Source organism: Juglans microcarpa x Juglans regia, chromosome 1S (assembly GCF_004785595.1).
Source record: "Juglans microcarpa x Juglans regia isolate MS1-56 chromosome 1S, Jm3101_v1.0, whole genome shotgun sequence".
Taxonomy (NCBI): Eukaryota; Viridiplantae; Streptophyta; class Magnoliopsida; order Fagales; family Juglandaceae; genus Juglans; species Juglans microcarpa x Juglans regia.
Genome location: NC_054595.1, coordinates 20,055,904 through 20,175,616, shown reverse-complemented (window position 1 = coordinate 20,175,616; position 119,713 = coordinate 20,055,904). Strand labels below are relative to the sequence as shown.

The 119,713-nt window shown below is 36.3% G+C and overlaps 9 protein-coding genes, 1 long non-coding RNA gene and 1 pseudogene across 16 annotated transcripts; 6 read left to right on the top strand and 5 right to left on the bottom strand.

Annotated features, from left to right (window-relative positions):
• Positions 1 to 11,308: 11,308 nt before the first annotated feature.
• Positions 11,309 to 12,836, top strand: LOC121247531 (probable membrane-associated kinase regulator 1). The gene has a single exon (XM_041145882.1). The coding sequence runs from the start codon at positions 11,453 to 11,455 to the stop codon at positions 12,488 to 12,490; it is 1,038 nt and encodes a 345-aa protein (XP_041001816.1). The 5' UTR covers positions 11,309 to 11,452; the 3' UTR covers positions 12,491 to 12,836.
• Positions 12,837 to 25,544: 12,708 nt separating this feature from the next.
• LOC121247820 lies at positions 25,545 to 26,786 on the top strand. Its single transcript, XM_041146269.1, is given in 2 exon segments — positions 25,545 to 25,874; positions 25,877 to 26,786. Coding segments are annotated over 2 exon segments (744 nt in total). The 5' UTR covers positions 25,545 to 25,753; the 3' UTR covers positions 26,500 to 26,786.
• Positions 26,787 to 27,174: 388 nt separating this feature from the next.
• LOC121247819 lies at positions 27,175 to 33,565 on the bottom strand (annotated as a pseudogene).
• Positions 33,566 to 43,346: 9,781 nt separating this feature from the next.
• LOC121246195 (ARM REPEAT PROTEIN INTERACTING WITH ABF2) lies at positions 43,347 to 65,470 on the top strand. 5 transcript variants are annotated; one of them, XR_005937077.1, is made up of 20 exons: positions 43,351 to 44,025; positions 44,183 to 44,340; positions 54,209 to 54,381; positions 54,469 to 54,589; positions 54,690 to 54,764; positions 54,908 to 55,002; positions 55,143 to 55,218; positions 55,550 to 55,657; positions 55,851 to 55,979; positions 56,157 to 56,225; positions 56,433 to 56,492; positions 56,675 to 56,798; positions 56,923 to 57,062; positions 58,711 to 58,774; positions 58,930 to 59,009; positions 59,326 to 59,390; positions 59,474 to 59,591; positions 59,705 to 59,829; positions 64,083 to 64,317; positions 65,100 to 65,470. XR_005937077.1 is itself a non-coding variant. In XM_041144249.1 (19 exons), exons 1-19 carry the CDS (start codon positions 43,785 to 43,787, stop codon positions 64,171 to 64,173), a joined length of 2,112 nt encoding a protein of 703 aa, XP_041000183.1. In that variant the 5' UTR covers positions 43,351 to 43,784; the 3' UTR covers positions 64,174 to 64,392. The 5 variants fall into 5 exon arrangements, 2 of the variants coding, with proteins under 2 accessions (XP_041000184.1, XP_041000183.1); XR_005937078.1 differs by lacking the exon at positions 65,100 to 65,470 and adding an exon at positions 64,699 to 64,827; XR_005937076.1 differs by lacking the exon at positions 65,100 to 65,470 and adding an exon at positions 64,485 to 64,615.
• Positions 47,478 to 48,067, bottom strand: LOC121246196. 2 transcript variants are annotated; one of them, XM_041144251.1, is made up of 2 exons: positions 47,579 to 48,067; positions 47,478 to 47,525 (listed from the first exon to the last, which is right to left on the bottom strand). In XM_041144251.1, the coding sequence occupies exons 1-2, from the start codon at positions 47,960 to 47,962 to the stop codon at positions 47,496 to 47,498; spliced, it is 414 nt and encodes a 137-aa protein (XP_041000185.1). In that variant the 5' UTR covers positions 47,963 to 48,067; the 3' UTR covers positions 47,478 to 47,495. The 2 variants fall into 2 exon arrangements, with proteins under 2 accessions (XP_041000185.1, XP_041000186.1); XM_041144252.1 differs by having other exon boundaries at positions 47,478 to 47,522; positions 47,579 to 48,065.
• A 7,991-nt stretch (positions 65,471 to 73,461) lies between the features above and the next one.
• Positions 73,462 to 74,662, top strand: LOC121244515 (2-hydroxyisoflavanone dehydratase-like). Its single transcript, XM_041142620.1, has one exon. The coding sequence runs from the start codon at positions 73,586 to 73,588 to the stop codon at positions 74,552 to 74,554; it is 969 nt and encodes a 322-aa protein (XP_040998554.1). The 5' UTR covers positions 73,462 to 73,585; the 3' UTR covers positions 74,555 to 74,662.
• Positions 74,663 to 82,634: 7,972 nt separating this feature from the next.
• On the top strand, positions 82,635 to 83,465 carry LOC121245828 (40S ribosomal protein S16-like). Its single transcript, XM_041143701.1, has one exon. It carries the CDS (start codon positions 82,825 to 82,827, stop codon positions 83,257 to 83,259), a length of 435 nt encoding a protein of 144 aa, XP_040999635.1. The 5' UTR covers positions 82,635 to 82,824; the 3' UTR covers positions 83,260 to 83,465.
• Positions 83,466 to 85,351: 1,886 nt separating this feature from the next.
• On the bottom strand, positions 85,352 to 95,892 carry LOC121245827 (probable ATP-dependent DNA helicase CHR12). The gene is made up of 12 exons (XM_041143700.1): positions 95,451 to 95,892; positions 94,687 to 94,840; positions 94,169 to 94,233; positions 93,428 to 93,616; positions 92,789 to 92,938; positions 91,556 to 91,906; positions 90,612 to 90,871; positions 90,267 to 90,485; positions 89,015 to 89,222; positions 88,784 to 88,937; positions 87,525 to 88,130; positions 85,352 to 86,467 (listed from the first exon to the last, which is right to left on the bottom strand). Exons 1-12 carry the CDS (start codon positions 95,685 to 95,687, stop codon positions 85,740 to 85,742), a joined length of 3,321 nt encoding a protein of 1,106 aa, XP_040999634.1. The 5' UTR covers positions 95,688 to 95,892; the 3' UTR covers positions 85,352 to 85,739.
• A 1,579-nt stretch (positions 95,893 to 97,471) lies between these two features.
• Positions 97,472 to 102,679, bottom strand: LOC121246818 (putative methyltransferase C9orf114 homolog). Of its 2 annotated transcripts, XM_041145102.1 has the most exons (12): positions 102,342 to 102,678; positions 102,155 to 102,202; positions 101,813 to 101,983; positions 101,637 to 101,703; positions 100,976 to 101,037; positions 100,230 to 100,308; positions 99,724 to 99,842; positions 99,519 to 99,598; positions 98,707 to 98,776; positions 98,074 to 98,151; positions 97,787 to 97,952; positions 97,472 to 97,750 (listed from the first exon to the last, which is right to left on the bottom strand). In XM_041145102.1, exons 1-11 carry the CDS (start codon positions 102,561 to 102,563, stop codon positions 97,881 to 97,883), a joined length of 1,068 nt encoding a protein of 355 aa, XP_041001036.1. In that variant the 5' UTR covers positions 102,564 to 102,678; the 3' UTR covers positions 97,472 to 97,750; positions 97,787 to 97,880. The 2 variants fall into 2 exon arrangements, with proteins under 2 accessions (XP_041001036.1, XP_041001037.1); XM_041145103.1 differs by lacking the exon at positions 102,155 to 102,202 and having other exon boundaries at positions 102,342 to 102,679.
• A 2,705-nt stretch (positions 102,680 to 105,384) lies between these two features.
• Positions 105,385 to 115,636, top strand: LOC121246817. The gene is made up of 3 exons (XR_005937166.1): positions 105,385 to 105,610; positions 106,832 to 106,835; positions 115,626 to 115,636. It is a non-coding gene; the product is annotated as an uncharacterized LOC121246817 (long non-coding RNA).
• LOC121246816 (protein phosphatase 2C 70) lies at positions 109,439 to 116,891 on the bottom strand. Its single transcript, XM_041145101.1, is given in 14 exon segments — positions 109,439 to 109,624; positions 109,766 to 109,820; positions 110,098 to 110,227; positions 110,308 to 110,426; positions 110,970 to 111,064; positions 112,110 to 112,245; positions 112,729 to 112,790; positions 112,878 to 113,021; positions 114,433 to 114,591; positions 114,687 to 114,862; positions 114,970 to 115,143; positions 115,263 to 115,424; positions 115,427 to 115,451; positions 116,661 to 116,891. Coding segments are annotated over 14 exon segments (1,722 nt in total). The 5' UTR covers positions 116,793 to 116,891; the 3' UTR covers positions 109,439 to 109,471.
• Between the last annotated feature and the right edge of the window lie 2,822 nt (positions 116,892 to 119,713).

Genomic DNA, 119,713 nt, shown 5'->3' with positions numbered 1-119,713 from the left:
AGCTGACATTGTTGTATCTTGGGAGTAGACTGTCAAGAAGCCTAGTGCATGTTTAAATTTGGAGGCGGCGAAATCTACTCTAAAGAAAGCGTTCATCACAACATGCCTCAATACCGGGTTTTCTCTTTCTAATTTATTCTTATTATTTTACATATACTCTAGTTTACAAAGCGTTTCAGAATATTTTCCAACACAAAATAGTAGCAACTCAGCAACATTGTCACGTAAGACAACACAAACTGTTTCTCTTAAGGAAGTAAAATGTCCCATATGTGTATATTATTATTATCGTTTTTCACAGCACTATGCCGATACACACAATCCATGCTCAAATACTGTCTCATTTTGTCTGTTAATCAGGCATAATTGGAAACTATTTTGGACGTGTTTCTTACGTACCGGGAGGACTCCCCGGACAGTTGGGATGTGGACCAAGGGACCTGCAAACATACAAGTAAAGAAGAGAGCTCAGCTGCTCGGGGGTGGTCAGGGGACCCTCCGATGCTTAAGTCAGTTTTCCTTTTTAGGAAGTGTTTAGTTTACCTTAAAATTATGTGTCTTTGATCATACCTTGATTAGGCTTTTATACTAGGTAGCTTGGAATTCTGTTACTTTTATCCCAAGAAGCTGTCACATCGTACCTCAAACCTCATGCACGTGAATCAGTTTAGGGGGCTTGATACCCTAAGGAAAATAATTAATACGGCATGAGCTCTAACTCACGTTTTGGTGCCCCCTCAATTAGGTCTAAACAAGTCCCTCTCTCTCTCTCTCTCTCTCTCTCTCTCTCTCTCTTTGTGTGTGTGCAAGGAAAGCCATGGTTGTTCTTTCGGCATACATTCTCATGTCTACTGCTTCGCTGAGGAAGGAAAGGTGGGCATCGCCGCAGTAGGTTGAGAGGCAATCGAAATGAATGGTGGTTATAGCTTCTCCTGCACACTTCCTGTTAGTCATGTGCTGTGATGATTCAATGCGACTGACAGGTCGGCATATGTCACCCCTAGCAACCTCTGTCTTAGTCTCATTAGTCTTGGACCGGGCCGAACAGGCCATTCACTTGATGGGACAAGCCCACCAAAGGTCGTCATCTTCACTTTGTCAGATTGATGGGCCTCCTTTTGGATTGTGGGATCTCGGACTCTTGGACTGGACATTTTTACCCTCTCCATAAACAATTAAAAGTTTCTTGCATATAAACCCCAAAAGATCTAGAATAATCATAAAAATCACTAAAGTTTCATACAGTAATGTTGAGACAAGAATGATAAATTGAACATTTTGTAGCCACAAGATTATGCAATTGAAAGAAGCGCAACACAGTTTACCTTATCGAAAGAACGCATAGTTTGTGAAGAAGAAACCAAACAAAGCCTTAGAGGGAGGAATAAGCGACTGTCTTGCAATGAGACCTCCTCAAAAGCTCAAGGTTGTAGCAACGAAATATCCAAAACAGTAGTGAAGAGGGAGAGTGAGGTCGAGTCGAGGCTTAGGAAGTGGCTAGAAGGAAAAGTAAATTTGAAAAAGGAGTGTAATCAGGCCTTAGGGTTCACACCAACAAAGGTAAAGAGGGAGAGGAAGGTCGGACGGGATAGATGGGTGGTTAGGGTTAGAAACTGGACAGATGGAGAGGAAGATGGTGAATGTTGTTCTTGAGTCGAAGGAAAAGTGAATTTGAAGTGGAAGGGAGTGAAATCAGAGAGGAAGAGGTTGGCCAGAGGATGACTGAAGGAGAATGGAGAGGGAGAGGGAGATGGAAAGGGAGGTTGGGCCTTAGGGTTACAAAATGGAGAGGGAGAAGGAAATGAAACATACCGTAATAAAAACTGCATAATAAATACAATCATTTTATTAAGAGTAATGCTACTCATCATTTTAATTTTCATCATCCTTCCATCATCTTATGATGTGACATTAGGTGATTGGAAATTATTTATTATATTTTATTTGTAAACTTATCACTTAATATCACATCATAAAATAATGAAAGTTGAAATGATGAATAAATTTTTTCTTTTATTAAATGACATGGCTTACACATAAGCGTTTACACGCGTGATGCACTTGGCGCCTGCAGCGTTTTTCACGGGAGGTCGATGGTTAACTACGTTTGTTTGGTAGCCTTCAGAGCTGCACGTTTTCTACGACTTTAGTGTGCACTTTTTTTTTTCTTTTTTCTTTTTTCTTTTTTCTTTAGCACAAATTAATTGTGCAGATCGCCACACAACGTACGACACGGTTTTGGTCCTTTTGGAATTTGGAGTCGAGAGGAGTTACGAACCAAATTCCACGGTTCCACCCACGAGGTCCGCGAGCTCATGCCCCCTAACAGGACCTCGACCAAGCCCAACAAACAGCTTGCTGGTCAAATCACTTTCACCCGAAATGGATAGATTTATAAGCTCTTATTTAACCTCAAATAGAAGAGATGTATATAAAATAAATTATATAATATTTATTACATATTTAGTATTATCTGAACATATTTACACGGACTATAATAAAATATTATGGTGCTCGAAATATTTATACGAAGAGTAAAAAAATATTGTATAGTCCACTTTATATGTATGATTCTCTCTTATTAGGACATTCAAGTTAAAAAAAAAAAAATGCTCAAGGATTGCATGTACATAAAATCTAAAAATATATATTATTTTAGAGAGATTGAAAGAAAGTATATTATTATATATCCAACTATTATCTCATTTTGCTAAAGTGACAAATTTTAGTATTCTTTAAATCAATCTTGTAAAAAACTATAGAAAAAAATAGTAATGATACACCTATAACTCTTTTATAACTATTTTACAATTTATTTTCAAACAATCAATGAAATCATTACACTTCATTAAGAGTAATGATATCCACACAATACATTTCACAATATATTTCACAACACATATTATAAAATAAGTGTATTTTTATAAAATGATGTTAGTTTTATAAGGTATTTTAAAAAATAAATTTTAATATTACAAAACTACCTTCATGTGAGGGAAAAAAATACACTAGCTCATAAATTGGGTCCAGCCCATCAAGATGTCACTAGGGACAAAAGATGGGAGATAAAAGAGATATAAGGGCTGTAAATGTCAGGAGGGATCAAGGAGAGCAAGTCAGACACGCCAAGAGAAGAAGTCATATCATGGCAGGAAGCTTCAAAGCATGCCAGAAAGAAAGCAGGCCAAGGAGGGAAGCTAACACACACAACAAATGAGTACATATATAAAGCATACAGGCAGATGAAAATATATAGAATAATGAACAACTTCTACTTCTCGGAGGGACCGAGCTCTCCACTAATAAGATATTCTTCTTCAAACAGCCCCTAGAGGAAGACATCGCCCTCAACAAGAAGAATTTCAACCTTCTCTATACAGTGAGATATGAGGATCCATGAGTGATTGTAAACTAATATAATGGAGATTTCCCTCCCCAAACCCCCGTGGACGTAGGTATATTGTCGAACCACGTAAATCTTGGTGTCATCTATTTTTACTTTCACAGCACTTATTTTCCATTCGCCATCATGGACGTACGAAACGTCACTGTACAGCCGCACCGGAACACTGCCGGGGGCTCCAAATAATTCACATCACGGCCTCAGGGGTGTGGATTTGCCCAGGCCTGCGAAACACGACATCAATACTTCCATTTTATGTAGAGTTAAAATAATTGTAAAATAGTTAGTTATAAGGTGATCATTTTTCTAGAAAAACTAAGATTTATTAAAGGATAACAAGTTTGTAAAATGTGACTTTCAAATTATAAAAATTGTCACGGAATACCCAAATTACAAAAGGTTATACTAAACCAACAATTAAGACATTCAAATAGATAGAGCACCATCGTACTATGAATACGCCATATGCTATCATAGACTCATGATCGTAGCTATATGAATAGAAAAGATTAATGCTAGAATAAGACCCTCATAGCATCTAGTGACCCAAGTATGCAATACCATTTGTCAAGATATCCCAAAATCATCAATAAAAAATAACATACAAATAAGATCTCATATTCAATTTCAAATAATCTATTAGAGCTGTTTTGGTTATACAAAACCAAATTATCTCATCTCATCTCATATAATCATTACAATTTTTTCAAACTCACACACAAAATATAATAAATAATTCAATTTTTTCAAATTTCAAAACAAAAATAATATTAAAAAATAATATTATAACAATATTTTATTCAACTTTTAACAAAATATCTCATTTCATTTCATATCATCTAAACTGCGTAACCAAACGAGGTCTTATTGAATATGACGGGGAAGACTCGTTCTCAAACATAGAGTGTCCCTCTGTTTTTGTTCACTTTGATATTGCAGCAAATTTTAATATATATTTTGGATTTTCCCTTCTTTCATCTTCAAAAAATACAATCCTTTCTTCAAGCATGTTGATCACCACGAGATAGAATGGAAACAAATAGATTTATCTTCGGGTTGGATAGGCAGTAGATATAAGAACTCTTCCGACAGATCTAGAGATGTGAGGTGTTCTACTATTTTGTATGTCAAGTGACATTTTTTATAACAATTCTAATCTAAAGATGATGGCACAAAATAGGCAATATTTTGGATGGATATTTAAATATAATTACTCTTATATTTAAAAAAATATAAGGATGGAACCAATTATAATCTTTTGAGAGGAGATTAAAAGTTCCAAATAAAATAGGGTCATGCTATATATTAAAAAAAAAAAGACAAATGTACTATCGATGACATGGTTTCGATTAAATAATTCGAGCATTTTAGCATTTTCCAATAAAATATATACGGGTAGAAGTAAAAGGATCAAACTTTCAATGGCTACGAGTCAAAAGATCCAAACAGTATATTGTATACGTGATTTGACATGTATGCAAGGGATCATGGCTCATATAGATCAAGAAACCAGCTGCTATTGACAACTCAATAACCATAAAAAAACCAATAATCATATAACATTTTCGCGTACCAAAGTTGAATGGTCAAGCATGGACAATGCCGATAATCAGTACAAAATGTTATTATTTCTTATGCCTTTATTTCCTTCCAAAGATCCCCTGCGATCCTCTTGACTGAATTCAATTTAGAATATAAATCTTTCGTCTTGTATTCTTTCTGGTTTTTGAATTTTGATACCTGCGCATGCAAGATCACCTCTTATGATCATGTTTCAATATTAGTCATGAAATTATTTTAAGGAAAAATAGGACCTGGTCATTATATATAGATATTGCTATTCCAATCTAAAAGTAATAAAAATAGGATGAAATTGTCAGTATTTGGTGGAAAAATCCAATATTTTGAATACCGTACCGGACAGCGTACCGGTCAAGGCACTAGAACGAAATATTTCGGTACCGGTACCGTTTCGGGATAGCGTTTTGGGATAACGTTTCGGGATAGTCGATCTATAAATAAATTATATATATAAATATATATAAAAATTATATTCTAAAATAATAGTCTATATATAAATAAATTATATACAAATACATATATATATAAATTATAAATAGTCTAGTCTGAATTGAGGGTTAAAAAATAAGTTTGTAGTTTGAAAAAACGAAAAAAAAAAAAAAAAAAAAACACAGGCCGAAATATCGGCCGGTACCGACCAAAATATAGGCCGGTACAGGTCGAAATTGAGGCCGGTATGACCGGTACCGGCCGGTACGGTCGGTATTTTGGCCGGTACGGTACGAAATTTAAATCTTTGGAAAAATCTCCGATATTCAACGTTCGTTTCGTTGGCAGCATATATATAAATTTTTGCGTATGAATTTAAAACGTTGTTCTATGCACCAAATGATCCATAAAACTGTAAAGTTGAAGATAATGCATAAATTTATATTGGGTCAGCACATTGGTCACACTGGTTACTACGTACAACATACTGTTGTAAGTAAGGGGGAAGTAGCATTAATCATCAGCTGATTACATAATTTTCTGTAGGGCTGAAATGCAACAATTGAGGGCTATGGAATCTATACTACATAAGTATGAGGAGACATCAGGTCAGAAATTGAATATGCAGAAACTATCCTTATATTTCAATGCTAATACAAGATTTGAAGTTAGAGAAGAGTTGACACAAGCTATTGAGGCAAGGGTTTGTGGGGATGCAGAGAAGTATTTAGGACTATCTACTATGGTGGGTAGGTCAAAATATAAAGCTTTTTGAGGAATTAATGAAAGGGTACGGCACAGAATAAATAGTTGAAAAAATCAGTTTCTATCACAAGCTAGTAAGGAGGTTCTAATAAAGTTAGTCATACAAGCTATCCCAACCTATGCTATGAGTGTTTTTAAATTGTCAAAACAATTGTGTAAAGAGTTATCTCAAATAATGGCTAAATTTTGGTGGGGACATATGAACCAGAACAGGAAAATCCAATGGAAGCAATGGAGTAAGGTTGGAATGTCAAAGACTCAAGAAGGGATGGGGTTTAGAGATATGGAATGTTTTAACTAGGCCATGTTGTCAAAGCAATATTGGAGGTTGCTCATAAATCCTAACTCTCTCATAGCTAAGATTATGAAAGAGAAATATTATAAACATTGTGACATATTATAGGCGAAAGTTGGCAGTGTCCCATCACAGATCTGGAGGAGTATAAGGGGATCTGGACATCTAGTCAAAGCAGGGATGAGATGGAGGGTGGGGAATAGAGAGAAGATCAAGATATGGGGTGACAGATGGTTACCAAGTCCTTCTACTCACATGATCCAGTCACCAATAAAATTCTACCAAGGCAAGCTTGTGTTAAGGATTTTATTGATGCTAAGGGATGCAGGAAAGTAAATCTTATAGATGAAGTGCTCAATGAAGAAGAGGTAGACATGGTGAAGAGTTTGACAATAAGCAAAATAGGTTCTGAAGACAAACTGATACGGGCTGGGCCCTACTAAGAATGGTATTTTAGTTAAGTCAGGTTACTTTATAGAGTGTCAAATGAAGATGTCTATTATGGGTGAGACTTCAGCAATTAACCTGGGCTCAGTTATATGGAAGAAGATACGGGATCTACAATTTCCAAATGTGGTAAAAGTTTTTATGTGAAAAGCTGTAAGTGAAATATTGCCAACAAAGAGAAACCTGTTCAGAAGGAAAATCATTGACAATAGCCTCTGTCCAATATGTGAACAACACGAGGAGACTAGTAGTCATACCTTGTAGAATTGTGCTATAGCTCAAGATGTGTGGGCAGATTCATCAAGTATTTTACAGAAATGGAAGTGTACAAATGGGGATTTTTATAACATTTGGGAAGAATTGGTCTTAGGTTTACAAAAATCTGAAATTGAAGAAATAACTTGAGTATTTAGAAGGATATGGCTAAGGAGGAATAGGTTTGTTTTTTAGGGAAAGTTTGACAGCCCTTTGAATTTGCTATAGAGAGCAAGGATGGAAGGAGAAAATTATCAACAAACTCAACTGAGTACGAAAGATCAAACAACAATGGCAAATCAGAGAAGCACTGGAGTTAGATGGAGCAAGCCTGAAGTTAATTGGTATAAGGTGAATTGAGATGCTACACTAGATGTGAAGAAGTCTATTATTGGAGGTAGTATAGTGGTAAGGAGCTAGGAAGGTGAGTTGGTGGCTTCTATAGGTATGCCAAGGAGATTTGTATGCAGTCCATTATAGGTTGAAGCTTTGGCACTTGAGAGAGCTACAAAATTTAGCATGAAGTTAGGTATTCAACAGGTGATATTTGAGGGGGATGCCCTTAAAGTGGTTAATGATGTTAAAAGTAGATAAGAGAACTGGTCTTGGTATAGACAGATTGTAGAAGATATCAAAAATTTCTTCTGTCATGGAGAGGTAAGGAAGATTCAATATGTTCCAAGAGATAGTAATCAAGGAGCACATCAACTAGCTAAGTTAGCATTAGACTATGGTGAGGAAATAGTGTGGATAGAGGAGGGGCTGGGTGAGATCATGCAGTGTATTAATCGTGAAAACCATTGTAATGATCTTTAGCTCAATCAATAAGATTGATCTTTGTTTATTTTTAAAAAAAAAAACAATGTTATAAACTATTTTCTTTGTTCTTTTATCACAAGAAACTACAACAAAATGGTTACATTGTCAAGGACGAAACAAAAGTACCCTCCCTAGCCATGTGAACAGGACAATTAGGAAGGCAAACTAGGGGGCACTCCTTAATTTAATGTCATACTTCTAAGATGACTAGGGTCACCCCTAAGGTCATGATCCCAATGGGTGCCTCTACTTTCGACCATATGCACCTTGCATATTATTGTGAGATAATTGTTGAAAAGCTTCAACACTTCACTTAAGAATAGCGCAATAGGTCGAAAGGGTAGAAAAATTCGTTCATGACCTGTTGAGACTATTCGAGCCTCAACTGGTGTAGTGTGGAGCCCCCACCGATGGTCCAGTGCAGCTATACAGCATCGGTGCGTACATACATTGCGGTGAGTAGTAAATCAATTCACAAAAATTAAGAGATGGAGACACAGATTTACATAGTTCGACACTAAGATTACGTCCAAAGGTCATTGGGAGGGAAAATCCATTATAATATGCGTATTTTACGGTCTCTCATGGTCTCTCCTCCTCAGTGTACAATAAAGATCTAAGCTCTATCTTCTGTTGGAAATCTCGTCGCTGGAGTTCCTCTCGTGAGGTTGAAGAAGTTGAAGTTGAAGTCGAAGAAGAAGTCCCTCTAGTTGTATGGCAGAAGCCTCACTTATCCTTTTCTCTTCCCTTCCATTATGGCACATATTCTCTCTTTTACGTCACATCTCCACTTTTCCTCCTAACACCATTTTTCCTTCCTCGACCTTTTGCCCCTTCTTCATTCTCTCTTTCTTCATTTCTCTCCTTCTACTGTCTTCTAGTAGAGACTCTTTGATGGGTTGAAATCTTTATCTAGGCTTGGGATGTTTTATACTCTCTAACTTCAATTTGGATAGAAGAGTGCACATGCCAGATAGGTATTGAATTGTGCATTGACAACATTTGAGTGGCAATGTGATAGATGTTATAATTGATAGTTACTCTTTGGGTATGTTTGATAACACAACTATTTTAAGATATTCTCATATTATTTCACTACTATTCACAGATCATACAAGATACTCTTAATATCCGAACGGAGCTTTACTCTATAGTGAAAAGAAAAGAGATCGGTAGAAGACAAAAACGATAATTAGTATAAATTCCTTTGTTTTATTAAATAGTTTTGAAATATGATGTCCCAATTCCCAACCATATCACATGGATAATTATGGAAGTAATGCTAATATAATGAGAAGTGATACAGCTACAAAAAGATCTCACAAAATTAAACCAACAAACTAATATGTTTTGATATAATACATTAGAACTACTTTATAATAAAAGTAGCTATTGAAGCGTGTTTGGTAGCCACCAATTACGACAATGCTCCTATGTCTGTAAGGCTGAAGAAAGGGTGGCTGGGTGGCTGAGTGGTGACCATGTCACCTTCGATGCCAAAATCAAAATCTCTCAGGTGGAGCAAAGGAAACACGGAGTAGTGGAGAGCTAGATAGAGAGAGTATCGAATATGTAACCTCCTTTTTATCGTTGTCATTTTTCTATTTATATCATATTCCTCGTAAGACTCTTTTGTTGATGTAATGATCACCCTCGTCCTGGGTGGCATGGCATTGCATTTAATGCTGCTGCTCCTATCAACTACAGGGACCTAACCTCGAGGTTGGCCACTCCGAGCTACATTCAATGCGGCCGATCTTGAAGAAGATAAGATCTCGGTTTGTCTAACTCTCATTAATATGTTGTAACTAGGGAGACCGTCAACTATTTTCTCTTCTCTTAGGCCTATTTGGGCCTTCCTCTCTGCTCTTTCCTAGTCTGTCCTATCCTGAATCTTGGGCTTCGGCGTGTGAGGCCTGAGCTCGGTCCGGTAGAGTACAAAATTTTCTTTCCAGTAACTTTACGCTGTAACGTATCATATCAAATCATGTCAGTTTATGAATTTATTATTGTAAAATTTTTTTGTAACTAAAATATTTGTTTAATATAATATTGTGTAATAGAATGGTTTGGAATGTTAGTAATTTATATCCCAAGAGTGCAAGAAAGATTAATGAGATCTAGAGATGGATGCCTTGGGTTTTAAGAGAGAGTACAGCTAGTGACTCTAGACTATCTCACGGTAAGTTAAAGATATCATTGAAGATTGATTTTCCAAATGCCCTCATTACAGACCTGTCTCGAGGGGGTGGGAGCTTCGGCTCCTTCCCCCTCCCTCCCTACCCCACCGCCCCCTTTGTGTAGTGTTCTTCTTTTTTGTATTTTGTTGTGTTTTGCAGGCTAAATAAGGGAGAGTCGCGGATCTTGGATGTCCGGCGACTATAGATCAGCACGCGCCTCTCCATGGCGTTGCCCAGTCGTCGATCTTCAAGACTTCCGAAGGTGGTGCCAATCGGAGCAGCGAGTAGCTCGCATGCGCGGCCAAAAGATCTCAAAAACGTTCGGCGAGTGGCTCTCTTGCGACGCCAGGAGGCCCTCTGCCATCGTCACACACGGCGCCATTGGGGTCTGTGAGTCTGGAACCTCCAAGATCGGTCGTCAGATTCTCCCAGAGTGGCGCGTGCACTGCGCAGCCGCGTGGAGCATTGCCCTTTCTGTGTTACAGTGTTTTTCCATTGTATTTTATTTTCGAATCTTGTTTCTCTTTTTTGAAAAAATAAAAAATCCAAAAATGTTGTCCCTTAGGACCTTGGTCCGAACGGTGTGATGTCCCATCTCCGCTTAGGCTGTGTATGGGGTTGGTGCACCCTACTCTGCATAGTCGGAGTATGGGTTTTGTCATTTAGTTACTATTTCTCTGTCGATGACAGAGTTGTGCAAGACGGATCCTTTAGACCTAAGTCTCTAGAATTCTGTCGTCTGGACTAAATCATATCAGTCACGAAAGTGTGCTGGAGAGCAATTAACGTATGTAACTGAATTTTTAAGTCAAATTTATATGTTTTTTATTATGAATAAAATGTGATTCTTTTAAAAAAAAAAAAAAAATTCTAAGCCGACCTTTTACGTGTAAGGCACGTACACCTCACCATATGTACGGCTGAAGCCTGAATCACACGTATACATCACAGGGAGAGTCGAGAAGAGACTCCCATGTGACCCGTATCAGAATCCCAGATCCACCAATTCCCAAAACCAGCTGTTTAAACTTAACGCACAAAGAAACCAAACACTGCCTTGCCCCTGCCCATAACCCCAATTCATTAAGCACCACCAATACTGGAGGCACGTCTTCTACACGCCCCACCCATGCGCGTGGAATTCTGCAAACCAATATTATAATAAACAGCCCTCTAGCTAAGCCAGTTCCCTCACCACTTCGCCCTCAAATCAAACTCATCTCTCTCTCTCTCTCTCTCTCTCTCTCCGTAGACGGATGATGTAGCTGCAGGATAGATATGGGGAGGAGAACAGAGAGAAGCACCAAATCCCAGACCCTCCCTTCCTCGCCATCCCACTCGTTTTCTTCCTCTTCCTCGTCCTCGGACTTCGAGTTTACCATTTCTGTATCCCCTCGTAAATCCTCCGCCAATCTCTGCCCAGCCGACGAGCTCTTCTACAAAGGCCAGCTCTTGCCTCTCCACCTCTCTCCCCGCCTCTCCATGGTTCGCACTCTTCTTCTCGCTTCCTCGAGCACCTCCTCTTCCTCCGACACCACCACCACCGCCTCCCGCGACTCCACCGGCAGCTCCAACGACTCCCACTCCTCCTTCAACAGCGACCTCGTCTTAGTCGTCGACTGCGACTCATCCAGGCCCAGCTCGGTCACCGAGGACGAAGAGTTTAACCGCCTTCATAATCCTACCCTCCAGAGTCAAATCCATTTGAACCACCAGATCAAGAAGAGCAAGTATTTCTCGCTCTCGAGATTTTCGTCCGTGTTCCGAAAAGAAACGAAGAACCGTGACCAGGATAACGTATCCGCGTCCTCCGTTAAAAGAATGAGCGCTACGGCTAAAGAGGTTGTTAGGAAGTATTTGAAGAAAGTGAAGCCGTTGTATGAAAAACTCTCCCAAAAACAACAGTTACAGCAGCAACAGCAGAAAATGGGAGGAGTTACGACTACAAGGCCGCTTGCTGCCACTGTATCTTTCTCAGAGACAGCGGAGAGATCTACGAAACACACGGAAATATCGCGCAAAGGCACGAGGAAAGAAAATGGCGGTGGATTTTCTCACTCGTTCTCGGGAAATTTGAGGTACCCTCGAAGGAGAAGCTGCGCTTCAAGCTGTCCATCGTCGATGCGGTCCTCGCCGAGTCATTCGGGTGTTCTTAATCGAACCGGCCGGTATATGGGAACGGGCAAGGGTGGAGGGATGAACCAGGCTGACACGTCGTCGATGGAGGAGTTGCAGAACGCTATTCAAGGAGCAATTGCCCACTGCAAGAATTCCATGATTCAAAACAAGTCTACAGTGATCAGTAATGAGATTTGAACTCAGAGAATGAATTAACTGATCAGATTTTACAACATCTCTGTGTGTAGCTATTATATATGAGATTATCTCAAACACAAAAACGATGAGATAAAAAAAAAAAAAAAAAGTATCAAACCGTTTTTATTTTGTTTTTTATTTTGTTTGTTTTTCCTCTATCCCCTGAGACAAAGTACGTGAGGTAAAAGCTAGCTACAGCTAGCTTGCATGTGAATGTATTTGTTAGATTTGCTCGTAATATGGCATCGAAATCCCTACTCTGCGACTGTCGTCTGTTTTAAGTGATCTTTGGAACTTGCAGTCTTTCTGGGATTTGATTCTAATTTGATAACGACATGTTTAATTATCTTCTTCATCCATCTTTCTCCGCTTCTCATTTCCTTCCGTTCGAACTAATAACCATAGGTGGTGTAAGTTTTGCGCAAATTATTTATAAAATAGCAAGTTTTATTAAAAAAAAAAAAAGTAATTTTTTATGGTAAGAATCTCCTTTTATAAAAGAAGTGCACCAGATTCATGAGAATTAATATTTATTTTTATACAAAAATTACGTGAGATTTGTATATTTAGGTAAGAATTAGGTAGTAAGACGAGATGAGATAATTTTAAATAAAAATTGAATAAAATTTTGTTATAATTTTTTTTTATATTATTATTATTTTGAAATTTTAAAAAAATTAAATTATTTATTCATGTATTTTATGTAAAACTTTATAAAAATTATAATGACAAGATGAAATGAGATTAATTGATATGTTTTTGATATTCAAACTGAGCTAGATTTCGGTTGGATACAAGAAATATTTTATCTCATTTTATTATTATAATTTTTTTTAAATTCTCACATAAAATATAATAAATAATTTAATTTTTTTTAATTATAAAATAATAATAATATTAAAATATAATATTCTAATAATATTTTATCTAACTTTTAATTTTGATATCTAATTTATCTTATATCAATGGTAAAAACGCACCTTGGAATTTATAAAATCGATACTAACACGAATGTATCGTGGATTTGGAATTTGATAATAGTATGTAGGAGGCTGGAACCATCCATGTGCCAGAGAGTTATGAAGCTTCGGCGCCTTTTTCTGACCGGACAAGACGGTGATATTATTGTACGTAGGAGGACGGCTGCCATGAAGGTTCCATTTATGACATTTTCTAAGTTTTAAAAAAATTCATTAAATTTTTCAACTGTGACGTTATTCATTAAGGATCGGTCAACTATTGGTGATAGCTAGACATGAACCTTAGCAAGCTGTACGTACGTGTATACCATCATTTAGGATGACGCAACCGATCGCGACCATTCATTTACGGTTGTCGTTTGGGTTCCCTGCCAAGTTCCTATCTGTTCGGATTATGACGAGGGTGGATATGTTGAACAGATCAACAACGTACAGATTGATCCCACGAAAGATTTTTTAGAATCTAACCTCGTTTCCCTCAGCGGGTCCCAGAAAAAATGTATATGAATTCAGGCATTGAAGCCATGGACATACTGTCTCTGGTTTCGGGTTTGCTAATTACTCTTTATATTTAGAAAAATAATAAAATTTGGTGGGTTTTTTCAAACGGTAGAACAATGATATATACACACATCATGTGTATATTTTGGTGTGTCGTTATTTTTGTCCCACGAAAGTACTTTAGGTGACGCGTTGAGAAGTAGTTGTGGCTTATCATTATACTGTTGCTATGGTCCTTTCAACGCATCTTGTAATTCCTTTCGGTAGAAGGCGTACGTGCACCTACTTGTGTTAAAGGGTTGGCACCGACTCTTTCGGCTTTTATATTGCGATTGATGATAGACAAATCTCAAAAAGCAAATACTTAGGTCGGAATTTTGAGTTGTGTTGAATTGAATTGAATTGAATTGAATTAAATTAAATTGAGTTAAGTTAAGTTGAATTGAATTGAATTAAATTCTTTATAAATAATAGTGAGTTGAAATAATGAACTGAGTTATATAGAATTCACCTAAGATAAATTTAGATATGTTTGAATGTTAAGATGAATTTAGATATATTTATAGGAAGTTGAAAATGGTTGTAGATCTTACGTGTAACGATATGTTGAGTTGAAAAATATTGTAGATTTTACGTGTAAAGAGGTTTTGAGTTGAGTTGAGATGAGTTTAGTGATTTAAAAGTTAATTGTTTGAATATTAGAAGATATCTAAATTTAAACTCAACTCAGCTGAGCTGAGTGCAGTCAAGGAACCAAACGAAGGGGTGTAACCGGTCCGGTTTTGAACAAAATTTATGTGACGCCCCGACTCCCACGTACAAAAAACAAGGGAATCGTGACGTCAGGATGGTGACAACACGGTCACACATCCCAACGAAGTGCCAGTGTGTGTATACATGCAACAGTGTACAAATAAAATAACGCAGCGGATAATATAAATAAGTTAACTAAGTACCAGAAATTTAAATACAAATATTCAACACAATTTATCTTTAAAAATATACAATCATCCCAAATATAATATAAAAGGTAAATACATAAATTGATAAAAACATAACTCACTAAACAGGAGCAATCCCAGATCACTCCTCCAACGGAGCCAAGCTAAGGCTCGTCATCATCATCTGCATCAAAATCTGCGATACCATAAAATGGTACCACAGGTAAGTATAAACCAAACAATTCTCGGGATAAAAATACATTAATGCAACCAACAATACGACAAAATACATTTAGTCATAAAATACCATTTTTCCCAGAAAAATGATTATTTCCAACACACGCCGAAAATCTCATTTTGGCCCAAAATATCCGTAAAACATTTTCCCATAAAATGATTCACACAAACAATCCATTTATCGGACACTGTAGGCGGGAATCGCAGGCGGGACTCTACCACCGTCCCTGCTTACCACCATCCCTACCGCGTGCACCGTAGGTGGGAATCACAGGCGGGACACAACCACCATCCCTGCTTACCACCATCCCTATCGCGTGCACCGTAGGCGGGAATCGTAGGCGGGACTCTACCACCATCCCTGCTTACCACCATCCCTACAGTTCCTTTACACACAATGAATACTTAACAGAGCACTATAGGCGGGAATCACAGGCGGGACACAACCACTATCCCTGCTTACCACCATCCCTACAGTCTCTTTTCCTTTTACTCACATGAGAATCCAATTCCAATAAACACATGAACATGTATGCAATCATGCGAAAACCCAGTTTTCTTTACAAACATGATCATGCATGCAATATGCGATGTACATGAACAAGCCATAACCAACAACCAACAACCATAATTCACAATGCAAACAAACACACAACTCCGTCCACAATCCATCCGACCCCCGAAACTCCTCGGACTCAGTCCGGCAAAACAAACCAATTCACAGATAATATGTGTTAGTGCAAAAATATATTTAAATCACGAAAGTTCTTTAAGGAAAATACTCACGGTGCAATAACACAATTTCCGAAGGATCACGAAGTTGAAAAATGCGACGTTTGAGCAACACCACAGTATAAAATACACTGTAGCCGTGGGTCACATATACTAACTTTCAAACGGAGGCAAACGAAGACCCAAGATTGATAGGGTAGGGCCAAGGGAGGTCGGTGAAGCCAATGGTGGTGATGGTTTGCCGTGGGTGGCGGCGAAATGAGCAGTAGAAAACCAAAATGCCCAAATCAAAAATGTAGATGGTGGAGCTTCACCGGTGGCGGATCGGAGGTGGGGTTGGGTCCAATGGGTTGCCAAGAGGTCGGGGATGAAGTGGTAGGAAGATGGTGGCCGGAGGTGGCGCGACGGAGGCGCTGGAACGAAAGGTGGCCGCGGCTTTGAAAAGCTACTGGTGGTTAACGGCGGCGCGAATGGAGGTGAGGTTGGTGGGGTGAGGTCGCCGGCGGCAGGGGAACACAATGGGGTGGGCGGTGAAGGCCACCGCTGGCTCACGGCGGCGCTGGCGTGAAAGTGGCCCGCGGCTTCGTGGGGTGCGTGTGGGCTACCGGCGGCGAGGTAGGGGCTGAGATTTGGGGGGTGGGGTCGCCGGAGGGAGGGGGAGCTGGTCGGCCGGGCGGTGTCGACCACCGCCGGCGCACGGCGGCGGGCTGGGGGAGAGGAAGAACGAACGGAGAGAGAGGGAGGGAGAGGGAGTTGCGCGCGGGGAGGGGAAAAATAAAGAAGAAAAAAGAAAAGAAAGAAAAGAAAAGGAAGGAAAGAAAATGGAGGGAAAAGAAATGAGATCCAATCCTCATAACTTGGGTCACAAAAATGATCCAACGGAAACGATTTTAAAACCACAAGTTAAATAAAATAATTTAAACGTAATGGTAAAGTCAAATTGAAATAATTAAATCCCACAGTAATTAATTTAAATATTAAAAGCAATTTAAATGCATAACAATAAATAAATATTAAGAAAGCACATAAAAATAATTTTCACCAAATTAAAATCGTAGAAATAAACTCACTAAAAATCCAACCAATTTTAAAATAAGAGGATAAATTTTTGAACAATAAAAAATAATCATTCAGTAAAAATACACTAAAATACGAGGTGTTACAATTTAGAACCGAATCAGTATGCACCAATTTTCTATTTTTCAAAACCGATTACATACTGATTACCTTCTTAAACTGGTACCTCTGATTTTACTGGTTTTTTGTCCGATTTTAATAAAATGTAATGACATTGTACAATGGTCTCGAGAAAGTATTGAAGATGACAACACTATTAGACATGTATGCAAATGGCAAAGCAATGCACAAAGGCTTTTAAGAATCGATACAAAGATCAGGAAGTGTAGAAAGAAGATAGTCTTCTAATTAGGTGAAGTGTGTGGTTATTTGAGTTTCATCAGAAACAATGGAAGTGCAACCCGTGTCTATAGCGATACTCAACAATATCTGCTCTCGCTAGGTCTTTGATTCTTGTAAGTTAGTTTTGAAAAGACAATCAGATTCAAATAGAATTCAGGAATGTCAAATTGCAAACAGAATATTCAAGATTTATGTAGAGCTTGACAAGTACCACAACACTCCAACTTGATATGGGTTTTTAAAGAAGAAAGAACCATCAATGTTGAATTTCAGGGAAACTATCACTTAACAAAGATTTGAGGCTTCCATCTCGCCAAAATAGATGTATGAATTCTGATTGTAAGCTGAGATCTCATGTTAATCGAGACTTCCTAGGTGTCAAAGGTATTAGACTTTACTAGCAAAGAAGGTTTGATTTATTTGTACCTCATTGTTAAAAAAAATTATGTCACTTACAAACTTGGTATGTTAGAGCATTAGTATTGGATTGGCGTATCTATCCCATTATTCAAACTTTATCTAATATCACACATTTTGTCTTTTATATATTTCACTTAAAACCTAATATATCTCATATTGGGTTATCCATATAAATTCTATATAATAAAAAATATTATTAATTTAATATTTTTATTATTATTTTTTATCTTATTTCTTTTTTTCAGTTCTACCATTAATATGTTAATTTGTAATCAAATAAGATATATTTTGTGTTAAGTTTCATAATTTATAACGTGCACTTTATTTTATGGTTTCATATTTAATAACATAACAGTTATTTCATTCATTTTAATTAAATTATTATTTTCACTTATATTTTCAATGATTATTTAACAGTAATATCTAAAATTCGTTGATTGCACTCATTTAAAAATCGAGGATGAAGAAGCAAAATTGCCTTCAAAATAATTAATTTAAATGAATTAAAAATGTGTGTAATGTAAGGGTGCGTTTGGTTGCCAAACTCACCTCAACTCATCTCAACTCATCATTACAACTTTTTCAAATCCTAATACAAAATATAATAAACAATTCAACTTTTTCAAATTTCAAAATAATAATAATATTAAAAAATAATATTCTAACAATATTTTATCATCACAACTCAACTCAACTCAACTCAACTCACTTCAACATCCACACACACCCTAAGACTACAAAGTCTTGAGAGGAAAGCAGTAGAAGAAAAGAAGAAGCTGACGAGGTTGGAGTAGAAAGGAGTAGAAGAAGCATTAAAAGCACAGGAGAGGCCAGAGAAAAAAAAAGAAAATCCCTTTCTCATAATGCTATTAAGAGTAAATTTTCATCCTACTATATAAGATATGGTACATTTATCACCATTAAATGATAAAAAATCATCTAATAAATGATTATTTAATAGTAATAAATATGTCACATATTAAATAGTAGGATAAAAATGAAATAGTAGTGTGGCGTATAGAATTTTCCTTCTATCAAACCTAAATTGTTGACTCTAAGGACTCATTTAGTTACACAACACAAATTATCTAATTTCATCTCATCTAATCATTACAAGTTTATAATTTTTCTAAACTCTTACATAAAATATAATAAACAATTAAACTTTTTTAAATTCCAAATCACAGCTAATATTAAAAAATCTTATTCTAATAATATGTTATTCAACTTCCAACGCTTTAATAACCAAACGAGGCAAGAGAAGAAAAATATCGAGCAGAGAGAAATATATAACACTTAATGGTCTATTCACTCTTTCTTAACAAATATATTGAGCTACTGTAGCTTATAACTAAACTTAGACAACACTGCCTAATTCAATGTGGGGACTTTATAAATGTTGAGACTAGTTAAATTTTGCCTAGACTTTTACCTAATCCAATGTGAACGCTCTAAGGCTCGGTTTGGATTGAGAGGGGCTCTCAACCCATCTCATTTCATCTTATTCTATCTAATCATTACAACTTTTATAAATTTTCACACAAAATACAATAAACAATTTAACTTTTTCAAATTTCAAAATAATAATAAAAAATAATATTCTAACAATATTTTATTCAACTCTCAATTTACATCTCAACTCATTTCATCTTAACTCATTATCCAAACATAAATTCGTATTGTTGTGAGATCCCAAATATTAGTTATAAAAAAGAGTTATGCTGCTTGTAAACTTGGCATATCAGTATACCTATTGTTGTGGGACTCAAATTCGTTATAAATAAAAAAGGTTAAAACTCTATTTATTAGTTAATATAACATGTCTCTATATCTTCTATATGAGCACTAGAGTCTCTTGGTATATGCTAAAATATAGACTTGCAAATATATATATATATATATATATATGTATATATATTTAGACAACACAGCTACACATATATTTTCCATAAAATCAGTCAACTTAAACTATGCAACAGAAAATAGAAATTTTGGGAAGAACCAGACCATTCCATAATTGAGAGGAAAAATGAAAGCTGAGACACATGCACGTACGTACACCAGGCGAATTTCACAGAAAAAAAATTGCCCCCATCAGTATGCATCCAAAATTAAAAGTATCAGGACCAGATCTATATATGTTTAAACTTCCTGAGCTAAATGTCAAAACCTCCAACTACTTCTAGCTAGTAAAGCAGCAACATTCCAAAATTCAACAGTGGTACAAACAATATCTCTGAGTACTGCTGTAAGCACCTCATGATTTGGAGAAGCCCATATATAAAGCATTTCATGAGGTGACCATGCAAAGAAACAGGCATGATTGAGAGAGAGAGAGAGAGAGAGAGAGAGAGAGGCGCCTAGCTATGGTCTTTTGAGAAAACGAAACCCTAGCTGATATATTAAAGTGAGAATATTTATGTACAAGTTTTACTTATGTTATTTGTTAAGGGTATTTATATCCATGATCTGTCTCCTCAACTCCTTTCGAAAAGACCAATAATGTTACTGAATATATATCATCGCTCGACCAAGTACTACAGAAATCGACTGTGTAAGATCGACAACTTTGGCTAATTAAAGGATTTCACCCACCCCTAGTTAATTGGCCTGAGGATCCTATAACTACATTATCCAAAGAGAAGCACAGCTATGTCACTCTAGTTATTCCGTCCGCCTTGTCCTATTGACGTGGCACCACTAGTACTTAGTGGCACATGGTTTATTAAAAGAAAAATTGAAAAAGATAATAAAAAATATAAATATATTCAAAATAAATACCGTTTGAAAAATACAAAAGAGAAAAATTGAAATTCTAAATTCCCTCTACTCCTCTTATATATGTTTGTCTTTTTAATTTTTTTAATTAATCACGTTAAACCAACTAATAAAATAAAGTAAAGTGAGCGATATATATAACTGGAGTGACATAGTAGCATTTCTCTTATCCAAATGCTGTGCTGATTCATTTTCTACTTTGCCATGATGCACAAACGAGGAATATTATCTTTCTTCATTTAGCTAGTACTATGCAAAGCATTTAGAGCTTTAAAACATCTAGGAAAGGAAAATATACCTAAGATGGGATGCATAGGAGTTAGATTTACATAAATTACCAACCAAGATGCCTTTATTAGCTAAACTTTAACCAAAAAATTACGTAATTAATGGGTGCCAATGCTAAAATGCATGTAAAATTCGTTGCACGAGTCATAATTTAATAATAAATAACAATTATTATCGTCACAAATGGTGTTTGGTAGCCAGCTTGCATTATAATTACGTTCTTCACTAATTAATTCAGGAACGCCATGACGTTTTGATTTTTCTTTGTAAAAATATTAGTTGTAGTCTATAGAGATAAAAAGAAAAAGAAAAAGAAAACAAAACGTTCAAGTGTGTAGGCCACAGAGCAATTTTAAAGCATTTTACCCTGATTTTAGTACAGTGTGTTCTGAATTTAAGTCGGAAAGATACCTCACACTTGGTTGTACATCTGGGAAAACAACAACACAGAGTATAGAGGAAATCAATAATTGCAGAAAATAAATACTATATATATATATATATATATATATATATAGATTATATGGGACATTCACAAAAACACAAAACTCTTGAAATTGACAGATTAAATATTATATATTTTGTTTCATTTGGGCTGGATTGGCAGTCAATGAAATTGGGCCCGCCCGCGGGTTTGGAGCAGAATGGAACCTGACTTGTTAACGTCTTCCCAAAAATAAAAAATAAAAAAAATTAGAAAAAAAAGTTCTGAAAATCTCAGCCTAACTTTTGTCCGTCTAAAATGGGACGATTCCAGGTGGAACTGGAAGCAGGGACAGGTCACATGCCATGACTGATGACACACACTCACCCCTCTGCAGTACTTGACGTGGTCCTCTCTGATGATACGTGGTTTTTTCGTTTGTCAAACCCACGAGTTTTGTTACTTGTGCTTAGATCGATAGCGGATGCAAGTATTTTAAATTTAAGAGAAACTGTCTTATTTTTTAGAACAAATTTTTTATATACAGTCGTTATATACAACTGACGTACAGTCATCAATATCACGTCAGATTTAAAATAAATCTTCCTCTCTCATCAGCTAGGTCTTTCTCTCTCATCAATTCGGTCTCTCCCTCTCAACAGTTCCAGCAGCTCGATCTCTCTCTCTCCTTAGTTCTCTCTCATCAAGTGTTTCCACGTTTGCACGCCGTTTGCACCAGGCGCTTGCAACAAGCATTTTTCTTTTTAAAATACATTTTAACAGAGTTAATGCAAAAACTTTTCACATCAATAGCGTTTGTTTTTATATATGAGATGGGTTGAGATTAAAATTAAAAATTAAATAATATATTATTAGAATATATTTTTTTAATATTATTTTTATTTTAGAATTTGTAAAAGTTAAATTGTTTATTTTATTTTTTGTGAAAATTTGATAAAGTTGTAATAATTAAATGTGTTGAGATGAACTGTAAAATCAAACGAGTCCACGTTAATATAGATTGTTGTTTCATTTTTTTTAAGTTGTAATGGATCTCATTATGAGTAGTGTGTTAACATATCGGCTTATGTATAGCAAAATTTTAAATTTATAACAACAAAACCAGATTGTTACTCTTCAACAAAAATGGCATCCTCAGCATCCATGATTTTTCTTTCCAAGGTTTAAATCAGCTTGTACAAGTGTTACTCTTCAAGTAAACACCATTCTCTTGACAGAAGAAGAATGCTGCCTTAGCTACTCGAACTCGAAGGCTGTCTTACATGTTTGTACAAAACATCTTGCAGAAAGTCTCCCCATAAGCCTAAGCAACATGAAAAAAAAGCAGCAGCAGAATGCCATAATTCTGTCCCTAGTCTTGGATCATGATTCCTTGTGGTATTTGCATTCTCACTGGCTGTTTGGAAATATTTAATAGATCTGATTGGGAACAGAGATAATGGTCAAAACTCTTGAAAGCATTACAGATTAAGGCATTCTGCATCTCATGCATTATGATTCAGTGTGATTGGATTTTAGCTGGATGCTAAGAAATCCCTTCAACTTTCTTTGTATTGGTTGGAATATTACCAAGATGTGTCTGCCTTGTGATACATTCCGTAAAATGGGAATTCCTTGTCTGAGGTTGTTCCAAGACAACCATAATTGCCCTTTCCATAAATTATAATGGCTCATGTTTCTGAAAGACTTGCATTGGAAGTGCTTGTTTTTAATATTATTCATGTGATAGTTGATCATATAATATCAGCAGATATGAAAGGCTAAAGAAAAATATCAATAGTCATAGATATAGGTTTTGTTAATTACCCTGAAATAATCCATCTTGTGACCTTATTTATGACGTCAATATCTTTAATACTTGAGATATAAGTTGCCACAACATTATGTCTATTATTTATAAGCTTTAGAAAGATGACCAGCAGATGACACAACCACTGCACTATGTCAAAACCTTCATTATCTGCAATTAAAATCCTGAACTGCAGTACTTGACAAAGCAGCCCCTCTACTTCTAGGGCCAGGCCTGAATGCTAAACTAAATCACCAATTTGAACACAGGATTAAAAATGTTACACGCAATTATGAGATCAAGCCCATGTTTCTGAGAGATTAAATCTACATATAGATTCCTACTCAAAAGTGGCATCCCCCAACTTCTTTTAAATTAACAAAAAGTTGGTCATGGTCAAAGCTCTATCTCTCTCTCTCTCTCTCTCACACACACACACATACCAACAGCTAAGGCACAGAGCCTGGAGATGTAGTAATTAAAACAGAAGTGATCATGTTACCAGCTCGGTATTGCATGAGACCAGATTGAACTCCTCTCTCTCTCTCTCTCTCTCTCTCTCCCTATCAAATATCATCTCTTATATTAATAGAATTGTGAATGTATGGTCCCCCACTATTCTAAATGTTTAGCCACACATTGACATTACTGTGCCTAGGAGTCCTTTCCGGGTCACTTGCTAGTGCTTGCTGCCTCTTAAACTGTGCACAGTTCTTCAGCAGTTCAGCTCTCTTGTTTTAAATGCTCAAAAAGACCCAAAATTTTGGGGCCCCCTCTCCCTAAAAAAAGTGGCAGAATGAAACTGGTCAGGAGGTACTTAAAACATCTTGTCCTTCAAACCCTTTTACTCTGCTCTGTACAAGACAAGAGCAACTGATTCCGATTAAATTTTCTGGCCATCAATTTCGATATTTGTATATTTATTCTGGTTTCAGTAACCAAGTTTGAAATCTGAAAAAAAAAAAAATGATGAGATGGTATATTGATCAATCAGAGGGTTAAACTTTGACTGTAAATTGTGTTGAATTTAGTTCTTTATTGTTCAGACTGTGAATCTACCACATTATTGTCAGCTGTCCCTCCATTATTAGGACATAGGAGGGCCATAGGACTGCCCGGGATAATGTGCTAATAAATAATGTAACCCCTACCCTTATTTATATAGTAATCCAAAGACTACTCTATGTTTATTAGCTGTCTAGCCTTAATTAGAGCTGTCCAAATCTTAATGGAAGCTTTTCAAGGAACGAATTATGATATCTACCACCTGTAAACACTCTCAGAATGACAGGAATACCCATACCCATATCATACAACTTAACATGCTGCACCACCAATGATGAAGCTCTTCAAAAGGGCAACTTGGTCAGTAAGGATATCTTGTTGATATCATGGATTCAGCTTTCACATGGCTAGAAATTAATCTCATGTGACCACATGGTCTGGACGACTCCCATGTTAGATATAATCCCTCTAAGCAAAAAGCATGAGGAGTAGTCAAAAACAAAACAATGCTCAGCTCTTTGACTAATGCAGATTTAATACTCAACAGCCACTTTGTCTAAAGCAGAACCTAATGTCCCTTTTCTGAGATCCATTGCCAGATTTCTCAGTCATTATCCCTTTTAGAAACCCATTTGGTAAATGGTAACTTTTGGATTTCCATTTGCCACCAAATTCATAAATATTTGGGTGTGAGTTTTGCAGGAATTTTTAAAGATGGAAATGCTAAAATGACGAGAAGTTTGTATGATTAAAGATGACAAAATTCAAGACGAAGAGGGGGGGGGGTGGTTTCTCTCAAATATAAATGATAAAATCTCGTTTATTTTCACAAATAAAATGAGATAAGTTGAGATAAAAATTAAAAGTTGAATAAAATATTATTATAATATTTTTTTAATATTATATTTATTTTGAGATTTTAAAAAATTGAATTATTTATTTTATTTTTGTGAGAATTTAAAAATTTTATAATAATTAGATGAGAAGTTTTGTGAAAATAAACGAGCCTTAGTGTAAAATAAAGAGGGAAAACCTTGACAATTAATCTAAAATTTAAAGTGACGGACCAAACAAGGTAGTAGGCCAACCCAAATTGATTGGTCACTGATTCATTCATCTGCGTATGGCATTCATGCTGCTGTTTACTTTTTTTTCCCCATTAATCACTATCAGTCTGAGGTGTGTCATTTACTTTTCACACGTTTTGAATTGTACAACCAGATTTTGCACCACCATATTACCGTCTTTTCTTTTTCCTTTTTTTGAGTTGAATTATGCCTCTCCATCCTCTGCCTTCAATTGGAAATCTTTCCTTAATTCCCTTTTCTTTTTTTTTTTCTTTTTTCTTGGAATTTAGGAAAGCAAGAAAATAGTTGTAAAATACCTTTTAAACTTGCATGCAAAATTACGGTACGATTTTTTTTTAATTTTTTAATTTTTTGTCTTTAGCTCTCAAGGTGTCCATGTGCTGTTCCTATATTCTAAACACAACCTTGGTTCACTTGTTTCGCCTTCACCAGACCACATGATATTTTATAATCTCACCGTCCACCATTTTACTACAATGACAAACCAAAGAGACTAAAAATATAAGAAACATCACAGCATCTCCTTTTTCCTTTATAAATCACAATCTCATGAATCTGATCAAACACACCTGACTAGCCAGCTACACCACCTTTATTCCCCCCACTTTTTCCCTTTTCCCTGAACCCAAACACAACCAAAATGGTCTTGGTCTCCCAGGAAACTGTTCGAACTGCCTCTAAATCCACTGAACCATTTTCAAGTCCCAGGATTTCTTTCTCTGCTGAATTCCTGGATGAGAAGAACTTCATCTCCATTAGCCCAAACCCCAGGGGGAGAAAGATGGAGAAATGGAGATAGAGATAGATAAAGCAAGAAATGTTGAATTTGAGTTCCTGTCAAGTAATGCAAGTAGCCAAACAATGTTAACTGCAGATGAGCTTTTCTTTGATGGGAAGGTCCTTCCCTTTTGGCAAATGAAGTATGCAGAGAAGCTCAACAAGATCAGTCTCAAAGGGAAAGACACTGAGGAAGAAGAGGTGGACAAGGAGGAGGAGGAGAGGAGGAGGGTGGGTTGGTTTGTTGATGATGACCCATCTCCAAGGCCACCCAAGTGCACCGTCTTATGGAAAGAGCTATTAAGGTTGAGGAAGCAGCGCGCTTCTTCTTTATCACCGTCTTCTTCTTCCTCATCATCTTCGTCTTCTTCGAGTGGCCTTGCAGATGTAGCTGCATCAGACGAGCGGAAGGAAAGCTCGAAGAACAGAGACAAGCCTGTGAAGAAGACAAAGAAAGGATTGGAGAGGACAACAAGATCAGCTAGTATTAAAATAAGGCCTATGATCAATGTGCCAATTTGCACACAGGTGAAGAGTAGTCATGTCTTGCCACCTTTGTTTCCACTCAAAGAAGGAAAGATCAGAGAGGGGAGGATGAGAAAGTGGTAACCAAATTTCCGTCTGATATCTGCAGAGTTGTCATATATGTTCATCAAGTCTTATTTCTTTTATCTCATTATATATGCTTCTGCTTTCGTGTTTAGATTAATGTTAATGATGGTGGCTCAGTGTGGATCTGATGACTGACAATGTAAATGCTGACATTTCAATTTTGTTGGATGATATTAACATTCATTTTAGTTGCATTGCTTATACTCTCACCTTAGAAGCACATTTATCTGTCTCTCATAGATTAGGAGGGAAGTCTGAAGTGAGAAGTCATGCCAGATGCAGCAGGGCACAGCCTGTGAAAAAAGTGGGTCTCAAATGGCTGTATACCAGAAAAACGTATTGATTTCAATTTTTGTAGCAGAAAAGGGTCGAAAGGCCATATCCTCGGATTAACATTTATTAAAGACCCGTGCTACTGTACATCTGGTCTGAGTATACGGTTCCGAGCACCTCTGGGGGCTAAGTCTCTCAAATACCGGTTGCAATATAAAAGAATTATGTAAAGCTGGCTGACTCCGATGAGTTAGGAAACACAACGGTGCTGGGATCAGAAAGGGTTTGAGAGACATCAATGCCAATGCCCCTTTAGAGACGTCCAGCAAAGTTATAAGAACTAAGTGGCAGCAGAAGAAATTATGAAAATGGTCGGCTATTCTTAGAAGGAAGCCATAATGAAGAGATCAAACCATGTCATATTACAAAAATATGAATCGAGTCTTTTTTACAAGTACAAATTATGAACAGATAATATTCATCCTCGTAAAAGAAAAAAGAATTTGTAGTATACAGATGAGCAAAACACAAGTATACACGAAGAATAAAATTGAATGTGTGCATACTCACATAAATTTTGAAAACATGATCCAATACATTGACTAAAAAACGAATTTGGACTAAAGAGAATATGAACAACCATTTCAGGTATATAGTTTTGGGTGTTCCAAATTGCTTCAAGAAACCTTCTCTGACCCAAGTACAGAGCCTAATCAAGGAGAACTTCAATTACTCGGTTGGAAATCTTGCACAAACAGCTCCCAGCAAGATTCTTAGAACAAAAAGGGGTAACAGTACTTTCATGGAATACATGCGAATCAGTTAGAATCAAGTTTCTGGAGAAATCGGCCAAGTCACCTTTACCATTAGATCCATAGATGTAGTTGCTCAAGGAGGTGGGGGAGATACAAAATTATTTCCAGGAGAAGTCCTGAGAATGAAATTGAAACAATCAATATAAGCAGTGGTGGATGAGTATGGACAATAAAAGACTAGAGGATGTTCACACTTACTCAAGGTTTAGTCCAGGTTTTTCTTCAAGATTTTTTGGAACTAGACCAGTCAGATTATTGTTCTGTAAGAAACTGAAAGATAGAACTAAGTCAGGCTCGTAATACATATAAGCGCCACATTTTGTACACCCCCCCCCCCCCCCCCCCCCCCCCCCCCCCCCCCCCCCCCAAAAAAAAAAAAAAAAAAAGAAATTAAATCAATGCCAATTGTAATGTCATTGAAAAGGACAAATTAGCATAATAATGGGTGGAAATTTAAATTTTAAAATAAAAAGATCATTATTCATATATGAAAGCATGGAGAACAATCATAGTGAGCTTTGATATAAACAAGTACGGACCATGAGTAGAATAAGACAGATTACATGGAAATCCTATAGAATCCAGATGTAACTAGCGGCAAAATAAAAGAGGAGATGTTTTAGTTGTAGTTCTTCTCATTCTGCTTCTGGGGAGAGAAATCATGCAAAGGCTGTACAAGGGTAAAACCTAGTTAAGAGAGGTAGTGCCATTTACATGCCTAATTACAAGATGTACTAGAAATATTCAAAAATAAATATCAAACTATGCATATTAGGAACGGAGACTAGTTGAATTAATGAGCCTCCCAATATTGGGTGGCTCATTAATTCAATTGAGATAGGATTGTTTAATCCTGCAGCACCATTTTAGAAGTGCGAACTAAAGGGATAAACCCACTTGACACCCTCAAATTATTACGGTTTTTGCTTTTTGTACCCCAAATTATCAAAATTGATATATTGCACCCTCAAATTGCAAAAATTGATACTTTGCACCCTCATTAAGGTTCAATCATCAATATTTTACCCTTGATAATTTAAGGCACTAAACTTTACTTTTCCCAGAATTAAATTAGAAAAACATAAACCTTTGTTTCCTCAGACTTTCCATCATAATCCTATTTTACCGGTCATTACAATGTGAGCTATAGATGCATACAATGAAATTGTCTCCACTCAAAGGAACTGGAAAAGGCATATTCTAAGCTATCCGGTCAACCATGGGCAGTATTCCAAACTCAAACTTAAAGGTAAACCAAGATCTTTGTGTCCCATATTTTGTGAAATAACCACTGATTTAAGGTGACATCCAACAAGGGAATAATCAATTTCTGGATCGAATATACCCCTCATGGCTTCCAATATCCCTTCTTTTCTCAGCAATTTTAGTTTTTGTAACATTTCCTCTTGGGCCACAGAACTAAAGACAAGAAGACTGATATAACTTGCAAATATGATTATTGGCTGACAGGAGAATCTTTAGTTAAGTTGAAAGTCTAAACAACCCATTGATTTGAACAACGTTAATTTGTGAGCCAGCAATTTTTGGCCAGTCCCGTGCTCAATATATGGGCGCTCTCATTATCATTGTGTTTGTGTGTTTGCTAGCAAGTGAATCTGAATGAGTCATATTAGAAGCTACCGAAGAGATGCACCCCAAGTTACAGTGAGCTTCAACTACAAAAGTACAATGCTTCTAAGCATATCGTCTACACCATTCCTCAAAGTCACTTGAGGTTCTGAAAAATATTTATCTGAATCTCATATTTGTTGCTGTTAGAAGTATCGTAGATGTGGACACAAAAAGGAAATAGAAAGGATGAGATCCTATTGCTTGTAAAAGGGAGATCTATATGGACTTGAGCCTCTTTCGGTTTTGGACGTCAAAGGATAACTAAGACTGTGTGCCTTCAAAGCCCTCAAGCGCTTGGGCCCATCCCTCCCTTCTCTCACTCTCTCTCTCAGAAAGCTCTTGTGCTGAATGAGTATCATATGAGTCAGGGGTTTTGAAATCTGGAGGTGCAAAATCGCTAATACTGGAAGTAGAAATCATCTCCTGAAATATGTTGGCAAGTTTTCAACAAAACTGCACCCAATAATGTGATGAGTTTGGTTGAGTGTTTAGGCGCAGTATAAGGAAGGAAGGAGTTGCAAGAACATTAAGAAACCAAGAAAAATAGAAGAGATTATAGCAATGATGTTGGTAGGAGTACAAAGTAAAAAAAAAATCAGTAGAGAATAGAGATGCAAAAAACTGGTATAAACTTTAATATAGCCAAGCCGGCTCCAATTGATTAGGAAAAAGAAGGATTTTGGGGCTGATCCAATTAGTTGAGACAGAGGCTCATTGAGGTTCGTTTTAAGGCCATAGTATACTAGATTTTTTGTATATTGATCATGGTTAGCTGCTTTAACAGAAGACGTATAGAGCTGAATGGTAGAAAAGGATTCGTGTACCTGATCCTAACTAGTTGGTGTCAAGGCTTCATTTGTGGTTTATTTAGATAGATAGATCAACACACACACACGTATATATAAAGAATTGGTCACTATACTTATGAAACCAAAACTCACGTAACAATAGAAGATTCTTAATTCCATAATTTGTATCCAAAAACCTCAGTCTAGAAGCCATGACTCAATTTGATCATAGTTAGTCCTCCTAGAAAGATAATGGCAGTCATGATTTCTTGTGATAATTAAGAGCAGAACATACTGTTAAACACAAGATTTGGATAGAATTACATCAGTATCATATGAGAAATTCTGAAATGATAAAATAATTTCTAATATAAAAATTAACAAGCATATAGTAGAATAAAACTTACAGTTCACGCAAGCCGTCGATGGCCCCAGTGATGGGGGAATTTCTCCACTGAGCTGATTGTTTTCCAAATGCCTTCAAGGAAAATGGTATTGAAATTGGAGAAGGCAAACATTATAATCCACAAAATAATAATTTGTAAAGGTCTCAAGCTCTAAACTTTCAGATAATACAATCCACACAATGAAATGCTGATATAATGGAAGTAACAACCTGAGGAAGATGAATGACTTTATTGCAGCGTATGCAAAATAGAGAGTACAGGTTTCATGTCATTGAAGCAAATGATACATCATTGATGAGGCTCAGGTGAAAACAACTTTATACGAAATCATGCAATCTTTCATTCGCTTGACAAAAAATGATAACAGCCAAAAAACCGCACAACTTACAATATCTTTAGCATCTTCATTGAACTGAGATCAGGAATAGATCCAGTCAAACTGTTATAGCCCAGCCAGCTGTCAATATAATTAAACTGTCAATCATGCGATCCTTACGTCTCAATTTCATTAGCCAATGAATTAATCAGTGAAAACCTACATGTCAGTCAATGCTGTCATCTTGGAAATTGTAGGCGACAGCGATCCTGAGAGACCCATGTTTGTCAGATTTCTGGACATAATGGGAGATAGTCAGCTTCTTGTTATGCAATAAAAAATTAAGCACGCAAATTATAGCGCCATGGCGATTCAAGTGTCACTCACAAGGCAATCACGCGAATCTGGGGGCCTTCAGAGCACAAAATGCCAGTCCATGGGAACTGGCGGGGCAAACAAGGATCACCATTCCAATCAAGTGGAGGATTCTTGAGACTGTCTTTTACTTTTTCCAAAGCGATAACTGTGACGAGATATGCATTTCCCCTCAAATAAAAAGATCAGGTAATTGATAATGATGGATATGAAGAGTAATGGGCAATGTTTTTAAGAGGTTGGGTGGTGAGTGTATGAATCAACCTGGCACTTTTATCCGATTAAACACACTTCATTTTTCCGAAAGAAGCTGTTATTTAGCTCAGATTAATTTGCTCGACCATTACTAAAAAATTGTCGACCATTAACTTGGTGGGGGATTACTAAAATGAGCAACAGCTTTAGGCCAAGAAAATAATGAAAGAGAACATGAGGAAACTATCGAGTTGCATCACAATGGAAGGATGATAACATACCATCTCGGGTCGTAGTTCGTCCTCCAAGAACCAGCACCTCAAAAACCTCTCCGGCATTTATCAAAGGACCAATACTTGAGCCAACAGCAGGGGTCAAAGTTATTTTTACAGCACCAGCTAGAGGCCACCGGGCTGCGAAGACACAAGCACCAGCTGGAGTGACGTTCAGATTGAGGTAATATGGGACGTTATTTATCTTTACATCAAACACCCTTGAGCTCCAATTCCGGTCATCTGCAAAGTATAGAGCAATGTAGTATGTTGAGTTAGGAAGAGACATTGGAGGCCAACTCAACTCTATGGGTTGTACTTTGGTCGTGGTCAGAGCTCTCTCAAATATCTTTAACGGGGGAAGATTCCAGAAAGCAGAAACAGATACATTTCGGTTTTCTGTTAGTGCAGAATATGTTCCCTCGAATGGCTCCCAAAACCGATTGAAATGATCATCAGGATATCTGGCGGTACCCAAAAAAAACAGAGTAAGCAAATGAATACGCAACAAAAAAAAAAAAAACGTTTTAACATTATTAATATAGATATAAAGTAATTCCCATTTAATTGAAGAATTGAAAGCAGCCTATGTTGCAAATCAATTCAAAAGCACCTCTAACATTTCCGAAACCTATGACACACAAACACAAGCACATCAAATCCATTTAAGACAATAATTGTTTCATGAATTGCTAGTTCTTGGCGGGTTGAATAATTTCCAGAAAAAATAAACATGTATTGAAAGTGGATAAATCTTGTTAAAAGTAAATAATAATGATAGAACTTAAAACGAAAAATTGCGAATATGGCTTGCAGATAAAACCTTCTTTTTCGTGTAAATCCGAAAATTTATACGTTACACAAACAGCGATTACACAACCTAGAAAATAGTGTGTAAACTAAGTTGATAGCGAGATGAGATGAAATGGATAATGAATTAAAATGAGATGAAATAATAAAATATTATTAGAATATTATTTTTAGATTTAAAAAAATTGAATTATTTATTATATTTTAAATAAAAATTTAAAAAATTTGTAATTAACAGATGAGATTAACAGGAATCAGATTCACCAGGAGAGTTGGTAACAATCAAGGAAAAGCTTTGTGATAATATATACCGAATGATCGGTCCCGAGAGCCCAAAAGCGTGCCTGCCAACCAATCTCAGACCATATTTGCCAAAATCCGTAGAATTGTAGAGCGAATCCCCGACTATCAGAAACTCCAACCCCGTTATAAAGGGGTCCGAATCCGTATACGTATTCGCCGCGATACATAGACTCATCGTCTTACCGTGAGCAACGAAAACCCCTTCAAAATACGACGACATTCCGTTAGCGTAATCCTCCGTGGTGTTGACCACGCTCCAGAAAGTCCCGTCGACTATCTGGTCGAAAACGGGAGGCGAATCCCGGCCGTTGATCCCTCCGTAGAAGTAGGTGGTCCGAATAAGGTACTTGGCGTTGCGGTACACAGGGACGTCGTAGCAGAACTTCTTGCGCAGGTTGTTCGTGGAAGGGAATGATCGGAGGGTGGAAAGGATGGGATTGAGAACAGGGGTGGTCAGGTTCTTGGGAGTCCCAGCGGAAATGAAGGCAGTGTCGGGAACCCATGCGCGGCCGTCGATTATAGACCCCGTAGTTGCGCCGCAGTCAATCAAAAGACCTGAGAGAAAACACACATGAGACGCATGTGTATATATATATATATATATATATATATATAGAGAGAGAGAGAGAGAGAGAGAGAGAGAGCAATGCTAGATTACCTTTGAGAGGTGGGGGTTGGGAAAGAGAGAGGGAGAGGAGGCTGAAGAAGAAAATGAGGGAGAGGAAGGACATGGTGAAGGGATTGGCATGTGAGAAGATGAACAGAGAGTGATAATTTGAAACATGAGAGAGAGAGAAGGAAATATAAGTTCTGGGTTTGAATGGGTCTTTGGTGCGTCACGCAAGCAAGGAATGGGAGGTAACACAGAGAGCGATGAAGTTGGGGAAGAGGAAGGAATATATACATATATATATGTATATATATATATCACGACGCGGGAAAACGATTGCCAGGTCAGAAGGCGGCACTTGTTTTTTATCTGGGGCTACACTTGGCGGTGGTTTGAGTAATGATAGACATAATTATCGGTTGTGGTTTTGTAAGTTGTATATATATATATGTCTTTTTAAAAGATTGAGGTTATAAATATTATTTTTTATTGTGCGTTAACTTGATTGAAGTCTGCTACTCCAATTTTGAATCTTTCATTTTATTATTTTTCATTCTAAATTATCAATATTTAAAACAATACATCATTATGAAATTATCAATAAATAAATAAAAACTTATTTTAACATCATCATTCAATTTCGAGATCGATAAAAAAATAAGCTCCTACTACATACAACCAGGTAGGGGTGGGCAGAGGGGGCGGGGGCTGCCCCGCTTCTGCTCCACCCCGCATGGCAGGGTGGGCAACCCCGCTCTACCCATACAGAGGCGGGGCCCCCCGCCTAGCATCTAGGGCCCCTAGATAGGGGCGGGTGGCGAGGAGGGCCCAACCCCGCCCCCGCTTACATTTATATATATATTATATACATATATATAAACATAAATATATATTTATATTTTACAAATTGTGTATATATAAATATTACAATTTGTTATATTTGTTCATAAAATATGCATTGATAAATTTAAAAACTACATGATTTAAAAACTAATATACTACAATTTACATAAAATATGCACTAACAAATTTAAAAATTATATAGTTTTTAAATTATAGTCATATTTACAAAATTTAAATTTATAATTTGGATCTAAAAATGTATTTTAATTACTTTTACACTTAGAAATAAATTTTAAATCAAATAAATGTAGTATTTTTTTAAGTGAAAAGAGGTAGGACGGATTGGAAATCCGCCCCGCGCTCCGCCCACCCAGGCGGGGGACGGGGGTGAAAACCCCACCCCCCACCATGCGGGGCGGGGTGTGGGGAAGGGGTGCCCCCTTCCCGTAGGGGCGGGTAGCACCCCTACAACCGGGGTGGAAAAATTTCGGGAAATCGGCTGATGTGGCATGATATATTAAAATAAAAAAAAGTTCGACTGAAATATAAGCAATTGCACGATCTCGGGGTCGGGATCTTTTATTTGTGCCGGAGGTAGACTTTCTTTTCTCAGATTCCAAAGCTTCTTTATCTGGACGTCGTCTTGGAGCATAACCAATTTCCTGGCAATTTGTAGACCAAAGAAAAGTAGTTCTTAGAGATTAGATTGTTCATCTCGTCTTGAATTTTCTGAAGGTATGGACATAGTAGAAGAAAACAAACTAGATATTCTTTTGCATCAACACCAATTGTTGCATATTAATTAGCAAAAGGGTAAGGAAATTGAGAACAAAAGTCATAGAAGTGAAAACAACAAACCCATTTGACGGACAAATTTTAAGGAAAAAAAAATAAACTCTGTGTGCGTATAAGACTTTTGAGGTTGAAGTGCACGTCATAATAGAAGTTTCTAGATCAATTTCGCATGATTTCTTAGATATTAAACTCAATGTTCAAGAGAGCTAACCTCCGATCAAACCCACAACAGAAACCAAAATTTCAACAAATCCGTGAAACAAAATCCATGAAACTTGATGTTGAAAACTTTTTTCAGGAAAAAAAAAAAATTCTTGCGAAACAACAGTGGGTTTTGATTTTATACATCTAATCTCAGCTCCGATCTGCTTTTTTTTTTTTTATAGTAGTGTGTTGTGATTTTATATGGAGTGACAAAGGGAGGAGAAACAAAATGGAGAGGGAGAGGGAGGGGAAAATTTCGAGGGAGAGAGAGGGATAACGAAATGGAGAGAGAGAGAAGAAGAACATGAAATGGATGAAAAACTCTTAAAATGTGGACAAGCCGGTTGCACCAGACGGTTGTCTCAATCATTTTAAAAAAAAATATGTAGCATGGCACAATTTAGATGGTAGTCTTAATATATATTGTAAAATATAAGTTTTTTTTTTTCCTTAGTTTGAGATACAATGCATGTGTTTGGTAACTTTGGTTAGTGGAATATTGAAAATGTTTGATAATTTTTCGAACAAATTTGAGATACGTCTTTTATTGGATTTTCTGAAGGTAAAACTTGAAAAACTTGCTTTTTTAAATGCTATATGTTGAAGAAAAAATTTACTTATCATTCTATACACCACACACAAATATGTGGAAGTCAATAGGTAGATTGGAAAGATTATTTAAATATATTTTTTTAGATATTTTGTAAAAATGATTTTGGTTTTGTATTTTTTTAATTTTTTCTGTGATATAAGCATAAAATTGGATGAAAAGTTTATAGATATTTTTTGAAAAGAATTTTACCCACAAAAAGATTACATGAAAGTAAACTTACAAACTGACATGACTTGATGTGGTACATTAGATTGTAAAGTCATTTTACTGTAAAGTAGATCTAACATATCATATAAAATTATGTCAGTTTGTAAATTTATCTTTATGAAATCTATTTGTGATTATAGCACTTATCATACATATATATATATATATATATATATATATATTTAGAATGAAATTATGTTTAGGTTGAAGTTGATAATTTTATTTGAAATTTTAGGAAAACCAAACAAGGGCAATGTGTCCATTTTTTATAATTTATAGTACATATTGTAAAATCTTAATAGTTTAAGGGTACTAAGTATATTTTTCTGATTTTCTCTTATTTTTTAAGATTCTGAAATGTTTGGGAGTTCATGAGATTTATCGAAGATTTGTACGAAATTTGTATATTTGAAATTTATATATATCATTATTCTTATTAATAAGCAAGATGTTTTTTTTTTTTTTTTTGAAATAACCTCCTTCATTGATTGACATAAACAATACATGGATTGAAAACAGTTTGGATTTTCCTCCAACTCTACTATGTAATCAGTTACAAGTAATGCATCTTTACCTAGATCATGAGCCACTGAATTTCCTTCACGGTTTATATGGCAGATCTTCCACTCATCATATTGATCTAATGTTGCTTTTAAATCAGAAATAATCATGCTAAAGTAGCCCTGATTTTGTTGCATATGCTTCACCTCATTTACAACAGTGTGGGAATCACCTTCCAAAATAACTCATGCCAAGTTTCAAACCAAATCTTGTTATAGTAATGAATCTTGTTTCTCTTTCAAGGTTGCCAAAAAACTGCCATGTTCATCTCTGACAGAAACACCAAGCCCTATTTTACAAACTTTCTTATCAACTGTCACATTCAAATTAATTTTGCAGAAACCTTGAGGTGGACATTCCCATAATATTCTTCTATGGTTAACAGATGAGCTTTGGATGGTTACTCTTGTCTGCATTGCTGAGATCTCTTCTTGTAGGTGTCTTGCTCTTTTGATTACTGAGTTTGGGTCGATGTAGATGTTTTTTAAAACAAGTTGGTTTCTTCTCCATCATAAGGTCCAGAGAATTAAAGCCAACTCCTGCATATCAATCTTGTTCAGTTTTTTAAACATTTGTTGCATTAGATTCATGATATTCTTGGTTGAGTTTTTACTTTTTTGAATTGTCCTGGTGCATAAGTCGAGGACATCATTAGTAGAGACACATTCCCACAATAAGTGATCTATGCTTTCTGGTTTCATTAAACACATAGGGTAGGTAGGATCTTCCAAAACTTTCCTATTACATAGGTTTAACTTAGTGGGCAGAATGTTCTTGCAAGCTCTCCATAGAAATTTTTTTGTTGCAAGTGGAATTTCAAGCTTCCAAATTTTTGTCCATTCTTTTGAACTGATATTATTGTTGGATTGTTGGCCCCTTGTTCTTTCCTTACTCTCTCCTTGTATATGGCAAGCACTTTTGACTATAAAAATACTATTTGTTTTGCCTCTTCAATCTGCTTTACCTCTCCAAATTAACTTATATGGCTGGTTGCAATGGCTAATAGGGACTTGGGCAATGAGATCAGCTTCCTTCTTGTTGAAAATGGATTGGATGAGCATAAATGGAACACTAGACGAGAATACAGAGATTAATATAAAATATCTTGACAAGTCCTCACTAACCTTATGTTCGAAGCAAAACATACGAGAGATCTTTTAGGTTCTAATGTATCCATAATAATGAAAAATATATATACAAATTGACAAGTAAAACAAAATTTGAAAACCATCCATACATATGCCCTTTAGTGAAGGTGGCATGATTGCACGAAAGGCCCATAGAGGTCTAGAGGGCAGAATTAGGAAGTCAACTTTGAGAGTCCAGATTAAATTAAAAAATATATGTGCACTCCAAATATGCCCATAATGCAATTGTTTTTTTTTTTTTTTCCATTTTATTTCAAATATTCTTTAAACATCCTTAACCATTAAAGAAAAAAATCTTGAATTCATAAATAGTTAATTTCTTAACCACTAAAAAAATAAAAAACTAAAATATAATACTAATAGTGGCCTCAATAAACTTTGGCTAAAATTTAACTAGAAAATTTATTTTTACAAATTTAGCTAGCCACTTTTCAACAACACCAAATAATAGTCTCAACGAATCTATCACGATTCTCTTAAAATATTGATTTTAAATTTTTAATTTATTTTAATTCTAATTGTAATTTGAATATGTATTCATTACTAAAAAATTACACATTAATTTTCTAATATTCATATTATTCCAACGGATAAAATTTTTTAATGGTCCTTTTTTTTACAACGATCATATTTTTTCAATTGATATATGGTTGTATTAAAGTTTATGATTATATTAAAATTTTTAGGACAAAATGCTCATGAAAAAAATCAACCAACTCTAACCAGAGCTTCATACGAAAAGTAATAAAAAACTAAACAGAAGAATATAAGATACTGGGAAAACAACAACCCACGGACACAAACCAACCAGAGCTTCATACGACAAGTAATAGCATGCAGGATGAGAATTTTTTATGCCAAAATATTATTTTGGCCAGTGAAGATATTGATAGCTAAAATTATTGTAGCTTGGTTGAGTCCACTACAATTCCTTTTTGTATAATTTAGTTAAACTTTAGCCAAATTTTGACTTTATTGAACCCACTATTAGTGCTCTAAGGAGGCACAATTGGGATGCACATTTGAGAGTCATCCAATCATTTTCCATTAAAAAATAGAAAAGTAAAATTAATTTTTATACAATCTTATTTATAAATAAGTAAATCCTAAAAATTAGTTTACGCCCCTCAATTTATATTTTTTTATTTTTTCTCAAAACTAAAAATCCTAGATGCTGTTTAGATAGTGAGATGAGATAAGATGAATTAAGATGAAAATTAAATAAAATATTATTTTTTAATAATATTATTGTTTTGATATTTAAATTATTTATTATATTTTATGTGAAAATTTAGAAAAATTATTTAATCTACCTTGGGTGGTCCTATTATTAGGCGTGGGTAGTCCCATCGCATCTTACTAATTTCAATATTTAAACATCACAAACATAATTTTTTTTTTTTTTTTTACTTTTTCATCTAAATACTATAACTTTCCAAAACTTTCAAATAAAATATAAAAAAAACAATTTAACTTTTTCAAATTCTAAAATAAAAATTATATTCTAATACTATTTTAACTTTATAATATTTTTATTTTTATTTTTATCTCTTATTTTCCAAAACCTCGGAAAATATATTAACTCAAATAATTTTATTACTATTTATAAATTATTTTATTACTATTTACATATCATTTTTTTCATCTCATTACGAGATCTTAGTCAAATAATTAGATTCTCTCAACTCATCTAACTATTAGGTCCTGTTTGAATAGTAAAATTAGATGAGATGGTTTTATATAAAAGTTAAAAGTTGAATAAAATATTATTATAATATTATAATAATATTATTTATTAATATTATTATTATTTTAAAATTTAAAAAAATTAAATTATTTATTATATTTTATATGAGAATTTAAAATAATTATAATAATGAAATGGGGCTTAGACTTTAGTCAAATGATTGGAGGCAATCAACTATGCTCCCTCGTGAATAATGGAATGAATTTACTACGCAAGCATCCAAACAAAGAGTAGACATCTATTTAATGAAAAGGCTGCATTTTGGTTACTTGACCAAACTTAATTCAGATGAGTTCACTTTAGATTTAAACTTTTTCTAACATTCAAACATTTAACTCTCAAATCATTAAATTCATAATTTAAAACATCTTTAATCCATAATTTTTTTAACTTCTCATAAATATATTTAAAGTCATATTAATATTTAAACACATTTATCGTTTTGAGTGAGTCCTACATAACTTACCGTACTATTTCAACTCACTATTATTTATAAAAAATTCAAATCAACTCAAATCAACTTCTCATCTAAATGCCATCTTACACGAAACAAGAAACGAACAAGAAGGCAGGTTTACATCTGTCTTTCTACGTATATGGCTCAAGATGCTGCTGTCGTTTGCGACTACAGTCATTACAACATTTACAATCATTCATTTATTTTATCTTTTAAAACACATCATTAATTTTTTTTTACATATTAATTTTTATAATATATCATACATTAACTTATTTATTTTTATCCATATATATATTTTTATATTTACAATATGTTATTATATACAATATATTATAATTCTATCCTATACAAACAAAATAAAAATATATAAGTTGAATAAAAAATAAATATATGAAAAATTGGATAAATATATTTCCAAGATATTCTTTTAGAAAAAAAATAAAATATAGGTGTTTTAAATGATGAAAAATAAAAAGAGTTTGTATTGAAATGTAAAAATAAAAGGAAATGATATAGTAAATGAAGTATAAATAATAATAAAATTGTTTGAATGATAAACAGTACCCACTACATATAACGGATTACTGTAGCAATTTATATTTTAAATATTTTTTTACATAATCAAATGAAACTTATTTTATGAACAATTTTTTAAATAATTTATATTTTTTATATTATATATACGCCATTGAAAATGCTCTTAGACAATACATGTGATGGGGTTGTCTCCTTCCCTTTGAATTCTACAAAAGCTCGTCAGCCCCTTTTCTCAAGCCTCTTACTTTTCCGGGGTTGAATGAGTTTTACTGCTTATACTTTGAACACCACATTTTGTAAAATTCATTATAATTATAATAGATTTAAAAAAATAATATTATACACTACACTATCATCCTATTATATAAAATATAGTACTTTTACTATTCTTAAACGATCTTTTATTTTCTTAAAGAATAAATATAAAGATGAATGAGTAATGTTGTCTCATTATGTGAAATGTGAATGTAGTGTATAGAATTATTCAATTTAAAATAATAATAATTTTCTTTACCTATAAGAGCATTATACTTTCACATCAATAAGGTATTTGCCTATTATGTCAATAAATAAATTATAAACATTTTTTTTTTAATTTTCAAATTGAGTACAGTAATAACATTTTTTCTATTTTCAAATTGAGTACGATACTCTGAAACCATTAATATGCCCAATTAAGAGCCTAATATTTGTTCATCACAATGCAACTGAAGATTCAGACCCGAGTGCTCTTTAAAAAAAGAAAAATGATGGTTGCAGTTATGGGTATGTAAATGTTGTGTAATCATGTTGAAAAAAATAAAAAAGTACGGGATTCATATGAAAAAAAAGTAATTTTTAATAGTAAACTCTATTTTTTTTAAAACAATTACACGGTACTTGCACACTCCACAACTTTATGTAAAATTATTCTATAAAAAAATATATTTATAAATTTTTCTATTGACATACTCGATATATTGTTGATGTGAAAAAAATGTCTGGCTGATTTAATTTTTTTAGAAACACGTGTAATTAAGGCCGTAAGACTATTAGTTGAGATTGAAAAAACAGACTAGATCAAATGGTTTGGTTCGAACCGGACTGAATTGATAGTCTTATTGGTTGATCTTGGAGTGCGATTTTTTTAGATCGGATCGAGACCGACTGAATGTATATATATTTTTAAATATTATATATATATTATTATTTTATATGGCATTTGTATAAGTTAATTATATATTTTTTATCCAAAAGATCACCATTGACTAATTATACAATGAAATTATTTAATATTCATTAATCATATATAAAATAATAAAAAGATAACTTAATTTTAATATTATTAATTTCTTGATTTAATTTTTCTGTAAAAAAAAGAAAAAAGAGAAAAAAAATATACATGAAGTGACCAGATCGATAACTAACAATCTCATCCATAAAAATAAGGGAGAAGCTAGAACCAGTCGGGTGAAAATTTTAAATTTAACACTAGCTAATCAAATGTTACCACGTAGGAGGTGTAGTAAGTTCCCATTTACCCACATACACTAGATTCTCTATGATTTTTTTTTTTAAATCTCTTCCCCTCTTTTTCTCTCTTTCTCTCTCCCCCACCCGCCTGTGCTTGCTTGTAGAGATTCCTCCATAGGTGGCACATGGACATCCCTGCACATTCGAATAAGCTAATTTGAACTAGAACCAAACGCTTTGTGCTTGCTTGCAGAGATTCAATCTCTTTCAAAAGTATAATATTTTCTGTTGGAATAGAATAGCAGGTAAAAGGCAGAGATTGAAGCATCTAAGGTGATGAGGAGTTGGCGAGGAAGGCTTTGTTGCCTCTCTATCGATCATCTTAACTTTGATCTCCATGGCTAGCTATTTGGTTTGCTCATTATTGTGTTCCTTCATTAATGGTATTCAGGTCGTACTCAAGCATTGTTGATATCTTAATATATATAATAATCATGAGTAATATGATTGTCAATTACTAAGTTATCTTTCGAGAAAAATGACTTTTGGTTGCTCAGCCTGTAAATGAGAGCTGAGAAAGTATTTAAGAGCGATGAGAGCATATTTTAGAGAGAGAGTGGGGTTCGAGGCAATGGAGTGTGAGAAGGGAGAGAGAGAAAAGAGGGGGAAGAAATAAAAAAAATAAGTAGAAAATCTAGTGCGCGTGGGTGTAAAAGGGGATTTGCTACACCTCCTACATGGCAAAATTTGATTAGTTAGCATTGAATTTGGGTTTTCATCCGACCGAATGGAAACTTTTCTCTAAAAATAATAGATCAATATTTTCGATCCGTGAACCCAGACCGGACCGGAACATTATAATAATAAATTTTTACAGCAAATAAGATATTTACAAATAAGGCCTACGAGAGACTAGGTGCCATTCATGGGCCTAGACTGATATACACTACACCACTTCCGAGTTTAAGCACTGAAAATAATACCGAGGCGAGCCTCACGGCGGCCGGCCCATGAACAAACCGGCTTATTAATTGAAAAATAATTGCTCACTCTTTTCATAGCTCATAGGATTCTCTACTCTCAAATCATTACTTGTTTAATCTAAGGTTGTCATAATAACGTGGGACCATGTCTATCCACTAATCCGATTTCTTTTAGTTTTCCTTTTCCTCGGGTCATAATTGACGTATCCGTGAAAAATCACGTCCTCTCCTATCTTCTCTCGTGTGTCAGGTCGTTGGTTGGTTGGTTCGTTTCTCCTAATTGATGAGGCTCAACTCAACAATTCTGTCATCACATTTATAAATAAATAAATAAATAATTTCCTATCACATTTGAATCGGATCCAATCAATCCGATCCGATTCTTACACCTAAACCACTGTATAATATTTTTGTTTTTATTATAGTAATGCTCTTTGTCTTTAACAAGAAACGAACATTAACATCCACGAAGCAGGATGTCCTAGAATTCTTTGTTTCAACCGTATGCAAGTTTGGTAGGTATTTATGAGGGGGAACACTACGCACATCTCTTACATCTTCCCCTCGCAATCAAGAGATCCGAATTCACTCTTGCCGATCCACTCGCAAAGCATGGCGCATTAGACATTAATCTTTTTTCTTTTTTGGTTAAATAGGCATTAATCAAATAAGCAATGTGCGGAATGTTCACCCTCCTATCTAAACTAGACGTCCCGAAATCGGAAATAATGTGGCCGGTTTAAACCCGACACATTTCGCCAGAAGAAGAAAGGAAGCTCGCATTCTTGTATTTGGTAGACCCAAACTACCATCCCTCTCTTTCTCTCCATCTGTGCCTTTTGCAGGTTTGCGAGTCTGGGAGTATTCAAATCTTCATTTTCGGGAGCAGACTCTCTCTCTCTCTCGGTCGCGGAGAGCCTTCTACTGCTGTTGTTCATGGAGCATCAGAGGCGCCTAGATCAGAGCCTCCCAGAGAGGAAGGGTCAAAAGCGGAAACTGGAGGAAGAAGTCGAAGAAGGGCGAGAGATCTCCGTACCCTCGGGGGAGGCAAGGCGAGCGCTACTCTCTGAGGTGGCTGCACAGCTTACTATCCTGGACTCCACCTTCTCTTGGAAGGAAGCTGATCGTGCCGCGGCCAAGCGCGCCACTCACATCCTTGCCGAGCTCGCGAAGAATGGTATGTATTTCCTAACCGCACCTCCGATCTCGGCATATCCTTCATCTCTGGAAGTTTCTAGACTCTTATATTTTTCTGAACTAAAGAACTCGGCATGTGTTTTTATCTCTTAATTTAATTTAATTTTTTTTTTCAAAAAAAATTTGTTGGAGTGCAGAGGAAGTTGTGAACGTGATTGTTGAAGGCGGTGCGGTTCCGGGTTTGGTGAAGCATCTTAAAGCGCCGCCTTCAGGCGAAGGTGACCGGAATCCAAAGCCGTATGAGCACGAGGTCGAGAAGGGGAGCGCTTTTGCACTAGGCCTTCTTGCTGTGAAGGTAACTAGTTTCTGTTTGATTTTACTTAATCCGTGAGATATTGATCTGTAATTTCTTTTGTTTTAAATTCTGCCAGTTCGATGCCAATTGAAGAAGTTGATTGCTTGCGGTCTCTATTTTCCGCAAGTTCTTTTTGAAAGTTCAAAAGATCTTCTATAAGTAATTACATTTGGAAGACGCTACATAGTTTCAAACAGACGAAGAGTGTTGTGACTGATTGTTCGAGTTGAATTACAGTAACCGAATCAGTTAGTGCGAGTGTTCTTAGTTAATAGTGTATATATGCACTGGTAGCAGTTATTGCATGTTCCTTCTTTTATTTGTCACATAAGCAACGTTTTTTGTGTATGCATTTTTTTAGGGGTCATTAGAAATTTTATGTGGCATATAGAAAATTTAATGAGATGATAGGGGGTTGCAAGGATTTGTAACAATCAAAACATCAAGTAGGGAATCTTGGGCGAATTTCACGTTTGTGTTTAGTTTCATTATTTTTATTTTAGTTTTTTGTATGAACTACATCTTAAATTGCGCTCTCTTGAATTTGCAGCCATTTATTTTTGTTCTTATGATCGATAAACTAAATTTTATGGAGTATAAAATAGACAAAGGCCCGAGTATACATGACATATACAAGAGTGTTGCCTAGCCATGTGAGTTTAGTGATACAAGGAATTCATGAAAAGACATTCCATTAAAATCTTTTTCAATCGACCAATGGAGTAAAGTATTGAAAAATAAACTTCGAAGCGCATCCATTATCTGCTCTCGATCTTCAAAGCTTCTTACATTCCTCTCCCTTCAAGCACACCACCATAGACAAATTGGGACCATCTTTCACATTTTTGCAATCTGAGAATTACCTCGGATGCCTCGCAAAGAAGCTAGGAGGTCCATTACCCTTTTCGGCATCACCCAAGCTAATTCCACCCGAGCAAAGAAGTCATCCCACAGGTCATAGTAATATGTCAATGAAGTAATAGATAATCTATGGATTCTCCACTTTTTTTGCACATACAACACCAATCCATGACTATGATGTGGCGTTTTCGTAGATTTCTTGTTGTGAGGATCTTAATGAGGCCGTCCATACAAAAACATTTGCCTTCAGGGGTGCTTTTATCTTCTAAATACTCTTCTATGGGAATGCATGGCATGATAGTACCATTGTCTTATTCTGTCCAGAAATCCTTTAGACTTCAACCACATGTTCTCAAATTTGAAATACCTTGGACCTCTTCTAATGCCCCCGCAATCCAATAGGATGGGAAAGTGATCTGAACACAACCTAGGTAGACGCTTCTGAATGAGATCTGGATAGTGTGCATCCTATTCCTATGAGATTAAAAATCTGTCTATCCTTGACCAAGATGGGATATCTCGGTTGCTAGACCATGTAAATGAACCACCTGCAAGAGGAATATCCTTTAAATTATGTTCAGAGATAAAGTTAGAGAAATCTACCATGGGTGAGTTGAAGCCCGAAACACCCGATCTCTCACTCGGGAAACGAGTGACGTTGAAATCTCCTCCAATGCACCAAGGTAGGTCCCATATGCTACTAATGCCTGCCAACTCATCCCATAGGAAACTTCGAGACCTATCAAGATTAGGCCCATAAACACCTGCAAAAGCCCACTGATATCCATCCGTGACATTCTTAAACGAGCATGCCACCACATAATTCCCCAAGAAATCTTCCATATTTTCCACCACTTTTTTATCCCACATTACTAAAATGCCCCCAGATGCTCCATTAGACGGTAAGTAATGCCATCCCACATGAAGACAACCCCACAAACTCCTAATGATACGAAGAGAAATAATTGCCAATTTAGTTTCTTGTAGACAAACAATGTCAACTTTCCAATTTCGGAGTAGGGATCTAATACGTAGGCGCTTATTCACGTCATTAATCCCTCTCACATTCCAAGACAGTATTTTAGGTTTCATTAACAAAAGAAACGTCCCTCCCCTTTGTTCTGTCTCTCCCCGAGGTTCCTTCCTTATTGTCGTAGTTAATGGAGCATTGCAATCGTTTCAACTCTCTCTCCTTTCTAAAAGCTGACTTCATTACCATAGGTCGACCAGCTTCCATAGCTACTAGGAGAGCCATGAATTGATCTTCATAACCCTCATAGGAAATTCCCACCCAACCATGGAGCTCCTCTACTTTTTTCAAAACCCAATCGGAGGCTCGGGATGCAATATGCGGTGGGATCATCTGTAAAGGTGACGGGCTACCCATCTCCTCTTCTTCCCTGCCCGCAGAATCCACAAAGAGACCCAACTGACTGTTACCCTCCCCTACTAGGCTTATTGCCTTACCTACAACATAAACCCCTCCCGCCTTGACAGAGTCCACCTCTTCCACTTCCGGCACGCAAATTACTTCGTTTGACCCTCCCATACACAGTGATGGAGTGCACTCAAATATTTTTCCCGAAACTTCCCCATCCTTTAATGGAGTGCTCGCACCCTTGTCACTGCTCGCAGCAGTCTCCCCTGGCCCCGACGAAAATTTCTGTGTGCCAACTACCACCATCGTGGTGGTCTGTGCCTCTATTGGGCCTTCGTGAGCTTTGGGAGGCAACGAGTCAACCTCAGTATCCACGGCATCCTCAAATATGTGTCCTGAAACTTCCCCTTCCTTTAGTGGACTGCTCGCATCCTTGTCACCGCTCGCAGCAGTCTCCGCAAGCCTCAGCGAAGTTTTTTGTGTGCCGTCGACCACCATCGTAATGATATTTGCCGCTATCGTGCCTTCATGCTCTTTAGAAACAACAAAAATCCCTCCTCCTTTCGCAGATATTGAAATCTCTGGCGACTGAGTCTCCATTGGAGCCTCTGCAACCTTTGCCGTGGTCGACTGCGTCTTCGTCGTCGACGGTGGCTCAGGCCTACGCGTCGACGGGCCCCCAACTGCCTGAGTTTTCTTTCTCCAAAACGGGCCATCATTCTGCATATTCAACTTGGGTTGGACACCATGAGCCCACTTGGCACCCTAGCCCTTACCATGCCGCCCACCGTTCCAGTCCCTTGAGCCCAACAAGGAACCTGAGCCCACACCCTCCATCTCAAAGCCCTCAACGCACCGTATTAACAAAGCCATTTTATTAGTTAACTCCCCCAACGTGATTTGCATTACACGTAACTCATTCAAAATATTTTCCTCTTTCAAACCGACAAGACCTCTGTCATCTCCTCCTCCATTCTGAGCAACTACCAAAGAAGGAGTTAGGGCCTTTTGCATGTTAGCCATCACAGTAAACTGCGCGGCTCGAGGGACCTCTAGAGCCTCCTTGTACGACCTCTGCGGTAGAGCTACAGCCATCTCTTGCGGTGGGTTTCTCCCCTGCACTCCTCCTCTGCCCATGTCCTTCAGCACCACCATCATCTTCCTCCACCCAATTCCAGCCTCGTCTTGAGGAATTAGTATGTAACTCCGACGACCTCCCCCACCATACGCCGCCAAAGCCATGTATGAGCCTCGCGAGTTTGAGCAACGCTGGGCAGTGAAACCTCTGTCACCTTCCCGTCGAGCAGAGTAAAAACCATTACTCCCATTCTTCAGACAAGCCTCCAAAGAGTTGGCCACCCAACGGATAGTCTCTAAACCCATCCATAAACAACTCACACCTTTCCATCCTTTCTCGGTAATGCACACCCTACCCCCATCTCTTCTTACCTCACAAGCCTTTGACTCAATAACTAAACAACTAAAAGAACTCATGACCATGCTTTGTGATACCTGGAACCCCCCGTCAACAGTCCAGCCAAAACGTGGCAGACAAAGTCTTTATGATCTTATAATTCCATTTTTCCACTAGTTACAGACAAAGTCAACAGCCCATGCTTCGATACCTAGTTACACGTTGGCTTGCAAATTCAAGTCTTTGAAAAAGGACTTGAAGGAGTGGAATACCCAAGAGTTTGGTAATGTTGAAAGTCAGAAATCTGTTCTAATGGAGGAGCTTAAGGGTATGGAGGGCGTGACAGAGGAGAGATTTCTTTCTGAAACTGAGCGGGCCCACAAATCCCAAGTGATTGCGGACATTGAACGGATGTCTCTTTTGGAAGAAATATCGTGGCGTCAGAAATCACGAGCTCTATGGTTGAAGGAAGGGGATAGATGTACCAAGTTTTTTCACCAAGTGGCCAACTCACATAGGCGGAACAATGCTATAGATACCCTGTTGATAGATGGGGCGGTCGCATGCAACCACAACGAGATTTCAGACCATATTGTTAATTATTATTATAAGCTGTTTTCGGAACAATTTGAGTGGAGGCCGAGACTTGACGGGCTGGTTTTTGATGTTCTTGACTCGCAGGTTGTGGAACGTCTTGAAAGGCCTTTTGAGGAGGGAAAGGTCAGATTGGTGGTCAAGAGTATGGCGGGCGATAAAGCTCCAGGTCCTGATGGCTTCTCTATGGCATTTTTTCGGACTTTTTGGGATGTGCTTAAAGATGATATCATGGAGGTTTTCCATGAATTTCATGGAAGCGGGTGGTTCGAGAAAAGTCTTAATGCAACTTTCTTAGCACTAATTCCCAAGAAGCCTGGTGCCGTAGAAGTGAAAGATTTTCGTCCCATTAGTTTGGTGGGTGGTTTTTACAAAATTTTATCCAAAGTATTGGCAAACAGATTGAGCAAGGTGATGGAAAGCTTGATTTCGAAATCTCAAAATGCATTTGTTCAACGTAGGAAAATCCTGGATTCGGTACTAATAACCAATGAATGTTTGGAGAGTCGCATTAAATCGGGAGAGCCGGGACTCCTTTGTAAGTTAGACATGGAGAAAGCGTATGATCACGTCAATTGGAGTTTTTTAATTTATATGCTTGAGAGATGCGGCTTTGGCACTAAATGGTGTTCCTGGATCCATCATTGTATCTCTACGGCCCGTTATTCCATGTTGGTGAACAGCACGTCAAAAGGTTTTTTCAAAAGGTCTCGAGGTTTGCGACAAGGATACCCCCTTTCTCCTCTTCTCTTTGTTTTTGTAATGGAAGCTTTCAGCAAGATGATATCAGGGGCGGTAGAGGGAGGGTTCATATCAGGTTTTTCAGTGGGAGAGGCAAGTTTAGGTTCGCTAAACATATCTCACCTATTGTTTGTTGATGATACACTAATTTTTTATGATGCCAGACAGGAGCAAATTCGAGCTTTGAGGGCTCTATTGTTATGTTTTGAAGCAATGTCAGGGTTGAAGGTGAATCTGGCTAAATCAGAGGTAGTGCCTGTGGGGCATGTACCCAACGTGGTGAGTCTGGCGTCAATCTTGGAGTGTAAGATATCTCAGTTGCCCATGAAATACCTTGGCCTTCCTTTGGGCGCAGCATTCAAATCGAAATCTATATGGGATGATGTGTTAGAAAAAATTGAGAGGAAATTAGCTAGTTGGAAGCGGATGTACTTATCCAAAGGGGGACTGGTAACTCTCATAAAAAGCACTCTCTCTAACTTACCAACATATTTTCTTTCACTATTTCCGCTCTCCGCCAAGGTGGCTCATTGTATGGAGAAACTTCAACGTGATTTCCTGTGGGGAGGGATCAAGGAGGAGTTTAAATTTCACTTGGTAAAATGGGCTACTATTTGCTCCCCTTTCAAAGAAGGCGGTTTGGGTATACGGAATTTGAGATTTTTCAACCAAGCCTTGCTTGGCAAATGGTTATAGAGATATCACCAAGAACGGGAGGCCTTGTGGAGAACTGTCATTGCTTTGAAGCACGGGGATTCTTGGGGAGGGTGGTGTTCCAATGAGGTGAGCGGACCCCACGGAGTTGGGCTTTGGAAACATATTAGAAGGGGGTGGGACATTATTTATGCAGCACATATTAGCTTCAAAGTCGGTAATGGTGGGAAGGTAAAATTTTGGCATGATTTATGGTGCGGCGAGCGGGCACTCAAGGATGTCTTTCCACAAGTTTATAGCTTAGCAAGAAGGAAGGAAGCATCAATAGCAGATTTACTCATCTTTTCCTATGGTCTTTCTCAATGGAACCTCACTTTCCATAGAGAAGCCCAAGATTGGGAGATGGATGACTTTTCAGCCGTTTTTGACCTTGTGTACTCCATTCGAGTGTCGGGGGAAGGTGAAGATAAGATATATTGGCGACCCTTCAAGAAGGGAGTTTTTACGGCCCGCTCTTATTATCATTTCTTGAACATGCACAACTCAGCCCTGTTCTCTTGGAAGAGCATTTGGAAGACAAAAGCACCCCTAAAGGCAGTTTTTTTTGTATGGACAGCCACTTTGGGAAAGATTCTTACTATAGATAACCTAAGGAAACGTGACATTATAGCTATGAATTGGTGTTATATGTGTAAGAAGAGTGGTGAGTCCGCTGACCATCTTTTACTACATTGTGAGATTGCTATGTCCTTGTGGACCGATGTTTTAGCACGCGTGGGATTAGCATGGGTGATGCCGGAAAAGGTATGCGATTTTCTAGCCGTGTGGAGAGGTATTAAGGGCAACTCTCAAATTGCATCCATATGGAAGATGCTACCTATTTGTCTATGGTGGTGCATTTGGAGGGAGAGGAACGCAAGATGCTTTGAAGATCAAGAGAGATCATTGGAAGAGCTTAGGATATTGTTTTTCAATACTTTACTCCATTGGTCGATTGTAATTGATTTTCATGGCAGGACTTTTCATAATTTTCTTGTATCTCTAAACTAGACATAAACTTGCTCTTGTATATGTTCCGTATACTTGGGCATCTGTTTTGTCTCTCTTTTGATCAATAAAATCTTATTTACAGATAAAAAAAAAGATAGTAAGAGTGAATTGTGAACTTCCCTTTCTTAGAAGGGCGCCAAAAGATCTTATCTTTAGCTCCCCTCATTATATGGGTAGAGTACACTAGATCATAGAACTCCGAGAAAGCGTCAACTTCTCAATCTTGTGTCTCTAAAGAATGTAATGTTCCATTGGGGGTACCATTTGAAAGGGTTAAGAGGTCTGCAATTGAGTCTTCTTTCATTCTTGCCATGCCATAGAATTCTGAATCAACTTCCTTGAGTGTTGTATCGCCACACCATACATCATGCCAAAATTTGATTTTGGGCCCATCACCCACCTCAAAACAGATATTTCTTGAATATGTGTCCCATCCTCTTCTAATGCGTTTCCATAATCCAACCCCATATGTCCCATTTAATTCATTTGAACACCATCCTATTCCTACCCATGGTTCACCATACTTCGATTTTATGACAGCTCTCCATAATGCTCCTTGTTCATTGTGGTATCTCCATAGCCATTTGTCAAGCAAGGTTTTGTTAAAAGATGGCAAGTGCTAGATTCCCAATCCTCCTTCCCGGATAGACACCATGGCCCATTTTACCAAGTGGAATTTAAATTCCTCATTCATTCCCCCCACAAGAAATCCCGTTGAAGTTTCTCCATGCGTTGAGCCACCTTGGTGGGAAGCGGAAATAGTGATAGGAAGCAGGTTGGCAAGTTGGATAGGGTACTTTTGTAAAGTGACCCTACCACCTCTGGATAGATACAACTTCTTCCAACTAGCTAGTTTCCGCTCCATTTTTTCTAGTACTTCATCCCAGATGGATTTTGATTTGAATAGGGCACCAAAAGGAAGACCCAAATTGTTGCATCCCAAATTGTTAGCCATTCTCTTCACATTCAGAACGTTCTCCATTGGGACTACTTCTGATTTAACCAAGTTCACCTTCAACCCCAAAATAGCTTCAAAGCATAAAAAGAGTGCCCTCAAAGCAAGATTCAGTGGGATGTGGAGCCAGTGCAGCAATGTGGAGGATGATCCCCTTGTGTTTGTTTTGGTGCTTATGGTTAGAGAGAAATGGGAGGTGTTTTGAAGATTGCGAACATGCTATGGGGGAATTCAGAGATTTTTTCTTTAGCACTATAAGTTTTTGGGTGAAGAACCTTGAAAGGGATGGGAATATTTGTAATGTTTTGCCTTACTTATGTTCTTCTTTAGCTTTTATTTAGGTGTACTCACATGTATGCTTCCTGCGTACTTTGGCTATGCCTATTTACTTGGAATAAATTCTCTTATTATCTATAAAAAAAAAAGCTTGGATTTGATCATGACTGGCGCCACATAAGATTAGGGTGTCATCCAATGTTTTGAATATCGTTTCGGTAACAGTTTCAGTCGAGGCATTGAAACAATATATTTCGATACCGGTACTATTTCGGATACTGTTTTAGAATAGTGTATATATTAATAAATTATATATAAATTATAAATAGTCTGGTCTGAATTGGGGGGGTAAAAAAATGAGCTTGCAGTTTGAAGAAATGAAAAAAAAAAAAAAAAAAAGTAAAGGATGAAATCTATATATCGGCCGAAATCCGAAATATTGGCCGGTACGGGCCGAAATGGCTGAAATTTTGACCGGTACGAAACTATATCCTTCTCTGTACCAGCTACCCGGTCGGTACAGTATATTTGGCCGTACTGGCCAGTACGAAATGAAATTCAAAACCTTGGTATCATCAACAAATAATAGGTGAGATATGAGAAGTGAGCCAATATTTGCCTCCCCCACTAAGAATCCAAATAAGAATCCGCTCTCCACAACCCCTGAAATCATCTTGCTAAAAGTTTACATTACAAAAACAAAAAGTAGCGAAGATAAAGGATCACCTTGTCTCTAGGCTTTTAAAAGCCCTTTGGTGTGTCATTCACCAATACAGAAAAACAAACAATAGAGAGACATTGTTTGATCCAAGAACACCATTTCGAACCAAATCCGTATCTCTCGAGCATGTAGAGTAAAAATCTCCAATTCACTTAGTCACAAGCCTTCTCCATATCAAGCTTACACGAGCCCCGACACTCCCGACTTGTGTGATGTTTCTTGAGATCATAGAAATGATCCCAAGCCATTACTTTTCTTGGTTGCCCTAGCTTTCAATAGTGTATTAATTCATGATGATAGTTTTACAATTTGAAATATTTTCTAAATTAATTAATCCAAAATTTTATTGGATGAAAAACTTGTTCTTAAATAAAAGTAGTCTAGCCATAGCATTATATTTCTTAAAACATGATGGTCAATCTATAATGTGTAAAGTTTTTGGGTTTTCTGCTTTAAAATCAACACAAGAATTTTCTTTGTAAAGTTTTTTTTCATTAGAAATCTTAGTTTGTTTTGAATTGTAGCCTCCCTTTTCAATGGAAAAAAATAAATAGAAGGAAAATTGCCTTTCATATTGCAATTAGTTTTTAATTGCGTAATAAATCAACCTTGATTGAACTCCAATGTCCCAGAGTCATGATGGAGAAGGGTCACTGATCATTCAGGCTCTTTTTCTTGTTAATTTTTTCAGCTTGTAATGCTGGTCCAAGAGGCTCTAATTGTATACTGACTAGTCCTTTTGGAGTATAGGTCCAGATGTTGCTTAGACTTTCCTTGGGTCGTCACAGTCCATGACTTTTTTTTAACAAGTCGTTACATTCCATGATGCATAAGCATTAATGAATATAGCTGTGAAAATGTAAAAAATGCTCCTGGTCTGTGATAATCTGTATTACTCTACTTTTTTGTGGTTGTGTTCGATGGGATATATGGGCCTCCTTCGTGTGGGTCACTTTTTGTAATTGTATTAATTGAAGATGATGATAACAAGCTTTGTCTGGAGTTGGCCATGTTATTTCTGTGTTTTGGTAACTTATGAGTGCCTGTTAATTATGGTTACTTTGCCTGCTCATAGGTTACTTCTGCGTGCATATATGTACACTGACCAGTCCTATAAGAACTTGCTTTGTTATGGGGCAGTTATTGGGTGGGATATATCTTAAGGATAATATATGCTGTTAGTGTAGTTGCTGACATGTTGTCATCTCTCTCATCTGTTAACAGCCTGAGCATCAACAATTCATAGTTGATTGCGGTGCTTTGCCAAATCTCGTGGATCTGTTAAAGAGGCACAAGAACAGTTCTAGCTCTCGTGCTGTGACTAGTGTCATTCGTAGATCTGCCGATGCCATCACCAACCTTGCTCATGAGAATAGCAGCATTAAAACCCGTGTCAGGTTTGTTTGTTTTTTAATGCTTACTTTATGCTCGGGATTCAGAAATATGTTATTTTATTACCATCTGGAGTGGATTTGGTTATACAGGATGGAAGGCGGAATTCCACCTCTTGTTGAATTGCTCAAGTTCACAGATACAAAGGTGCAAAGAGCTGCTGCTGGGGCTCTGCGAACCCTGGCATTTAAAAATGATGAAAACAAGAATCAGGTAATTGGCCTTTTTTTGGTTGAAAACTTGTTTTATGTGGATGAACGTGACCAAAAGAAAAGGTTGAGCATCAGTAAACCAAATAGAGTTGACTTTGCAGATAGTTGAATGTAATGCACTTCCTACCCTCATTCTAATGCTTCGATCTGAAGATACTGCTATCCATTATGAAGCGGTAAGATCATAAGTGGATTTAATCTTTATTATTCACTATTGAAATTTGCAGCAGTGTTGGATTTCGTGTTTGCACGCCGCATTATCTGCACGACATTACTTATAAAAAATCTGCAACATGATGTTGTTTTTCATGGGTCCCAGGTTGGTGTGATTGGAAATCTGGTGCACTCATCCCCAAACATAAAGAAGGAAGTTCTTTTAGCTGGAGCGCTGCAGCCTGTTATTGGATTACTTAGGTATGACCGAATCTTGGATTCTCATTATTGTTGTATGGTTCTTGTTTCTCTTGTTTTGATGTTTTCCATAACTTACGCTGTTAAGAAGGACAAAATACATTTTGTGTTGCAATTTCTTACGTTTTTATATTGTCAAACAGTTCCTGCTGCTCTGAGAGTCAAAGGGAGGCAGCTTTATTACTTGGACAATTTGCTGCAACTGATTCTGATTGCAAGGTGGATTAGATATATGCCTTTTGCTTTTATTTTCATGCCTGGAGGAAAAAATGCTATTTTGTTTAAATGCCAAGAAGTCAGAGGAAGTTAAACTAAATTATGGGCTGCTGAGTTTTTGTTGAGCTGGTTGTATGAGTTTGGCTCTTATGTTCCCTTCTCTCTGCTGGATAAGCAAGGTTTTGGTCTTTGGTTGTTAATTAATTGTGGCTTATCATTATTCTTCTTCCTCCAAATTTTCTCTGATAATTCATCAATTATTGTTATTTATTATTTGCACCTTCAGTTTCCTTTTTGATTATCTCTTTCAATAAAACATTAGAAAATTCTGCAGGTTCATATTGTACAGAGGGGTGCTGTCCGACCTTTGATTGAGATGCTCCAATCTTCTGATGTACAGCTTAGGGAAATGTCAGCTTTTGCATTGGGGAGGTTGGCACAGGTTATCATTTATCTTTGCGTGTTTTCTTTCTTTGAATCACAATCCACAGATGATTGGCTATGTGCTCTTGGCAATTCTTTGTATTTGATAATAATTAAGTGGTATTTAAGAAAATTGCCCCAAGTAAATTTCCTATTTTCAAGCTTTGATAGGCATGGTTCTTTTTGGCTTGAAAAGAAATATTTACTTTCAGGACATGCACAATCAAGCTGGTATTGCTCACAGTGGTGGTTTGGTGCCTTTACTGAAGCTTCTTGATTCCAAAAATGGGTCTTTGCAACATAATGCTGCATTTGCTCTTTATGGGCTTGCGGATAATGAGGTAGAGTATAATCCCTGAATCCTTATAATTCATTTTCTCTTTATCGTCTTGCAGATAAGGAGGTAAAGTGGGACCCATGAATCCTTGTAATTCTAATGGCTTCAAACCTTGACTTTATTGAACATGTTATTAAACACCATTTTTCTATGTTATTGTGTTCATTCTTTTTTCCTGTAGGATAATGTATCGGATTTTATTAGAGTGGGAGGTGTTCAGAAACTGCAGGATGGAGAGTTTATAGTTCAAGTATGTTGGGTATCTATATATTTACAATCCTAGTGGTTTTTATTAGGTTTACTCTTAAGTCTTGTACTTCTGATGCCATATTGGAAACGAGAACATGCATGACAGCTTGATTAGCAGAACAGGAACATTTCTGTTTCCTCTCTCTCTCTCTCTCTCTCTCTGTTGTAAGGCATAACTTAACTGTATAGAGTATGTTTTTACCCACAGGCAACAAAAGATTGTGTAGCCAAGACGTTGAAAAGATTAGAGGAGAAGATTCATGGACGAGTTAGTGTCTTCTTATATTTCATTTTATCTATTTTTTAACTTTCACAAAGCTGTTATGTTGTTGCCCATATTATTCGATTTGACCGTCGCTGGCATGATAATTACTACTTTGTTGTTATGTATTTATAAATATCTATGATTAGTGTGTTTAAGGTTTTAATTCCTTGACATTCTCCATGCAGGTTTTGAAGTATCTGTTATATCTTTTGCGTGGAGCAGAGAAGGCTGTCCAAAGACGAGTCTCTTTGGCTCTTGCCCATCTTTGTTCTCCAGATGCTCTGAGAACCATATTTATTGATAACAATGGCATGTCTTGTCCTCAGTAATCTCCTTTTTTAGTCTATTTTTCCCTTGCACAGAAACTTCTTTTTGTAAATCTTTATGCTATTTCAAAGTTGCTGATTATTCCACACTTTCTTGCTTCTTGCAGGGTTGGAGTTGCTTCTTGGGCTCCTCGGTTCCTCTAGCCTTAAGCAGCAACTTGATGGTGCTGTGGCTCTATATAAATTGGCCAACAAAGCCATGGTTCTTTCTCCTGTTGATGCAGCTCCCCCGTCTCCAACACCGCAGGTACGTTTCCTTTTTAAAGCTTGATTTGTTCATGAAGTTTTTCAAAATTATAAATCATGTCTCTGTTCTTAGGCATAATATAAGGCTAATACTTTAAGAGAAGAGCCCTTCTAGCCTTCTACTCATCATCCCTACACCACACACCATACTTGATTTTTTATTTTTTATTTTATTTTATTCTTCCTAAACTAAAGGAACTCTTCTATTCATCATTTATACACCACACATTTGGTAATGGAAATAAAAAAAATCATGTGTGGTGTGTGGTGTAGGGATGATGAGTAGAGTTTTTCTTAAGAGAATATTTTGTCAATACAACTTTATGTGGTTCAAGTTTAAAAGATAAAAAAGTGGGTCAGGTTTAGTTTCTTATTTGAGCAAATAGGCGTAGGGTTGTAATCGAGCCAGTCTTTGGCTTCGACTCAAAATACTTGAGCTTGAGCTTGAATACGAGATTTTTTTTTTTATTCTTTGTTCGAGCTCGATTCGATAAGCTGAACTCAAGCTCGAATTGTTTATTTTTTGAATAAAATTTAATAATTAATAAATTACATAAATAAAAAAATAAAAGATCTAATATTAAATTTATACAACTAAGAAGTAGAACCTCTATTGAATTATAAAATTTTAAAAAATTTGTAAATAATTAATATCTAACTAGTTAATATTTATCCAAAATAACAATAAATTATATGCCTACATATATTATTAATACATACACTTAATATGATAACATATATCTATTTCATATATGGTTCACACATACTAGTATGTGAAATTATTAAATTTTATCGACTAATTATTATACAAATTATAAAATATACCTATGAAGTATATTCACTATATAGACATAAGTAATTAGATTACATATTATATATTTAATTATAAAAGCGGTATGCTTATATTATTAGATAATACATATATATGTGTATATGTACATAGGCGTATGTATATATTTATCAATATATGAATGAGTTTTAATCGAGTCGAGTTAACGAGTCGACTCGAGTATAAACGAGCGGGCCTTAACGAGTCTTAGTTGAGTCGAGTCGAGTCGAGTTTTGTTAGGTATGTGTTATTTAAAAATCGAGCGGGTATCTGCTTTCAAGAACGAGTTTTTTTTTTTCACGAGTTGAGTTCGATTCGAGTTTAACCGAGCGAGTTCCGAGTGGGCTATTGAACAAACTCGTTCATTTACAGCCCTAATTATAGGCGTGTACCCTTAAAATTAGGGGTTTCCAACTCTTGGACATGAGAATGTTTACTTTTATCATCTCAACCCACCTCAACTAAGTTTCTTCTGTTGTTATTTATTTGTGGTTTCCTACTCATTACAAAAACTTATTTGTGATTTCCATGATGGTTGGATGATGAGCTATTAAACTGGCTTGAAGATCTGTTTTGGGTGCATGTGTTGGCTAGAGATTTTCATGTTGACCTCTTAAGGATATTCTGGCAAGTCGAGAAAAAAGAAAGAAAGAGAGAAACTTTGATGTCTTCTCCCTTGAAGCATGTGTGCCTCCTGCATGAATGTGGATTGTGGAACCTGCAACTTTTGTTCATGCTATTTTTTCATACTTCTGCTAGGTTTTCTTTGAAGTTTGTATTTGGTTTGAATTGCCTATGATAACACAAATCCTTCCTGCAGGTCTATTTAGGGGAGCAGTATGTAGACAATCCTACGCTGTCTGATGTTACATTTCTTGTTGAAGGTTTGAAAATTATTAATTTTCCTATACGTTGTCCTATTTTAAGTCATGTTACATGTTGTGGAGAAATGTTTTGAGTAATATGATTGTGTTTAGAAAACTCTTGTTAGTACAAATGAAATCTTTGAGTACTTAGTGTCTTTACTTTTCTACTGCAGGTAGAAGGTTCTATGCTCACAGAATCTGCCTGCTTGCTTCGTCAGATGCTTTCCGTGCAATGTTTGATGGAGGTTACCGGGTGAGTATCCTTGTTGATGATAGTTCTCCCCCCCCCCCCCCCCCCCCCCCCCCCCCCCCCCCCCCCCCCCCCCCCCCCCCCCCCCCCAAAAAAAAAAAAAAAAAAAAAATTCTTGCATGGGGTATTTGTGTGTAGTGAGTTCTACTGAAGCTGTGCCACCTTGTTCTTCACAAGTGATTTATTTGTAAACCCAGGATAATTCATGTTTGTAATCTTTCAGATTTTATTCTCTTTTCAGTGTAAATTGAAATTTCAAACTTGTGTGGATGCATGTTCATTAGCACACATTTTAATTTATTCCTTGCACGTGTTACAGGAAAAGGATGCAAGGGACATAGAGATTCCAAATATTAGATGGGAGGTTTTCCAGTTGATGATGAGGTTTAATGCAAGCTGTAATCTCCTTTTTGACCACACTGTACTTGGTGAGCCTTTTCAATTTACAGTCTGTTCATTATCTTCAGATTCATATACACTGGATCTGTAGAAGTTACATTGGATGTTGCACAAGATCTTCTCAGAGCTGCTGATCAGTATCTCTTGGAGGGACTTAAGCGACTTTGCGAGTATACTATAGCACGGGTGAGCAAGCAATGGATGTTGCTTTATATACTCACACCACACACACATATTCCTGTTATGCCTTTTCGAATTGTGTTAGTGGCTTTATTATGACTGTTCATTATAAATCCCAGGATATATCATTGGATAATGTATCGAGCATGTATGAACTTTCAGAAGCCTTCCATGCAATGTCATTGAGGCACACATGCATCCTGTTTATCTTGGAGCAATATGATAAATTGAGTGCTAGGCCAGGGTATCTGCTCCTTTCAACCTGTCTCTCTTTCCTGCTTTTCTTAAATCTTCCATTGGCACCTTGCAATAAATTAAAAAGTTAGAATGTTTGCTTTTTATGGTAGTAAAATCATTTTGGGAAAAATTTGAAGAATTTAGGGAATTATTCCTGAGTTTAATGGGAAAGGATTTTATAGACTAATAGCAGTTAATGGAACATCCCTTGAGCGACTTGGGGTTTGTTGTCAAAATACTAGGGAAACCAGAAAATACAAAGAGAGCTTTTTGGAAAAACTGGCTCTTTCAGTTCTGCCTTCTCATTATCAACGTGAAATCAAAAAATATACAAGGAAAGTAGATAATATGCTATACATGGGAAAATCTAACTGATTCCTAATATTCAGCCTATATACATGGTAATATATCTGTACAGCTAATATTAACATAGAGAAGTCTTAAATTGTATAAATTCCTAAATTGTATACTTAACATCCCCCCTCAAATTGATACTGGTAAGTCAACCAACAACAATTTGCCAACAAGAAATTGATGCCGCTGTCGAGTCATTGCTTTGGTGAAGACATCGGCCACTTGGAGATTCGAAGAAATGTAAGGAAGAGATATCACCCGACTCTCCAAGGTATATCAGATAGAATGACAATCAACCTCAATGTGCTTGGTGCATTCATGGAAAACGGGATTGGTGGCAATCTGAATAGCGCTAGTATTATCAGCATGAAGAGGGGGGGTAGAAGTAGCTTGAGGAAACCCAAGCTCCTTAAGAAGACCGCGTAGCCATACAATTTCAAAACAAGCAGTAGACATAGCACGATACTCGGCCTCAGTAGAGGATTTAGAAACACGATCTTGTTTCTTATCTCTTCAAGAAATTAAGGCATCACCTAAAAACATACACTAACCCGCAGTAGATCGACGCGTATCCGGACACCCAGCCCAATCAGCATTACTATAGGCAACAAGTTGAAGAGATGAGCCTGTAGGAAAGAATAACCCACGAGTAGGCGAACCTCGAAGATAGTGGATGATGCGTCGAACTGCAGTAAGATGGAGATGTTGAGGAGAAGACATAAACTGATTGACTTGATGAATGGCATAGGAGATATCGGGGCGAGTAGTGGTCAAGTAGATAAGACTCCCAACCAGGCGCCGATAGAGAGTAGGATCATCCAGAAAGTCCCTTTCATCTTTCCTGTATTTGACATTTATCTCCATAGGAGTATCAACAGAAGAAGTGTCCTCCAAACCGGCCAAGGGAATAAGATCTTGAATGTACTTATGCTGGTTCAAGAAAATACCATTGACCTGATGATGTATTTCCAATCCTAAGAAGTATGTGAGCTGGCCAAGATCTTTCATATGGAAAGTCGCATGCAACAACTGCTGAAGGTTAGTAATCAAACCACAGTCAGTGCCAGTAATGATAATATCATCCACATAAACCAAGGGAAGGACTATACACGATGCAAACTTGTGGAAGAATATAGAATACTGACTTTGTGTAAAATTGAAGGTAAGAAGTGTACTGCGAAACTTCTCAAACCTAGCCCGGGGAGCTTGCTTGAGCCTATACAGAGAACGCCTTAGCTTACAGACATCATGAGGAGAAGTAGTCATACCAGAGGGAAGCTTCATGTAGATCTCTTATTGGAGATCGCCATGAAGAAAGGCGTTCTTCACATCCATCTGATGCAGTTGCCACGATTGTGAAGCGGCAATAGCTAAGATGGTTTGAATTGTGGTTATTTTGGCAATAGGAGCAAATGTCTCCTCATAATCAACCCTATATTCTTGTTTATTATCCAGAGCTACTAGGTGAGCTTTGTACCGGTCTAAAGAGCCATCAGAATGAAGCTTTACAGAGAAAACCCATTTACTTCCAATTGGCTTGACTGTAGGATGACAAGGAACAATATCCCAAGTGTGATTCTCCTCAAGTGCTTGAAGTTTTGTTTGCATTGCATTTTGCCAACACTCATGTTCCATGGTCTGTTTGTAGCAAGAGAGAATGGAAATAGAGGATAAAGTAGCCACAAGAGAGACAGGAGAGGAGAAACCATACCGATCAGGGAGTCGAGAAGGGCAAATAGACTCGCGAAGCGGGGTGGAAGCAAGATCAAGCGCCAGGTCAAGATCGTGAGGGGGCACAGAGGAAGTGGAGCCAGGCTCATGTCGACTATGTCTTCCATACACAAACTTAGGTTTGAACCTTTCCACAATTGTCGGGGAATCAGAAAAACTAGGTAGAAGAGATAAAGATACAAATGGCAGCTCAACATGAGATGGAAAGAAATATTGATTTTCAAAGAAAACCACATTCCTAAAAACTTGTATACGACAAGCATGGAGATCATAACAAACATAACCTTTTGAGGTATAGCATAACCAAGAAAAACATGCTTAATAGATTGAGCAGTAAGTTTATGTCATTCATGAGCAGGGAGATGCATAAAACAAACACAACCAAATGCCCGAAGATCATAATATGAAGGAGAATGACCAAACAACTTAAAGAAGGGCGAAACATGATGTAACGTAAGAGAGGGTAAGCGATTGATCAAATGAACCGAAGTAGAAAGCGCTTCATAACCCGAGCATCCTTGATTTCCCATTTAGACAAAGCCTTGACATCTCGAAGTGCGGGATCTCTCCTATCAATATGACCCCACAATTATTTCCCTTTTACAAACAATTGAAACTAAAATTCCCAAGCAGAATAATTTTTGCCAGTAAAACGAATATGAAACAAGTCAAATTTATCTGAACACATAATGGAACTGAGAATAAATTATCCCACTAGAAGGTTGCAGAAATATGTGTCCCAAACCAGAGCAAACAAAGGGCGTAAGCCAATCAGAGAGGACCGAAAGATGTATTTGCCGAAATCAAGACACAGAACCAAAACTCACCAACCAAGGTGTCGAAATCCACAAACTCAGCAACAGAAAGTGCCGACGCAGCAACCAAAAACACCGGAATTAAGAACAAGCAATTTCAGAAGACAGACCCCTGAGAACCAAAAGACAGACACCCAAGAACAACCAGAAGAAGCTGAAAAATCCCACCCGAGGTTGCTGTGACAGTCACGAAGCCGAGAACACCACAAAACAAACCAAAAGATGAAGAAATCATGTCGAAACAAGCTGAGAACACCACAAACAAGCCGAGAACACCCAATCGCAGAACGCAATGCCGAGAAGATGAAGAAATCACGTCGGGTTCACCACAAAACAAACCAGAAGGCGCCGAAACTAAGAAACCCACAAGCCCGAGAAAAAAAATTCGAAGGAGGCACGGTAATTAGGAACCTTGCTCATGATACCATGTCAAAATACTAGGGAAACCAGAAAATACAAAGAGAGCTTTTTGGAAAAACTGGTTCTTTCAATTCTGCTTCTCATTATCAACGTGAAATAAAAAAATATACAAGGAAAGTAGATAATATGCTATACATGGGAAAATCTAACTGATTCCTAATATTCAGCCTATATACATGGTAATATATCTATACTGCTAATATTAACATAGAGAAGTCTTAAATTGTATAAATTCCTAAATTGTATACGTTAACATTTGCAAGACTGCTTTTCTTCATAAATACTTGCACGGGCACAGCCCTAGCTGTGATATCATTTGTGATGCGATAGTCTTTTTATGTCAGATTATATTCCTTGAAAGTTTTCTGTAACGAATGCAGCTGGCAAGGGAATTGCTGAAGCATGCTCCAATATATATATATATATATATATATATATATATTATAAGTATGAAAATACATATTAATCTGTGTACAAAAGATTAGACCCCCAACGAGACTGAGCCAATAACCCAAAGTGAAGCATGCTTAATTATGAAAAGGGGATCTATTACATAAGGTGGTTGAAATACATATGGTTAATTAAAGGAGAGAGGGAAAAAGAAAGAAAGACTGCAGGAAAGTTTGTGAGAAACTCAGAAACCACGAGTTTCACTTTTCCCTTGTCACAATTTTTTTTATTGGCATTGGGTGTTTGTGAACAAAGTCCAGACTAATCCCGAGGGTGCATAAGCCCTTGGCAATGAGTTTTTCCTTGTCAAAAATTAAGATCACAGAAGTTAGGATCCTCAACTTTCAGCAGGCAAGCCAGTCATTTGTAACTTTTTCCTTGTCACTTCATGTGTATACATGATACAAATTTGAAATTCATCATCACCTTAGTTCACGACTCAGGATTTATTTGTCATTTGTTTATATTGTCCTTATCCTGGAATTTGCAGGCACTCTCATCTGATCCAGCGTATTATACCAGAGATTCGTAATTATGCCAAAGCACTTACTAAGCCTAATGCACATAGGTTGCGGCCATAGATTGCTTTCTATTCTTGATCCCTAACCAAAAACGATGTACAGAAATGGTAGTTCGTGTTGTTGGGCCTGTTGACGTTTCTAGTTTGTTGATTGTAGTGAGGCTCATGACTTTCGGAGGCCAGACTCCTGTTGCATGCACGCACTGTAAGTTTCTTCTGTAACGCCATTGTCTTAGACATTGCTGAGACTATTACTTTCATGAAACATTATTTTTCTTTCTTCACTGTGAGGGTTGCATGACTTAACGTGTTGTCTCTAGTGTAGGGAATTTGGCATTCCCTGAAAGCTGCTTCTTTTGTGCAATAATATAGCTAGGCTGCTAACTGCTCGAGTCCTCTTTGAAGCGTATGATTATGGTATTGCCATTGATTTGTTTTGTAAATATCCAGAGAATTGTTCGGAGAAAATTATCTATTAAAGCCAGCTTATTCAATGCAAGTAATCTGTGATGTATTGTGCTAAGAATTGTGCCTACTTTACTGTTAAGAGCGTAGGATTTGATGGTCTTGGGTTTTTATTTTGGAGCGTGCACACATCTAGGAATTCCTAATAAAATCACGTTCTGAATTTGGGAGGCAAGCTGCTTTCATGGAGCGCTGTGTGTTGTCAAGTTATAATGACTTTCATGATACCTACCTTAAAAAAAAAAATTCCATGATGCTTAGGCTTCTGCATTTTGAAGTTATCTGAAAACAGTTCTGCTACATGCAATCGGGGGTGGGGAACCTCCAGGGCACACGTCAGTCGATATATATTAAAAAAAAAAAAAAGTCGACCAAAAAAAAAAAAAAAAAAAATGATCCACTGATTCTGTTTTTTCTGGTCTTCACTATACATCCTGACAACCTTCAGGTGCTGTTTGGATCTTCTAAGTATTGATTCTTAACTATTACAAGTTATAAATGTTTTCCTTGTTTCCCTTTCAGATTGATAACTATAAGCTCTTGTTCGACAAACTCTCCTGCGCAGATTGATAACTGCAAGCTCCTTGTTTCACGCATGTCCGTTCCTCTGCCTCGAACCAGAGTCTTCTTCGCACTTTCCGACTACATGAAGCACTTCTTCTTCCCACATTCCTCCTTGAAGCTGTCCCTCCTTTCCATGACGGCTCTGCCTCTCCCTCCTTTCGTCTTCCCCACGAAAACATAGGCGATTCCCTTTCTGTGCCATGAAGCTTTTCTTGCAAGCTTCCATTTGCCGCATGCTCAAATACCATGGCCCCTTGTTTTGAAATCATGGAGATCGGATTTAAGAAGTAGAAATCTATTAGCCTTCAAACAAAGGAATTAAGAACAAACCAAATCACTAGACACGAACGTAATTCACCTCCGTCATCACAGTAGCCAATTCAATGAACTTGACGATATTTCACGGCGGCGGGTAAGGCAAAGGCAAAGGTGTTGATGTTGAGAGGTGTAGTTTTTGAGAAGAAGAATAATCATTCTTATTAATTTTCAAGAGAAACGAATACAAGATAAATAGAAGAGAAAAGCCACCAAATTAAGAAGGCCATAAAATCAGCAAATCAAATAAGCAAATCTCTAGGTTAGAAAACATGAAACATAAATATCTAAAATTTGAAATTACTATTTCAAATTTTATTTAAAATAGAACTTCTTAATTTATCTCATATTCTATAGAATTTTCTAATTTATCTTCTAGAAATTCGACACCCCCTCTCAAGTTGGAGTGTAGATGTTTATCATGCCCAACTTGCTTGCAAGGAGTTCAAAACTAGGTCTGAAAAGTCATTTGGTAAAGATAACAGCTATTTATTTAGTAGGAACAAACGTTATGCAAATAGCTCAACTATCAATCTTCTCCTTTATGAAGTGTCTGTCAATCTCTACATGCCTTGTGCGATCATGTTGTATTGGATTTTGAGCAATACTTATGGCAGCTTTGTTGTCACAATACAACTTCATTGGCATGTTTACCAGCATCCGCAGCTCTTCAAGAATTCTATTAAGCCATAACATCTCACAAACTCTGTTAGCCATAGCCCTATATTCTGCCTTGGCACTACTCCTTGCAACTAGATTATGTTTCTTACTTTGCCATGTGACCATATTTCCCCAGACATAAGTGCAATATCCTGACGTGGATCTCTTGTCAATAACTGAGTCTGCCCAATCTGCATCAGTGTATGCCTTTTTGTTCTGCTGTGTGGTCTTCTGGAAGAGTAAACTCTTGTCTGGTGTACTTTTCAAGTATTTGAGAATCCGATAAACTGCTTCAAGATGTTTCTCGTAGGTTGAGTGCATAAATTGACTTACCAAACTCACAACAAAAGCAATATCGGGCCGTGTATGTGATAAGTAAATTAACTTTCCCACCAACTTTTGATACTGAGTTGTATTCATTGGATGACCTTCCTTGTCATCTCCAAGTTTCTGATTGGGATCGATTAGAGTGCCTGCTGGCCTACACCCGCTCATCCCAGTCTCCTTAAAGAGGTCAATGACATACTTCCGTTGGGAGACAACAATCATTTTCTTCGACCGAGCAACCTTCATTTCAAGGAAATACCTCAGAGATCCTAAGTCCTTGATCTCAAATGTTGATGAGAGGGAAGCCTTCAATCGGTTCATCTCAAGTACGTCATCTCCAGTGAGAATTATATAGTCTACATACACAATTAGTATTGCCATCTTCCCATCCTGTGAATGTCTTGTAAACATCGTATGATCACCTTGCCCTTGAGTATACTCCTGACTTTTAATAAACTGAGTGAATTTCTCAAATCAGGCTCTTGGTTACTGTTTTAACCCATACAAGGATTTCTTCAGCTTACACACCTTTGTGCCAAAATTTTCACCATTCATGGAGGTGCATCCATGCACACTTCTTCCTCCAGATCTCCATTGAGAAATGTATTTTTTTAAGTCCAACTGCTACAGAGGCTAGTCACGATTAGCTGCAAGTGACAAAAGAACTCTTACAATGTTTAGCTTTGTGATTGGGCGAATGTCTCAAGTAATCAATGCCATAGGTCTGAGTGAATCCCTTGGCAACCAATCGAGCTTTATACCGTTCTAGAGAGCCATCAGATTTATACTTGACTGTAAACACCCATTTGCTCCCTACAATTGTCTTTCCTATTGGTAGATCAACTAACTCCCACGTGCCATTTTTTTCAAGAGCTTTCATCTCCTCAAAGATAGCCTCCTTCCACCAAGGAACTTTCAGAGCATCCTGCATAGTATTAGGAATCTCCATACAAGACAATTGTAAGGTAAAAGCACGAAAAACAGGTGAGAGATTTTCATATGACACATAATTAGACAATGGATGCTGGGTGCAAGATCTCACACCCTTCCGGACAGTAATAGGAAGTCCAGAATCATCGAACTCAGGATTGGACCTAGACTTGGGTTCAGAACTAGAGGACTCAGAACTCGAAGATGAAATGGGTTGAACATGAGGTAAGGGCTTGGCAAGGACCTTACCTAGAGGGTTTACGGATTCTGGGCAGTGCGAAGTTGGAAGACCCTTTCTTTCGAGTTGTCTTCTATCACGAGTAGACAATGTCAAATGGTACCAACATTCTGTTTTTCGTTTTTGTTTCTCCTTTGTGAACATCGTGAGATGGCTTTGTAGGAAGACCTGCCTTTTTAGTATCTAAGAAACTCGACTTACTTTCCCCTGGTATAATAAAGCTTGGTTTTCAGGTTGAATAATCAAGGTTGGAGAAGGAGAGTCTTCAGTTTGGAAAAAATTATGAAAAACAATTGAATCTTTGTTTAGTTTCCCCCTTGAAGATAATGCGTGAAATAGGAATGTATTAAAAAAAAGTAACGTCCATAGTAACAAACATTTTTTTGGAAATGAGTTTAAAACATTTATACCCCTTTTGAGTGGGAGCATAACCAACAAACACACATTTTGTGGCTTGGGGTTCAAGTTTTCCTCAATTATGACTATGAATATGAACAAAAGCGGTACAACTAAATATCTTTAGTAGTAAAGAAGAAGAAAGCCGATTTGTTGGATAAAACTTATGAAAAACATCAAAAGGTGTTTCAAAGTTTAAAACTTTATTAGGCATTCTATTTATGAGATATGTAGCAATAAGAACGGCTTCACCCTAAAGATATTTAAGTACCTGATTGGTAAAAAGCAACGCTTGAGCTACTTCCAATAAGTGTTTGTTTTTTCTTTCAACCAAATCATTTTATTGTGGAGTGTCGACACAAGAGCTTTGATAGAAAAAATTGACCCAAAATGTTTTTGAAATATTCTCGACCATTATCACTCCGTAATATTTGAATATTTTTTTGAAATTGTGTTTGTACCATGGTGTAAAAATTTTTGAAAATTGTTTCCACTTTAGATTTTTCCATCATCAAATAAACCCAACTTGATGAGCCAAGTAATAACAAGAGAATTTGAGAATTTTCAGGCTGCCATTTTTTTTTATTAGGGTCACCAGCAGCATGTTTCAATATTTTGCGTCAAATGTCCAAATTTGCCTCTGCCATCGATTGCCAATTTTACGGACTGAGCCCACTCGAGATAGTTGTGCCCATTGAGTTTTGTAGCCGTAAGATAAAGGCCAGGCCTGAATTCTGGGAATAGGAATCGACAGATACAGGCGTGGGAGGAATAGTGGGATTGGGTGGAATGGTTTCGGAAATATCCAATGAGTCAGAAGAGACGGTAGGATTTCTTTAAGAGCCAATCATCGCCGACTTATACGACATCATTAGAAGAAAGAAGAAAATAGGAAAAGAGCACGAAGCTCGGATAACATGTAGTTTTTGAGAAGAAGAATAATCATTTATATTAATTTTCAAGAGAAACGAATACAAGATAAATAGAAGAGGAAAGCCACCAAATCAGGAAGGCCATAAAATCAGCTTGAAAACAAGAAACAAAAATATCTAAATTCTGAAATTACTATTTCAGATTTTATTTAAAATAGAACTTCCTAAATTATCTCCTATTTTGTAGAACTTCCTAATTTATCTTCTAGAAATCCGACAGAAGGATAAACGAGTGGTGGGGCACAACAAAGACCACGCTGGGGATCATGAAGAGATATGTTGGGAAACCGGGAGCAGTGGGGAGGACGGAGAGCGAGAAGGAGAAGACGAAGAGATGACATGGTTAGGAATCAAAGAAGAATACAAAATTGCAAAGAGAGGGGGAGTAGGGGTTAAGCGGAATAAAAAGGTGTGTACAGATCACAGGAGATTGCAGAAGAAACTGGAGAGTTGTTGGAACAAAGGCGAGCTTAGTTTATAAAACCAAAAAGAAAGAAAATTCAGTAAAGGACAAGAGAGTTCCAGTGTAAAGGGTTCTGGAAGGTTTCGTTCGTGCAAAAGACTCATCTCCAGCGTTTGGTAATTGAATGATTAGCGTCTTTGAGGGCGAGAGAGAGGTCCGACGGAGATGGAGATGGAGATAGTGGGAGGGAGGGAGGGAACAAAATGAAGAGAGAGAGGAAGAGGAAAATGAAACGGGTGACATGGACACGCCAGTTGCACCAGGTTGTTGCATCCATCATTTTTCATCTGAAAATCAAGTTGTATGTGAGATTCATTCTGGCATCAAAACAAGACTTTCCCATTTGGGTCGTAGGTGATATTTTAAGCATTGCTCACCTTATATTGCTTAGAACATCTTAACCCACCACTTTGATTCTTAATACAAGACCGTTGTGTTAGAAGAATCCTTGAGGAAGGTCAATAAACCTCTACAATAATCGATTTTTCCCCGTCTTGTACTTTAAAAACTTCGAATTTTCTAGCTGCGCCCACACATTGTTCTCTGCAATCCATCTCTACCGTCCTCCTTTCAGTCCACTTATCCCGCTTCTCACAGCCACAGGAACTTGAACCAGCATGATTGAGGGAGGAGACATAAAAGTATCTTCTAGTAGACTATTTGAAACCACTCGATTTTGATACCTTTTAATTAAAATATGGATGATGATAGACCGCCCACTGTTGTACAATCCATTTACAATTGCCACATCTTATATTTTTTAGATAAAAAAACTTCACATCGAACTTTACCTTTCAAAACCCAATACTGGTGTTAAAACATTTTCTCCATCCCGCGTCTCACCTCCCCCATTTGCCCTCTACCGGTTCGGTGCTGCCCTCTCTTCTCAGAAGTTAATCTCTATTAAAATTATCCAAGTACCCATCTATTGTAATACAGCAAAAATATTTATCTATTCACTCAACAAATTAGTTGGTCATTAATCATACAATTATTTAATTATTAAGTAATAACATAAAATAAATAATTTGTATAAGACCAAAATTGGTATCGAATGGAAACACTTTAAAAAACTGTTCAAAGGTAAAACTTTATGAGGCAGTCAAACTCAAAAAAATCAATTTTATTATTTGAAAATCATTTACAAATAAGGCACAATTACAAAATTTTTATCAATTGACACTCTTACTTGACCAGACAAATGATCTATTGATCTTCTAAAGCAGTAGCAGCCAGAACATCTGACGATCTTCAAACATTGATTTTTCTCCTTGAAATCCAATGGCTGAAACTCAACAATCAATTCTCCAACATAGAGCACGATCACTCTTTTAGAAAAATAATATGAAAATTTTTCAAGAAATTTTCTCACCAAAATATGCATTAAAAAATGCTCAAGAAAATATCCAGATTTGAATCTCTATAGATTCCAACTAGTTGGATCCCTTAAATAAACAATCTGTAAGCAGTTTTAGTTTCAGTAGGACTCTACTGATGATCGCGAAATCGTCTCCTGACGGAATGCTGACATTTTGCGATAACTCTTCACTGCAGTAACAGATTTTAGATCAACCTCTTCTCTGGATAAGTGCAGATTCATTAGAACTCAATTTTTCCACTTATGACTTATCTAAACAACCTCTAATACCTCCTAGATAAACTTAATAGTATTATAGATAAACTTAATAAATAATTTACATTCATCCAAAATTACCAACTTAATGATATGATAGATTCTATCATTTTAATTACATAATCTTATCCAAACTTATCAATTTAGTCATCTAGTCCTGACTAACTTTTACATCTACATCTATCACAATTTTTCTTGTGGTATTTGATTGATTTATTAGCATCAGCCCCATTTTCTGGCTCTAGTTAGATCATCCTCTTGCATAGGCACATGCCGGAAGCACACTCAGATTTCACTCTCCTCAACACATGCATACTGGTGAGATCCTCGTAAAACAGATGTTAATTCCTTCTCCAAACCACAAATTAAGAGTACCTATCCGGCAGTCTTCAAATTAACATTTTCTTTGCCCGGATCTGGAAAGTTTGCACTTCAATTTTTAAAATAAGAAATCTATTGTGCCGACAAATTAATGCCTCTCCGGCTGTCCTCAAATATCAGTTGTCAAATAGAGCATTTCTGTTAAAGCATTTTTGCTCAGTACCCGTGGAGAGAGAGAGATCAAATCTGAAATGATATTTTTATCCAAAAATGTATCGTATTGGATTCCCGCTCATTATCCTTCAAATATAAACAAAACAAGTATCTTTTGATTTAGTGCCGTTTGAATAGTAAGATAAAATAAAATAAATTGAGTTGAAAGTTAAAAATTAAATAAAATATTATTTTTTAATATTATTATTATTTTAAAATTTAAAAAAGTTAATTTTTATTATATTTTATGTAAAAATTTAAAAAATTTATAATAATTAAATGAGATAAGATTAAACATTTTTATTATCTAAAACAGTCTTAAGGCTTTGTTTGGATGATGAACTCATCTCAGATGAGTTCATTTTTAGAGTACCTCCGACATCCAAACACACTTATGGTTCGTTTGGAACTTTAACTTATCAGAACTCATCTCAACTTATTATTATAATTTTTTTAAATTCCAATATAAAATATAATAAACAATTCAATTTTTTCAAATCTTAAAATAATAATAATATTAAAAAATAATATTCTAACAATATTTTATCATTTCAACTCAATTCAATTCAACATTCAAATGCAATCTTAGAATCTTCATTTTAAGCTACTTCCACTTTAGAGACTCATTGACATTTTCTCTATTTATCTTCAAAAAGTAACCGAGTTCTCTCTTTATTTCTCTTTTCTCTTAAAAAGTAATGGGATCTATTGACACCCTCTCTCTTTCTCTTGTGGGACCCACTGACATTCTCTCTATTTCTCTCTCTTTTTTCTCTTTATTTGCCTGTCACTCTCTCTCTATTTCTATATCTCTTTCTCTTTAATCTCTCTCTATTTCTATATCTCTTTCTCTTTAATTTGTGGGACGACCCATTGACTCTCTCTCGCTGTGTTTGATGCCGAAAGAAAAAAATTTTATTTTTACTGTCAGGTAAATAATATAAAATAATCATGCAATATATTTTTTTATAACTTCTCATAAATATATATAAATTTATCTTAATATTTAAATATATTTTAAATTCATCTTAAATAAATCCGATCAAATTTATTTAACAATCTCAACTCATTAGTATTTATAAAAAAATTTAACTCATATCAACGCTCAAACGAAGCCTAAATGCAATGATTTCCTTGCACTGAATTCTAGTGCTGCTTTCCATGCTTTGGAGACAACGGATCGTGAACAACATGTCGAGTTGTCGACTTGCGTGTCTCATAACTACTTTCGAAATCAGAGACTCATTGGTACAACCAACTTTATGGAGAAATGATTTGTATAAATAAATAAGTATTATAGAAATAATTAGCTTGTTTGAAGAGTAAGATAGAATGTAAATTTTATAAATGGTAATAAGATAATTTGTAATTAGTATTGAAATAATTTGAATTAAGTATTTTCAAGTTTTGAGAAATGAGGGAAAAAAATTGAATAAAAAATATTATAAAATTAAAATTGTAATAATATAATTTTATAATATAATTTTTGTTTAATAATTTGAAAAAGTTGAAATTATCTTTTATTTTTTATTTAAAATTTTGAAAATGTTATAAGCATTAATTTGATAATTTTGTATTTGAATTATATATGAGAATAAAATATGATAAAATAAAATGAAATGAGATGAAAATTTTATATTTCATCAAAGGTCCCAAACTTGCCACTTAAAATATATATATATATATATATATATATTCTTTATTTATATAACCCACTTTTTTATAAAAAGTCTCGCAAAATTTATTTGTTTATACTTGTACATAACATTACAAACTTTCAAAAACTTTTTAGCTATACTGCTTTCATGTTTCCGCGCAGTAATTCAAAGATGCTTTGTGTACCCCTATTTTAGTGGAAGTTAGGTGGGAAACCCCCATGCTATTTCCTTATAAGTTTGACAAAGTTGCATCTGTCTCTTCCCAGTTTTGGGTGATCATTTCCTCGTCCCTCTCGAGTCTATTCCCTCACGGATAAGATCACTGTCTGCTCTGTTAGCTCTCCCTCCTCTCTCACATATGGCTTCCATTACCAAGGAGGTTGACAAAGAGTTTCTCCCATTCGTCCGTATCTACAAGGACGGCTCGGTCGTTCGACTGTTGGGGTCTTCCTATGTGCCCCCTTCGCCTCAAGATCCAGAAACCGGAGTCTCGTCCAAGGACGTCGACATTTCACAGGACCCCCCGATCTCTGCTCGTCTCTACCTCCCAAGTCTCGACCAAACCGACCACCAGAAGCTCCCCATCTTAGTCTACTTCCACGGCGGAGGCTTCTGCATTGAATCCGCCTTCGCCTCCGACCACCAGCAGTACCTCAACAGTTTGGTCGCTCAAGCTCGGGTTGTGGCTGTGTCTGTGGAGTACAGGCTCGCTCCTGAGCATTTGCTACCCATTGCTTACGAAGATAACTGGGCCGCCCTCCAATGGGTTGCATCAAACTCTCTCGACAATGGTGCTGATAAAGAACCATGGCTGATGAATCACGGGGACTTCAAACGAGTTTTTATCGGCGGTGATAGTGCAGGAGCCAACATTGCTCACAATATAGCCATGAAAGCCGGCATCGAGAGCTTGCCCGGTGATGTTAAGATTTTAGGAGCCTTTCTTACCCATCCTTACTTCTGGGGATCGAACCCAATAGGATCGGAGCCCAGTGAAGGGCATGACAAAGCTTTCCCGCATTTGGTCTGGAACTTTATATATCCAGCGGCACCTGAAGGTATCGATAATCCGATGATCAATCCGATCGCTCCGGGAGCGCCGAGCTTGGCTGGGCTGGGATGTTCTCGATTGCTCGTGACAGTGGCTGAAAAGGATGAGCTGAGGGATAGAGGTGTTGCTTACTGTGATAAAATCAGAAAAAGCAACTGGGAAGGAGAAGCTGAGTTGGTTCAAGTGGATGGGGAGGATCACGCTTTTCAGATCCTGCATTTTGAGACTGAAAACGCAAAGAATTTTATCAAACGCCTGGCTTCTTTTCTACAATAATGTTTTTTCTCTCCCTTTTTCCTTTGGGTTAAATGTACTTCTATCCAAGTCATGTCTCTTGGTTCTTCATCTGATCATCTGAGCTTATAATATGAAAAATAAACTGGATTGGCTAAATTTATCTTTAAAATTTAGTCAATATCATACTTTTTTATATTTACCTATTCTATTTAAATTTAATCTCTACATTCGATTAATCATTTACTCTCTATATAATAATAAAATATTATTAATTTAATAATTTTTGTATTTAATTTATTTGTATCACATTTTATAATTCTACCAATTTAATATTAATAATAATTATATTCTAATTAAATTAAATTAATATTTATTACATTTATTAAATATTAAATTAATATTAAATATTAATATTAATAATAATTATATTATAATTAACTTATCATTATAATTAACTTAATAATTAATATTCTAATTAATATTAATTTATTTATTTATTTTTATCACATTTTATATTTAATAATAATAAACTGAACCAAATTTCTTAATTACAAAAAATATCTACATATTTTGTAAGAGGAGTGAGAATTGAATATTTTAATGTTTGGCTAACCTATTGTTCACCTACAAATTTGGAGAATCACTGTAGCAGAAGTCTAAAATTTTATAAAGATGCCAAATCCAATGTGATGGTTTTTTGGCACGTATTGGCTAAAGTTTAGCTATCATTGAATTTTAACCAAGCCAATAAGAATGCTCTTAGTTGATTTGAAATTTAGAATGGATCGACTTGAGGGATTAGAAACCCCTGTTTATCATAAGATTTCAATGTTAGTTCCGGATCAGGAGTATTCAGGAATTTCTTTTTGAAGTCGAATTAACCCAATCTTCGTTGGATATATATATATATATATATATATATGAATATAGATATATTGTAATTAAAGAAATCCACGCATTACTGATCTAATAAATCTAAAGAATGTGTTCCCACTTTGCAGTAAAATTTTTCATATTGATATTTTATACAGTTCTGCTCCAAGGAGTCCATTTCGTGGACACTTTGTGCAGCCTTGCTGACATGGCAGGATAATTAAAATAAAAACTAAAATAAAAAAAGGCTGAAAGGATTCTGAGGAAGAGAACGTCTGAGTTGTGCACCGCTCACGAAGAAGAACGACACAGTTAGACGAAGAGTTTCAGCTTTCCCCACCACTCAACTGCTTGTTGTGCACCCTTTCTCGTCTCCGCTAGCACGAAGAGAACATTTGGATTGTGCACCCTTTCTCGTCTCCGCTGACACGTCTCCGCCATCGACACGTTTCCGCACGTCTCTATAACCAATGAGATTGACCTTAGATCTTGGGTGACTTTCTCAGTTTGAAAAATCGTTGGTTTCCCCCATTGCCATTCTTGCTGTCCGTCGTTAGATAAGATTTTTTTCCCTGTTCATAATTTTCCCCTATTTTTAATTATGGCTTGTTGTAACTTGATGCTTTTATTCGAATTAGAAATGGAGTGATTTCCTCTTGAAGAATGTGACTTTGGAGTTCCATGACGCAGTAATCTATAAAGAATCAATTAAGTACAAAAATCGTAGTGGAAATCTTAAGAAGAAGAACTGTTTTACACGTATGGGAGTCCAGAGGAGGAGCTGTGAAGAGTGAAGTTCTCAGTTCGATTTTGCACAGCGAAGTGAAGAGGAAAGTACTTCGGTACGCACCGTTTCGCACGTATGCGTGTCCATTCTGTTTAATCCTTCAGTGCGCACCGTTTCATTTAACCGTTTATTCTTTCATTTGGCCCACTCCATGCGCACTGTTTTATTTAACCCGCTGGCAGCCACATGGATTTCGTGTCCAAGGGGTGCACGAAATTGCCTACCTTAAGCCTTTTCCTATTTCAGAGGTTGAGACTTCGTAAAGAAGATAAATACTTTGGTCACGAAATAATTTTATAAAAGTAAATTTATAAATTTATATGGTATGTCAGATTGTAAAGTTATTTTTATTGTAGAAGTAATGTTAAATACAGTTCTAGAATGTGTAAGTTCTGCGCATTCCCATTTAAAAAAAAGTAGGGTCCACCACTAAAAAAATTATTTTTCATGTAGGTCTCAAATTTATGTATTTTTTTTTCCAATGGAGGAGTGCACACACAAGACCTGCATATCCTAAGACTGTATCTAGCATTAATCTTTATTATATAATAAATTGAACGTATCATATTAAATTATGTCAGTTTGTGAATTTATATTTACGAAATCTCTTTGTCACCAAATTATTTCTAAAAGGAAATATGAACTTTTGTATTTTACTTAGAAATGCATAATATCGATTTAGTAATAAATATAACAAGTTTTGATTGTGAAGTTGAGAAGAGTTGAGTTCTATATGAATAGTAGTAAGTTGAGATTATGGAGTAAGTTTTGTGGGGTCCACCTAAGATGAGTTTAAGGCTGCGTTTGGATGTTGAGCTCAGCTCAGCTCAGCTCTTTATGAATAGAAGTGAGTTGAGTAGTGGAAGAAGTTATGTGAAGTGTGTTTGGATGTTAAGATGAGTTTAATACCTTTTATAGAAAGTTAAAAAAGGTTGTGGGTCTCACGTATAAGTATGTGTTAAGTTGAAAAAGGTTATGGGTCTCACGTGTAAGGAGATTTTAAGTTGATATGAGTTTAATAATTTGAGAGTTAAATATTTGGATGTTAGACCCAGCTTAAAATTAGTCTAGACTCATTCGAGTCTTGCAACCAAACGCAGCCATATGTTTAGATGTTAAGATGAGTTTATATGTATTTATGAGAAGTTGAAAAAGATTGTAGGTCCTGCGTGTAAAGAAATGTTGAATTAAAAAAAGATGTGAGTCTCACATGTAAAAAGTTTTGAATTGAGATGAGTTTAATAATTTAAGAATTTGATGTTTAGATGTTAAACTCAATTTAAAATTATATTGAACTGAATTGATCTCATATGAGTATGTCAACCAAAGGGTCCTTAATCTTTCAATTTAGTTAAAACTTTTGATAGGTGGTATAACTTTAGCCTTCTGATGCACGGGCATGTCTCCAACCTTTTCCTCCATACTTTTTTCGCCAATATTAGTTATAGGTCAGACTGTAACAGACATGCTGGGGGCTAAACTTCGGAACCAAAGTTAAACATCCAAAGGAAATCGATGCCCTTGCTTCATTATATACGAGGGACGGAAGGAGGGCTTGGAGGCAAGAAGTTTGGGCGCATTTGATGTACTCTGCGTAATGAGTTGAGTCAACTCCTAGAGATGTGTGCAGCGATCTTGGGGTGAGTCGTATCAATTGGACATCTAGAATTTGAAACTATACTCAATACTCTCAAACTTTTCGAATTGGAGGAATTTTATTCTGAATTACCAATCTGCCACCAATTACGAGAGAAAAAATTCTAATAATCCTCACACCACATCACACGTAATTGTTTAATTTTTTTAATTTTTTTATCTTACTAAATGTGTGGTATATGATAATGAGTAGAATAAATCAATTAGTTTAGCAAGAATAAAACTAAAAGAAATTTAAAAAAAAAAATATGATATGTGATATATAAGAATGATAAGTAGCAAAGTTCTTATGAGAAACTCTTTATCGAGAATCTATGTATCGAAATTAGTTAATCTTACACACCTAGTTCTACTTATAAAAAATAGAAATATTTTAGTCACAAAAAGATTTTACAAAAGTAAATATATAAATTGATGTGATTTGATATAATACGTTAAGTTGTAAAATAGACTAACATATCGCATAAAAATATGTCAATTTATGATTTACTTTCGTGGAATATTTTTACCTATATATTAAAAAACAATACTGAGTTATTTCTTTCCCTTGAATATGGTTAGATTGTTAAAGAGTTGGTTATTGAGTTCCTCACATTCTTCCGAATCTTCAAGGATGCTTCAATTGACAGTTATTGGGCTTCCCAACTAGTGGCGGACCCACGTATACTGGGCCCCCAATTTTTTTTTTTAAATTTGAAATATCTTTTAAATTTTATTCATAATTTTATAAATATAAAAAATGACATTTCTAAAAAATTTATAATCCTTCTCTAAAATTTTAATATACCTAGAAATGCTTCTCTTCAATATTTTTCCTATAGTCCAAAACTTTTGTATAATTTATATATATTATTGTAAGGGAGGGGCTCATCCTTGAAGTGCCCCGGCTAGAGGAGGCCAAGTCCAGGAACTCTAGGCCAAGGACAAGACCCCTCTGTGAGCTAAGAGTCTGGGCTGGAGGATCACGTGTTGAGCCCGTGACTGCGAACCTATTCGGGAAGACCCTTTAGTGCCGAGCTCGGAGTAGCCTGAGAGATTGTCTAGGAGCTCGGCAACTTGTCGGGACCTACCGTAGGACACCGAGCAAGACACCTAGCAGCACGCGGACGGCTAAACGCGCCCAGTCACAAACTCGTCAAATTCTAAGGGCGCCACACTCAAATGCGTGAGTCAGGAAACCCGACACGCAACAGCGCATCCGACGTGCTAAGGACTGCTCACCCACGGCTTGACACTCGACTCCGACTGAAAGCAGCAGGACAAGCCAGGCTTGGTTGACATGCCACAATCTCCTTCAGCCATCAGAGCCGCGGGCTGACACACTGTGGTGGCAGGAAATGAGTGGTAGCAAGTCTGACACCTGATGCGCCACGACCCCCCAGTAGCAAGATAGGCCTGGCACGGCTGACACGCCACGATCTCCTTCAGCCGCCAAAGCCATGAGCTGACACAACGTGGTAGCAAGAAATGAGTGGTAACAGGTCTGACATATGACATACCACGACCTCCCTCGGCAACAGGACCCGTATCAGGTATAAATAACGGGCTTCCCTTTCATAAGAGCTCTCTCTTAATTTTGATTGTTCTTATAGTTCTTCTAAGTCGTTCATAGAGAATCATTCACTGACTTTAGTATCGGAGTGACCCTGGACGTCACTGGAACCCTTTCTCCTTGTTTGCAAGTGGTGTGAGCTTGGTTACCATGTAAGTGCTCGGGCTACAAAACATGACATCAACAATTATCTATTTTTAATGAAGTAGACTCACCAAAATTAACTTAAAATTAAATTAGGAGAAATAATAAACTTATTAATATGGATCCCAAAATTTTTTGTTATATAATATTAGACTTCTTAATATGGAATCCAAAATGAAAATAAAAATCATTTAAGATTGACGATCTATATGAAAAATAATTTAGAGGTTTTATTCTCTAGACTTTATTGAACAAGAAAAAATTTATTTAAAGTCGCAATTATAGTATTGTATGCTTAATATGATATGAAAATATTTAAATTTTATACGAAACCTGATAAACTAACTTACATACTAGAATAAAATATGACATTTTAAAAGATTACTTGATAGTTTTTTGGAAGAAAATAAATTATAAATATTTCATTACACAAATAATAATAGATGAATCTTATTACATGAAATATTATTGTCAGAAATATGAAAAATATTTTAAGTTATGTTTTTATAATTTTATTTCTACGTATATATAGCAAATTTTTGAGATCTAATTTTATATATAGTTATGTTTCTATGATTTTTAACCTCTTTTAATTTTATTTTATATAAATGTGTCACACGGTAGAAAAAATTTATTAGTTCTGTCACTGTTCCCAACAGTGCCTCCCACCTTTGAAGACCCACCCACATACAGAAGTTTCATAAAAAATATTACCATTTTTAATTTCGAAGCTCATTCATTGAATAGGGTGATTATTATTAGAAACTTGAATAGGGTATTTTAATATTAATAGAAAATATAAAAGATATATACAATGTAATTTAAACATTTAAAATTTAAATTTAGTGACTAATTTTAATAACAATGCAATTCCTGTTTTGACCTTAAATTTCATTGGAAGAAAATAGTATTTAAAAGAATATTCTTGATTGATTTATCCACTATCAATTCTCAATAACAAATTTCTTAATAATTCTTCATTTAGTTCCTCTTTGAAGCGGCTGTTTTAGCCTTTAGATCAACAACCAATAAGATTTTGACACGTCAGCAATATACAATATAACACAACGAGGATCACTACATCAGAACATCGGGCAATACCCTACGTCTTTTACTTGTTTTTTGCTACACCCGTTGCAACCATCGCCGCCCTCCCTATACATGCCAACAGCCCACGCCACAACTACCCACAGCCATTTCAACGCCGGCAGCAGCCACCCTAGCCATTCTGACTCCAACGGCAGGCAGCCCGACGCAACCACCCACAACCATTTCTATACCAACGACAAGCAGTCCAACGCCAACCAATCAGCCACCACACATTCCGTTGGCACCGACAGCCACCACGCAGTCCGACCTCCATGGATTCAAAATATATAACTGTATCATTGGATTCATCTTTTGCATTGATTAATGAAGTTTTATTACTCATAAAAAAAATGTCAAAACTTTCAAAGTTGCTTGGAGATACTGAAATGGAGTATCAATGAAACCTGTTTCAATTGATAAAATGAGGAGCATTTTGTCAGAGCTTTGGACCAACGAGTTCTATACAAGGCCATCTTAAGGAAAGCAGCTGTAATATTCAACACTAGAAGGAATTTTTTTTGTGATTTTAGTCTCCGGTATATGCTAGTGGTATAGGAGCTAAGCCATACATTAAGAACGAAGAAAGAGTGCAAATAACATGACATCCAAGGAGCAGGTTTTTGTGTTCTTTTTGTGCAATTCGCTATCAAACACCAGCGAGAGAAAAACGAGGGATTGCTGCTATAGTTTTTTCTTTTTTCTTTTTTTTTTTTTCTTGGTAGCACGTAAAACTAATTGCCTTTCTCTTGGTAATTATATATATACATATATATAGATATAGTTTTCTTCATGATGATGATGATCACTAAGATGAACTGGGAAAGAGAGGGATTAACTGATGAACTGGGAGAATTAAAAACTACCCACATAGTCCAAATGACGTCAACTTCCTTCAGTTCACGGCGTTATAATGGCTGCATATTTGATGAGGGCGAGAGAGAGGGTGAGGAGAGAGATGAGGGCGAGAGAGAGAGAGAGACGAGGGTGAGTTCGGTGCTTCAGAGAGAGAGACGAGGGTGAGAGAATAGAGAGAGGGTGCTTCGGTGCGAGAGGGAGAGCAGGGTGAGAGTCAGACAAGACGAGGGGGTTCTATTTTATTTTATTTTTTATTCGGTGCGTCGCGTCCCATTATTAGTGAAATGGGTGGGCTACGTGGTCGGCTCTTATTGGAGGTTGTTTTTAGCCCAAGAATAGATGTATTGACCAAAAGATTTTCCCTTCTTCATTTAGAGTAGAATTAATTTTTGAGTCTAAAAGAGGACGGAAAATTATATAAGATGCATCGCACAATATTTATTAGCCCTGCTACCCGCCCTATGCGGGTGGGTAGTCGGCCACCTTGGCCCTTGCACTTGCCTGGGTCGGAGGGGTGGATTTTTGGCACCACACCTCGACACTGCTTCATGTCCATCCCACCTGCATTCATTAAATAGGTGATGGATTTTTATTAGTTTCACCCGTAAACCGTCCCTATCTAATCACAGAGACCATCAAAACATCGAAAACTAATACCCATGAAGATCTCCTTGCAACCAAAAGAGAAACCTATAACAAATACGACGAAAATGCTTGACCACAATAACCCAGTAACCCATTACCCAGCCCACCAAACTACAAAGATGCTTGCCCACAAAAATGATGAAGAAGACAATAATGGAGAGAACATATGCTCGGCCACGAAAATAGAGGGTTCGTTGTGAAAACAAAGAAATCAAGAACAAGATAATCAATTTTTGGTATAAGGGTTGTGATGAACCCATCATATGGAGAGAACATGTTTGAAAACGCTTTAAACATATGGTTACTAAACAGTAAATAATTTTTTAATAGTAAAACTTATTACTTAAGTTATAAGCCTCAAATTTATAAGCTATATTTTTCACCACAATCTCAAACATGCACTAAATTTATATTAATTAACTCATTTGATAAATTTAATTATAAATCTTTGTTTAAATTGATTTGCAAATTTAGTAGTATATATACACCAACTACCACCACACCAAATCTCCATTATGACCACGTGCCAGTCATTCTATCACAACCAATCACAGCCGTCCATCAACTCCAAACTCCAAATCGCCGCACCAAAACCCTTAGCCAAACCCTAAAATACCTATCATCCATATTGCTTAGATCCTTCCTTCTCCGCAGCCCCTAGGGTTTCCAAGAACTACAGCAGCGAAACACACTCAAAGGCTACCAACCATGGCGGCAACCGTGGATTCCGTACAGTGTTTCGGCCGCAAGAAGACCGCTGTGGCCGTGACATACTGCAAGCGCGGGCGTGGACTGATCAAGATCAACGGGTGCCCGATCGAGCTTGTGGAGCCGGAGATCCTCCGGTTCAAGGCCTACGAGCCCATCCTCCTCCTTGGAAGACACCGTTTCGCAAACGTCGACATGCGCATCCGCGTGAAGGGTGGGGGCCACACCTCCCAGATCTACGCCATCCGCCAGAGCATCGCCAAGGCCCTCGTCGCCTTCTACCAGAAATACGTCGACGAGCAGAGCAAGAAGGAGATCAAGGACATACTCGTCCGCTACGACCGAACCCTGCTTGTCGCTGACCCCAGGCGGTGCGAACCCAAGAAGTTCGGTGGTCGCGGTGCCAGGGCTAGGTTCCAGAAGTCCTATCGTTGAGAAGGTCCTACTCGGGACTAAGTTTCATGTGCTTCGCTTTTATACAACTATCTATGTCTGCCGTCTTGTTTCTTTTCGATCTTTGTTCTATGAGGGAGATTATGATGGATTTAAAATTTTGGCATGAATTTTGGATTTGGTATTATTAAGTACTTGGCACACTTTGTTTCGGATATTATCAAAAGTTTTTGAATTAGGTGTTTTGGTAAATCTTTTAAACCGAGTACTGCTAGTTCTCAATTTATGATAGAACGTAAGTTTGACCACGCATCAGACTTGAGGACGTCGGTCAATTGTCACGTACCTAAGTTTTTGTAAGGACTAGAATCTTTGGTGATCTGGATTGATTGGGGTTCATTGGTTTGTGTAGAGATGAGGTGCTTTGAATGAGGCTTCTTGCTTCGGTTTTATAAAATTGAACTTTGTTTTGAGTTGTTTGAGGTAATGTAGATGTTGATAATTGGAAATTAGGAGCTCTTTAGTGGTTCGAAGTCTTGGTTGAAACTTGGAGACATATGTTTACAGCTTTATAGGTTATGAAACTTCAGATTCGTAAATGATTGGCTACTGCATGCCCTGTGTGTGCCCTCCTCAATCGGATTTTGGGAGACACCCCAGGAAATTGGCCTGTTATTGCTTAATATCAAACCTTTTTAGACATTTTGCTCGGCATGTTGCTTCATGCATCTAAGAGTGCCTTCGGTTTATCGTATTCTGGGCTAGTAACGATGATGAAATCAGGCATATTTTGTATAAGAGGTCTAACTGTGATGGATGTAGGACGAGGTAATAAAATAGATGGGAGCGATGCGTTTAAAACTCACTAGGTGAATGCTTTGCAATAAACGTAACCGTAGTTTCCTTTCAGTTTGCAAATTTTGCTATGCTGTCCATCTAAATTTATGGGAGGCATGGGCAGCCACGGCTGGCATGAGTATTCTTTATTCAAATTCCATTTGCATAATGGGTTGCCTATACAAGTCACTAGGTGATAAAGAGTTGGAGGTGGTGTCAGAGAAGTTAAGATAGGGAACTATGAGAACTAACTCGAATGACGAATGCCAGATGATTTCCATGCTTCAAAGCCAGTGGTTTAATGCTTCGAAATGTGAAGGTTGTATGCGTTCCATTATCTTAACATTTATTGTGGGTTCTTGAAGTATGATATAGTAAAGGCGACCGGGTATTCATTAGTTTTGTGCACGGGATGTTGTGACATTATTATTAATGCTGCTGGTTGTGTGAATGCAAATGCAGCAAGTTTTGCATCATAATTAGTCTTACTTTTGTTGTTTAGATTGTGGATTGATCAACTATGGCTGCTATTAGGAAACCCTTGGAGTGAAATGATTAAGTCTTTTGCCATTTTGCACCGAATGAATGGTGGAAGTGCATGCTAGCAACGTCTCGCAAATTGCCGACAGAGTTAGTTTAGTTTGTGTGGGTTCCAAATTGTTAGGAAATCACATTGAATATAAGACTACGTTCTTCAGGAGCATGGTTACCATTTATGCATACAGGTACTCATATGGCATGAAAAAGACGTCATTTTTGCTTATCCCGAGTCTGATTTCGTTATAGGTTCAGATGAGATGAAATTAGACTTTTCAGAGTTAAAGAGGCAGAAACTCTTAAAGTCAGGAGTATGTTCTCTGCTGCACTGGAACTGTAGCATCTTGACGTCTGCACTTCTCAAACAATGCTTTGGTTGAGAATGATGTGGGGGCATTTGGAGCACTCCTGAAATCGAAGGCTTGCTTGTAGGAGCTCTATTCAATGAATGTTGGCATCTCCAAGCAAGCTGCTCGAGTGATTTGTGCGTTAATCTCCACAGAAAAACTGAGTCCTTCAATTTCACATTAATAGGTGAACGTAATTATTCCTAACAGAGTTCACTCGAAAAGACTGGTTACCTTGACTTTTATGCAATGTTTTCTCAATTATTTTGAAAGGATTTCTGAACAATGGTAGAGTTCAAATGGCATTTTAAGAAAACTAAATTACTCGCACTGAACCTTGCAAACTTCGAAGATATGTTTTACATTTTCTCCACAAGCACAAGAGTCAGCTCCAATTCATATACTTGGAAAAAAAAAAAAAAAAAACCAACTGTAACTACACCATCAATACAAATATTCCTCCTTTTCTCTGCACACCGGTCAGGAGTCTCTTAAGTTGGTTATCCAATCAGATGATTACTCTGGAAACCCATAGAGAGCAAAATAATTGAAGTGCATGCCATTATTGGAATACCTTCAAGTTGTTGCCGATAAGGGACATGCTAATAACAGCAGAATGACTGGAAGTTGAGGAGTGAACATTACTGCACCAGTTAAATTTATCATCCAAAGCTCAGTGTCCCCAAGAATATCAGTAAGCCTATAACATCTGAGCACACGCTTGAGCCTCTTGTATGTTACAATAGCGGCTAAAAATACAATGAGGCTAAGGTACTCGATTGGATATTTTATATCCATGTTTCATATTCTTTTTGAGTCATCTTGATCAAAAGTCCATCCACCTCTTCCATTGGAATTCTGCCCTCTAGAATCCAATGATGAGCTCGGGATAACATAGCTTGATCTCTTTCTCTTATGAGCATTCCATGTAAACATATGCCCATTCCAGTTGCTTCCTCCAACACCATGATATTCATGTTTCTCAGCATCTTCAGACTTGGGTCCCTTTGGGGCTGCGGTTTGGGCCAGAGCAGTGGTATCTTCACTTGTCGTAGGCATGTTTTCATTCCCCAACTCCAAGACCTTTTCCTCTGAAACTGCATTATGTATAGCTGATGCATTTCCCTCGGATGCAAAAGGATCTCTTCTCTTCCTTCTAACTGAAAGCCTTGATATGTCTTCTCCATTTTCCACAGCCTTCATCCACTGTAAATCACTCAGAGTATCAACATAAACCACATCCTTTCTTCTACGCTTTCCAGTGACACCACCACCGTCAATACCTAAGGTCTCATCTTCCTTAATTTCGGGAGCAGAATATGCCCAATCGGGCACTTCATGTTCTTCCATAAGCCGAGATCTGTATTTCTCCTTCTGTTTTCTTTCCTCATCCATTTTCTCAAACAGCCAGAATTCCTCATCTGATCGGGCAGCAAGGCGATTGATTTCTCTCTCACTTGGCACATCTGTCCCAAGTGAACTTGTACCTCTACGCATGATCTCTTCTAACATCTGCTTGCTGTCCTGAGCTGTACGCATAAAGATTTGCCAAGTCAACGGGTGTTCAGTAAGAAAACCCATGAGTGAACCAATACATCACTAGTAAGCATGCAACATATCCATTGTTGTAAACCTTAACAAGATATATCGAAATGGAACAGAAAACACAACAAGAATGGTTCTTTCCTATAAAGTGTCTGTAGCAAGTTTGAGACACCTCACAGACAATGCCTGAGGTAGTCCATTGGAGAACCATTAACATATGGGCTTTCAAAAGGGAAGGCAGACCTATCCCATTCGAAGCCCCATCCTTCCTGCCATAGTTGGGCTCCAAGCTCAGTATCCGGGTATGACGACAAGAGAATCTACACCTAAAAGGAAGTCTGCTTCCCTTATATTACTGCTTCTGGTTTGACATGCACACAGACATTTATATCCAACACTACATTTTTCTGTTGATTGAGGCCTCGTTTGCATTCAAACCCGTCTCAACTCGTCTCATCTCATCATTACAACTTTCTCAAATTCACACACAAAATATAACAAATAATTTAACTTTTTCAAATCTCAAAACAATTTTTCCAAATTCTCACACAAAATATAATAAATAATTCAACTTTTATTCTACTATTCATAAACCATCTCAACCCATCTCAACTCATCTCTGAATCCAAACCACTCCTGAGTGATAAAATCTTTACTGGAACATGGCAACGGTATTCATGGAATGGGTGGGAATTTTTGTGGCAGTGATGCCCAACCAGTTTCTCACTAAATAGTGAAGATATTACTGCCCTAGCTCTGAAGCAGAGAATGAAAAAAATGAATAAATGTTCCCTCCATGTTTCTAAACACGAATATTAAAAACAAGTATGGCATCTTCCTTAAACAGCCCACCTTTTAATAGGAGTCCCTGACCTTCAACAAGAAACTTGCTTAGTTTTCTAAAAAGGGAAATATAGGGTATACAAAGAAATAAGATATTCCACTTCCAGAAAGTAAACATTTTTTCGGATGTTCCCAAAGGGAGGACTTACATTTTAGAAATGCAGGAGTAGTGACGGATGAAATTCAATTACTACAAACCTGTGGAAGTTGTATTGAAAAGTCCAGCCTGGATGACCTTTTCATCAATGCCCATCTTCTGCTTTGCCCGCTCTAAGATTGCCTCTTCAACTGATCCAACAGTAATCAGCACAAATACCCTAACTTCCTTTTTCTGTCCTATACGATGGGCTCGATCTTCGGCCTGCTGATCATTTTGAGGGTTCCAGTCAATGTCAAAAAGTATTACCGTATCTGCTGATTGTAAGTTCAAACCAAGACCTCCAGCACGAGTGCTCAAGAGAAACATAAAGAAAGGAGAGTCAGGAGCATTGAATTGTTCTACTAGAGTCCCTCTATACTCAGTTTTCGTGTTACCATCAAGTCTAAGATACTTATAATTGTGAAGTTGCAGATAAATTTCCAAAATGTCAAGGAGACGAGTCATCTGTGAGAAAAGCAGAACTCTATGCCCTGCTCTATGGAGTTTTGGCAGTAAACGATCAAGAAGTTCAAATTTCCCCGATGCTCTGACTATCTCCTCCTTTTGCCATGTATTATAATCTGCTGCAACAAAAAGGTATGGGTGATTACAACATTTTCTGAGCTGCATAGTCAGGTTCTGTAGACCTTTTGATTTCCCGGAACCTGCAAATTGTTACCACTTGGTGAATGGGTGGTTACTTCAACACAATTTGAAATATAAGATAAAACTTCAACATGAACTGAAAAAAATATGCAAGAACAGTTCAATGATATCAAAAGGAAAATACAGCTATTATGCAGTTCTCGTGAGAAAACTGCAGTAGTTAGAAGATAAAATGGAACTGGGAGCTCTTAAGCCCCTGGATGGCATTGTTATTATGGCTTGCTTCTTGAAACAAGGTGGTAGCCGTGTAGTTAACATTTTGAAAAAACTATCCATGCTTTATTAAAGCCAAAAGTACAGGAAGTCATAGTATTGGTATTTTAGGCTTTGATTCTCTTAAAGAAAGGTCTTGGTAGTGGTGATATGATAATAAACCTTCCGCATTTCACTTGAATTGGTCACTCACAAAGATCACACCAACATTCTAGACAGCCCGAAAATTGAAACCGCAGCCGTAGTTCGGTTTTTAATAGTAGAATAATAAATAAATAAAAACTTTGAAATTGCCTACCAAATTAAGCATTTTCCCAAATCATAAGCATTTTGAGAAACATTAGCTTCATTTTTAAATTGGGTTTTTTACCCGTTGATATTTTTTAAAAAAAGGAAGGAACTCGCAGATGCATAGATTGCAGGTGCAGAGGCAACAAACCATTATCTAGCCCAACTCTGCCCACATCTGTAATCTGTTGATAGTATACTTTCTGCCAAGCGGATGTATCACATTTCAAAATGACCTGGGATTTTCCAGGAAGGTACTTCTCCACCTCATCCTTTTTCCTCCTCAATATGAATGGCCTTATCACCTAGGAATCAATAAGATATATCACCAAACAAGTCAAGAAAGAATGGTAGAAAACACAGATTAGGAGATAGTCCTCACTTGATGCAGACGACGAATGATCAGTAGTTCTTCCTCATCTGAAAGAGAAACATCACCTTTGTCTGCAAACGGTGCATTAAACCACTCCTCGAAATTTTGAACTGAATTAAAAATGTGTGGCAGAAGAAAATTAAGCAGGGCCCATAATTCCTGCAAACTATTCTGTATTGGGGTACCCGTTAAGAGAAGCCTCCGTCGTATCTGATAGCTGTAAACAAGTAAAAACTCAATCAAAGAATTGTTTTTCATTTTGTTTTTTGTTTCTACATAAAAGGTGATCCAAATTCAAAAACTTGTAAAATCATTATAATGTTATGACGTGCTATTCCTAACCTTACAAGAAGGGGGTGTAGCAAGCAATCATCTAAAAAAAGGCATTGAAAAGCAATTTCTACTTTGGCCAAACATTGTAATGCATTATGAGTTAAAAGGGAAAAGAAGAAGAAGAAGCTTTCAAATTTCTAATTACATATCATAATTATGAACAGAAAATAATCCAAATAAACAGACTTACTATGACTGATGTGTGATCCAAATTATACACCAATACATTCTTTCTGTGTCCGTGAGCAAAAGCTGATCTTTTTCCATTATGTAGAGTACCTCTACTAAAAAAGGCAGACAATAAGGAAGTTACTCCCTGAACTAAACAGCCATACCACTTTTTTTTAAAGGACTACTCCCCATAAGCTTTATTGATAGAACTCTTGTTTATGGCAAAGGAAAACCGTGGTAACATGTGCAACTAGATGGATGCATGGACCAGTTGCCTAACTCTATTATGTATCAATGCCTATACACAAAGGGTCCATTTACAACGGATAGTAGGTAAGCCAATTTTGTCAAGTTTCAGGAACCCTTGAACTTCTTTTGGAATACTCTGGAGTGTGTGGAATTCCTGTGTGCCCTCTTGCTCGTTGCTTCGCAAGCCAATCCACTAATGGATTAATTTCTCAATAACCATGTTTAACAGTTATAGAGCAGGTAAACAGCCAATTTTGGTAAACAGTCATATCAAAATCATGCAATTTAACTTAAAAATCATTAAAAGAAAACAGATAGAAGAAACAAGAAGTGCCATCACTGGTCTTTGGGCAAAATGGCATGTCCTCCCCCAAAAGCAAGAGGTGGAGGCTGAAGTCACTTCTTCAATCCTATTTGAATGCATCAGTTATATTTGACAGTGAGGAAAAATAAAATAGAATACACATAATCATACATATTAAAGCATGACAAGTAAGGTCAATCATACCCTGAGACGAGAGTCTTTGCAAGAACACTCTCATGATTCTTTAACCGATGCCCTTCATCAACAATCATGTAGTACCACTGAATTTTCTTCAAAAATGCCTTATCTCTCATGATAAGATCGTAGTGTGTGATCAACACGTTAAACTTCCCCTCCCCTAATAACTCTTCCCTCATTGTTTTTCTCTCATCTAAACGTCCATCGTAAAGAAAAGCTGCAATACTGGATCACAAAAAAAAAAAAAAAAAAAAATCAAAGGATGATTTCAAAGTACATCTTACACAGGGAAACAGAAAACGTGCGTGCACGTGCTCACATTGACGGTTTCAAGAAATGCTTGCTGCATACCTAGGAGCCCACATTGAGAATTCATAGATCCAATTTGGTAATACAGCCTTTGGAGCCACTATCAAGTGAGGCCCAGTCACACCCTTGTACTCCATGAGATATGCTATCAGTGAAATAGTTTGTATTGTCTTCCCCAACCCCATCTCATCAGCTAAAATTCCATTTAAGTTGTTATTAAACAAGGAGAGCATCCACTGAAGCCCCTCTAACTGGTATGGCCTTAATTCTCCTCCTTGAAGCATGGATGGCTGTTCAGTTACCTGTAAAACAAAACTTAGTTAGGTTCTCTGATCCCCTCATGATTTTTCGAGTATTATAATTAGGTTTCTAGTATTATCAACCAAAAATAAAGAGCTGAATGGAGTTTGCAGTCATGATTTCTTCAAAATCCAACTCTTCAACATCAAGCATTCTCAAATAAATTGATGCACTGGTCAAGCAGTTCAACACTGGGGGGGGGGGGGGGGGGGGGGGGGGGGGGGGTGGGGGACATAAAGTCATTCAGGCCCTGTATGCTGGAATCTGTTTGTATATTACCCCACTTATAAAATCTACAAAGATTCTAGAACATAATTAAATCTCAGACATACAAAAGTGACTATACGAGTTTGCTGACATCAGATGCAATGATTAACAACATATGGCCCCATTCAAGAGCCTGGGTGACTTCCAGGAGGAAACTGCTAAGCTTCAGCCTGCTCACCATAAAGGAGCAAGATAAACCTCATATACTGCACAAGTGCTATATGGAATTGTGCTCTTCTTACAAATTCCATGAAGGCCTTGCTCAGCATTCACATAGCAACCACCAATTACAGTCTCATCCGATGAAATGTCCTGCAGTCTAAATGTTTTATGAAATAATCTAGCACTGAGTAATAAGATGCACATTATGGCTTTACCAATAATAATAAAAAAGCTGCACATTATGGCTTTATCCTTACCTTCTCCTGAATTGAATGAATGGCTGAGTTATACTGTCTTTGACCTTCAAGTAAATCACTAGTTTCAATATTGCGACTGGAATCAATGATGTCCATCTCTTCCTCAGGAGAATCAGCTTCTGAGTCTTTCAAGTCCTCTATCACATCTGATTGTTTAGCGTCTTTCTGACGTTGAACGGCTGCTCCCAAGTTTACAAGAAGTTTATTTGTTTCTTCCAGAAGCATTGTCAATCGTTCATTCTTGCTTTCTTTTACCATTCTCATGTATGCTTCTTGATCATCAGCCTTCAAAGCTTGGAACCTCAATTTCTCTAACCGTGTAGCACGTTGCCTTTGCCTTCCATGCCATGCCTGTTAAAATACTTATCAATGCTCCTTTTACCTTCTCTTTAAGTGATAACCAATATACTCCAACAAAAATTAACAATAAAGTTCTTCACTCATTATGTCTCTCCCTCTCCAAATATAACAATTATCTTCTAAAGAGAATCAGTCTCAAAAGATTATGTAACTTGTTTCTTCCAAAGCATTCCTCACATAGGAAAGATGTAACGAAAACAATATAGTTTTTAAAAATCTAGGAATTAGATATACGAAGACATTTCCAAAGAAGGTAAAGAACTTTAGAAAGATAGAGAGTGACAGAGACATGAGACATGTAATCCACTATTTCTTGATATCGAAACTTTCCGGTAACTTCTGTGATATAATTACATGAGATAGGTACCACATAGGTTCTACATGACTTAATTAACACTCATAATCAAGTTATAATGATACCACACAAAACAATGGTTTGAATATATTTCCACGTAGTATCTGCATACACGTTTCGTCCCGCCGTTAAGACTGAATGGAGTAAGGGACACGGTTTTGAAGTTCAAAGTCATTCGAGCATTTCCTGAAATACATGAGAAGCAATGCTTTCCATGATCATCGAATGACTGTTTCAATTCTTGACCTTTTTTTTTTTTCCTATACATACTCCCCCAACAGTTCCAACAATGTTTATTAACAAACCTACCTAGGTCCGTGGAATGCCATCCAGCACTTCAACCCATTTACCCTACAGTTTTCAGATGATTCCTACTTCATCAATCAAACTTTCCCATTCAGTTTTCAATATAATTTAAGGCAGCATTTCTGACTTCCATCTCCCTGTTTCTGTTCCATTTCCCATTTTAAATACACATGAAATGTAAAAAGGGACAGATGGAGGAAGAGATAGCATACCTGTACTCCATCATTCCTTTGTTTCCGGCGTTTCATGGATGCTTGAATTTGCAACTGGAACTCACGAACTGCATTGAGAATTTCTGCAAAAAATTTTCTTTTTCTAGTTTCGATCTGATTCTTCTCCTCCTCTTCTAACCTTGACAATCTCTGCATGAAACGTTTTAACCATGTCAGCAGGAACACATTATTCCTATTTTTCCACATTATAGATTCACATTTGAGATCTTCTGATCTATATACTCTGTCTATAAACTCATAAATCACGTTAAACACAAGAAGATCAGTCTCGCAATCAGTGGCCCTTTCTGGGAGTCTCTCAAGCCAAAACTTGACAATTTATAGTAATTGTACTATTTTAGTATTTTATCACTGTCATACAGCATTCATTTGCTTTCTTCTAATATTTGTGTTAATTTTAGAAACTTGATGGCTAAAATAATCAGAAAAATTCGAAATCTATTCAGGTAACTCATAGCTGGGAATCGAGATCCCTCGAATAGCGTGTGTAAGCACATCCCATGATGTGAAGCTTCATTTTCTAAAGACACCATAAAACCTATAACCCCAAATTTCCAATTTCTTCATTATAAGTATGGATAAAAAGTTCAGACAAATATGCATAAACTAATAATTGACCTCAGCATCCCGTTTTTTCCTGAATTGGTCGTCGGCATCCATGGCAAAAGCATCTCCGACGCCATAAAGTGGGCGACGCAGACGCATCATACCCCAGTCAAATAATTGCTTGTCGGGTTCAGCACATTTCATACGGAGCCAGTACTCTGAACTCACATTAGATCGAACCCTGCTTTGCAACTCTGCCAGCTGCTAGGAAGAAGAAAAGAAATAATTAACACATAAAACATAAAAATTATTCACCGACAAGGATAGAACCTATGTCATCCCATGGTATTAGTAGTAACAAACAGAAAATGAGTCCATTTACAATTACTAGAAGAACTCTTTTTTGTGCATACTGCCAACAAGCAATACAGAAATTTGCATCTGTAAAACCATTGACTCGTTATAGAGGCCATATTGGGTTATGTTTCGCAAGCGACGAATAACAAATTTCATCAGACAATTATGGAAGAGGTGCAACAAAGATTGATTGTCTCTCTGAAGAACTGATCTTTTCCACCCATGAAATAATGGTATGCTTGAAAAATAGTCATTTAATAAAGTACAACCAAATGCTGCCTTACCTTCATTTCACACAACTGGCATACAATTGTCATAGTTTAGTGTGTCTTTTCCACCCATGACATAATAGTGTGCTTGAAAAATAGTCATTTAATAAAGTACAACCAAATGCTTCCTTACCTTTATTTCACACAACTGGCACACAATTGTCATAGTTTAGTGTGGCTAGTTTACCTTAATACCATAGAGCTCAAGCAAGCACTTTGTCTGCAGGTCCTCGCCTCTATTTGAAGGCAATGCTAATTTAAAAAAATAATAATAATACGTAAGTGATTCATTCTGAATGACCGACTAGATAATGACTTGTAATCAGAAATAATTAATTCTTAAAAACAGATCACTTCGTAGAGAAAGCTTCTGAACATTCTCATACAAGCACATTTCATGCTGTGCAGATCACGAAATGGAATCTAGAGCTGGCAAAATCATGTTATAAAGATCTAGAGGCAGCATCAAAATTTAACCAACAACCAGCACCATCTTTAGTCTCCTGATCCTTAACATTTTAAAGCAACCAAATGTATAAATATGCTATTTCATACTCAAAATAAACCTATAAATTATTCTATTTTTAGAACAGAGAGTACCATCTGACATTAATGTATGCAAGGAAAACCTGATAAAGCTACCCATCGTGCTAGGAGTTACATGCACCAAAAGTATGATACACAAGGTGGAGGTTCTTAATTAACCTTCAAGCTCAGTCAACCGATGCTGAAGGTGGCTCTGATAACGATTTTCCCTTGATGTAGTCAATCCAGAACCTGACATGCAGTTCGGACGTTGCTCCAGCAGTGAATCCTCAAAGTCGGCCAACAGATCTCCTTTGTAACTACTGCGATCTTCCTGCATAATCATTTCAATTTGACATTAAGAAACAAGTTTTTTTTTTTTAATTTCTCATTACAAAAAATGACTCAACATGATAATAATAAAAAGTGAAATTCAGCTTATCAAAAAAAGAGAGAGAAATTCAGAAAATAAAAATATCCGGTAAAAAAATGCATAATTTCTAAAACACTTCAGGGTTTAGTGGAGAAACAAGGAATAAAATCAAACTACGAATTTTTCTAGATTTTCATACTCCCCCAACACCCCCCCCCCCCCCCATAAAAAAAAAAAAAAAGAAAAAAAGAAAAAAGAAAAAAAGGAAAAGAAACTCTCCAAACAACCAAGGGCACAACCTTGAGCCCTAAAGACACCTGAATCACTAATCTCCTTCAGTACAGATATTCAATTACATGATTACTCACAAATTCACGCACACACAATAGGTAAGAGGAACAATCGCAAACCAACATAAAACACCAATGATAAAGACACACGAATACCCACAAAAACCCATCCTAAACCTAAATTCCCCGTTAGCCAAAAAGAAGCCCTATAAAAAAACTCCCTTTCGAAGTAGGGGGGAAATAGCGAAACAAGAGAAGGGGGAGTCCTAAGGGATCCATACCAAACTCTTCCGGGGAACGGCCTCGTCGTCGGGTCCAGTGCCACCGCCAGCATTAGCCGCAGTGTCCTCGGGGGCGAAGTAGATTGAGGAAACGGCGTCGTGGAGGTCGGGAGGGAGGGGGAGGTTGCGGGACACGAGGTTGAGGGCGCAGATCAGAGATTTGGTGTCGAGGACCGCGGGCTGCTGCTGCTGCTGGCTCGTGGTCTGGCTCTGGGTCTGGCTCTCTAGCTGGGCCATGGCACACCGTGGCGGGAGCCTCCCCAACGGTCCCTTGTTCTAACGAATATTTGAAAAATTAAAGTGAAAAACTTTAATCTGCTTGTGCTATATCGGGGTTACAACTCGTATTAGGATCTCTCCCTCTCTCCCTCTCTCTGACTCTCTCTCTCTTCAGCACTCGCCCAATTAAGAGAAGAATAGTGGGACTGGGTGGCGTGTTACGGTAGAGAGTCCCTTTTTATCATTTTATTATCGACCAAACACGCCTTTACTCTTGTATTGTATGACGAAATTGCCCCTCTCATTATCCGAAGTCCTGCCTTGATTCCGTATTTAATTGATCTCCATGTGTATTTTCCATTCGGGTTTTGCTACATTTGATGAGCTAATATATCACTTATTATTTTTTAAGTAGAAAACTTCCGTATCAGCGATGTGTTGTAATATAACATGTATGCATCACCTAAGAGTGTAAGTTTAAACCGAAAAATCGGATTGGACCGAATCGAATTGGACTGGTTGGTTCGTTTTCTAACCAGTCTAGTCTAGAACTCGTTCCTATATTATGAAAACCGGCCGGATCCAGCCCGATCTCGGTTTCATAGTTTTCGAGTCGGATTGCACCGGTTGGAAAAAAATATATATATGAAAATTAATTTTATATATTATACAAAATATTTTATATATATATATATAATTATATATCATATATGAAATAATTTCATATTATAATTTATAAATTATAACATAAAATGTTAATCTTAAATATGAACATTTGTAATTAGTTTGATTATATGTTATTAATATAATTATATATAAGATAATGTTATTATAATTTATAAAATAAAAGTTTAATCTTAAAGATAAAAATTTAATTGATCATATACTTTAAACATAATATATATATTAAATTATTAATAACATTATATCATAAAAAGTAACACTTTATTATACGTTTTTACGTTTTAAAAAAATTGAAAAAGGGTACCAGCCCGAATAGGAAACTGGTAAAATTGAAAGTACCGATTTAGAAGAATAACCGATGTGTAATCAATTTTGAAAAATGCAAAACCAGTACATACTAATTCAGTCCTAAATTTTATTTAAAACCAGACCGGACCGGTTACACTCCTAACATCATCCGTAATAATTATATGAAAAATTATATTATCAAATTGTAAAATATACTTCGTGAAGTATTTGCGTTACTTTGATTTGAAAGAGAAATTTTAAAATTTAAATATTATAATTCAAATTTTATTATTTAAGAGATGTGAATAGTGAACCCTATACAACAATTTAAAAATAGAATAACTGATTATATTTACAACTTCTCCATTTATTTGTTTGTACAAAGAAATAACATACCCATAAAATTTAAATACTAATTTAACCATAGATCAATGTCATTATTCTTAAAACGATAGAAAAGTTCATTATTATTACTATTATTATTTTAAAAAACCAGTCTTAACGAATGCATTTACGACCACCATTTGGCCATTTTCCATGTCAATAATTTATAGCATTAGACAGACCGTGAACTTGACTCCTCCATTATAAGAACCTCTTCCCGTTTACACACATTTTTATTTAGAAAACAATGTAAATAGAAGTTAAATAAACAATTTAATAAACTGTATCATGATTAATGAGTCTTTTTATAGGCTGCTAAATTAGAGTTACATGTAGGGACAGAGAAAATTTAGAGAGAGAGAAAAATAATACCTGCATAAGCTTTTAGAAAAATCTAATATTCTCCAAAATAGTTTTAAATATTAAGGCAACAGTATGTTGTCAAATGTCAACAGATAATTTTTCTTTTGCACATTTTCATTATTTGAATTTCGAAAAAATACATCAAATGAGAACCACAAACCAACCTTAAATTCTGTTCTCCAGCAAGAAGTTTCATGTAAGAAAAGAAATCGAGTAAACAAGTCATTATGTTACAGCATCCCCATCTACAGTTAAAATTCGACTACATGCTATAAATTAAAAATCTTGACAAAATGCCTAAAACAAGTGGCCTACATTTGAAATAAGACAGATGGGGATAATTCTACCTTTTCTTATGCATACTTTGTATTTCATCTGTCTGAAACCAGATTTAGGACCTGCAGAATAGATTGAGGAGTTACACCAACTAAGGCCACAGTCCAAACATTCCTAATTACCTAGCTGTTAATTGACTTGAAGTAACTTTAAAGTTTAAAGTTCCACTCTCTGCAATGCTCGGGTTATGGGCTCTTGGAAATACTGAAGAGAGATAAAAATTGCTTCCTGTCCATAAAGATGCAAATTGAGCAAGACCAAAATTAGTTAGAGAAGACTTTTATTATTATTATTATTATTATTATTATATTTTAGTGGGGAAACTCAGAAATGGAGAATATATGAGTACCTCTGTTCGAATTGTTCGACTCCCTTGATTTGGACATGTGTTCAAGTACAAATCAAATACCTGGCGCACATCTTTACCCTGAAAGCAAAAGGGGAGGAAAAAGAACAATATTCAGTATTTATGGCTTTTTTTAAACTAGCTCTAGTGATATAAAATCTTGAGTAATGATAGAAACTTCCTTTACAACCCTTTTTACGACTCTGTTAAAATTAAGAGCATTTTTGTAAAAGGAAAATGCTAGTTGAACCGATAAAAGTGACCGATTGAATTATTTATTTATTTTTTAGATTTTATTTTTACTTAATAGTTAAGGAAATAAATATTAGTGAATTGATATATTTTTTTTTTATTTTTAAAAATGTTTAAAGATGTATAAAAAATTATTAAAAGAAAAGAAGAAAAAAATAAAAAAAGTGGGCTTGCACTTATCGGTTGATTTCTTCGGTTAATTCATCGGTCCGTGTAGCACGGTCCTTTGTAAAATAACTTGTAAAATAGTTGTAGGAGTATCATTCTCTTACAAACATGTCCTCTATTCAAAACAATGTTCTAGAACGATGGGGAGCAGTTTCACAAAAAATTAAACCTGAGAAGTGTTGAGTGACAGAAATTAATTTTCTTGTAGTACCATACTTTTAAGTTGTTGTCTTCTTCTATGCTTTCTTCTAACCCAGCAAGTCCACCAAAAGCAATCAACAGATGCCTGCAAAATCACGTAACATCAGATTAACAATCATGAAGTGTAAACCAAAGTATTTATATCTTGATGTATACTCGATGCAATATTGCCGCATACCTAAATTTGGTTTGTAACTGAAGGTGGAAAGAGCAAGATGGAAAATATCACGAATCCTGACAAATTAATGTAAAATAGAAACTACCGAATGCCCCACTTGTCAAAACAGATCATTTGAATTGAGAATTATTATACATATTAGTATTCTACATAGCAGAGTGGTAGTCATTTTATGACTTTCTATTTTTTTTTTACACTTATCAAAAAATGAATTGCACGGTGGAATTATTTATGCAACTTTCTTGTGCACTTCCTGTGCAGTTGATTGTTTTATTTTGTCTTAAGAGGGAAAAAAAAAAAATCTATTACTTATCCAGAAAAACAAACCTTCAAAGTTTCCTATCTTTCCCTTTTCATTCCAACCTATCAAGTAACAAGAAGAGGGAAAAACAATCTCTGTTCTTCCCATTTTCCAACCTCATTATGAGACATGTCGTAGCCCCAGGCCCAGAGACATGTTCCCAATACATATCTTCTAGTACTCACCAGTTCTCTTTTTAGACCTCAAAGAGCCACCATTTACAATTTTGCTGAGAGCAACATTAGCTCCAGTCACTAAAGAACAGCCAGCCAAAGGAAGTCACAATCACAGCACCATTTAAAAAAAAAAAAATCTTACTTGCGATCAAGACATCAAACAGAAGCATACCTAAAGGTAGGTATAGTCAGATCTGATGAATTAACAATCTGACCATGCTCTGAGGTTCCGATTATATGGTCATAGCCCCCCTGCGATTAATATGACACAAGTTCAGAGAAAAAGGCCTCCAATGAATGGTTATCAAAGAAACAATACTGTGGCTTGAAAGGAAAAAGAGAGGAGAACAAAAAAATCAGAGTCAAAGAATGAAGACCTTGAATTGGCAATCCTTAAATACTGAATTTATATTGGAAGCATATCGAACTCTATACCCCCAATAAATTCCTGCTTCTTCCCTCGGCTTGGAGGACGAGACAATTTCACGAGGTAAATCTAGATAAATGCAATAGAGGAATCATAAACCCCATTTAATCATATAGTTTTTTTCCAAATACAGAAGATTGCATATGGATGCCCGAAGGTATGATAAAAAATGATTTTTTCCTAAAAGAATTCCGTCTGCTGCATTGGCTTATGGAACTCACAGCCAATTATCTTGATGCCAAAACAGGTGGGATGAATAAAATGAATGTCAAACCAACTTAACTAAAATCTAATGCTTCAAATAAATATCAAATAGATAGCAGAAACGAAGGCAGAATTTCGGATATGCAGAAGGAATCAACTGAGCAATAATAAGTGTTAAATGAATACGATTAAGAAACAACATATAGGAGAAAAAAATTACGAAAAGGGAAAAGGAAAAATCTCTTATGTTACCAGCATCCAGATTGCGGTCGATTCCCATAGCCACGGTAACTCTTTTATGGGGTTCCATTACTTGATTAATGACAATATTCTGCATTACCAGTGAAATAATATTTTTTTGTTAGTAGGTTACATGTAATTTCAGTGGGTCTTGAGCATCCCCCTCCCAGTTCTTACAAGGGGAGGAAGTGCCATTTGAGCTAGAGCTCATTGACATCATTATAAGCAACTAGATCCTTTGTTGAGTCGTTATTTATCCCTTTGTTTGGTTCATCAGCTATCACTTTTTATACATACTAACAAGCATGATCTTTTGCGCTTATATTGGCAACATCTTCATAGATTAAGAACATCTTCATAGATATGCTTCACCCAAGGATTTTCAAGTAAGAATCCTACTACCTTGTCAGCATCCCAACGTCATTGGTTATATAAAGCAGAAGAAAATTAAACTTATAAACTGGAATGACTTCTCCTTCCCAAACAATGTGGGATTCCATTACTACCTTTCCATACTTAATTCGCAGCATTACATCAACAGTAACACAAGACTCATTTTTGTTGATGTGAAACAATTTGATATGCTCAACATCAAAGAAAGAATTATAATTTTTAGAGAAAAAGAAAGGAGAGGGGGGGGGGGGGGGGGGGAGGGGGAGGGGGAGGGGGGAGAGAGGGAGAGAGGCAACAACATTTACTTAATTAACGTTTATAATAGTTGCACAAAACAGCTTTAGAACAAGCAGAAGTGATTATACCTTACTTAGACCCACATCAACGAGTGTTCCTGAGCCTGTGGATCTTTCTTTTAGTGTGACACCTATAAAGAAAATTTGAGAAATCAAGATTTTGGGCAAAGGTCCAAAACAAAGGAAGCAAACCTAGTCATTGAAACTAAAATTGCCAATTATTTTAACATCAAACAACAGAAACATGCAATGCACAATGTTCCCTAGATAAATAAACTATTTCCAATTATACGCTCACGACTCCTGCCATTTGTTCTGTGCATCAACTCAACAATACAAATAAATTTATCTTAAAAAAAGTCAAGAATTGTCACCACCCATAACATCCATCTTAAGTCTTCTGTCAAATTAACAAATTCAAGATCCTTTGTGCTACTTTAATACAAGAATTTCAAAACATACTCTGTCTCTTAGATTCTTCATATGGTACGTATGTCTTTCTACCTCTAAATCCAGCACTAGCATTGCTGGTACTTTAAAGCAGAAGTACATAATCCTGAGAAATGAGGTTATTTCTAGGCATTGAAAGCCATCAATCACTAATTATTTTGATAATTAAAATAGGCATAGCCAAGTACATGGGACATATACAAGAGTAACACCTATGCATGAGTGTCTCAAAATGTAAGTACTACGCTCAATTTTACATTTTTCAACTATTTAGGCATACCTTCTCGATATGGGGCCCACTCATGCTTCCGCAGATGGTGTGGAGCATCAAGGGGAGGCAACATTCCCTATCAAAATGCAAATATACAAACAACTTTAATCAACTATCAACCAAAATTCAACTAAAATAAATGTCATTGCTACAGGCAACAAATTAACGCAAACTAAAGTCCGTACCACGAATCTTAAGCTGTTATGCATTGGGAAGAGAGCTCTTCTTAAATATTGCGGCGTCTCAAGATACCGCAAGATCCTTACGAGAAATGCCGCACCACTTTCATTCTCATATGTACTATCCAGAGCCGTAAAATCGTTCACTCCATCACTCTTGTTATCAAATACTATCACCTGTTAATACAATAACAATCTCAGGAATAAGATACCTATGAATTATTTAGTTATGTAGTCAGAATATGTATACGTTTTTTACATGATAAGTCAGAAAGTTAATTTCTCTAATGCACAATTTAAACAATCAAACACAGAGCGAGTAAAAGTTAACAAGGAATAGTTACAAACTTCATTGATTCGGAAAATGGTAGCCGCACGTGCAATCTGACCAGCCAACTGAGAAGTCGAAAATAATATAAAATTGAGAAAAAGATAAATAACATGACTGAAAGACACCGCTTAGACGCAGCCAAAGCAGAGGGAAAATAGAGTTCAGATAAACGGAAAAGTAAATAGAGGGAAGGGAAAGATGTACTCGGGTGGCGAGTTCGAAAGATTGGGTGTTGTCGATGATGGAACCGGGCACGGCTATGCTGACAGTGGGTATCTCCTCTGTTTCTTCGTCCGTTCTCTTCTTCTTCTTCTTAATCTTCTTACGAGGGTTGCCATTAACGAGCTCGACATCGTTTTGTCGTGCATCCGGTGCGTTCGGTCCTGATTCCGATTCAGCTTCGGCTCTCCTTTTCTTCTTCGCCATTTCTATACGGTCCTTCGAGCTGACAAGAAAACCCGCGCCTTGTTTCCAAGGGTTTGAGATGAGCGAGGGTTTGGGCCATGAGGTGAGCTTGGCATTAGGACCACGGTTGGGTTTTAGTAGCATTTGGATTTGGAAAACTATAGTCGAAGTTCTTGTTCAAATTAAGGCTAGTTTGTAAATGAAATGATAATGAATTTTGTAAAAGGAAAAAAAAATATTAAAAATATTTTATTAAATTTTGAGAAATGAGAAAATGTTGAATAAAAATAATATAAAGTTAAAATATTTTTTTAAATATTATTTTTGTATTATAATTTAAAAAAGTTGAATTATTTTTTATATTTTGTTTAGAGGTTTGTTTAGGTAATGATTAGATGAGAAAATTAAAAATTATAAATTATAAAATATTTATATTTGAATGACATTTGAAAAAAAAAAGATGAAATTGGATGAGATGTTTCCCAAACGAGGCAATCTTAAGGGAAAAAAAAAAAAAAAAACCCTTTAATGGGCAAAAACATTTATTACTGCCCTCAAATTCAAATAAAATCTTGAAAGAGCCTTGTATTCGTTTAAAGGTAAATGGGGAATGATAAGTGTTTCAACTTCTATTTGTTTTGAATCAAGTATAATTTTATCATCGAATTACAATTTAAAATATAAATACTTTTATATTTATTTGAATAATTTCTAATTTATTCAAAAACTATTTAATTTTGGAAAAATATATAATTTATATTACATCGCATAAGTTTTTCTCCAAATTTTGAGAGACTAGTGTTGAGTTTTTCTAAACTTCTTTATGTTATAATTTTCGTTGTTCCCCTGAATAGAGTTCAATCTCTCAGGTTGAAACTGGAGATTTGAGTTTTCAAATGAAATCTTAGGCTCATGTCAAAAGTGGATTGAATTCCATAAAACTGGATTGTAAGAAGCTAGAAGAAAAATCTACTCCCATCACGTATGGGTGCGAAGAACAAGGTCTGCACTAATTAGAATTAAAAACTTTAATATAAGAGAAGCGCTCCAGACTGATTAGGTGTGAAATTAGTTCTCACAACGGCCAATCATCAAATGTCACATAAATGTTACAAAAGCAAAAGAACTGGACCCGCATACACCCGATCGGCCTTTTCCTCTCCTTCCCTCTCCCTCTCCCTCCCCCTCCCCCATCTGCACTAAATTGACAAAAGTTCCAAAAAAAAATTATCCCTCTCCAGTCGACGGCCTCTCCCTCTCCCTCTCTCATTTGCACTCAGTCGACAAAAGCCTCATCTGCACTCAACTCAATCGTCGGTGTTTTCATCCATCTCGATCTTATTGGATGCAAGCTTTGCATTTGTTTCCACCTACATTTGCCTGGCTTTGTGGGCTTTCCAAGCAAGTGGTTTGCCAGCGATTTTGTTGCGTGCAATTTTTCTATTAGAATTCGATTTTTCCAATACTGTAACTGTTGGCTATGAACCTTCCAATGGAATTGAGTTTTCCTTCTCAATTGCCAGGTTTGCAGCTTGGTAGGCCAGACCATGGACAATGGAGCTGCAGAGAAGTATTGCATCCGTGGCCTCCTGGTTTACACTTCTTGACTTACTTCCACCCTAACAGTCTATCATTACTGTTGATTCATTTGTAAAAAAAACATTAAGAATTCATCAGAAAGTAAGCTAATACCTGCTAATATTATCTCAAAACATGGGTTTAGAACATCACATATATGATGTAATATTATCTCCCATTCAATCGGCAGACGCTTATGTGAACGCTTTTGTGGATGTCAAAGAAGGAGAGGGAGACATTTTTTTTTTTGGACTTTTGTCGATTGAGTGCAGATGGGGGAGTGAGAGGGAGAGAGAGAAGGAGAAGGAGAATGAGGGGAAGAGGTTAATCAGGTGTATGCGGATCTAGTTCACTTGCTTTTGGGATGCCTACGTCGCACTTGATGATTGGCCAGTGTGAAAACTAATTTCACACCTAACCGGCCTCAAGGTTTTTTTTTAACGTAAGAGAAATCGTATCTAAAAGCTCAAATTCTTCCATTTTACTATTGGTCCAACCTCTGTTTTAACTTCACCTTGCTAAATGGGTGGTCATTCCTAGTTAGTTTCTATCCCTTAGAGCATCTGCATCGGCTTCTTCAAAGTCTATTTCATCTTTAAATTTAAATAGTTTTATAGATAGTTGACCCACATTGAATTAGCCAAGCCCTTTTCATATGATATTTGATCTACAGTAATTTCATCTTATTTTTCAAAGATGAAAAGAACTGTACCAAGTCTATTTCTATTGTTTATTAATTTCGGCTCCCTCTCCCACAATTTCTTTCTTCCTTCTTCTTCATTCTTTCTCTCCTGCGTCTCTTCTTTCTTCTCTTCTACCCTCTGTCTCCCGCGTCTTTGCCTTCTTCTTCCCTCTTTCTCTCTCGCAATTTTTTTTTCTTCTTTTTTTTTTCTCTTCGTTCTTCTCTTCTTCCCTCTGTCTCTCGCGTCTCTACCTTCTTCTTCCCTCTTTCTCTCCTGCGATTTCTTTTTTTCTTTCTCTTCTTTCTTCTCTTCTCCCCTCTGTCTCTCGTCTCTTCTTCCCTCTGTCTCTCGTGTCTCTGCCTTCTTCTTCCCTCTTTCTCTCATACGGTTTTTTTTTCTCTTCTTTCTTCTTTTCTTCCCTCTATCTCTCGCATCTCTGCCTTCTTCTTCCCTTTTTCTCTCTCGCGATTTCTTTTTTTTTTTCTCTTCTTTCCTCTGTCTCTCACGTCTCTACTTTCTTCTTCCCTTATTCTCTCCTGCGATTTCTTTCTTCTTCTTCTTTTCTCTCCTTTCTCTTCTTCTTCTCTCTCTCTCGCGTCTCTGCCTTTCTCTTCCTTCTTTCTCTTCTTCTAGTTTTTTTTCTTCTTTCTCTTTTTCTTCCCTCTTTCTCTCCTACGGCTAAAAAAGCTTCCATCTTGTCTCCAGCACGGCACCGCAACAGCTTCTATCTAGCACGACAAGCAACATGGTAAAATTCGAAACCCTAGCCTTGATTTTCTCTTGATTTTATTGTTTGGATTTGATTTTGTTGATGTTGTTTGGGTTTGATTTTGTTTTCAGCAAGAGTTTTTCAATTTCTAGTTTTGATTTGAACACAATAGGGTTCAATTTCATTTCTGTTTCCTAGTTATGCTGCCTGTATACAAGTAATTAAAATTTCATTGGCTTCTGTAAAAATGTTGTTAGTGTTGGTTTGAACTAGTTATGCTATGTGTCTCAATTTCATTTCTGTTACCTAGTTGTGTGTTGGTGTGAATCGAAACAATGCATCCCCAGTGAACTTGCTGCAAAGGAAAACTAATTATTAAAAAGAATCAACAAGAAATTTCAAAATTTTTGTTTCAAGAATGCAAGATACCAATGTGATATCTACCACACCACTAACGAATAATTTCATAATTTCAAAATCAAAAATTGCAAGCAAGCATCATAATTTTATAAAGTATTTATGCTACCAATTCACTCAACTATGATGCATTTAAGGAATGCTAAGCATATTCCTTAAAATCAAAATAATAGTAAAAAAAATCTAAAATAAACATGCATATGTCTGATACAAGGTAGGACAAGTATCCATCTCCTCTCCCCTCCCCTCTCTTCTCTCTCTTACTAATAAGCACTCATTAATTATGAAAAAAGGTTAATGCTAAATTTGCATGTGTCAAAACTTCATATTAAATTAAGAGAAATTAATTTCACACTTGCAAATCAGACAATTATAATATTACCCAAAGTTCCACTTAGCACAAATGTAAGGATCAATCCTGAGATTATCCTGAATTGATGCATTCAACAAAGCTAAAAATCTAAACTGCCGACACAAGAATCTTTTAAATAAAAATCTGGTCATTCATAATTTATATATGTCAACACATGACCTATATATATATATACACACACACACACACACATATATCATGATCTTTTGCTATCCATGAAGATTCAAGAAAAAAATGCATAAAGTAAACAAGGCTAGAAGCATGGAAAAGAGCTTGCATATATATAATTTATATATGTCAACACATGACCTATATATATATATATATATATATATATATATATATATATATATATATATATATACACACACACACATATATCATGATCTTTTGCTATCCATGAAGATTCAAGAAAAAAATACATAAAGTAAACAAGGCTAGAAGCATGGAAAAGAGCTTGCATATATATATATATATATATATATATATATATATATATATTTGATGAGTACCTAATTTACCATCAGAGAATTGTATGTGGGTTATCATAGATATTGCATATTGATATGTGGCTACTGTTTCAGTAGCACTGTTTCTGCCCGAGATTATGTCCTATATGCATGTTTTACTGTTGGGTTATCATAGATATTGCATATTTGTATGTGGCTGCTGCCCGAGGCTTCTATTGTAGGTTCTTAATTTCACTTGAGATTGTGGCTGCTGTTTCAGTAGCACTATTTATGAGTCTAGTCCCGATTTTTACAATTATACTTGAATCAAGGATGGAAACCATATTTGATGAAGATCCCTTCTTTACCACTCTATTGCAAAGTGGTGAACAAAGTATATCCAGTACCCTAATGACTAGCAGCCATGATAATATTAGACTCCAAGCAACACAATTGGAAGGTGAAAAAATGTCACATAGTAAGAAAACACAGCGAGGTGTGTCTTTCACCGTAGAGGAGGACAATCTTCTCGTGTCGGCTTGGCTCAATATTTGCATGGATGCTATACAGGGGACGGATAAAAAATACTCTCAAATGTGGGAGAGAATTAGCAATTATTACAATGAGAATAAAAAACCTAGTATGGCAAATCGTTCTGGGGGGTCATTGATCAATCGATGGTCGGTGATCTAAAAATGCACAAATAAATTTTGTGTTGCTGTGGCTCAAGTAGAATCTTTGCATCCAAGTGGTGCGACAGAGCAGGACAATGTATGAGTTTCTAACTAAATTTCATTCTAAATTTTCTTGCTAAAATTCTATTCTCACATTATTGTTACATTCGCATATTTAGATTGAAAGAGCTAAAATCATGTATAGAGAGACTAAGGTGGCCACATACAATATGGAGCATTACTAGTGTCTATTGAGACACCAACCAAAATGACAGCAACACGTGTCTATGTTGTCAACTAGAAGGAAACCACATGGCAAACGCCCTGTTATGGCAGAGTCGACTCCACTAGGAGATGACACGATAGATGACAACGTAGAGGTCATTTTTGAGAGACCTCTAGGCAATAAGGCTTAGAATGAAAATGAGAGAAAAATGAAGGCTGCAGAATCTTACGATGCAGAATTTGTTGAGGCCTAACTTGCATGACAAATGATAGAGCTGTATTCATGTTTGAAAGAAGACAAGCGACCGGTAAATTGGATATTGATAGGGCTCAATTACTAGTGGAGAAAAAGAGGATAAATGATACGGAGAATAGGAAGATCGATATGGAGATGATAATGAAGATGGATCTTACTGGTATGAATGGAATGCAACGAGAGTATTTATTGAATCTTCAAAAAGAGATTTTTGAGAAATCAAGAAAGTGATTTTCATCTCCATCTTTATCTTCATCTTTTGAAGATGTGTAGCCTTTTGTTGGTGTAATGTTTGGGGGCTATTTTGTATCTTATGGTTGTATTTGTTTTGAGGTTGTAGCCTATGCTATTTTGTAGTTTTTTATTATTTTGGATCACAAATATGAGTGTTTGAGAATGTGGGCATCAACTATATATGAATGTTGTACTGTGGGCAGTGATGAAACTTTTATATTTTGATATTGATATGATATAAATTGTTTATTGGATGAAACTTTGTTTATTGGATTGTGAAAATTAAAATGAATATGATTGTTGGAGCTTATAGGAGAATATGAAAAAAGAATTAGTTAAAAGATAAAAATTAATTATAAAGATATAAAAATAAAAAATAATAATATTTTATTATTATATAAAAGTGTGATGACTAATCCAATGTAGATTTTAAATTTTGAATGATTAGCAAAAAGTGAAAAAGTTACATATTAGTCAAAATTTGAAGAATAAGATGGTCAATCCAATGCCAATGCTCTCAAGCCTCATTCAGTCATTTGGTTACACGGATGAGATAAAAATTTTATGAATAATAGTGAAATCATTTAAATTAACATTTTTATAAAATTTTGAAAAAAGATAGATAAAAAACTGAATAAAAAATTATAAAACTAAAAGAGAGTTAAAATATATATTTTTAATATTATTTTTGTTTCGAAATTTGAAAAAATTTAATTGTATTTTTTATTTTATTTAAAAGTTCGAAAAATTTGTAATGATTAGATAATTATTAAATAAAAAAGTTAAACAGTTAAATTGAAAAATATTTGTATTTAAATGTTGAGATAAGATGAAATAGTTTTTCAAAGGTTTGTAAAACCATACCAGACCTTATTGCATCCCCCACCCCCCTATACTTGAAAAACCAACTTGGGCAAAAGTTTTGAAATTATGGTATTCTCCTATAAACCATTGGGGAAAACGTCTCCCAAGTAATGCAGCATAATCTGGCATGAACTGCAGCATAACTCGGTAATGACGGTATCTCAGATCGGGATCGGTTCTTCGCTCATGACAACAGTAACTTGCTCTTACAGCACAAGAAGACCCTGCTTGGAAACCACCATTGTAACCTTGCAGAGTTCTCTAAGTTACTGCCAGTGCCACCAATGTGGGTACAGAATGGATGTCTGCTATATGTATATATCTGGAAGATGCTTACTCTTCTTGTACCGGCCAATGAATATCCATCATTTGGGTGATATCGCTTAGGATATGGTCCAGAAACTTCAAAAGATGACAGAAAACAAATATAATCATATGTGAAGTCCTAAAACCTTTTTTTGACTCGATCATGATTCAACTTTACATGAGACTCCAGAAGAGTCAAAATCTAAGAAAATTATAGATGTGTTATCCTTTGTTCGCAGTGTTCTAGCCTCACTCAACAAGAAATTAGCAATCTTCTCTGCAGAATTCTCTTCTCTCGAGTATCTCTCCCTTGCCTGTCAAGCAGAGAAATTTAGAGATATATTAGCAAGAATTGAAAGAGAGAAGGAAAAAAAATCAACATAGAACAAAATAACAATAAAATAAACCCTCAGAGTGATCGGAAGAAAACTGCGAATCATGTAAAGAGATAATACCTGAAGGACTAGCTGTGTTGCCTTCTTCACACTAATGACATCCCATAACCCATCACTGTGATTTTTGCACAATCCAGAGTTATATTTCTTAAATTTCACAACAGAAAAACAGAATATAATTGAGAAAGTATATCCAACTTCTAATAGTTATGTATGTCTAGAAAATAAATGCACTTGTTCAAGACCAATGTGTTGGTCACATTCAAATGGAACCTAGATATCCTAAATAAGGCCAATCAATTGGATCAACCAACAGCAGCCAAATCAATATTTGCTGAAACTGATACAATACACAAGAATTACAAAAAACAATTGACCAAAAGCAAAATCACCTTGCCAATAGTGCAAATGCTCCACTCGATTGATCGATACGAACAGCTTGACTTATGTAAGGCTCTGAACTGAAGCGGGAATCCTGCTGTTTGAGGAATTTATCTCCAAGCATCCGAGCAAGGTTCAAACCTGAACTAGGAAAGAAGAAAAATGTGAGCCATTAACCATCATTATTATGTATGAAAAAGTTAAAATGTAATTTTGCTTACCACAGAGACGAGTTTCCCTTTCTTTCAGTGGTTTTCCTGTTTCTTTGAAACGGAGTTTTTCAGAATAACTAATTACTTTATGGTCTTCTGTCATCTTAATCTGTTTCCCATCAACACTGCTACAAACAAAATGACGTGTAGTTGTGAGTAAGGCATTTAAAGATATTAGCACAAGTAAACCTTTGAACTACTATACCAGACATTCAAACTACTGGAAAGGAAATTATTTAAGGGCGACGAGAACACAATCAGACATCAACACAAACAAGAGAAATTGAGATGTATTAGCGTGTATATTTGCAAGCCCAGAGTCATTGTAATATAACAAGACAAAAAAAACCTAACAATAGTAATATATGTGATTATATGGAGGTAAAATTAATAACCACCAAGGCCCTGTTATATTCTACCACACTGAAAGGAGCAACTCATTTTTAATAAACAGATAAATAAGAAATACTGAAAAAAAGAAACAGACATATAAAATTGCAAAAATCATAGTAGCCACCCACAATGACTATTCTTCAGAAGATCACAATCAGGATCCTTAACTTCCCCCTTGGTCCACCAGTATACCCCATCAAAAACAGTAGCATATAAGTTTTGGGAAAATATTATCCTACCAATCATATGAATGGAAGAATGACAACATGAACACATACTTCATAACACAATCTGAATCTCCAACATTTGCACATTGCGCAAAGAAATTTTCTTCACCATCAGCCCATACCAGAAGCACTGTTGCAGTACAACCCTGCGAAGAATTGATTATCACAATGTCCACACCATAGTCTTAAATTACTAAGAACACAAACATCTAAAAGGAAGATGGAATAATTCTTTTTTTTTTTCCTCCAGTAATTTGCCACAGCAAGATAAAAGGTAGGATACGCAAAAAGTTCAACTCTGATAGCAAAGGGTATCAATAGGATTAACTCAAAATTTCAACAAACAGTTATGAATTTGGCTAAAAAAATGCAAAACACCAAAAAAAAAAAGGCAGCATTCAAATCTATAGAAACAACAATATAAACTGAGAACATGCCCATGCTCATCTAAGAAGCACAATTAGGTTGAGAGAGAGAGAGAGAAGGGAATATTTCTTCAAACTGTTTACCAACCTCTAAGCAAGCATGATGGATGAAATTTGCAAATTCGGAACTTCCTATATGTAACTTTCCATGGCTATTGTTAGACTAACAAGATTACTTCAGAACACTTAGAAAACACCATCATGAAGCAAAGGGTTTCTATCTAGTAAAATGGAAGAATTACAAATTTCCAAAATAATAGATAGGAATCTCACAAATAGAGCCATTGCAAAACCCAGCAAAGGATTAGTTCACCAACATACTACGAATGCAAGGGTCGTCTCAATAAATCACTAATAATAGTTTGTCTTGGACCAGCTATAGAATCATCCTCAACAGCCATAAATTCATTTTTCTTTAATTTAGAGACGTTGATTTGTATACCATTAGATTGTACATGAATGATCTTATCATAGACCTATTGTGGTCTTACAAGTCATGACAGACAAATTTACAAATCATTGTAAATAATTCTGAACACGTGTCATGGATATGTGAGAAATCATTCAAAATTCATTGAAGATGCAAGGACCCTTGTCCGTATTGTAGCCAGTCAATGCTAGAGATGCTACTAAACTGGATACTGATAATAATCGATTTGCAATGAATAATACTACCATTTCAATTGCAAGTTGTGGATAAATGCATAGAAAAAGTAAAGTCAAAAAGGAAAATGCATTTCCCAGCAAGAGAACAAAACTATCATACCTCATAATAATGATCCATGCGTGCTTCTGTCTGAGAAAATGCATCCCTCAGAACATCTGAAGCATCGCAACGTGAAAAGACCCTTTCCCTTGTCAGTGAATCCAATAAAATGGCAGCAACCATCTCTGGTAGAATTCTGGAGATGAAATTTAATTATCAGTGATTACTAAAGTATCAAACTGCAGCCAAGGACCAGAACAACAAAGCATCTTGACACACATTATCGAAAAGCAAGACCAGGGGCATAATAATTAAGCAAAAAAGCGAAGTTCTTGGGGTTTGCATAATCATGTCCATATCAAAGAGAATTTTTGTCTGAAAAGTGCATTAAAGACAATCAACTACTTCTTTACTAGATGATAAACACAACGCATGAAACATTCACTTAGAATCATCAATCACGATTTTCAAAGTAGGCTGAACGACAAATTTTTTTAGTTTTGATCAGTAAATAAGAATTTTGTTGATGAGAAATAGGCATAGCCAAAGTCTATGGGGGCTGAACGCCATAAAATAATAGTGAAATTCTTCCCACTAACCTAATAGCTATCCAGTTTTTCAACACAGATTACAAAGTTCAGAAACCCAGAACGGTAACCCATTTGAGTTGAGAACTAACTTGCTAGCAGATTTTGCGGCCTCAGCTCCGCCATGGCCATCACAGATGCCAAACAAACCAAACTGCAAGGTAGGCGTGTTGAGTCAATGTCACTCTTTGAAGAAGATGTGAAGGATATTCACTGAAATAAACAAAAATAAATCCAAGACCTGGTCAACACCAGGTAGAGGCCATTGGTAATAGTACACATCTTCCATAGCAAGCTTCTTTCCTCCTCTACGCAAAGCCATCGGATCTGATGCCACACCAACTCCAAAGGGAATCTGTTGCTCAGTTTGAGATGTAATGTGAACCTGGCACAGGATATTTCAGGTGCTTATAAAAAATGGAAATACTGGCATTAATTGCCTTTTTTCAAAAATATAATAAACAGTTGCCAATCGAGCCATCATCTACAATAGGAAATCTCAGAAGCCATGTTCTAAATATTTTCTTTTTCAAACACAGGAATATCCCAAATCATGTTACTAGCTGGATTAGTTTATCCAAATTGGTCACACAACTATTATTTTTCTGCTAATACATGAAGCTCCAAAGATCTTCTATATTTAAATTTTACTCCCATTGTTATATAACCAAATTAGTAGCAAAAAGAGTTGCCGGAAAAAGTATAGAAAAAGACAAAAATCTTGGTGAGGTGAACAAGTCATTAGGGGAAGATGTACAGCATGGCACTCGACATCATGGGGCAATTGGTAAAAAGTATATACATTTAGTCATTCACAACAAGTCAACCTTTCCCCTTCCTTTTTGTACATTATCAATACCGATAAACCTTTGCTTTCATGAGTCTATCAATACCATAAATGATGGATTCTGCATTTTTTCTTTACTTGTCTTGGACAAAACTGAATCGAGATCCCCTAAAAATAATATGCAAAGTTTAGGATCTCAAATGCAATGTGTAGACCCTTCAATATTTATTGCAGCATCTTTAGAAATTTCGTTCAAAATGATACTACAATAATAATAAATAATATAATACTTAATGCTACATCTTTTCTTTAGATAATTCTAAGGCAACTAAATCTAATTTTGAAATATCTAGGGAGGTTTGGATAGTGAGTTGAGATGAGATGAGATGGGATGAAAGTTGAATAAAATATTGTTAGAATATTATTTTTGTTTTGAGATTTGAAAAAGTTGAATTCTTTATTGTATTTTGTGTGGGAGTTTGGGAAAGTTGTAGTGATTAGATGAGATGAAGATGAGATGAATTGAGAGGCCTTCTCAATCCAAACAACCCTATTAATCTGATAAATAAACATAATAAATAACTTAAAAGAAAATTTAAAAAAATAGAAGGAAGTGGAAAACCAGTAAGATGGCATCTTAATAAAGTTAAAAAAAGATTAATCAACTTATAAAAAAAAAGATAACTCAGTTCATAACAGTGGTGAACCATTCTCCATTAACTGGTCTCTTTATTATTTTGCTTGAGAGAGAGAGAGATTACATCTCAAAAGTTCTGTTGAGGTTGCATTATCCATGACTTCATATCCATTTGATTGAAAGTTTTGAATGCATTAAGAATATTTAGAACTGTGTAATTTAAAATTTTCAATGTAGCTTCAACAGTTCTTCAGCTTGGAAACTCACTAACATTATATTTGAGATGATGACTAGAGATGTCCCAAGGGCCAACATTGTTACAAATTTACAAATTGTAAACAAGCACAGAGAATAGTATTCAGATTAACTTACATATACTGTTGAGGTTGTGCCAAGAGTTATTATGTCTCCACTTGCAAGCTCAATTGGGTCACCCCAATGTCTACTTCCAGAATCAGGATGGTTGATAGGCTGTGAATTAAGAAGTGTCCCATTCAGACTGCCCATGTCTGCAAGCTCCCACTTCAATTTCTAAACCAATAGACAAGTATACAATAAATAGCACCATAGATACAGCACGGAAGCAGAATGGTAAAGGAAGTGGTAAAGAAGTTATGAAGGTTTACATTCAAATTCCAGTTTATCATCGCATGCTTCCCTGACACCTCTGAATCTTTCAATACTAAATCACTTGGAGAAACCCTTCCAAGGGTCAGTGGAAGCCTAGAAGTATTTGTTGACTGTGCAGAACAACGGACCCCAAGAGATGGACCAGAGATAACCTCCAGGGTGAGGCAGCTTCCTGCACTTCTAACAGAAAGATATGATGACATGTTTTATATACTCAGTCAATTATAAGAGACAGAGAAAACAGAACTGCAAATACAAGTAAAAGATATAAGAAATTACTTTGATCTAGAATGTCCTTGTGCACGGGCTCCTGCAACTTATCTCCTACCAATCTCTGTCTACCATGTTTTAAAAATTCAGCCAACTGTTCTGGTGAAAAAGGATTCTTAAGCGTCTGACCAACCAAAACATCTTCCGAAGGATCAGATATCAGGTCCAAAACCAAGCTATCACCTGGGAAGAGTGAAAAATAAACTTTTGGTTTTGTTTGGGTACTAGAAGTAGAAGAGCAATTAAAGCAAAAGCACTAGGTGAGATCATTGAAAGGAAAGAGATAAAATAACATTGAATACCCTGAGTTGTATGGGGAGATACATTGGGGAGCCTTTGTTTATGAACAAGTCCATGAGTCCGGGGTGAGTGGAAATGCCCTTCATTTTGAACACATGCTCCCTCTAGATCATAATCCCTTGGCAATTCATTACTTTGGTTTCGGGAAATTCCCACATCATCTGAAACAAGGGCCTTTCTAGCTCACCAGCCTACAAAAGAAGCAATCACAGGGAGTAAACAATAAACATCGTTGATCCATGGAGATTAAATGTGAAACAGGGCCTTTCTAGTCCCTATTTTTTCTGAATAATACAAGTCCCTAGTTTCACTCTTACACACTGATCTCTGACCTTAAGACTAAATTGCTTCAATTTAAAATTCAGACGGGTTTTTCTATCCCATGGCATAAGATTTCCTTGGTAATCAAGTGGAAGGACAACTCAAAAATCTATTAATTGTATTTACATCTTTCGCAAGTATATCAAACAAATCTAAAAAATGTAATGAAATGATAGAAGGTCGGATTGTCCTTTAGCAACCAGGAAATAAAATTGTATTGAAACCTATTATAATTTTGAGCACAATGAACTCGTTCACATGATCAAGAGCGTGAGAATATATCATCAAAAAAAAACAAAAAAAAAAAAAAAAAAAAAAAAAAACCACTTACATGTAACAATGACTATAAAATATAGCTTTAAAATTCCATTAAAAAACTAAAAAAAAAATCATAACAAGGTTGCAATTTTAAGAAACTAACAAGTCCCCAACTCCAAGGTGCAATCAAGTGATTAAATAAACGGAATTGTCCAGTTGACATGAGTTGGTCCAACATCAATCTGAACTCATATTCCCAGCAGAATCAAACCCAAACGGAACACACAAAATAAAAACAGCTAACATCCACGAACGGTACAATTACAGAAAACGAATCTAAATTGCTCAGCTCTGAGTTTACCCGAATGAAACAAGGCGGCCCCTAACAAACTAAGACGAGAAAGAAGAAATATATGGGAAAAAAAATACTAAATCAACGCTCATGCAGAAGGTGCTTCAATCCCATAATCCTACACACATCAGTCATCCATCTTGAAAAGATTGATCATGCTTGTCGATGCATCTCGAAACAAGCTGAAAAGAGTCGCACCGAATTAAATCCATAAACGGGTGCGTTCCTTTCGTATAAATCCCGAGAATCGGAAAGACGAACAAAATGTAAAACCAAACAAGCAAAACCGACATCGAACAAACCGAATGTTACGAAAACTTCAAATCTTTTCCGACGATTTCTCAGCAACAAAGCAGGGCATTGCACTAAGAAGATAAATAAAAGGAGATTAAAACCCAGTAGCTTCCAGAAAAGTCAGAGAGAGAGAGAGAGAGGAGAATTGGGGTAAAATGAGAAAGCTAGGAGGTACCTTGATGGTGCGGGAACGAGATGAGGAGGAAAAGAAGCGCCATGGTTTACAGGAAATTAAAATGATGAGGAGGATCAAAAGCAGCATAAGGATAAGCACACCGACAATGCTCTCTAGCATCGTCATAGTCATCGCTCTCGCTACCTCGCCGAGAAACTGATTGGCGTTTGGGTTTGCGAGAAGGTCGCTCGCTTTGAACTGGTCGCACTTAATTTCGTTTTTTTCTTATCGATTTTACAATTTTCTTTACATCCCAATTAAAAACGAAAAATTCACTTTTTTTACTGAAAAATAAACTATAATTAATCTAACCATAATTCTCTCTTGAAGAGTTGGATGAAATATAATTATTACTTAAAAAAATATTTATTAAATAATTTTGTAATAAATAAAACCATACTCTTAGCCTATAATAATAGATAATATGATAAATTAATTATAAATTCCTAATTATCAACAAGGAGTTAATCATTTTTCATGATTAATTATGGTTAGTTTATTGACATTTACGAAAGAAAGCAACTTTAGATCTACAAAGTTATTTTAAGTCAATAACTTAATAAATAAACCGGAAAAGAAAATATGCTGAAGTAGGTAAACCTCCACCAGAAAATTGCTTTTGTCAGTCCCTAAAAGTCCAAACAGACCCCTAAATCACATAGGCTGTTTTTTTTTTTTTTTTTTTTTTTAATGTTTTCGTCAACTCCACTTATTGGGCCACTTTGGATTGTCATATGAACCGGGCTCCGTCGAACTAATACACGAAAAGCCCAACGGGCCAGAAATACATATGGCCCAAGAATATAGTCCACCAAAGAGAGAGAAACCACATAGAAGAAATAATAATAATAAAATTTGAGAGCAAAGACTCCTCGTATTTGCTGTTTTCATGAAGGTGATAGTTTTCATTCTAAAACGTTATTTCAATCATCAAATCGCATTTTTGTAAACTTATTAATACAAACATCATTAGTTTGCTTGAAGAGCTAATGATTGTTTGTTGAATAGATAACTCCTTTAATCTCCTCGTCTTGTTTTATAGAAAAATATATACGATGAATATAATAAATACGCCGTGGTTATTTTCTATTATAAACTTTTAAAAGTTCATGAATAAAACTAACATGATAACACAACAAGCATAACAAAATACGTTTTTTTATATAATTATTGAAAGAGTTCTTCTATTTACAAATCAATGTGGATGATACAACTGTTGTATTCACACCACCACTTGCTTAGAAAATTTTGATGATCATTTGGAATAGATTTGATAGAATAGAAGAACTCTAATAGAATCAGAAAGATTTTGAGAGAAAAGAGATCAAATGTGAAAGGAATAAGGAGATGAATCTAATATGGTCTAGAAGATAAAAGGAGAAAACGAAGTAGCCGAAGGACTTGAGACAGTTTGGCATACCTGAGAGTGAGAAGGAGCCATAGAGTAATGAGTTCCGGGCATCTTTTTCTCAAAACTTGGGGATGAGTTTTTCACAACCAGGGCTGACAAATGATGCATATATATAGCTAGTATCCTTGAGGGCATTAGTTTTATTTTTTGTTTTTATTTTTAACTAGGATGTTGGGAGTGGGAACTAGATCGCCGACATATTTAAGACAGAGTACTAAAAATCATCAGACGACAAGATCGTTGACAATATTTGAAGTGCGATTATTAAACAAAAAATAGCGGGTATTTATGAGCATGGAGATAGAGAGAGAGAGAGAGAGAGAGAGAGGGAACAGTAAAATTCTAGATTTCAAAAATTTAGAGAGGATATTAATGGATGGCTATATGTAAAAGAGCAATAGAAGCATTTTATTAATTGGTATTTTGGTGAATAATATTTCTTCTAGAATCTTGAGGTTATTTACTTATTTCCCTCCAAAAGTCAAAATGCGTAACGTTTATTTCAACTGAGTTCAAAACTTGTGTTTTATTTCCATATAAAGATGTTCAAAGCTTGTGTTTTATTTCCATATAAAGATGTAATTTATGACTTGTGATTTAACTCCTACTTAATAATGTGGGTAACGTCTTTTAGTTTTAATAAAAGTAGAGAAATAGAAATTCTAGACTCCATGCATAAAAGGCAAGAAATTTCCGGAAATAATAAATCGAAAGATATGGGCCAAACCTATGTGCTGTTGATTGCCATCCAACAAGGTAGAAACAAAAGTATATATCGGCCCAACGTTGGTCCTACACTACAATAGACATGTTTATATATATATAAATATATATATATATATATATATATATATCTCTCTCTATATATGTAAAGAGCCTATCAAACATAAATTTTTTGTTTTAACGGAGATAAGTAATTTTCTGTTAACTTTCCTTTAAATCCATCTGGGTCATCTAACTTCACTTATTTCATTGGTTGCTGTAAAAGAATATTTATGAGAATAAAAAATAACGATTCCAACATCAACCTCTTCGTATTCATCGCTCTCTATCAATTTCTCTTCTTTCTGAAAACCTCTCGAGCAAAAGGCGATCTGGAAATGTCGTCAAGGCAAGCCCCTGATATCTCCCCAAGGGAAAACGACAACATTAATGGATTCTTCTTCGCCAACAGAGGGTGTCAGTGGCAGCCTATAGCATCAATTTAGGGGAGAAAATGAATTGTGGAGAGTGGACGAGAAAATCGCAATGGTTGGGTTGACTATTTCTTTCTCGACATGGGAAGCAGGTGGTCATTGACATTTTTTTTTTCCAAAAGATTGCTTCTAAAAGGCTAATCAACAGAAGCCTGCTCGACGGAAATTTGCTAGTTGGATTTTGTGTTAATGTTTTTGGTATCTCGTACTTCAAATTTGGATTTTTGCGGATTTTCTGGACCTCTGTTTCATGCATTTGGGTATGTGTAAATAGTTTTGCATTTAGGATTTTTGCATTTAATTTCTATAGGTTTTGTCACGTGAATATCTTATGCTAAATTGTGACGTTTTCTATTTTTCCTTTTTCTACTTCATTTTATGCAAAGATGGTTGTACCTCTGAACACATGACAAAAAAATATGAAAACCACATGGGAATTAAGATAT

What these genes read in the sequence shown, in the direction of transcription:
- LOC121247531 (XM_041145882.1), top strand. Translation starts at nt 11,453, where the DNA reads ATGGGGAGGAGAACAGAGAGAAGCACCAAATCCCAGACCCTCCCTTCC.
- LOC121246195 (XM_041144249.1), top strand. Translation starts at nt 43,785, where the DNA reads ATGGAGCATCAGAGGCGCCTAGATCAGAGCCTCCCAGAGAGGAAGGGT. An exon ending in CCTGTTATTGGATTACTTAG is followed by an intron (nt 55,003 to 55,142) that starts GTATGACCGAAT and finishes ATTGTCAAACAG; the next exon opens with TTCCTGCTGCTCTGAGAGTC. An exon ending in GTTTTCCAGTTGATGATGAG is followed by an intron (nt 59,391 to 59,473) that starts GTTTAATGCAAG and finishes CATTATCTTCAG; the next exon opens with ATTCATATACACTGGATCTG.
- LOC121246196 (XM_041144251.1), bottom strand. Translation starts at nt 47,962, where the DNA reads ATGGGTTTAGAGACTATCCGTTGGGTGGCCAACTCTTTGGAGGCTTGT. An exon ending in CTAACATGCAAAAGGCCCTA is followed by an intron (nt 47,526 to 47,578) that starts ACTCCTTCTTTG and finishes CAGAGGTCTTGT; the next exon opens with CGGTTTGAAAGAGGAAAATA.
- LOC121244515 (XM_041142620.1), top strand. Translation starts at nt 73,586, where the DNA reads ATGGCTTCCATTACCAAGGAGGTTGACAAAGAGTTTCTCCCATTCGTC.
- LOC121245828 (XM_041143701.1), top strand. Translation starts at nt 82,825, where the DNA reads ATGGCGGCAACCGTGGATTCCGTACAGTGTTTCGGCCGCAAGAAGACC.
- LOC121245827 (XM_041143700.1), bottom strand. Translation starts at nt 95,687, where the DNA reads ATGGCCCAGCTAGAGAGCCAGACCCAGAGCCAGACCACGAGCCAGCAG. An exon ending in AAAGGAATGATGGAGTACAG is followed by an intron (nt 91,907 to 92,788) that starts GTATGCTATCTC and finishes GTATTTTAACAG; the next exon opens with GCATGGCATGGAAGGCAAAG. An exon ending in TTTCAATACAACTTCCACAG is followed by an intron (nt 86,468 to 87,524) that starts GTTTGTAGTAAT and finishes TTATGCGTACAG; the next exon opens with CTCAGGACAGCAAGCAGATG.
- LOC121246818 (XM_041145102.1), bottom strand. Translation starts at nt 102,563, where the DNA reads ATGGCGAAGAAGAAAAGGAGAGCCGAAGCTGAATCGGAATCAGGACCG. An exon ending in GTGGGCCCCATATCGAGAAG is followed by an intron (nt 101,038 to 101,636) that starts GTATGCCTAAAT and finishes TTTTCTTTATAG; the next exon opens with GTGTCACACTAAAAGAAAGA. An exon ending in AAGAAGACAACAACTTAAAA is followed by an intron (nt 98,152 to 98,706) that starts GTATGGTACTAC and finishes TTTTGCTTTCAG; the next exon opens with GGTAAAGATGTGCGCCAGGT.